Raw genomic sequence first — 144,179 nt, 5'->3', positions numbered from 1 at the left:
TCCACTCATGGAAAGCGAACTACGAATGCAGGATATCGGACTAGCTTCGATTTACAATATTCCGTGTTAACATAACGAGACCTTGTATCAAGGGTGACTGTAAATACTGCTATAGTAAGAGGCTTTGAAAGCCATGTTTGGACTCCGGAAAGAATAACATTCTACCGGCCCCATTCTTGATTTTTTCCTTCGGTATATTATGAAATTGAGAAAACAATATTCCTTTTAACTCGTGCCCCCCCCCCCCCCCCTATTTGACTTCGAGCCCTTGTGCTTAAGCTCCATCACCCCTTCTTCTTTAGTCATGCCTTCTGATGCTTGGCTCAAGTTTTGGAATTCTTCTTTTAAAATGGTCAATTGCTTTACAAATTGTCAGTACTAACAATGTCACGAGGATTAGGAATGTCAAAAAGAAGGTCTTTGCCTTTCTTCACAAGCACGGTTGAAATATATATTTTATTTGAGAGTTAGAGCCAACCATAAGTATTAGTCCATATAAAATTACTATTCAGCAAACTAAGCTACCTCGTAAAAATGAAGTCTATGGGTTTTTTGTTTTCAACATTTCGTCGCCAAGACTTTTTTTTAAATAAGTTTCACTGAGCACATGCTTGTACAAAGAAAATAGGAACATTTTCAACCTATTGACTTTTATTTCGTTTCTTGAAATGAAACGTGCAAGTTTAAGTTAGTGAACGGCATTTTGTATGGTATTTCAAAACAGATGTATGTACAACATTCACTTTCATTTGACGTTTACTGAGAAATATATCATCGGAGATAAAATCTCGTACGTCACACGGTTTACATATTATCATAGAATATTATTGTATCATTATAATATTATATAAAACATCCACAAATAATATTGTTACATATAGTATTACACGCGTACTATGATATATTATGATAATAATTATACTGTTAAGTTTAGTAATATCACAGTACAATAGTATTGTATACTGGCATCATGTGAATCGGCTGATCTCTCACTGCTCCCAAACATTCCTACCAGCCTAGTTTATATCGGGATTGTCTGAGGAATCGAGACATCAGAAAGTTGATCCAAATCAACTCACGTAGAGGCAGTAAGGATCTGGGAGGATCCATGATTCTAGACAGGATGGTGTGGTGACCATAAGGTCGTTGAAGTCTACTCCCATGTAGGGCGGTCAGGGATCCCCTCCCCCTCCCCCTGCACGGAAAATTAAACGTTATGGCGTGAAATGGTGCATTCTGGGGCATATTTAGACAATAAATGAGATATTTAATAAGGTCACAACTCCCGTTTGTGCTAATAACTACTTTGGGGGAGGGGGCATGTGTGTGTGGGGGGGGGGGGTAGGGTAGGGGTGCACACCCATTCTAGATCTGAATGCTGCTTCAATAAACTAGGTGTAACGTTTAATGATGATATTTAGAGAGGAGGACAAATGAATGTAAACTTTATTTAACTGACTTGTTGTGAATTGATACAATTAATAATGTTGCATTGCCATCGAAAAATATTGATATTTTTCTTTAGAGCAAATGTCGATATGGTATAACCAAAATATTTTCAAAATATTAAACGAACCCATTCAACAGGTTTTAACTTAAGCAATATACGAAACATGTAATATATGTTTTACGGGGAATACCGATCTTAGTGGGGAGGGGGGGGGGGGGGTTGATGATTGAAAGTTAGGGTATAAGGGGGGGGGAGGGTGATGATTGAAAATTAGGGTATATGGAGCCTACAAATTACCAGTTGGTGATAATCACACCAAATAAACGATTAAAACTTCATATCGATTATTTTTTTGGGTAACTTATGCTCTTCTTCTGCTCATATTAGTTGTTGAATCAGGATATAAACAATAGTTTAGTTTAACCACAAGAAACTTGCAATGTCAATAAATTAAAATAATGATTATGAGACCCTTCTGATTAGAGTACAAGTCCAGATTTGACAACCCTCGCCCATTGTTGATAGATCGTCGCAACAGTTTAAAAGTCAAATCACCTTGAAAGAAAAAGGCCACACGGAGCCCCAGAATAAAAAGCCAAACTCAGTCTGCGCAGAAAATGCTATTTCCGAAGGAATCGGGCATTGAGGACTAATAGACCTTCCTGTCAGCGGCTACATGTTATGAACAGCCGAAGAATTTGTTTATATTTTTTAATAATTTTAACATGAATACAGTAATCGTATGTTTGAAAATTAAATATATTGCATAGCTTTATTTTTGATATATTTGCGAAAATGTTGGAAATTGCCGTTAAAATTATTAAAGACATACCAGTCGCACGCCCTCTTCCCCTCCCCTCAAAATGGCAAAATATCAGAATAAGCCGACTGATTTTTTTGTAAGGACAAATAAGTCTCACAAAATAGCAATTTTTTTTCAGATTGTGTATGGCTATTAAAAGAGCAAATATACCAACCCTGATCTGGGGGAGGGACAACATGTCGCCCTAAAATTTTAGTTTAAGGGGTACTACTATGATTGGATGTTGTACATAAACTGATGATTGGTGAAAGTACGAACACCCCTTTAAATATTACTTTTAATAATCACATTGCTAAAACGAGCCAATCAGAAGGGAAGCCAAGAAAGTTCAAAGCAAGCTCCGCTAACGTGTGTGTTTGTCTGGACAAGCATAGACATCTGTTATCTGCGTCTCATTGGCATTCTGAAAAGGTTTAATTTATTTCATGTATAAGATGCAATTTCTGAAGTTGTTCTTAATAATCGAGCGTGAGAAACTGGAGTAAACATCTTCCATGGATGCAGCGAAAATCTGTGGAATATGTGTAAATGCATGGTACAACAATATGGATTAAAGGAGATATTCCATACTATAACATTACACTAACAAATATTGGGCCACTTATAAGCTGCCAACCTATATGCGTGGTAATATTACAGAGTAAATCATCGCACCCAGGATATAATTCAAATGTTGTAAGGAAACTGAGAGTGGGTCAAGTTTTCTGGTTTACGTGTCAATGCTCTATCTTAGATGACTTTTCTTGAAGAAAAAAGAACATTCTCTGACAATTTTTTTGGGCCAAGCAAAAAATATTTGGGGGCCTTTTCCCATCCCCTTAGCTACGCCAATGGTTTTAGGTAATAAAATTAAGGAAAATGAATGTTAAGTATTTATTTGTAGACTTATTCTAACTGATTTGGTCTGAACTAATCAAATATGATCCGATTGAGGCCCATATAGCCAGATTTCGGTGCACAAATATTGGGTCGATACATCTTGGGGGAGGGTCTCTAAGGGAAGGGATTTCCATTCTCCTTTGATAACTTATTTTAAGGTGATCAAGGGGGCTAATAAATCATGCAAAATGGTGCTCTAAATGTCTTCATTTTAACTACATTTGTGAAAACAAGTTTAAATGTTGTTAGTGTATACGACTTTGCGTGTGTGTATTATAAAATATAGGCCAATTGGAAGATATTCTCAAATGTATACCAGGAAACTGGTCACAATAATTACTGTTGATATATGTTACAATCATTAGTGTATTTCGATAGTATATAGCAATAAGTCCATCGGTTTGTTATATATGAATTAATATAGTAATAAACGTCATTTAATATTTCCGTGGTCATAGCAATATTCTCTATGAGAGTTGTAGTGTACAGAAAAACCTGCTAATTAATATTTCCTCAGGCTGTTTTAAGAATCATATATATTTAAATAAAGTGACGATTGACAGTTAAACCGTGATCCGGCTTTCTATTGTTTAAAATACTTTATTTGTTTTGTGTGTTATTGTATGTTTAATGTGTAATAAAGGCATCCAGTTCTTGGAGACACCGGCAAATTGTGAGACATCATTAATGATTATCGTCATAGCGACATATTATCCTAGTCAAAATGTCCTCCCGTCGATCTGAGTTTAGGTAAGGGCGGTCACGAACATGTTATGGAAGGGTCAGAGGCGAATCAAGGATTTTATTAAGATCCTGGGATCGTTGCCCCCCCCCCCCGGCCAGAAAAGTAATAATAAAAGTGTATAAATTAGGTCCAAAAAAACCCCCGCAAGGTTGTGCTAATCAGTAGCGGCCTACTCGACTTTTAGTGTGAGGTTGAAAGGAGAAGTGGTGTTTCCTCAAGTAGTGTCCTTAATTCTTCCCGACCTAATGTATAAAAGCCCCTGACTGAACATTTTCCCCGCCGACTGACAATGGGGTAGGGGAACATAGTTTAGTAGGGGGGGGGGGAGGATCAGGGAAGGACACTCAAGTACCTATCAAGGACCCTATTGGAGAGAAGAAAACAGAAGACAAAAACTATCAGACCCGATTACAATGCTAAAAGTGCTTGTCCAAAGCATTCTTAAACCCATTCACGCTACTTGCAAGTACAACTTTCTCAGGCAAACCATTCCACTCAATCACAACCCTATTAAAAAAAAGTTAGCCTATGACGAAAATTAATTCTACTTTGTAACTTCTGGAGTTTAAGACAATGACCCCTGGTACAATTACTATTAGCAAACATGAAAAATTAAGTCAGTGAAGGATAAATTGTCAAAACCATAAACAATCTTGAAAAACCTGAATCAAGTCACCACGTAAGCTCCTAAGCTCCAGTGTGGTGAGATTCAGCAGCTGTAACCGCCTTTAATTAGGAACACCCTTTAAGGAACTATAATCATCCTAGTAGCCCTCCTCTGGACCTTCTCAGGTACTTCCTTAGGCCTTAGCAAATATGGGTTCCAAGCATGCACAGCATAGCCTACTCCAGATGAGGCCTAACCAACTGCTTATAAAGCCTACAACAATGTCCTCTTGGTCACACCTAAAACCTTTAGCAGTTAAATTTCGATACAATGTTTAGAAGGTTGCAGAGATGAGTCAATGTAGATACAGGTCTCTTTCAAAAAAACCTCCTACAACTCCTCACCATTAAGAGGGTACGTAAACTTTTGGTTACTCGAATACCAATATGTATCACCTTGCACTTATCACTATTAAAAAACTTATCGAAATCCACTTGAAATTTCTCAGAATCGTTTTTTGGAAGAGACTTCAGAATACAGTTTGGTGTCGTCAGCAAACTTCTTGGCTGTACACAAAACAAAATAATTCCGTCGATGTCATTTATATAAGCAACAAACAACAAGGGACCCAAAACAGATCCTCCGTTGTGGAACCTCATTAGTCCTGCCAAGTCCTGCCATGAAGAAGCAGAGCCACCCTCTGTGTCCTATATACCAGGCACGTATCCAGGATTTTCTAACCCGGGGGGCGCGAAGTACTATCTAAGCGGAGCGCCACCATCGGTTGGTGCGCAGCGTACAAGAAAATTTCTGGTTTTGATACCCCCCAGATCACCGGAAATAGCACTTCTCGGCCTTGAATATGAGCAACCAGATGTACACTTGTTGCCTGAGAACCAAGTATTTCCCAAAAGTTTTTTTCCATCCATAACCTTTTTGAAGATTGTCACCTGTCACACATCATGTTCGACCTGATTGCATGTCCTATGGATCATTGCTTTTGTAGGCGATTCTACGTCACGGCCCACAATATCCGAAAGCCCCACTTTTGAAGGTTTTAAGCCGATTATTTGTTGAGAATTTGAAAATTCCCATTTCTCGTGAATAAAATCACTTGAAAACATACCCATAATGTTGCAGAAAATTCAATCTATGGTACAAGCAATATAGAAAAGCCTCCTTGATCCCCTAACAGACAGGTCAAAGTTGCACGAGTAGAGGAAAGTATGATGAAGAATGTTGGTGAGGAAATTTTGGAAAATTCCGACACAGTTAATTTCTTGGTGTAGAAATATTGCAACCTCTTATAATGGCTATTATAAAACTTGGTTGAAGGAAATGAAAAATAGGAGATATTTCCGATATGAGGTATATCGAAACCGAACACTACACACATAGGCGTAGGTCCCGTAGAAGGCGGTGGCTGCAGCCCCCCTCCCCCCCCCCGCAACCAAATTTTTCCCCATCTTTTTCGGGCACCTACTGAAAGAAAAATAAATAGCAATGAATAGCTTAAAAATGATCTCCTTGGTAATTAAAATAAAGTTGTAAGCTTGGCCGACATTACTACTGTAAAAGAAAGTTTTGACATAAATGGATCTGTATGATTTTTCTCCATCTACATAAGACATTTGGTTGTTTACATAGCATCCAGCGGTATACCGTGCAACTTTGACGGACCGTGCGGTACACGATGCCATGCACTGTAATGACCGATGCTTGCTTATATGATACTGGCATCGATATGTTGAACGCGCGCTTCTTGCGCGGAAAATTTTGGCTTTTTTTTCGGGCAAGTCATTACAGCCCCCAAATCCAATTGGGCTCCTACGCCTTTAACTACACACATAGACAGTTTTTGAGGCTGTTCAGCGTGGAACATGCATTTCAATGCTCACTGATATGATGTTATATCTGCTCTTTGCTTTACAAATTCGAACAGGCGTGTAGCGAGTAATTGCCAAGGGAGGGGCAAACTATCTAAGCGAAGCGCCACCATGAGTTGGCGCGAAGCGTACAAGAAAAATTTTGGCCGAAAATGCCTCCCAGATCGCTGGAAATGACACTTCCCAGGCCTTGTAAGTTGCATCTAAGCATTGTCTATTTTGAAATTACTAGCGATGTCATAAAGAAAATTTGCTCGGGGGGGGGGCGGTCGCCCCCTCCCCGAAATGCGTCATGTACCCCGACGACTCGGTCGAGTTCAAGACCAGTGCACAGTTGGTTCCATATAGCACAATTGTACAATTGTTTAAGGCGTCCATACACACACACGCGTTATGATAGACCATATATAGTATTTATATAGATACATTAGTGAGAGAGGAAAAATGGAAACGTCAAAAATGGAGTTGTCGGTGTAAGGGGTAGGGGTGAGGCGCACACCCCCGCCGTAATCCTTGATCTGTCACTGGCTACCCTGTGTATATTATAGGGATCAGCGCTTTAACTATGACTGTTCCTCTTTCTCTTCCCGAGGTCTTGGCTATCTTCTACTCCCTCCTTTTTTCCTTTTTCTCTCTTTTTTCTTTTTCTTTTCTCTTCCTTCCTCTCCTCCTTTTCTTTTTTCCCCCTCCTTTTCCCTTTTTTCTTCTCTTTTTTTCTCTCCTCTTTTCCTTACCCGGGGGGCGCGCGCCCCCAACGCCCCCCCCCCTGGATACGCACCTGTATACCAAGCCAATTATCGATACCTCCCATGGAGGAGGAGCAGAAATAGCTGCCGCTATCTTTTTGAAAAGATTCACTGCCAGCCTCTTGCCTCGCAGTTCATCAATGGTGGCAGGATATATGAGCAGAAATCCTTGATATTATCTTTTCTCAGTCCCTTTACCCAAAGCCAAAACAGAGGTTGTTGTAGTTACGTAACACATGATCAGTGACTTTACACAGTTCACAACACTGATCTCAAAAGGTCGTAACTTTGGCTATAACTGTTAGTTGTTTACAAATTGATAGTCGAACTAAGAGAATACAACGGATCATTGCTCTTGAAGTCTCTATCTTGGTGGATCTCTTTCTCTAGACACTTCCTTGATTATGGCTAGCGAATCATGAAATAGCAGCGTTATGTAAATGAAAATGTTCGTTCTTTCTTTAAATGTTTTTAACGAAAGCATTCTAGCCTAACAAGGCCTTAGTAAGGAGCTAAGCCTACATACAGTAGTGCGTGAGCTTGCATAGGCCTAGGCCTACTAAGTTTTCTTTTAGTCGAATATCGAACGTTAACACACAACTAGTTCCACGAAATAACTTATTTCTAGTTAAAAAGGTTAGTCGTCCGGGTTATTTGGTTTAAATGTAGGTAGCTTGATAGGCGAGAGTTTTTATACGAGAAGCCTGCAATCTCAAATTCGATTAAAAATAAACTTAAGTACTATTACAGCATACAGGCCTTGGCTAGGGCTAGTCTGGCCCCTGGGTTAGATTAGATGACAATTTTTTTTTAGCCTCTGAAGAAGATCCTGCTAGGATCGAAACGTCAGGCCAACTTACTTTTACACATTCTCTTACACAGCTCAGTGGATAAGCAGTTTGCTAACAGTTTTATTTTATTTTGAAAAATGAAAGTAGCATAACAATAACAAAAGTAACAGTTATGAGTTAGGCCTAGGTTTAAGTCGGGAGATCTTAGACCGAGTTCTTGGACAGTAGCATTAATACTAAGGGTTGTAACTAAAATCATAGTTCAATATACAAGTTTAACAACAGTAGTGACTGGTGTGTCTTATTGATATGAAATTTGGATGATTTCTGCATTAGCTAGGCTACATCTTCTTTTGAGAAAACTGAAATATGATGACAAATTTCTTTTCATTACTAGACTACCATTTTTTGTAGTTTTACAAGTGTGTCTCTGGGATTTCTATTCCACAAATTTCTTTGTTGAAATTATTATTCGTCCCCTCAATCATTCAATTATCTTTCCACTATTTGTCTTACTCTTTGGTCCCTATTGTATCAGCACAAAAGTGTAACACCCATAAACCAGCATTCTTAATATAGTTAGCCTATTATACAGCCTATGTGAAACAATACTACTGAGAGGGATGACAATGGTTACAGTACAGGCATCATAATATGTCCAGCATTGACAATCACCTGTTGTTTCCTAATTGATAAATACAAATGGAAGCAAGATGATGGATAGGAAACTATGTTTGTAATATTTCTATATGAATATCAAGATCAACTGATTGCTTTTCTCAGAATGCCTTAGGAGGAAGATAGTTGTTATGTAGGAAAGCTTTATAGAGGTGCAGTATGACTACATCAGGTACAAATATCAGCTTACCGTCATGAAAAATGGCTGACAAATGTTATTTCACTTCACCATGTCAAGACTATAAAAAAGACCAATCTTATCAAATTTTTTAGTGTTCTTTAATACTCTGTAGGGTTTTCTTCTTTCAGAATCTATGAGATAATGCTATGATATGCTAAAGAGATTAGAATACTTTACCTCAATAACCATCCGTATCTGAGGCAAGATGGATGATGACACTCCCACTTCAGTGTCTGCTAGGTTCTTCTTAGATGATGATCCTCCCCAGGTGAGAGCATGAAGACATGTGTAGTATATCTCCTTCAGACTATGCACTATCGACACAGTGATATGAATAAAATTTGGTGGTGTGGAAGGGTAATGGTCAAAATTGATGGAAATAAATTTGAAATAAATTCATTGACATTTTGTAAATGGAGAAAAGAAGGGGTGGGGGGCAGGGGTAGGGAGAGGTCTAGCTTTGGGAGTTTGAATTTAAGGTGGACTGGTACCACTGTCATTAATACTATTGGTCGCAAAGTTTTCAAAGTAAAAGGTACAATAATTTATGACTTTTTCTCTGCTGTTTCTGTGGCACACTTGCTCTGGCAGTTATAAGAGATAAACCTAGTTCTATCAGGTTGTAAAAGTAAACCTCTCTGAGGTTTTGTACTAATGTAAATTGCCATTTATAACTGTCCCAACAACCTACCCATGCAGATGCATTGCAGGAAAGCAAATGCACCGTGAGCTTGTCATATCAGTAGGTATCCTAGTCATGTAAGAGTCAAGACGATTGGAGAGTAACATCACCAAAGATGAAGACAATATGCTTGTAATATGGGCAAAAATCCGACAAATTTTGTAATGAAATTTCACCAGCTTTCTGTATCAATTGTATTTAATGAAATTGCAACCAGCAAGTTTACATTAGTTTAGATTGTTATTTTGTTGTTGAAGAAAACTTATTGTAAGATACTGTATATGGTATTAATATTGCAAAAGGACATTCCCTATAAAGATAACAAGCTTTATGTTCCTCTTGTAGGATACTGTATCCGTGACTTCAACTCTTAATCCATGGGATACAGATCTTAAAGTCAACGTCGGTGTGTGCGCTATGGCGAAGAAGTCTGGCTCCAAGCCTATGCAAGAAATATTAAGCAGACTATCAAAATTTGATTGCATCCTACCAGAAGTCTTCCCAGAGGAGATGATTCTAAACGAACCTGTGGAGGATTGGCCTCAATGCGACTGCCTGGTGTCATTCTTCTCAACGGGGTTTCCGTTGGAGAAGGCTATCGCTTACGCCAATCTACGAAAACCGCTCATTATTAATGATCTCGAGAATCAGTTCACTTTAATGGACAGGTAAGAAACAAGTTTTGAGAGTTCGGATTACAAACAACAAATGAAAAATATCTTAAGGACATTGACATTTACATTTAAGGACATTAAGAAAGTGTTGTTCTTGTCTAACCCACTCATCAGTATCACAGACAAAGTTATGTTGGATAAGAGGAGGGTGAAAAAATAACAAATGGTAAAAACTTGGAAAAGAGCGAAGAGTTATCGCCACCAACAATATAGCTCAGATTATAGCTCAGTTGATAGGGCAATGAGCTTGTAACCCAGATTTCAGTGGTTCAAGTCCTTTTCTAGCCATAAATTTTCTTTGCTCTTTCAATTGTTTACAATTTCCCAGTCAGTTTTTCGTTGTTTGTTTACTTTGTATAATCAGGATAAAGAGGTTGACGGTAGTTTTTATAGTGTCGATATATTGGCAGAAGTCCTCTCATGCCCTGAAAGGTTAAGGTTGCATATATATTAAAAAAGGAGAAGAGATAATTACTTTACCTGAATGTAAGAAGCTTATAGTTTCAAAGGTGATTGAAGGAATACTTCTACTCAGATGCTGTGGTTCTGTCTCTAGGGAGTGAAAATGATTTTTCTTGTGGCTGCAGTAGAAAATTTTCTGAATCTTTGGGTGAAAACCACATCTTCATAGCATTTTGTATCGCAAAGATATGAATTTGTTAAAACCTGTTAAGAGTATATGCCCAATCACATCACAAGCCCCCCACCTCTTCCACCACCCCCCCCCCCAAATGGTGATCAAGCTTCCTTGATTAGTTGAAGGTTTAACCAGTCAAAGTAGGTTAAATTCAATCCAACATATCTATAGTTAAGGACAAGATTCTGAGATTTCAAATAGCAGTATTTGAATATTTTTTATCTTCAGTATAAGTTTTACATTTTGTTTGCTACCAGAAACTGCTTTAAATGTAGTGTGAGCAGAGAAGAAGATGGTTTGCTGTTTAAATAAATCCATACTGAAAGTTCTGACTTTGATTTGTTTCATCTGCAAATATATACAGCTTATCATATTTTTAAACAATTTCTTTCTCACCAATTTATTTTTGCCAATCATTTTTTACCAATCTTTTTCACCATTTCATTTACTAATCTTGTTTACTATGTTTTTGTGTTTTCCAACCAATCTTTTTGACCATTTTATTTACCAATCATTTTGACCAATCATTTTGAGCAATCTTTTCGACTAATCGACATCTACATCTTAATTTCTCTACAGGAGGAAAGTTTTCCGTATTTTGAAAGAAAACGATATACCCGTACCTCGACATGCTGTTCTCGACCGTGCTTACGACCCTGGTAAGAGTTAAGACTTCCACTTGTTATGAGCTTCTGCTGAGTGTAAATTTCAGTCGGGATTGATAGTTTAATATAACAAAAATGCGGTAAAATCAACAAAACAGATACCTCTTGAAATGAGATCCGGATAGATCTTAGCTAGAACCTTCAATTAATGCATTAGAAATGTGGGCAAGTTTTGTTCTTTACAAGCAGGCAGAATTGTTATTACTATGATTTTTTATATGTTTGCCTCAGGTTGAAAAGAATCTATGCAGTCATGGTGGTGTGTCTATCATGTGGTGCTTGGAAATATAATAACCGGGGCAATGAGAAAGCACGCCATGGTTCAGCTGCCTTATGTCACTTCCATGTATATCAGTCATTTTTCTTGGTGGAGATCATGAGATCAATGAACCACCAAAACTCTTTTAAGCAAACTCTTTGAAATGTGATAAACCTGTATGTATAGGTGTCTGGAACCTCAAACTTGGTATATCAGTTATCCTGTGTATCACGTTATCTCAAAGAATAAATTATACAAACCAACAGTCGTTACATTGCCCGGCAAACAATTCTGTGGGGATTACAAAAGTAACTGGGCTTGTGAGGCCTTTTCCATCCCATTTCCCACCTACCTCTGTTCCCTTTATATCCTCCCTCCCCCTCCTCCATCCCTGCCCCCCTCTTTCCCAACCCTGGCCATTTCTCTCCCCCTCTTCCTCCTCCCTCCCTGCCCCCTTCTTTCCCAACCCTGTCCCCCCCCGGCCCATTTTTCCTTCTCCATGCTCCCTCCTATTCCTTTTTGTTTCTCGATAATTTGAGACAAACTAAAACTCACCCATTCTTCAATATTCTTTTATTGCAGTGGAAGTTTCAATGCAAGAGAGTGAAGACCATGTAGAAGTCAGTGGTAGTGTGTTCCAGAAACCATTTGTAGAGAAGCCAATATCCGCTGAAGATCACAATGTCTACATCTATTTTCCAACATCAGCGGGCGGCGGTAGTCAGAGACTTTTCAGGAAGGTAGATAGGTTTCATTCTTTCCTTTGCATTGATACTGTAAATTTACTCATATAAAATTGTATAAAGGTAAGTTTGTACCAGTCATGAGAAATATCTCCATAAAGCTATGAAACTTTCTAACATCGATAATTTATCTTAAGCTTATGCTTATAAACCCAATCTCATACCTCTCCCTATGCATGCTTGCATATCACCCGCTGCTCACGTTAGCCTGCTGAGCCAACATTCATAATATAATCAGGATGATACAGATTCCATAGTGTATAATGAAAGCTGCACACCTGTAAGCAGGTACTGAACATGGTATGAAATGTACAGCACTGGTATATCTCATGCAGTCTACAAACGGACGAAACAATTCGGCACCAGTGAGCTCTCAGATCAGTCCTTGAAACAGTTGGTTGTTACCGGTTTGCAGAAATCACCTATCACCTGACAAAAGAATCTGGTGTACAGGATTGTGTGGGTGTATGATAAGTTACGGTTTTGAGGGTCATTTATGTGGTAAAGCATGGGTAGGCAACCTTTTTGAATGAATGGGCCCGATATAAGGAGTGAAAAATTGACTGGGCCGCACCTAATCAACGACCTGCTGTTGATTTCAATTCTTTGATTCCGAGGACTTTCAAGCAATAGGTGTGTGGACTTAATCTGTTTTCACAAAAACATATTGTCAATACAGTACAGTAGATAATTAATGGGGATAATAGGCCTACTGTACCTGGCAGCATCATTAGTGCCGATAAATTCTAAGCAGCTAGCTCGTTTTTTGTGATGATGTAAAATAGACTGAGTATTTTTCTTTCTCTTGAGACATCTCACAGGCCGCAAAAAAATCACTGTCGGGCTGCATGTGGCCCGGGGGCCGTAGGTTGCCCATCCCAGTGGTAAAGCAATCGCTAGAGAGGAATGGAGCACCGTCATACATCCCCCTCATTTCTGTCTTCTCTGTTTCAATTTCACAGAGGGGTAATCGAAGCAGTCAGTATTCATCGGAAAGCAGACTGAGACCAAATGGCTCCTATATTTATGAGGAATTTATGCCGACGGACGGCACTGATGTGAAGGTATGCACATTGACGTACTTTAGTAAAGATGCATGATTATGTGTTCTTCCAAACTTTAACCGTGCAAAAAATTGCTGATCCTTTTGGAAGATTTTGTTTTTCCCTGGAGACTGAAGCTCCAACCTGTTTTGTTAAAGGGATAATATTAATTGTCAAACCATTTTTTCATTTTCAGCCAGCAATTGGTATCAGCCAGTTTTTTTGATCTGCTTTTAGCAAGTGCTATTTAGAGGATGTCTGAATGGATCTTTAACTCAATTGCAAACTTTACATTTGGGGTTTATTCCAAATCAGTCCATGCAATTCTGCTAAACTCAAACCAGTGTGAAGTTTCTTTCCATTGCTCAATATATTTTGTCATGTCACATGTTTAAAGTACTTAGTGGTTAAGTACCGTATACTGGATAGCAGGTAACTATTTACTGGAGGGTTATGAACTCTGGGGTATCATTAGCATAGGAGCAGCAAATCTCTTTTGAGAATAAATCATAAATTTAAGAAAACTTCATGGTAGTCACTGTTTGATGTCATTTATGAGACTTCTCTGAAGTCTTGCACCTGAATGAATATCCAAACCACGATCTTCAAAATGAAATATCAATTGTTCTCTGTCTAATACTAATATTATAATAATATTCAGCAGTTATTTTTAGGATGCTTAAGCTTACTGATTACAAATTACACATCGGGTGGATTCCAATTTAACATTTTAACTCAATTTGGAGTCTTTTCAATTTAGAAAGTCATTTCAGATGGGAAAACCGTAGATTTTTCTTAGATGAAAAACCGATCTTACTATGACTCGGCTGGGTATCGAACCCCGAACCTCCCGATTGCTAAGCCTCATTGCTTCAAATGCCACCGTCTTTATCCACTCGGCCACAGCACCGGTTTAATAAGAAAGGCTGAATGATAATGGTTGATATTTTTTTTGCTGTATAAAGGTATTACGTTGATCATGATCTTAGACTCATTTACGTGTTAATCCATAGGTTTATACTGTCGGCCCAGACTATGCCCACGCTGAGGCCCGAAAGTCTCCAGCGCTGGACGGTAAAGTGGAAAGGGACAACCAAGGCAAAGAGATTCGTTATCCGGTTATTCTGAACAACCAAGAAAAGCTCATCGCCAAGAAGATTTGTCACGCCTTTAAGGTAAACTATCGCTGCCATCGAAAGGTGTACATTGTTAGTTTCATCATTACAACATTGGTATGAGGTCATAGATCTTCAAACCATCAACAGATTGACTGCAGTTTGCCAGCACAAACAGACTTACAGACTGAGGCTTTGCATATAATTTAAAACGCTATTTATTGTAAGCAATGTTTGCTTGTGATATCTTTGTCAATAGTATTCCTTTAAAGCAAAGTGTTTGAAAGAAGATGAAGATTAGAAAGAAAAAGAAAGAAGGAAAAACAAAAACAGCAAAGCAATGCATGTGAGATTCAACATGTCAGGATTTATATTATTAATATTTAGAGACCGGTGCACCCATCCCCCCTCTCCTCCTTGGTAAATGATGCCCCTGCATATAGGTTTCTTCAACCTCATACTTGTGTGTCTTACGAAGAAAGGCATTATATCAATTCAGCGAGCGGCTGTACACGATGATCAAATATTTATTCCCAAATGTCGCAATGGAACTTTCATCACATTCATAAACTAAACTATAATGCACATATTTTTCCCTGACAGCAATTTGTGTGTGGTTTTGACCTCTTGCGAGCCCACGGAAAGTCATATGTATGTGATGTTAACGGCTTCAGTTTTGTGAAGAACTCCAAGAAGTACTATGATGACTGTGCAAAGATATTAGGGTAAGAGAGATGTCTGTGAATTCATTGCTATTCAGACATGTCTAAAGACAAATACTGTCATGCCATTCCAGGAGGACACTTCTCTAACTCACTGTGAAGTGTAAGATCTAAGCCCTTTGGTTTGGCACAGTCATAACATAACTGCAGGCCAAATTTAGCCATTTCGGGGCGGGGGGGGGGGGATGGGAGGGGTGGAGCTGGGGGATGGGTGGAGGAAACCCTTTAAAGTTGGATCTATTCATGTTATACAAACAAACAACGTCAGATGTTGCAGTAGTTTTTATTTCGCTATAACATAATTATGGAATGTTCAACATTCCATATACCACATATTCCAGTATTTCAATGTGTGTTTTTTGTTCAACAAATTCTACTTGCAAAAATGGAGCATGGTACTCTTCATTACCAAAAAAGAGGCAAATATATGTCAATTATGGAAAGGGGCACTTAAGAAGTTTTTTGCAGAACTGAGAGAGAGCATGTGCCCCTCTACAAACTAGATAAATTATAGCATGACACTGCTAGAATATTTTTGTTTAATATTCTGTCGTGTGTGCTGTGGTACCCTAAGTAATTACTCCTTTCTTCCTTTGTTTTTTTGGCTTTGTCATCAATTAATTCAGAAACCTAATCATGAGGAAAATTGCTCCAAAGTACAACATACCCTGGCAAATGTTTACCTTGGACGAAGAGATACCGTTTGTTCCAACAACTCATGGAACTATGTAAGTATGTAGTAATCATGGAATGAATATCGACTTTGCAAAGAAAACATATATATATATATCACAGAGATAGTGTTTTCCATGCCGACAGTCATTCTATTTATACTTTTATCCAATTTCTAATAGGGTCGTCTTATTTGATTTTATCTGGAGCTTTTGGTTTATCGTCTTTTACTAAAAGTTAAAGTACAGTCTTCCCTGGAAACTATGAATATTCCGCTCGTACACGCATGGGGAGGTGGTTACCTTTCTATTGAACACTGTCGTGGGGGAGGGGTTTAGTTTTGTATAATTACAGGTGTTTAAATGCAAAGTGGTACTATATTTTGCAACCATATCAATTCATTTTTAAAATTTTGTTGGGAACATTTAACAGGCAGTGTCAACTACTGTATCCCCACAGCATGAACAACCATTCTCTACCCAGGGAAATGTATACCATTAAAAGTGGGATGTGGGTTTGGGTGGGTACACAACAACCTTACACTCACCAAAAAAACCACATGTATAGGGCCCTGTTTTCTGTTTCAAAGATGGTTACTCATAATTGAATGTATATGTTGACAGGATGGAGTTGCGGTGCGTGATAGCTGTGATCCGCCACGGTGACCGGACCCCCAAACAGAAGATGAAGATGGAAGTGAAGCATAGAAAGTAAGCATTACTCAGGCATGAGCTTTTTCTGCGAATTCGCGGAATATCCGTGATTTCTTTTCTACCTCGGGGACAAAAACTATTATCCTAACACACTGTAGCATACGCAAACTGGAGCCTATACCGCAATGTTTGCAAAGTTCCGTGATTTTTTTCTTTACCCCAGGCTCATCCCTGATTACTAGTAATTATTTTAATCTGTGTGTTAAAAGCATTGCTGCCTAGAGTATCTTTCATGGAATGGGTTAGGACAACTGGTAATTAAAAGCCATATTTACTCCCAATGTGGGAAGCAGATAGTGCAATCTCAAGGAGTTTATTTTAGAAGATGCAAAGGTTGTGTAAAATGTTCATTTTATGGTTTCAAATATTTGTCATTGAGTAGCATAACACTGTTTTTGTTGTTGTTGCAAAAAGCATTCCTCACACCTCTTTAAAGTAGGCTAGAGAACTGGTACCATAGGTGAAAACGGATGTAGTATGTTATGCATCCATTTCAGCTACATAATGAAGGTTCTTGTTTAGAAGATGCAATGTTTTAGGTTGAGAGTTGATTTATAGGTTTGCTTGCACATTGGAAGGTGGCTGTACAGGCAAGCTGGAACCTTCACCCCCTCTACCACCTCTCCTGCAAGTTTGAGTGTGATATAGCCCATTTTCCTGTTACACTGCATCCTTTTGGACATCAATGCACCCCTTTATCTTATAACAATGGAAGGGGCACTTCATAACCACTTATATGTCAGAATGACCTTAATTTACCCTCCCCCTTCCTCCCCTCCATGTCAGCACACCTCCCTAAACTAAGCAAAATGTAAATATGTCTCACTTTGGATATGTGTGGTTTATTTGTACAGCTAGCTACAATTTCAGTGACCCCATATACACCTCCTCCCTTCCATTTTATCTTCGACAGTGAAATCTCTGGTCAGATACCAAAAGTGTTTATACTCACAAATAGCTGGGAGTTGTTCAGAGAGCATCTTCACTCCACAGGTCTAAAGTCTAAACCTGCCTCATGTCAAACATGACCTCTTGCTTTACCTAGCTTTGCATTTTCTCTTCTATGTATCCATCCAATTAATATCCACATCCCCACTCACATATATATTCATAGGAAATGTTTCTTGCTTGTGAAGGATGTATGCGAAGGAAATGCATTCTTTTGTTCATGGAAATTGCATTTTCCTCGGATATACCCGTAAAATTATAAGCCTAAACTGTGTCCTAAGCTTCTTTAAGATTCAAAGAGGAGAATCATCCAAAAGTGTATCGATTCTATTTTTTCTTGTGCCAGGTTTTTCCAATTGTTTGAAAATTATGGAGGACTAAGAAAGAAGAAGATCAAACTGAAGAGGCCTGAACAGTTACAGAAGGTTCTCGACGTAGCCAGGAGTCTACTCGACGAACTCCACAACCAGAAACACGAAAACCAGATGGAGATAGAGGAACGGGAATCCAAACTGGAGCAGTTGAAAGCCGTCTTGGAGATGTACGGATACTTCTCGGGAATAAACAGAAAGGTACAGATGAAACTACTGGACGGCAACAAATCCAAGCAATCCAGCAGTGAGGAAGGTGAGAATCGATAAACCGTCCGCTCCCATTTACAGATTTAAGTTGTATATTTGGAATTGCGATGTTGTATATTACTCTGCATTGGTCTGAACGAGCCATGTCACATACTCTCATAATTGGATCCCCCCTACCCCACCCAAACCCTCCGATTTTCATTTAGAAGTGATGAATGTGATTGCAACCATTGTATGGTTCCTATCAGGTCTGGAAAACAGGATCAGTATGGAACAAGTATCAAAAATGAAACATGCAGTTTCTCTGGGTCTTGATTTGAAAGTCTTGGAATTTGAGTCTGGAAAATTAAGGGGAAATCCTTCTTTGAACGCTTTTTATATTTTTTCATGACTACTTGGTAAAGGTTTCATGTTGGTTAAAATAGAACACTTTGTACGGAGGGAGGGGTCAATTCTGGATGTATATTCCTCAGTGATTTGTAATGTGGCAATCTGTAATATGTTACATTTCCAAACTGCATTATGCAGCTCACATTACCCTCTTTTTTTTTGTAACCTACCACCAACTCCCCCCCCCCTGTCCCCCCTTTTTTTTCAGAGGGAGGTTAGTTACTCTTACTTTCCTTCTTGTGTTTTCTAGTTTCTGCAGCTTCCAAAAAGGGATCTGGCCGTCAGAGTGGTAATTTAAGCTCGTCTTGTGCTAAGTATTTAGCTTTTTATGTTGGGATGTTTTTGTTTTGACTTTTGCTGGTGTACACATTAAATACAACAGTGTCTTACTTGACAACAGGGCTGCAATCCGAGCAAAGACTATTTTACGTTGAGTTCATCTTGGGATAAGTTTCAAGCTTTGTGGTGATGAATTAATTTGTCACAGAAACAGGGAAGGTGATAGTAACCTTATAACGGATGGCAGGAATCACTAACTTTCACAGCATTACGTAACAGTGCGACATGTGTGAAAATTGAGACCATGTGACGTTATAACAGTAACCACATGACGTCATGGTGAAACGGTACCCAGATACCATCCGCTGAAAATCTTTTACTCATGTGGCACAATGTGAAAGTGGTATGACAGCATTGTAAACACATGTCATGAATTGCAATGATAAAATGCCCAATGATGTGACATGACGTAAAAATGTGTAAAATAATCGTTTTCTTCCACTTGGGTGACAATGGTATTAAAAAATTTGTCATGATGTGAAAAATGACTCACAGTGTGAAAATGTTGAATCATAAGACTTGATTTGAAAATGTGAGTTATGTTCTGATAAACTGTATCCGGTTAGTCATATTGTGAAAGTCATTATTGCAGGTCAGTGAGAACCTATATAGTTTGAGAGTGATCAATTATACAATTTGGACATAAAACTGGTATAAAAGTGCATGTCATGTTGTGAAGATCCCTAAGCTGTATACAAGCATTCCATTTATGTGGCTTAGATCATGGATGGCAAAACTAATAGTGTACGTTGTATGTAAGTTTTGTTTACGACTTGTCCTACGTGAACCTGTGTTAAGTAGATGCAACCCTGTCTCATGTTACAAGCAGTTAATGAATGTCACTGTTTAGAATTATCGTTTCAAGAGGCTGGTAATACCCATAAATTTATATTCCAATCAATATTGCCAATAGTTAATGCTTTCCTTTTGTACTCAGCAGTTGCTAAATTATGTATAATCCTACTGGAATGGAAGCATTGTAGTACTAATGTGTACCAATGTTTGTATTTTTGTTTTTAAATACATAAAACAATTTTTTCTGTGCTTCTTCTTTTTCATTTTAGCGAGGGTTGTTATGCATGTTCAATGTTCCACTTTCAACTTTACATATTTCAGTTGCTAAAGCTTTTTAAGTTAAGGTGACCAGACCATTTTCTGGGGACAGTCCCTGGATTTCATCTGCCATCCTTGGATTAAAATCATTCCCAGAAATGCCCTAGATTATGTACTGTCCCTGGAACATCAGCCCTCAGATATGCAAAAAAACCTGCAAAATTTCAATTTTACCTGTTTAGCCTCCCTTTCATAGAGACAGATTGAACTTAGGCTAAAAGCTGTGGTAGTTGACAACTAGGCTAAGAACGTAAATCTCCTTATGGCTCACGGATAAAAGGCAACCCCAGATATTTGAATAATTCCATAAAGCCTGTTATTCACACGAAGCATCATGTTGCACTTATTGATGAATAATAAAGGCTTACAGCAACCTTCAAGGTTATGGCATTGGATTTATATCGTGGACAAAATACTCATTTCTGGATTAGGTGTTCTAACCTTGGGCATTTGAAAACCTATGACCACCAAACCACTGAGAGACCCTCAAACATGTCTTCCTTTAAAAGTATAGTGCAGGTACTAATCCTTGATGTATGGTGGGGGGTGGGGGGCAACATCAAAATCATCTCCTGGGATTTCCTGGAAGAACTATGGTCACGTTGTATTAAATAAACATGAAATAGAAGGGGAGGGGGATGGTAAATGGCATAGTGTGGTTGAATGATCTGCATATTCCAATATTTCATTGCTATTTATGCATATTCAATATTTGAGTTACATATATTGAACAAGAAAGTCATGCATTAATGAAATCAAACTTTTGACTTCTGTTGATATTACTATCACACTGTGTGATGTAGGTTTACTACTATACCATATTATGATTGTTATAAGCATTATTCTCATATATCACATGCAAGAACCAGCAACCAGTAAGAGCGCCCTTCAAAAATTGTTTGCAGGCGTGGCCTACATGGTTATGATCCACTCTTCTTTTATGCACTGTTTATATTGTGATGAGAAATTGGATGGTTGGTTGTCTATTAAATCAAATAAATTAATTTCTTGTTGATTAAAGTTTACATTTGGTGGAAGAAGAAATAATCTAGCAGGGTCTCTTTGTTTTGATTAATTGTAATCTCATTTTGAGTTTTAACTCAGAAGGTTTGGTAAAACGAAAATATCAATAAGGACATTGCTATAATAGTAGGGATGCACCGGATCCAAATTTTTGGATCCGGCTGGAACCGGATTTTGCCGGATAGTACATGAAATCCGGCCGGATAAAATCCGGCCGGAACCGGATTTTTTCATTACACAAAACAAAATCATTAATAAGAAGTAGAAGTATGAAACAAGGACCAAATCTTAGGTCAGACCATTATGAAGATTAAATTAAACATGTTAAACCTAATTTTTCCTTACTTTGAATATTTTTATTAAATTTTGGAAATAGTTTACATTGACTTAAGTTAATACCAACACCTTTTTAAGAAATAATTCAGGCCAGATTTTGAAAAAGATCCGGCCGGATTTTGAAAACTATCCGGCCGGAACCGGATATTTGCTCACTATCCGGCCGGATAGTCCGGCCGGACCGGATATCCGGTGCATCCCTATATAATAGTAACGTTTCCATAATTCTGTATTATTTCCTTAAAGAAACCTGACCACAATGTATGATATGATTTAACTCCTTTTGTATCTTAGATGATACACAATCACTAGGATGTGTGCCAACATATTATGTACAGACACATACAGCATTCATTGCCATTCCAAATCAGAATTGCTCACAAACTGTATATGCTATTAGCTGGAACATGCCACAAAACAAAACAATTTTATATTATGTTAGTTATGTTAAGTACATGCAGCTGACTACAACAAACATAGCAACTCATTCATTTATGCTTGCTCTCATTAATTTTATTGCCTCTTTGTTTATTAAGCCTAGATCCTGCTCGGCCTACATCTAGGCTTGTTTTTGTTGGGGTTTTTTTTTTGGTCATCTCTTTGGTTTTCAGTTCTTTACTGTAAGCTGCTGGAGTGGTAATCTTTCTTGAGTTAAAAGTTAGCAAAGAAAATGTCACAATAGTTTTATCAGTGTTAAAAGTATGATTCTGGGAGTCAGGACTCCCAGCCTAGTTTTGTTCCGTGTAGGATTCACAAAACGAATGTAGTCATGGTAACTTCAAACACGGTATCGCCAGATTGCATGGCGAATAATAAATCTGTTCATTTGAAATCAGAGTTTGCTGGCGATGAGATATGCAACTCCATGGATTACCCTCTTGTTCATTTTGTCCTCATTTCAGCAAAGGGAGAACAATCCATTCTACTGATTCTCAAATGGGGAGGGGAACTGACCCCCGCAGGGAGGGTACAGGCAGAAGAGCTTGGACGTGCGTTCAGATGCATTTATCCTGGAGGGCAAGGTTAGTACCATATGGTCATACGTTTTACATATCATACGAAAAGGAAAAGCAAACGGAGAGATGAGATTCATTTATGTCTTGGTCTTGTATAGTGTAGCACTGGAAAAAAAAGAGGGCGCACTTTATCTGTTTGGGATTGCTAGGATTGAAAGATATGCTCTTTGCATACAAATTTATCAACACAAACAGACAAGGTAAGACACATAGCTTGACTATGGTTTGTTGCCGTGGAAACTTGAGTACAAAGTCTGTTTCCCTTGTTTTTGCCTATATAAGAAAGGATGATGTTAAATCATATTGATAATTGCCCTATATAAATATAAATCTATATCTGGTTTTTAATGTTCGTAACATTGAAAGGAGGACAGTTCTCATGGAGTAACTTTAAGCAGACTAAATTAATTTTTTATAAAGATTTTTACTACTGTACCACATGTTAACATATAGACCAATGCTATGTTGTAGTTTTCTATTGGTTTAGAACTCTGTAAGCTTCTGTAAACAGCTTACTGCTAGAAATCCTCATTGTAGGTGTTGCTGCAATCATTGGATTGATGCAAGAGTAATAAAATTGAAAGAAATGAATTTATTAAAAATTTGCAACATTTTTCTCAGAATTCAGTGAAATATGGATCTCTTGAACCAGATGCTATTAATTAGTCTTTCTGATGATCGTACTAAATTGACTAATTAAATTGGATAATACCTGTCTTTGAATTGTCATGAATGCCTTTGGCATCAAAGTTGAACACGCCGAGACTCATCATATCTGTTCCTCACTCTGTAAGCTTTCAGAAAAACTCTATTCTCCCCTTGAAGGTACAGTGAGGGAATTTTATGTGATGTTTACAGACATCACAGCAATTTTGAGGATGATGAGTTTCATTTATAGCAAATTACTGAAAGGGGTGAAAAAGCTGCTAAAAATGTTTGCATTTGTGTATTAAACATTTCAGCTATGAAAGAAACCGAATTATTTGATTCAATTTCATGAACAGGTGATTACGCAGGCTTTCCTGGGTGTGGTTTACTCCGTCTTCACAGCACTTACCGCCACGATCTCAAGATATACGCATCGGACGAGGGCAGAGTTCAAATGACCGCAGCAGCTTTTACAAAGGTTCGTCATCATCTGGAGACGTGGATTAGAGTATAGTCCAATCAGATTACAGTATTACTACCCCACCTGTCTCATCACAAGCACTGCACTCTAATCTTCTGCCAACAGTGTTTTTTTTTAAATTTTTAATAATGGTCACCCATAATAAACTGCAAGAAGCATTTTACCCTTCATGATTGAAGCCCCTTCTCTCTCGTATGTGAAGGACTTTATTCTCTTATTTGTTCATTAAACGATTGTTTCTTTCCGGTAGGGTATGCTGGCCTTAGAGGGAGAGCTAACACCTATCCTGGTACAGATGGTGAAGAGCGCCAACACCAGCGGTCTTCTGGAACATGAGAAAGATTCCAATACGATTCAGAGCAAGTAAGATGAAACCAGGCAATAGTCATTTTTTTAAAAATATTTTAAGGAAAGATTTGTGATGTGTCTTTATATCAGTTTGCTACGGGCTATCTGAAGTTTGATCTTGAATTGAGGATTTGGCATTCTGACTACATATTTAGACACAGAATCTCTCACACTATTATGATTTGGAAGTGAGATTTTAATGAACTAAGTTTTGCCCTTTTTGGTTTAGATGATAATCGTAACCTATGCATTCATGATGGCGTATGTGTGTGTGAATGTGTGTCTGAGTGCATTTGTGACGCCCAGCTAGTAAACACGATATCTCTAGGAGGGAAGGTCAGACCAATTTCATATTTGACGTATAAATGTACCACATTAATTACAAGAAGCCTATTGTATTTGGTGGAGGTCAAATGTCATTTGGGGTCACCAGGGGTCAAATTGTGAAAACCTTGTAAACACGATATCTCAAGAAGGGAAGGTCAAACAAATGTTACATTTGACACTATAAAAGGTACCTTCTAGGTTCTTACCCTGCACATTGCTCATTTTAGGATCTTATCCTGCACATTGCTCATTCTATGTTCTTAAATGTGAGACAAAAATTGTTTTCTTTCCATTTCATCAGAGTTAAAGAGAAGCTTTATGACCAATTTAGAAAAGATAGGGTACTCTCAGAAGAGGAAATACAAGAGGTAACTATTTATTAAAAGTTAATTGTAAGAGTTCTCAGGTAGCTCTAATGGTGGTAAGATTACTCTTCACAAGGACTCCATCAGTTTTGAGATGGGAGGGGGGTGGGGGGTCATACCAATGGTCTGTGGGGTAGGAGTTGCTGCCTGTGGTGACACCATGCTCATGTGGAAATCATTGCTTTGAAACTTATTAGGGTACCCTTACCCGACCCACCCCCTCTTCCTCCCTGCATCATTAGGTAAATTACATCTTATTGTCAGTTACACAGGTTACAGTTCTTTTAAGTCAAATAATGTTACTCATTATTACTTCCTTAGGTAGAATAATTTGTAAATAATAAGGAGTGTAAGAAGTTGTATGGATTTAACCAGCTTTATTTGTTAATATAGAGAAAACTTTTTTCATGGAGTATAATTTTATTGTTTCAACTTTGGGTAGCAATTTTGAGGTTTCTGTCACCAACTATAAACATAATGTGATGGATTAAAGGCCTTTTGAGGTTATTAGGCAATAGAACATTGATACAGTGAAGTAGTCAGACTACCTAGTTAGTTTCATGGTCATAATTTGCAAAATGGTCTTTCACAGTAACTTAAAAAACAGCTCCCCCCCCCCCCAAATAAAAAATAATAATGAAATCAACAACTTGTTCACTTCAAAACAATTCTGACAATATATTTCTTGTCATGTTGCCAAATTACAAGAACCGTTTGGTAACATATAAATCTAATGTTTGATAGAATTGTACAAGAGACGATATTTCACAGGGATGGCTTCCTTATAAGAGTACGAAATTCGAATTTGAAAACAGTGATGAACAGTCGATTACTGATGTTAGTTGCTCTTCACCTTTTGACACAGCTTGCCCCGACAACCAGTAAATCTCTAACCGATGCTCTGAGGTACATCAAAAACTCGGTCACGATGTGCGAGCGAGTCCACAGGCTGATCAAAACAACCACGGAAAAGATTAAAGAACTCATCCTGAACCCTGACTATAAAGGTAACTAGCTTCTATAAAGAAACTTGAGTTGTTAAAATAACCACCTGGTTTATTGTTTTTATCCTTTCATGCCAATGCGATGCTCAAGTTCACTGTATATTTGATATATCTAAGAATCTTTGCTTTTTATCCTCTTCATGTATAACAGAGTTTCATAGCAAAGTACTTCATGGACTGGAAACAAAATTATTACCATAGTTGTTCTCACATTAAAGCAGGATGAGATCTCAAACATTTCTCAGTATTTATTTATTTATTTGTTCGTTCTTTCGTTCATTCTTCGTTCGTTCTTTCTTCGTTCGTTATTCGTTCATTTGTTTATTGATTGATTATTATTTTTTGACTAGATCTTTCATCTTATGTTAATGTACCTTAGGCCTTGAACTCTACCACAACGAATCTCTGGACCTGATGCTTAGGAGGTGGAGCAAGCTGGACAAGGACTTTAAGACGTCTAAAGGTCTCTTTGACATAACCAAGATTCCTGACATATACGACTGTGTCAAGTATGACTCTCTTCATAACTACAACCTACGTAATCTCGGATTTGACCACATGGATGAATTCTACAACTGCGCTGAAGCTCTTGCCACTGTTATCATTCCTCAGGTTCGTCGTCGTGGTAACTGACAGTCGTTTGTTTTTTTTACAACCCTTGGTATTCTTTATTGGTAACATTGTTGTGCCAATTTGAACATATTTGAATACAATAAGGTCAAAAACCTTTTACAAGTAATGATCAGTACATACAAAAAAAATGATGTGACAGTATGAACAAGTTAGGCCCTCTGAGTGAATAATATACAAGACTAATCATTATAATGTTTACTGAGATGTCACAAGGCACCTTATTCTATACGTCGCACGTTGTTTCAGAACGACAGGCGGTGCACAAATATTGAGTGCATTTTGAAGGTCAAACACGTCAAGAAATCTGCCCAGATGGAGATCGAAAAGGGGGAAGAAAATATCCGACAAGTAGTGGACTTGTGGTTGCCATAGCTACCTATCATTATGCTTGGAATGATCTCCCTGTTGTTTCATCTCAGATCATACCAAACACAAACATTTCTTTCCCTCCACTAACAGGAGTACGGAATGACCTCGTCAGAGAAACTGGACGTCGGGACTGCCATCTGCACCCCACTCCTGAAGAAGATCCGTCGCGATCTCCAAAGGATCAATTCCGAGGAAGAGACCACATTTCGCCTTAATCCCGTGTATTCTCATGGTGTTTTATCTCCGGATAGGCACGTTAGGACTCGACTCTATTTCACGAGTGAAAGTCACATTCACTCTTTACTCTCGTGTATTCGTTATGGAGGATTGTGCAGCGTAAGTACGATATTTGGTTTGATTAATGTTTTAGCCGATGTATATAGTATTGTAACTGAGTCAATGGGATGATTGCTCCTTTATACCAAGTGTAAAAAGACTACAGTGTCCAACTATCAAGTTACATAGACAGCATCAAGCATTAGGGCTGAAGAAATGTTAGCGATACAATTCCTTATCGAGAATATTTTCAAGATTATTTTCAAGATAATATGATTGTGTGAAGCTTGCCTTCTCAGAGAATGTACCTTGGTCTCTCCCCCCACCCCCCACCCCCCCCCCCCGATTCTCACAATACATCTCAGTATGCAAGAAAAGTTGACGATTCCATGTATGATCAAGAAGTGAAATTTTGTAACAAAAAATATATATCATTGCGTGAAACTTGCCATTTTCTCCTCATAGCAGCTGGACCTGCGAATTCAAAGCGGAGTCTTGGTTAACAATCTTTAAAAGTTTGATAAATCTAATAACCATTTTCTGAAATCCTTTAAGTGACAACAAAGAAAGACTTCATAATATTACTATATAAAAATTAAAATTAGTTACTTTAAACAGTTGCTGTTTATTCAATGGAATTTAGTTTTATATGTAATTTTCAGAAAATGAAAACACAGCATACCGCCTAAGAGCTATCACGAGAAATGATTTGAATGGAATTATTTCTTTATTAATCTCAGGAGAACGATCCACAATGGCAGCGAGCTCAGGAGTATCTGAGCGCCGTGAAGGAGCTGAATTACATGACCCAGATAGTCATCATGCTGTACGAGGACCCCAGTAAGGACCCCTCGTCCGAAGAGAGGTTTAGAGTCGAACTTCACTTCAGCCCCGGGGCTAAGGCAGGGGAAGATAAGGACACTTTCCCAAATACCTATGGGTACAGATCCTGTGGTGGAACGGTGAGCTCCTGATATTCCCAAATCTGCATTTTTTAAAATTTTTTTTTGGCTGTAATGTTGCAAATTGCATTTAATGACAGTAAGTTTAGAATACAGTTTAAGAGGATTAAAGAAATATTTTTAGATCATCTGGCAAGAAACTTGTGAAATTTATAGGCTAAAAGCAGGAGACTTGTAAAAAAATATTTGGGTGTTGGTGAAAACACACTGTGTTGGTACAGGAAGATAAATTACATTTCTCTGCATGTGACAAAAATGAAATTTTCAATGGTTTTTAGTCATATATCATATGTTAACCTTCTGGTTATTGGTGTGAGTATTTGGTGATATAGTACTCTGTAGTGTCTTAGTTGTTGAATATAAATTTGTTTACAATTTACCAATGACTGTTTGTTGTTGTCGTTGTTTGTTGATTTGTTTAGTATTTAAGCTGTCGGCATGTCAAGGTTTGTCATCTCAAACAGCATTCCATTATCTCCTTGAATATAGAGAGAGAATTTAAGCATTTCATATCTCTACAGGTTTAATACAATTTCTGTCCGAAACCGTATCTGTGTGTGATGACATATCAGCAGATAAACTGTAGTTTTGTCGATTGATGTACCAAGTTATTTTGAAAATATTTGATTTTTAACTTATGGAATATTTCAGGAAACATGGAGTGTTTGTTCCAGTTCATTAGCAAATTTTTCAAAGATATGTTTGTATTTTTTCGCATCTCGAAAATGCTCTTTTTGTCATGGTTTACTAAGTTTTATATATTAAAAGAAAAATAATGTTGACAGTATTGTTTTGGCTTACAAGGGAAGATGTTTTTCATGTTTATGTTTTTGCCTGTTTTGGACAGGGTAACGCATCACCGATCGAAAACATGTCCGAGAATGAAATGGACGACTACGAGACGAAGCAAAGCGACCAAAGCCTGGCTTCAAAACATGACAGTAAAACAGAAACATCCAGGACTTCCCTGCCATCCATACAGCTCATGTCAGTTCTTGCAGAAAATGAAAAGAGCAAGGCTCAGTATTCCAGGAAAGAGGATTCTATCGATGAGGGTATGATGCTATGAATTTATTATCCTACAGTTGTCAGTATGATAGCTGCTCAGTGTAGTGGTTCAACGTAGAACAGATGGTTGTGAATTGCCAAATGCCGTGAATGCTGCACTCTAATGCCGTAATAAGGCTGAGTACGAATGCTGCCCTCTACTTATGGGTCATTGTGGTTGTATATGTACCCTGCTCACTATGATAGGTTCACCACAGGACAGACAGTTTTGAATTGCCAAAGACTGTAATACAACATTAATGTGTCCACTGCTCACTATATTGGGTAAACTTTGGTTCATATGTCCCCTGCTGACTATAATGGTTCATCACAGATCAGATGGTTGTGAACTGCCCAATATTCTAATACAACCATATTGTGTCCACTGCTCACTATATTGGGTAACTTTGGTTCATATGTCCCCTGCTGACTACAATGGTTCATCAGAGAACAGATGGTTGTGAACTGCCCAATATTCTAATACAACCTTAGTATGTCCACTGCTTACTACATTGGGTCATTGTGGTTCATATGTCCCCTGCTGACTACAATGGTTCATCAGAGAACAGATGGTTGTGAACTGCCTAATATTCTAATACAACCTTAGTATGTCCACTGCTTACTACATTGGGTCATTGTGGTTCATATGTCCCCTGCTGACTACAATGGTTCATCAGAGAACAGATGGTTGTGAACTGCCCAATATTCTAATGCAATTTTTTTCATTTGAAGATAAGACAACCAGGGACATTAAATGAGTCAATGAGAGTTAAAATTGTCATGGAATCGGAAGTTATTTTTAATGCACAAATCATCTTCAAATTGTTCTTTTTTATCAACAAACATAGATGAAGTGAGTTTCATTTGTGCAGTTTGGTTACTTTCACAGCAGATGCAGAAATGTCTGTCTTCAACAGAGGCCTTTTCAATGTCAGCAGCGCTCCCCAGCTGACCAGCAGTGACTGGTTGTTTAGCCAGGAGGTGTTCAGGAGAAGAGCAACTCATCTGTCATCTCATCAAGGTACAGTAACTAACGACAAACTCTTCAGGTCCGATTGAAAGAGAACGGGGTTTGTCAGAGAAGGTCATATCCAAAGAGTGATCAGCAATGCTTTTATGGTTGAGTGGTTTGGGACTCCGAGAATTTAGTCTTTGAGTGATGGAATTTGTTCATTATTTTTCACGCCAGTAGCCAGGAATTGTGAGTGGGAGGGGCACCAGCAATGTAAGGAGGGGAAAAATGTGAAGTTGTGTAATTGTGAAGTTGTTATATATATGATAGTGTCACAGATGGTGGGGCACAATAGTTTTCAGGGGTGGGGGGGACGTGATAAAGCCCTTCTGTGCCCTGGTATGGCTATTGGTCAGTTGTTTGGTGAGCAAGGGCATCCTCATAGCTTTTTCACCACTCTAACCATTTCAGATTTGCTTCTTCCAAATTTGTAATGCTTAGACACATCGAGTGCATAGTTTTCACGCCATCGGCCATTAGATAGTTTAGATTTGGCATTTGAAAAAAATGTCTACATCTCCATTTAGAAAATATACATTTGTTTTTAATTAAGAAATCAATGTGGCTCGGTGATGTCATATTTAGACTTGATCAAGTCCTTCAACATTGTGTGTGGAGAAACTTCAAACCTGTCGATATCTCCCAAATGGAATAAGATTTTTCTCTGCTGTTTGAGACATTTGCTCATCATAGTTGTCTCTATCATGTAAACAAATGATGATGGTTTGGTCTGTGTCTCCTTGGAAAGCATACTGCACAATGTACTTCGTAGCCATAACCTAAATACTCAAAGTCCTGTTTTGAGAGGATGGAAAACCTAGGTAGGATCTGTCTGGAGGGACTTAAAAAATTCCCATTTTCATGGAACACGTCCTGCGTAAGCCTCGACCAACCTTTGCCATGACACAGGGTAGAAATTTGCAAAAATAAGGAACCAGTTTTCTCAGCATCTCGTCTTTTCAATTTCGATAGGTCTGTTACAGCGGTTATTACAGGAATACTCCAAATCTGTGCCAACCTTGTCAGGATGTACAATTAGCAACAAATGTATGTTTATTTTGTCTGAATATCATGTGGTTTTTCTGGACTGCTCACAAGTGTGATGGGGTGTTGTTAAACCATTAAACCATGTTTCTTTCACTTGGTGGAAAGTGCTTGTATAATTGCTGTCCGTTCATTGCTTACTCCTTAAGTACTTTATTTACCTTAAATACCTTGTCTCTCCATCAAGCTTATAGAAGAGAAAATAACGTTAATACAGCATTTGGAATTCATGCTTTTTGCTATTTTCTGAGTGATTCTAATGTTGTACAAAGAAGGCAAAAAGTGTGGAAATTTGTGGATAGTCCAGCAGTGTGCGTGTATTTAAGATGACTACAACTGATCTAGATATTGCCAGTTTTAAGTTCTGTCGGCTTCGGTAGGGGAATACTGAACATGTTGCATTTTCATGACTGGCAGTGGTCAGTGTGCGGTGGTTCACGACTAAGACTGCAAAGTTTGTTTGAAAGAATGTGACCAATCACAGAGTAATAAATTTGCATGTGACCTACATGATCTCCCTTCGTTGATGGCGAACCGTCGTTACGTGCGCTAATCAGTCGGATGGTGTGCTGGGAGTTGGTTGTAAGGCCATAATTCTCAACGATAATCGAAAACTAGGTCCCAACGTTCGATGATGGGTGGAGACCAGTTGGGTAGTGTGTGGTGGGATTTCATACGTACTTGACTTGTAATAGTGGGTGTAGAGGACCTGAGGTTACAACACCAGCATGATCTTTATCAAATGGTGGTACAGCAAAGGTTACAGAACAAACACAATAGATGCACACAGAAAAGACGAAACTATCAATTGCTATCGGCATCATAATGCATCATTAGCATGTTTAAAAGCAGATGCAAAGGTCATTTGAGGTAAACAGTTGCCAAACAAAACCCCATATAAGCATAAAAAAGCTTTCTGAACAATTATCACTTTAGTGATGAAGCCTTAATGGGTGCGGGCTTTCTAGTAGTTTTGGAAGTCAGTGGTGCTATGAGGTCAGCAAAATGAAAATCTGTAATCTTTGTTAAGAAGCTATGCTGAGTTCTCTGCTGCTCTAGCAATTGGTGGAGGTCAATGGTCACTTGAAGTCACCAGTGGTTTAACTCTGAAAATAATGTACAATGTGGAAAATCAACTTTCTCCATTTTAACTACAGTTTTGATCAATATCAAAATCGGTAAATAAGTGCCCCTAACTTAGAGCACTATCCTTCTAGTAGTTCATGTGGGGTCAAAGGTTATATGAGATCAACAGCAGCTGTCAAAATTTGAAAGCCTTTAGTGAATCTCAATCTTGGTACGTATTGTAGCCATGCTCTGTTGGAGCCAGTGATAGGTCAAAATATTTCGTAGGTAACTAAATGGAGCCATCTAGCTGTCATTCCTTGAAACAATCATTAAAAGCTAGAGGTTCATGGCAGAACTGACTAGGATAAGTTAGGATTAGTCAATGGTTTCACAGTGTCTCTGTGCAACAATATTAAACACAGTAAGATTGTTCATTTCTGAATATTGAAACATTTTGGCATTGAAATTGCACACTGCACAATCCTTTAATATCAGTGACTTAATTCATTGGTGCCCGCAAACGAGTATTACAGATATATCTGCGATGGTCTAGGGAGATGGAATTCTTTGATCTTTGGGTTCTGAATTAAAATTTAACTCAGTTGCCCTTAACACCAGATGGGTAATTGAATGAGAGATTTTGTGGCAAGGAATCAATAATTCCACTGGCCTTTCTTCTTCTTTATTTTTTTGCTGCATCATCCAAACATAATGATGCAAGAGATCTGTTTCTTACAAACATGTATGCCACTAGTTTTTACTATTCACATTCGAAGGGGCTTTCTAACAGTTTTATCAAAGCATTTGATCCTTTTTCGTTGGCAAACTAATATAATTGTTATTGTTAAACATGCTATTAAAGCAGCACAATTAACTTCCTGCCTGTTTTTTTCTATAATGCTAATGTTGATCTGCCTGATACATGCAGCTTACACACTGTTTATTTGTTTTTTGCTCAAAATCACCAGTAACTATGCTTTAATACCGATCTTTTGCAAGCTTGACACAAGGCAGAGGTTGTGAATGTAGTCTCTTCTTCCTGGTATACCCACCAACGAGGATTTGCCTAAACCGTTCATGAGATTGGATTAAACTTAGCTGTATACCCTCCACTTTGAATTGCATTAGAATTAAATGTATTTTCACATAAGTTTGATACAATTTAATATTCAACATTGCAAATTTAAATTTGTGTTTGTCAATTCCCCCCCTCCCCTTTTTCGTATTGCATTTAATGATGCGTAGTCTGCTCATTCGGATCGACCGCACCTTGCACTGTTCTCTTATATATTCTGTAGGTTTGGAACATCATATGCAGCTATCCTCGGTGTGCCCGTTAGAGACGCTACATAATTCTCTCTCTTTGAAACAAATTGACGAGTTCTTTGGAAGAATCTCTCAACACTACATGCGAACGATGGAATTCAACGTTCGACAGAATAGCCCTGCTTCCAAGCGGTTTGTTCACAAAGATCTCAGCGACCACTCTGGCTACAGCCGATCAGCGAGCAATCCGTCGTCCAACGTCTCCAGTGCCTGGCCCTCACCGGAGAATACACGACATACCTTTGACCTTACAAAGATAATGAATAAACTACAGGTGAGCACTATCATTAATTTGCCTCATTTACATAATGTAATGTTATGTTGTACACTGATAATTTGCCTCATTTACGACCCTGAACACATTGTCGGGCCCTTGTGCTTTGTTTTAATGTTGTACCCCGATCGTTGGGTCCTGATCCATCATGTAAACACAGCCTTAGCTACAAGCTATTATTACTGAATTAATATCTTGAAAAGGAGAGTAGCTATTACATTTGTTCTGATGCCCTCTCATCCCCTTATGGCATTATTCCTTATGTGATCCCTTGAAAAATGGGCCCCATGGATTCCTTGCTATTATTTTATAGCTTAGATTTACAGTATGCCGATGACTATCGGGATGATCAACTCCTCCCCCCCACCCACACACCCCTCCCTCTTCCAACCATCTCCTTAATATAATCCTTTGTGCAATTTTTTTAACAATAGCCTATTGTTTCCTAATTTTGCTATTGTCCGGATTAGGACTCACAGAAAGATGACGATGACGATGTTCCTCTTGGAAGTCCGATGGATTCACAGCCGACCACTCCAAACGATTCTGTGCAAGAACCGATCGCTAACAGATCTCCTCACTCGTCCTGCTCAAATAGAGACTGGGAATCCGAAATGGATAGGCCAGACCAATGGAATACTCACTATCGTTACCGTGACGACTCCCTCTCTCTCACAGATGCAGCAGAGGAATCAGAGAGCTAGGAGTAACAGCAGAAGCATTGAAAAATGCCAAAATATCTCACATTTGGTTGTTATTACAAGAAGAGATCACATATTTTTGGGTAGGAGGCTAACAGGTGATGCATTTGTTTCTTAGGGGCGGGGAGGGGGAAGATGTGGGGAGAGGGGAACTGTTGTCTAGTACGTAGCTGATTACATAGGACCTTGTATATCCCATAGCCCTTACTTTTTTTTATTCCAGAAGAGTCTGCTGTACCAAATATTAAAGATCTGCTTTATTAGCTCCAATTATAGCACGCTATAGCTAGGAAAGTTTTGTGACTATGTAATCGACATACCAAAAATTGATAGTTGCCCTTTTGTTATCTAAGGACTCTTATATTATACAGAACGACACCACTCCCCCATGACTGTCTTCAATAAAAACTTCCACGTTTTCATTAAATTTCACCAGTGCATAGAAAATCCTACGTACATGCCTCATTTCTGGTAAGAACAACAATGTTACGGGACTTAATATAGAGACTGAAGCAAACAGAATCATCGTGTGATCAAAACTTCAATGGAGTTTGTCACCAAGAAGCCTTGTCAACTCTAGAATTTTCACAAAATTATGAATACCAAGCAACTATAAACCGTGTTGTTTCTTGAGGCTTTTTGATCATTTTGGCCTGTTTTTGCCACTTTATATTCCTTTTACAGACAAGATTGGTCATCAAATATCTTGGTAACTTCACTTCATACTTTAATGTTACATTCACAGCAAAGTTTTGAAGGTCATCAGTGTTTTTCCTGGTATCAACTGCACAATTAGTAAACTGTTGAACTTTTTCTATCCTCTATATATTGACACCCTTTGAGCATTTCTAAGGGAATTAAAGCGTTTAACTTGACCCTATTCGATATGAAGGAATATAATGGAGTTTGTTTATGATTTCAGTAAAGTACTTTTCAGAGACAGGAACTTTTAGAACATATGAAGGAATATTGGAGTTTGTTTATGATTTTCAGTAAAGAACTTTTCAGAGACAGGAACTCTGAGAATGCACACTATTGGGGACAGAATAGTTTTATCTAGTCCAAAGAGAGCTGGTTGGTTCAATTTATAATAATGTAAAGGAAGGTTTTCTTTTGTGGAGGAGAAGGGTGCAGGAAATAATTACATGTAATGAGATTCACACAATTGTAACCGATCTGTGGATTTCAACAGTTTATCTATGTCAATCACCTTAAATATTTCATTGGCACGATTCAACTAAATCGTTTGTGATGAGGAGTGCAATTTTCAGGGTAGATGAAAGAATGCAACTAATGTGATTTTGTATCATTTTATGAGAAACCTAGTAACAGGTTCTTTCTTTTCGTGTAGATGAAAAAAGAAATTTTATGATGAAATATACTGTTGTAAGACATCTCAAGACAAGTGTTCTTCTGTTTCTGCTACTCCACAGCTTTTACTTTTCAGTGAAGTAACCCCCTACCCCCCCTCATTTATTTATTTCCTGTTTCTTTGAAAGTTTTAGGAATAAGTTGTAAGGTGATCTGGTTAGTGACAAAGACAGCTTTTAACAAATGAAAGTCAAAATACAGCAAGCTAGTTATACCAGTGCAATTCTTTTATTTCCTCGTCACTTTTAAATTTAAATTTAAAATGGACTTCCCAAGAGAATGCAATGTTTCCAAGTTCACAGGAGGGGTCTAATTGCCATTCTTACAAAATTAACTTTAAAATTACTCCTGAAGTATAGTGTCACAAAGTGTCACAAAGCTTGAAAGTCACAACTTACAGAAACAGCAAAGATATGAGATCTGACTTTCTAACAGTATAAGTGAAACCACAAATTCAAGTAGTGAAAAATGCCTGACCTACTACTGTAAGAACACACAGTAATGAAACAAGCTTCTGACACAATTCTTCTTATATCTTGAGTGAGAACTAGAATATATATCTCTACCATTAACCTTCGTACTGTATATATTGATTTTGGTCATCGGCCTCATAGCTGCAGCCAAACATTGCAGCACATTTAACTATATTTCAAAACAGTAAGTAACAGTTAAAATCCCCCTTAAAATTCACTTCTCTGAGAAAATAAGTGCTGGACGAGCTGGTCGGGAAAATGTTACAATGATGAAACAGGATTCAAATAGAAATACCCTTTACAAAGCAGCCAATATATTCTGTAACAACTGAAAATATCTAGTAGGCTACAGCCCTGCCAATATCTTGTGCCTAGAATTTGGCTCTCCTCCCTGAACATTACCCCTAATATGAAGGAGTTGAATAAAAAATAGACAGCCTTCAATGCAAGACTAGAACTTACTCTGACAGACAAGTTATAGTGGATGATGTAAAAGTGACAAAAGTTGGAGGCTTTGCTCCACCCCCCCCCTCCTCTTTACTTCCCTCAAACAGCAGCTGTAATACAGTAGTCCAACATATATAATGTATATACAATGTACCACTAGCTAACCCCAGCAAACAGTACATGCTACTTTCCTACCCGCCCCTCCATCCCACTCATCTCTCTCTGTCGTTCTTATAGCCTTCTACTCCTAGCGATGTGATCTTAATTCAGTTAAGTCTGAACATCCAAGGCAGTGCCGTCTGCTGTTGGTTCCTGACTTATTCCAGTAACGTCGATCACTGCCTCCGTTTCTTCTGTGGTATCTTTTCCATCTTTGCAGACTTGCTTTTCTTCCTGACCATGTGAGGTGAGTTTAGGGTTGCTTGGCTTTTCTTCTGTGGTTTTACTCGACAGCTGGTTGGCTGGCATACCTGAGGCAACCAAGCCTGGGGGAGTGTCCGTGGAATATTTGGGCGTCGGCTCGTTAGGAGCCTGCCCTGAAGCTGTCCCTGCTTCAGGTGGAACCGCTGCGACAGTCTCTTGGCTTTTATTTGATTGGTTGTCTTTGTCAGCGCCCGACGGAACTGACGTATGTTCTTGTCTTACCTGAGCTGAGCCCTGTCGGGACACGCTCATTGCTGCGGTAGTTTTGGATGTGCTTGGAAGAGATAAGAGGTTTGGAAGGTTGAAGGGGATTGGCTCGGTAGTATCCATAGGTTCAAGGCTGCTCAAGATGGATGACTCGTTGAACAACGAGAGTGGGACAGGGGCAGGTTCTCTCCTCTGCTGGGAAGAAATACGTCAATGATAGATCAGAAAATGTGTCAGGAAACTAGATATCACCAACAGGTTACAGTTTTATGATTTAAGAAGTATATAAGATATTATGTCAAGAGAAACAGATTGGTTCTAGAACCCCATTCTCCCTCCTCATCTCCCCGTCCCATCATTCTCCTTTCCAAACCCCACCCCCTCCCCAGAAAAAGAGAAAATAGCAACTAAAACACAGTATTAAATTACGTGATTGTAACATTTGCCACAAATCTGCTTACAATATATCACAGCAATGTAGTCCAATTTATTTTACAGTTTCCTTGGAAAAAAAGAGAAAAAAATAAAGTGTATGTTTCATTTGTCTGAAACAAGGAGAAAGCTTTCAATGCATTTCATTAAATGAACATCATTCTGTCTGAGGAATGCTTAATAAATTAACTCAGAAACAATCGAGCAAAACATCTCTGTGTAAACTGAATCAAAAATACGAACCTTCTGCAAGCGAGTAGGCTTCCATAATCTGGAAGTGTATGGTGGGACCTCGTGGTGAAGCTTGCAGGTAAAGCCTTTGTAGTATGGTATGGCAGCTCTTTGGCAGACGCCCGAGGCCTTGCTGCAACGTTTATACAAAACCTGACGAGGGTCTAGAAACACATCTGACAACAGGATGATGGTAAAGGAAAAGAATGCTTCTTCCATATCAATTTTGATACAATTGTAGGAATGATAATCTATTATGTCAAACATATGGTAACACTTCTACTTTGCCAAGATTTAGTACTTATTTATCTATGTACAGCATATGTAAGCTACTGTTGGCATTGAAAAGTGACCACTCTGGATAAATGCTTACATGGGTGTCAAGATTTCCACCAATCTTTCTATCACAAGTAATATTCCCAGTGATACTATGAAGTACTTCTTCTCCTCTTCCCCTTCCACCCTCCTCCCTGCCCCCATCAAGAGGTACAAGAAGCCGATAAGTATTCTTTGCATATAATGATAACAAAAACATCTTGACCAAAGTTAGCTATGTAGGACTAGGTAAATCTGCAATGAATAGTGTTGTCAGCCAAAGTTAGGAGGTAATGTTTGCTTGCAAAAGAAAGTGAATTTCTTGCAAATTAAATTTTACAATGCAAAATTTATTCTAACTAATCAACAAATAACAACACTGTTTTGCTCCAGGCTTTTTAGTAAGGAACTTCAAAGAAATCTAGCAAAGGGTTTGTAGATTACATTAGATTTGTGTAACCAATCTCAGGGATTTCCCCTATCGCATCACAAACTGCTATGAAAACTGAGCAAATTGCTACACAAGCGCACAATTGTAAAGGTGTTATTGTACACAGAAAACCATATTATATTATATCTGACAAGCAGTGGGCCTTCAAGACTGTGACTCAAACTTTTGAACGCTAAAATTGTTCTCAGGTTTATCTGGAAGAACATTACAGGACAGGGTCCTGGAGGTAATTTCAACCTTAATTCAGCTGGTCAGAGCTCGAACCCACAACCTCCAAGATTGTAAGGCTTCAATGCATTTGTTATCATGGGCTGTTGTTCATATGACCATATACAATAACTTCATCTTTGACCTTTTCATGACAGTGCTGATGAAGCTTCATTCTACTTATATTCTATAAGCTATAACAATAGGTAGTACTCTGAACTTAGGTTTCTCTCTTAACCTTGCAAAAGTTGCCTTAATCTTTCCAGAACTGTCTTTAATATTTCCATATTTGTGGTTTGAGATAAGGATACGGTCCATGCAAAACTTGACGAGAGGGACACAAGGTCTGTCACATTTTTCTTCTCCTTCTGAAAATGAACAGACGGGCAGCTTCGTCTCCTTCACGGGTCCGTCGTAATCGTGCGTCACCTGAATCCGTCGGTTCTTCGACTTCCTGTGCAGGAGAGCGCACAGGCCTTTCCTTTTTCTATATGACATCATAGCTTTCAGTTTTCTCAACCTCTTTTTCTCCTTTGTATCTGACATTCTTCCGAGGTTGGGACCTGTTGACAGTTGCATCACAATATCAAACAGTATGCCTCATTGTTTGTTTGGATTGCTCATCTGGTTCTCATTGATTTTATGACTTTGAATTTTTTTTTCAACTCTGATCAGATCAACTGATAAACATTCAGTCATATTCACCAAGCAGTTCATTGCTTAAAGGAAATTTGCCCCCCCCCCTTCCCTCTCAGAACATGAAAAAAATATTAGGTATAATTTCAAAATTCCAAATAATAATTATAGTTAACAACAGCATATCATACATGAAAAATACATTTCCATTAAAAACAGAGTTGAATTTCTTCAGTACTATTCATCAAGACCTCCATGCAGGGTCATCCTAAAACTAACCTAGTTCTGTATATGAAGTACACTCTCTTTGTACTTTGTACAACAATCATTGCTACAACCATTGTCATTAGGTGCCATCAGCCTGACAAAAGACAATACATGAAGTAGCTTAACATTGAACTAATGTATAAAAAAATTGAATAAGAAGCAAAACTTGAAATACTGTATGGGGGTCTCACCATATAATGGAATTTCCTTCCGGAGACCGGATAGATATTCTCTTCTCTTCTCTTTCATGAGATACTGTAGTCGCTTGAACTGGTTGATGTACAGTGACTGCAGCCTGATCAGCTTATCTCTGGTGATGAGGGCCACTTCTTCTGCTGTGTAAACTTCTGCATACCTGACGATTATAGAGGGAGGTTAGAAATAATAATAAATGAACTAAAGACTTATTAATTTCACAAATCCTTAGGAGGGGGAAAAAGAATTGATTGACTAAGGAAACTTTTCACTTTCCACATTGTGCCCAGAATTTCAATTTTCAAGTGTATTGACATGGCATGCCCTACCCTTTCACGAAATTCTTAAAAAACGTTACTTTCCCTATGGTTTTGTTTACGTTCCATGACAGCAAAAATTGATAACACAGTACAAGTTTTTTCTGGCTCTCTGACTATGATGCTTCCATGCAGACTTACTGAGTTTAGTTACATTTATTGAATATTTGACCACAAACATGAGGAACATTAAAAATATGGTACTCCAACTCATTGTCCTGCTTTCCAGTGAATTTCACTGCAACCCTCTCCCCCCCCCCCAAAAAAAAAAACCATTCTTAAACCTTTAACAAATGTGTGTTTTGAATTCCAGATGATTGATTATGCACGAGACACTGACTGCCTTGATGGTCTTTTCATGACCGTTACGGACATTAAATAAAATACAAAGCTCCATACTTGAGCAAGTCTTCCGGCTCACTGTCAACACTCTCAGCATCGCTGTCTTGGTCACACTGGTAGGTTTGGTCTAGTTGTGGAGGTTCAATGTCACTGTCACTTCCACTGCCATAATCTGCCCAGTAGTAGAAAGACAACAGTCAGTACAGAAACCAAATAGGATGCAAAGTTAAGTCTTCATTAGTGCATGCCAGGTAGCTACTAAACTACCACCTGATCTTCTGAAGTACACCTTCATAACCTAAGCTACATATATATTTATCTGAATAAATATCTATCTATCCATCAATTATTATTTACATAGGGCAGGGTTCTGCCGCTGCCGGTCGGCGCCGGTCGGGCCCGACCAGCACGCTGAATTACCGACCGCCACAATCTGCCTGAGTGACTTTTCCGACCGGCACTTATTTTCGATAGGAACTCCAAAAAACAGCTCCATAGCCGGAGGGTCGAACGTACAGAAACAATCTGTTTGAGACTAGGGAAAATCCAGTTCATAACTGTTCAAAATATCCAACACATCACAGTGTCATACTTAGTAAAAATTACCAGAGTTCCGCATTCCAGACCAATGACTGTTTTCCGTTTCCAACTCCCGATCGTACTTTTGATAGTTTCATTTATATATATTTTTATCGCGCGAGACACAGGCACTATCCAGCTAGCTAGTACACATACGGCCGTTAACCTTCGTAGCGGGTGAATTTACATCATATTGCATAAGGCACGAGTGACAAGGGCTGGAAAACCTTGCGAACCGTCCTAACCAGGTTCGCGGGAAATCCGCGATGCACGCGGGAAATCTAGCCCGGCTGGCGAAAAAAAAAAATCGGACAAAAAAAAAAAATAGAAAAAAAAACGGGACGAAAAACAAAAACAAAAAACACAAAGGACAAATAAGTACATCTATAAAAAAAAAAGAAGTAAAATTTCACAAGAAAAGTTTCAGAAACAAAAGGAAAATGTTCAGAGAGCGTGCTCTCAATTTTAGTCACAATACCAACGAGTAATGATGTGTCCCCAACCCACTTACAATGGCTATTTCGCAAGCTTCAGGGTATACGTGTCACACGGACACCCACGGTCCAGCGCGGGAAGGTTGCTGTAATAAATCAGCCTCGCGGGAAATGTTTTGAACAATATTGCCATTCCACGTTCTTTTATATTTGTATTGTATGTTGGTTAGTAAACATTTTCTTTCGTATGAATTTGACTTCAGTTCAGTGTTCCCACTAAGGTGCGGGATTCCCTTCAACTGACTCAGTAATCCCGCAAAGAAAACATTTGTCTGCTGGAAATCCCCACATCGTTTTTTGCATTCGCGATGAGTTTATACTCAATGTACAACTTATTCACTTGACCGTATAGAGAAAAAAAACTGAAAATCAATTGTGTACGGAAAGGTGGTAGGCTACACCTTTCAAATTTTACGAAAGATCGAGCAAAGCACTTTCGAAAAATTCACGCCAAACTTGCATATCGTACTAAATGCAACTAATGTCATGTAAACAAAGCTCTAGTGCATCCATTTATGAATATACCGTAAGACCACATCTGGTGTTAAGCGGGGGGAAAAGAAAGTATTTTCTAGCATTTCCAAAAATACCGAAAAAATAATATCCTACCATAGTTAAGTGTATAGCAAATAGCCTAACCACCTCGGCGGTTATAACGGATCTCACGTAACTACAGAATCACAACTAATTGTATTTTGCGGAGTTTACGTTTTCTACAAGAACATGGAAACAATATTTAGCATTGAGTTAATCATTTATTTAATAGGCACCACCGGCTGGTCTGTACTCTGGTGCTCCAGATATTTGTCCTAACTTTTTTCATTAATTATGAAAAATTCCAGACATGAGATCTCATTTCAAAGCTGTCTACATGTGGCTCAGAATACTCGGGAAGGGCCGTTTCCGGCCATCTGGGGGGTTTCCAAAACCCAAAATTTTCTTGTACGCTCCGCGCCAACCGATGGTGGCGCTCCGCTTAGATAGTCCTGCCGGCACTCAATCCACCCTGGGCAGAACCCTGATAGGGGTAACAGTGTCATGTACTGAGCTTTGACTTTTCATTGCAGTGATGAATAAGATATAATTTGTACTTATTTTGGTTATGTTGCACACTTAGTAGAATGCCAAAATGGCATACCAAGTTTTCTGGAGACACTTCAATAGATGTGTCCATGTTGTGTCCAAGACATACTGTAACTATGGAAACAGAAGACAACAGTCAGAATGGAAACCACACTGGATGCAAAATTAGTCTCCATTAGTGCATGCAAGATAAACTCATATGCTAAAATAGATCTTCATCACCTAATTAATAATCCACATTTTTTACATAGGTGTAACAGTGTAATGTACTGAGCTTACACTTTTCATTGCAGAGATGGAAAAGTATAATTTGGTTGCACATATCGTAGAATGCCAAAATGGCATATCAACTCTTTCAAAGAGATGTGTCCATGTTGTATCCAAGACATACTGTTATTTAAAAGAAATATGGGGGGGGAGGGGCATGAAAGGGTGGAGAGCTACCCCATTCATAAACACACAGCAAAGAAAGATTCAGTCTGTACACAAAGTGTGTGGCACCATTTCTGGTCTGTGCGTGAAAGTCACTTCCAAGTTTTGGAGGTTTTCTTTAAAATGAAATGCTTTGAAAAGGGGGAATAAAAAACACAGTGCAAAAGAATGAAGCTGTGAGTATTAAAATTGTTTACTGATTCAACGTACCAAATGTCTTGCTGATACTTGAAACTGGACCACTAGGAAACCCTTTAGTTGATCCTGCAGCATAGTAATCTAATTCATCTAATACCAGCTGGGCAGGATCTTTAGGCTTTGACTTAAGGCTGGCCTTATATCTTAATACACTTGCTCGTCTGGTATGCTGTTTACAATATCTGGGATAAAGAATGAAAGAAGAAAATTAGTCATATGGCTGTTGTTAATTACAAGGAAGAAAAATGAACATACCTAACCTTCAAATATGATCAAAATATTATAAATTGCAATAAGCTGATTTGAAATGAATATAATATATATAGTCAATTTGTAAAAGTTGCTAATTGAAAACTTGTATTACTTCTTATTCAAAGTTTTGAAGGCAGAGCGTTACGTTTTACATGTATTTCTGGATTGCTTCTCATTGTAGATGGCTTGTTTCCTAAATATGTCATATTCAGAAACATGTTTTCATAGCTAATGCATGTAACGGCAATGTTGAGGTTGTCAAAAATGTTAGTTTGGATTCAAATTGCTTGAAATTGTGTCAGAAGTGTAACAAGTCATCCAGATGGCACAACACAGTATCTATGTGTGCTGTAAAAAGGTCTGTGTGATCTGAGTGGCTATAAAGCAAAATTACAGTGCTTTTGGGGAAGTATTTCATTGTTCACAATTTACATATTTCTGTACAACTTTAAAGAATGTTAACATGGTTGCTGTAAAACAGAGCATTCTTACCCATCCTTTTTGTCCCCTCTAGGTGCTGCCTTTGTGCATTTTGCGCCACTTTTTGCAGATACAAAGTTGCACGGCTTGAAAGGAGCATTCTTGTCTTGCAGAATGTGGTCGATGCAGAAATCAAATCCATCTAATCTATCCTGCATACAGATACGATGAGCATATCTGCAAAAAGACCCATCCAGTTGAGATTTTCCATGCTGGCTCTTCCTTAAGACAGCACTGGATCTTTGACGATAAGGCTTTGACACTGTAAAAAAATAGATACAGAGCTACAGTATGGCTGTCTGAAAGTGGACGAGTGGTCCAAACAATTTTATAATGAGCCTTCTACAAGATAACAAGAGTTAACTGTATTTAATGATGGACAGTGAAAGGGCATTGGGGACAAGTGAGATCACCAAAATTAAAAAGGGATTTATACTTGAAGCAAAAATATGCACTGGTACCTTTATCAACTTAACTAAGTTGTATGTTACAACGAAGTTGTATGTTACAACTAAGTTGTATGTTACAACTAAGTTGTATGTTACAACTAAGTTGTATGTTACAACTAAGTTGTATGTTACAACTAAGTTGTATGTTACAACTAAGTTGTATGTTACAACTACTAACTAGCAATATGCTAAACCTGATAAAAACTGCCCAATCAAGGCATTTGATTCTGCCCGATCAGATGTGACAGCACCAAACAATGCTTGTGGGGTGTCCTAGGCAATGTTGATCATTCTGAAGTCACATTTGGAAAAATTGTCACTGATTGTTGGCACAACTGATTATAGCAATTGTTATCAGGCCTAAAGTACTGTATGAATATGAACCATGGATTTAAAGTTTCAGGTTATAGGCCTAAATGTTGCTGTGTTTCTGTTGTGTTAGGCTAAGTTAGGCCTAACGTTTGTGCTCGTTATCAAAACTTACTTCTGACATTTGGAAAATTTGAAACTAGCTTAGAAATGCAACTGAAAGAAGCCTTGATTAAGCATTCGACAGAGTGGCTGTAAGGGTGTTGTTGTAAAGTTCTCTTCTTTCAGTTAGGCTAAACAAAGAATCATAACTGGGCTGTTGTTGTGACATTACTCCACACAGGAGACAAATATGCATGATGTTCGTAGTACAGTGTGAGCATAGTCAGTCAGTGTAGTGAGTAGCGTATACGCGATGCAATGTACATGCAGCGCCCACTGTGGAACGCCAATTTTAAATGTTTGCCTTATACTTTCCTAATCTTCTATCGGTTACATGATAAATTTACAATAAATATGAAACAACAATTCAAATCACTGTCCCATTTTGGTGATTTAACTTGACTTGAGTCGGCAACTCACATGACCTAACAACAAAAATGAATTTATACCTCACTCGGACTCCGGCCTTAACCTGACGCGAGTCAGCCAAGGACTCGGGTCAAACCAAGAGACTTGAATCTCCGGTACCAAGCTTATTTAAATAAAGATCAGAAGGATAAAAAAATCCCCATCAAGGACCCTATGAAGGAAACCCCCTGCAACTGCCTAACTTCTAGTGTGTTAAGATTAAAAAGCCTAAGCCTCTGAGGTTAAAAATGGATGTAAACGTATAATAAAGGCATGAGTAAAATGTGTTATACAATATCAGTAACCCTATTTTAGTAAAGGGTTGAATACAGGGGGAGGGAGGGGCGGTTGTAACACCACCCCTGGATCCGCGCCTGGTATCAAAGATGTGATAGCCGACTCTCTTGGTTACGGTTTCTTATTATTTTCAATTATTTAGCGTTCTTGTATGAAGATATATGTATGTATATATTAGAAGTAAACCTTACGTTACGTAACTGATGATCACGTTTACCTAATTAGGCACTGCATTGTAAGTCGGGCATGTTACATTTAGTTGATTTCTGACGATATTGATACTTCCATACAGCCAAAAAATAAATGTTAAGTACAACGTAAGTAGGTATACGGTAGTATCATGTAGAATCACGTGAGTATTACATAGGAAACATGACTGTAAAAACGTAGTTTCGGCCGCCGACAGTTCGAAGTGGTAAGCACGTGCAGCTTATATGCCTTTGGTCCTTTGACGTGCATATTGAGCACTATTAATAATAATAATAATATTGAGGATTAATAAAGCGCAGACAAATCCACCGACAACGGTGCTCAAGGCGCATAACACTAAGAATACATATAATTAATGTCCGACTCACAATATCTCGATTCCCTGTTCAAATCCTCATCATGAATCATGGCAATCATGGTAGATGCTACCTTGACTGACCTATTTAACATTGCAGCTAGCACTTACTTGAGCTGGTATATTGATATTTGGTACATTATGTTTGCGAATTGGCAACCGGGCCGGTTCGTTGGTTTGCCGAAGTTGTCAATGGTTTCGAAACAATTAACTTCAAGTTAGTTCACCAGAGCTGCACTGCAGTGATGATGATCGCATTGGGGCACCTTATTCAACTCCCTTAGTTTTGCAAAAATTGGTCAATAAATATGACTAAAGCTAAGGTGCACTATCGTCCGTCGGACGGGGACGTTAAATGGGGCTCCCTTGGAGTAGGAATGGATGTGACAAATACACGCATTCTCAGTGAACACTCGTCGCAAAGAAAGATTTGGGATAAACTAGCTAGTATGCATCTACAATCCTGTCATGGACAGGCTTTCGACTTATATGACCTTAGGATTTACTAAACTAAACTGATAACCGTTATATATGCTTGTCAAACCTATTTTACTTCCCCAAACCTGTTGTCGGACAAAGACCTCGTGACCAACAATTGAATCAAAAACAAGAGTAAGTCATGTGCAAACGACAGGTTAAAACTGACGCAGTTAGGGATTAAAATACTGCATATTAAACGTGAGCAGGTGTGTGACAGGATATGGGTATCATCTATCGGCTAGATCATGAAATGTTATTCATGCATGTTCCCACGAATCAAACCTTTGTTGAAGTTGAAACTGCGATCCAATTCGATGTGCCATGACTCGATTTGTCGGTCCACCCACCCCCCCCCCCACCTCTAGCCTTGAAGTTGACCCACACGAGGAACATACTTTCTTTTGTACTGGTATGCAGTGTTCTCCCGCGACGCCTTGTATGTATAATATTTCAGTCACAATTTAGAATTATTCTTAATTGCCAGAAACTGTATCCCTCTCACCCCGTAATCCAGGTCCAGCCCTCTGTAGGCGCACCACCCTGACCCAGGGAGATGTAACCATACTTTCATGATGTCAACGGTTTGTTATGTTGTCCTCATACCAATGAATATCAATTCTCTGGTCATACAATACGCGAACGGTTGTCATTTATGAACCTGATGGCCGTTGCGCATGCGTCTGAATAGCCTACATTACATGTGTACAAAACCAGTGTATAGTGCAAAGCATGTATAGTACGTTAGTGTATGCTCATTTCATATACTATCCTATATTATAATAATGTAAAGGCGATCTTGAGCAGTATCAATAAGAACCCCGTGCACAGCAGACCTATACGAAGGCAACCTAGGCCCTCCGAAGCTTTTCCAACGCATGCCATCAAATCCATTTTCGTCGTGTCAGAAGATTTGCTGATTACTGTCACTACCAGTATCTTATCGACATTTTCTAAAATGAAGCCAGACGTTTGGTGTGAAAATATTATCCGTTTCGGGGCATTTGTTGTGTTGAGATTTTGCATTCCCATGATGCATCTGGAAGATGTTACGTCATGCTTCGAGTTCAACGAAAGTCATTTCCATCTGCGCAGGCGTCTTTCTAGCCTCGGTTGGTCGCTAAAAAATTCATGGCGGCACGTTCTGATCGCTGGCATTTTACACGTGAACAACTTCAAAATACCCCTTCTCGAAAATGTGGTGTGGAGCCCGAGAAAGAACTGTCCTATCGGCAGCAATCTGCAAATTTAATTCAAGATATGGGTCAGCGTCTGCAGGTGTATCCTTTGCCAAACCTATGGATATTAAAATCCAACATGGCTGTTCTTACGTTAGTGCACTGCAATACAACATGTGCATTCACACCATGGCGTGTGTAGGCTTATCACGCAGTGTTTTAACCCGAACTTGTACATTATACGTACAGTAGGCTAATGCTAACTAGTATACTATGTATTGCTATTCAAAACAATAACGGTATTTCTTTGCCGAATGTGCCTAGTACTGTAGCAAACCATCCACCATTTCCAAATATGTGTCACTTCAGAGCAACTGAAATGGAACTATGTCAGTTGGTTGTGGTAGGTTAGGCCTAATGTTACTGTTAGACCTATTCTTGAAAGTTGTTCATTTAGATCATGAACAGTGTGCGCCATTTTGTTTTTGGGAAAACAAACACCCATACATGTCTAATGTTTCTCCCCAGCTTTTGATTGCGACATAACTACCGGCTTCTCCAGTTGATACTGTACCTTGCAAGTGAAATAGTAGTATGCCCTAACTTCTCAAGCCTAGACTGGTCGAACAGTAACACTTCATCGAGTCAAAGTTTTACGTTACAGTTGACACATTAAACTTTGCATTTGTAACAAATGTAAATTCAGGCAAAACCTTCAGTAGCACATACCGTAATTAATGTGAGAAGCTTCCTGTCAAGCTTTTCCAGAAAGACTTAAACATAGCTGTTGTAGGCCTAGGTGTTTACGCATTTAAAAAGTTAAATGTTAACCCAGTTTTTAACCTTGTGTAATTTTCCGTGAACACTTTTCAAACAACTATTTATTTGCCTCCGGTGTTCGTCCAGTGAACACACGAGAACACATAGGGTGCGACCACAATGGGGTGGCATACAGGGGCCTGTCTAAGGGCCCCGGTGGGGTCAATGGTGGAACCCTTGTGGTGGACCAGGGGGTGAAGGCCCCCCAAATTATTTTGGTATATTTGAGTGATTGCCGTTAAAAAAAATTGCAGTTGCTGATGTGAAGTACTTTTTGATTTCATATTGTGTGGAAACTGATGAAAATATTAAAATTACAAGTTTATATTATGTTATAAAATGAAAAGAGATTTAATCTCTTCGACAATCTTTAAAAAGGTTAACTTACAAAACTAAACCGATATCGTAAAACAAACATCGTTTGGCAAAGCTCCGTTTCTAGACTGACTAACAAAGAATAGCGTGCATTATAGGTATATCACAACTGCAGTGCTTAACCCTACCCCAACAGACTATGGTATATGTGCTGTAAATTTTCCCAGGTACCTTGCCAAACAACTGAGCTCGTCCTCTGCCTAACATTTTTGGCACATTTCCAGGGAAAGTTCCATGGAGTAAACTGTTCTGGCTCCACTCTAGAATTAATTAGGTCAGTCATTAAAGGATCTGCAAAGTTATGCAAACTATTATCATAGACGTTCAAGAAAAGTAGGTCAATTATCAGTGTAACATTTAGGTAAGTAAAGCACACCTCAAGCCAACTGACTCCTTAGCAAGAACAAAGCTAACTATTCCCTATGAAAACACGAGGCAAAGTCCATACCATACACGCTTTCCTTCATGGTCTTATGAAAACAACATAGTTTGCATCTATGATCAGGGAATAATTTACTGTTCTTATTGTATTGCAGTAATGAGGTTTATGAAGTTTATTTCTTTCCCAGATACTGCAAGTCATGGTTCTATACAACAATAGGCGATATGGGGCATTCCATATCAAATCAACAGATTTTAGAGAAGTTTGTAGTTCAACCTTCTAAATCGTTCTCCAGTTTTGTGGAAATAGAAAAATATAATTCACCACATTTTACACTTTATAACATCAAGATAAGTAGGGAATATCACCAAATGACGAAATTACGAAGAATACAAATGATTTTTTCCCTTCATATCTTTGCAACAAAATGTAACTGAAATAGAAAATGATGTTAGTGACGAATATCTGGTAGTAACGGCTTGGTTGGGTAGTAATTTTTGTGGTCGGGTACCCGTTCCCATCACTAATATCAAGTGTATTTGTTAATTTTATTATTCACCTGCACATTCATCCTTGACCTAATAAAACAGTAATCAGCTGTGTATTAATACTGCAATTGTGTATATGCACAGGTTCTACATGTTTCAACCGTTCACACGTTTTCCAAGAAATGTAAGTATGAAAGTGTAGTAGTTTGGTCAGTATGATCCAGTGAAGCTAAAGTGAATATTAATTATGCATGCGAAGCTCAAGTTTGTAAAAGTACTGACAATCTACAAAGATAATAATCAGTATGTTAACTTGGACTGGTAAAATGAAGTAACGTTCATTTTTGCAAAGTTAATCTTGCATCAGTTTGAAAATGAAGCTTTTGGTTCAAATGTTACTCCAACTTGAATTCTACATTGGCCCTTACGTTAGGTAAATTACGTTGGTCAGCATTTCAATTCCAGCTTGAACTAAAGTTGTTAGGATCAAAATGAGTTTTGTTCCTTCGTAGGTAAATGTTTACTTCACTGTAATAGCTCTATCTTGCTGATGTGTCTCAGTCCAAAAGACAAGGTTCTTTTTTATGAGTTGCCGTCAAACTGAAATGTGATCAGATTAACATGTAAGATATAACAACAGATATTAAATTTGTGACATTGTGATGATCATCCATACTACAGTTGTAACTGGATTCATATTCAAGCGTAATGTTATCAGTTTCAATACAAGTTTTGGGGATACCAATTGTTTTATATTGCCCCTTTGCTACCTGGGGATGATTTTGATGTCAGCTTTTGCACGTTGCTAGAAAGTATTCTTTAATTTTCCAAGTTCTCTCTCGTTTCTTCTACAGAGTATTTCAGCTGCTTGCTTATTTTTAGCTGCAAAAGTGGAAGAACAACCCCACAAACTTGAACATGTCTTGAAAGTTGCTCATCTTTGTCTCCACCGAGGGGCACCACCTTTGGATCCAAAAAGTGATGTGAGTTTCAGCAAAATTCTACTTGCAAAATGATTTAATTTCAACCAGTTTTCCCTAGCATCACTCTTAATTAAATGCATTATTTCACCAGCTGTGTAGTAAATAACACTGGAGAGTCATCAGTGTTGAATTTACACAATATTAAGAGTGCAATACAGCTTTTGGAACAAGAACAGAACATTAAAGCTTTGTCTTGTCACACGGAAGGGTACAGAATGATACAATTGCAGGAAATACAAAGAGATGACCTGTGTTACTGCTGCTGAAAATGTCACAAAGCGAATAGCAATGTGGAGTGGTTTCTGTTTTTTCTATGCGATTCCATTACGATCACAGGAGAAGATGAAAAGTAGAGCATGCGTGTAGGACAGATATCCACAACTGGTAATTGTTAAGAAAAGAAGAGATCCATTCCAGTTACGTCTAACTGAATCACTAAAATGTTTCTCAATTGTCAAGATAGCTCATGAAAATCAAGATGGCTCATGGAAATCAAGATAGCTCATGAAAATAAAGATAGCTGATGAAAATAAAGATAGCTCTTGAAAATAAGGATAGCTCATGAGAATAAAGATAGCTCATGAAAATAAAGATAGCTCATGAAAATAAAGATAGCTGATGAAAATAAAGATAGCTCTTGAAAATAAGGATAGCTTATGAGAATAAAGATAGCTCTTGAAAATAAGGATAGCTCATGAGAATAAAGATAGCTCTTGAAAATAAGGATAGCTCATGAAAATAAGGATAGATTATGAGAATAAAGATAGCTCTTGAAAATAAAGATAGCTCATGAAAATAAAGATAGCTGATGAAAATAAAGATAGCTCTTGAAAATAAGGATAGCTTATGAGAATAAAGATAGCTCTTGAAAATAAGGATAGCTCATGAGAATAAAGATAGCTCATGAAAATAAAGGCAATATACTTATAAGTATACTTATATGAAAGGGTGTATTGTTTGTTTTGAACAATACATCTCTCAATTTGTGTTCTGAAGGTCAGTCAAGTCCCTGTTGCCTGCCCATTTTGCGCCCATGGTGGGAGCCCAGTTCCATTATTTCCGTTTAACATAATGTTTCTTTTGTGTGATAGGTTAGTTGGTCCTATCTGAAGGGAGTCCACATCCAAATGATCATCCACAGTTTTGTAGTTTTACAATGTCACTGTTCGTGTAGTATTTAGTATGCCTGTTACAGTATGAACTGTGTATATTGCACACATTATTTCATACAAATATTTTATATTTCATTCTGAACACAGAGTTACATGCAGCAGAGTCAGGAACTTGTCATCAATGAAAGCATCATTTTGCAGACATTTGGTAAGTTGAATGATTAACAATAGTATACCAGAAGATTTGAACCCCTAAAGACGAAAATGATTGAACCATTGGCTTGAAAGTTTGAATTCAGGTCCTAAATTCTTGTTTCTTTGCACCAATTGACTTGAATCAACCCAGATTTGTTGTCAAAGATACACAAAACTGTTTTGTACTACTTAACAGTTTGCATCCAAATTTTTTACTTTGTGAAGTACCATACATCGTTACACAAATTAACCACTTTCATTGGTATCTTGCATGGGTTCACCCACTTGGGATATAGTTGAAATCCTGCCCAGTTCAACGTACAAAATAAAATGCAAAACGAATTAAGACGATGAGTTACTCCTGATCAAGAACTTATTTTGTAACATATTTTTGGAGTACCAAAAGATTTGCTGACAATTTAGCAAAAGGAAACTTGGCAGGTGATGTTTCACTTTTCTTTCAAATTTAATAATGGAAAATTTAAGGCTCTAATGTTTAACTTGTGGCTCGCAAGCAATATAGGGAGTAGTGTTTCAAGCATACTTTACTGTATAGTGACTAGTTACTAATGTACAGCTATGCTGTCTTGTATGTACCTACTGTACACATCATAACTGGAGATAGATGCGAATGCTGGGTTTTGAAGGAAAATTGCACTTTTGATGCTCATGGGCTTCCTTTATGCTGCTTGAATTTGCCTGCAATGTTGTTTACTCCCTTGCTGAAAGAATGAAAAGGGATTTTTTTTTGGGGGGGGTGTTTTTTGGTTTGTTACTGGTAGCTGGGGCAGGTGAGAAAATTCAAAGCCTCTTACTTGATCTGAAAAATGCAAGTAATTGAGCAGCTTCAATCCTTTAAATTATGTTACATCTTTTTTTCACTTTTCAGCCTTTGATGTGGCAGTCAGTCATCCCCATACCCATGTGGTCAAATGTACACAGATGATCAGAGGTTAGTGAAGTTTCCTAGGGGTTTTGATGGTAATCTAGCTCGCTTTCTCTCAAATTTCCACGAAAATAGTTTTCACTTATGTTTGGAATTTCCAACATTTGCATTAGTCGTTGTTTAACAGTAGCATATCGCAATTGAATCAAAGATAATGGATAAGGGTAATGCTGTTACTACAAAGCAGTGATTTCAGACGTAGGCCTGAAAGTCATATGCACAAACATTGTTTGATGAATTACACCAAACAGACGAGTCATTGTCATGTCTATAAGAACTCTCAAGAAAGCATTACATATCCTTATTTCCTGATGTACTTGAAAACACCTTTTCACCTGTTTCATCTTTGGTTTCGATCGTGATGTGCCCTCTGTGAAAATGATAAATATTGTAGTATTCTGTTTCTTACATTGTTAACATGTAGAAAATGTTAATATGTAGAAAGGGGAGGAGAATGTTGATGTTTCAGGGGGACAGTTCATTCATTGATAGGAGATTATATGTGAGGCTACAGTACAAGCGTGGTCTAGTAAAATGAAGACGGAATAATGTATCTGGTATTGCATTGCAAAATGCTGTGCAAAATGGTTCAATTGCTATGCATATGCAAAGATGTATATAGCACTTGTTACACAGGAACCATAGTAACTAGTGTTTGCACAGGGTTTCCAGGTAGCCGGGTACCCACCCGACCCGATACTTGCCGGTTCCTAATAATTACCCAAATCCTACGCAAAGTGTGATTTTCTTTTTTTTTGCAAACTGATGGTTAGGCAAGATTTTCCCATTGACTTAAGTGTGGTATTGGGCTACCATGTGAGATAACAGCAGTTATGAAAGTATTCCATGGATATCTTATAACTGCGTCACAATTTCAGTGAATAAACAGATGGTTAGCCTAGATTTCCCCATGGACTTAGTGTGCTGTTAGGCTACCATGTGGTCAAAGATAACAGCAATAATGAAAGTATCCATAGATATCTTATAACTGCGTCACAATTTCAGCGACTAAACAGATGGTTAGACTAGATTTTAAATTAGTGTGGTGTTAGGCTACCACGTGGAAGAAATTGAAAGAATTCTTACAAATATTATTTTTTTCATTCGTTTATTTCATAGAAGGCAAGACTGACAAGAAAATTTACGAGATGTTACTAGATTCTAGACGGGGTAACTACAAAATAATAATCGCAAGTGGCTTTTTACTAAACGTTTATTCCAAATGCGATCAAATTACGGGAATTGCGCAATCCCGCGGCTAATGCAAACCCTGGGCCTGCACAATAGATAGTAGATAGTGTTTAAGAGCTAAGTTTGATATTTATTAGGTCTCATCCAATAGGATACCTGACGAGTAACGGCTCTTGGGGTACCCGGTTCCGGATTTTTGGACCCGTGTAAACACTAGTATTACTAAGATACAAAATTCTGAGTTTCGAAATTCAGAGATTAGGACTGCTACACAATTTGAACACTTAGATGATTCCCTTGCAGTGGAAGAAGTGAGGAAAGTTCACTTTTGCAGTCTGTGATGTTGCTGTACTCATGTACTGTAATTTAGTGATTATTCTAAATTCAACTTGACTGGCCTCAACAATGCTAAAAGAAAATCTTCTGCCTAAAATCAAGCTCTCACTGGTATTTTCCTGAATTACAATACACATCAGTTTATTGTACAGGCTTATGAGATCAGCCGAAGACAAATTGCTGATAATAAGCACAAACAAGCTTTTGTGAGGTAACAGAAATCATTCCAATGCCTTGACTGGCAATTGTTCATCAACTTATCAAATGGTTATGGTGTTATTGCAGAAAAATCAAAGTGCCTTTTGCTACTACTGGCAATCCTAGCTTGATTCTACTAACGTCATCAAGTAGGTAGTGTCGTAATCAAAAGTGATCACACAAGATGATTGTTTTGTCGTGGTTGTTGTGATCTCAAAGCTGATCTCTTTCTTGCATTGTTTGTTAAAGATATGACAGAACTCTTTCAAATTTTGACTACAAATAAAATAGTCTTACTCAGTCTTCAGCATGTACTGTGTGTTTAGGAATGTGGCCATATTTGTCCGTCACTGTTGACACAGTGTTATGAAATAAAAACAAAAACAATTAAATCCAATCCATATATATTGTGAAATTGGTTTTAATGTGTTGACAAGTAATTCTGTGTTGTGAAATACTGTCCTAACCTATGTTTGAACTGTCCCATTGAAACATCTTTAACCCTTCCACTTGTGGTGTATTATCATTTTGAGCCTGCATGGAAGTTGAGAAATAAATACACGATGAAAAAGTTGGTTCTTACGTTGTCCTCATTTTATGAATTAAAAGGGAAGGGCCATGGTCACCTGGGAATCTAGGGAAAATGAAGACTGAAATAAAGATCATTAGCCTAAATGTTAATTGTTTTGTGCAGCCTTAAAAGCTGCTGTAACAACACTTACAACAAAGTAAAAAGCCAAAAATCCCTGAAATGTCTGTGGTGATGCGATTTACTGAATAAATCAAATACCCAAGACGGTCAAAAGTGGTCATTTAATTTCTCAAGAGTAAAGCATTACCAACTGTCTAACTTGGGCAGGTATCAATGCAAGTGTTCCACACTCATTGATCATGGAATGAATGAATCTCAGGTCATTTTCCCCATTCTACCGTATCTTGATCGTAATAGTCTTCTGTTGATTAGTTTGTGTTACTATTTCAATTGCACATACAGCTGCAATACGTATCAGGTGAGTCTTTACAGGTCACTGTTCAAGGTCAAAACACAGGGCGAGCAGTTGGAAAAAAAAGATGTGTGGAACATGATATTCATTAGATGTGTTTCACTTGGATATGATTGGTCAATATTTTGTATTAAAAAAAGGGGGGGGGGGGAGTTTCTTATATTCATTTAATCTGTGATGTACTTTTGTGTTGAACATGTATGTATATGTACGAGGCCGTTTCTAATGGTCTCCTGCTTTTACTTTCCACGTTGCCACCTGGCCGGGTCTCACCTCATCTGATCTTTCATCATCTGATGTGACCCGACCTGGTTGTCACCTTTGACCCGACCTGGTTTCCATCACCAACTCTTGAACTGCCCTTTGGCCGAGAGCAGCCAGCAAGGATCTTGCTCAGACTTCTTATTTCATGGCCACCAACAGGTTGGAACCTATGTACTTTGATATTGCTGGTACCTTTCTCTCAAAACACGAGTTAAATGATGTGTCTATCAAAACTACATTACAGATGTGCAAGGATTTTCCTTTCCCTTAGCATTGATATTGAGATTGTATGTTATTTAATGTTGGGGACATTTCTCAGCTCCCTTTAAAGGACAAACAAATGCAAACCTTTTTTGGTTTAATACCAAGATTGAAAGACGAGAAGAATTTGTTCAAACTTCAGCGTAGAATTCTTCCTCTACTTCTGAGCTGCAACTCATATACCTTTGGTGAATTCGTCACCTGTTCGTTTCTTTGTATTACCTCCTAAAAGTACTTTGGGTTTGTTTGTCCTTTAGAAGCACAGAACAAATATATGTCGCACTCATAATGTAGTTTTGATGGGTGTGATATCCTTCATTATGCAGATTTTTGACAGGTTTTGATTTTACAACTGTGCAGTATTCAGGTATGACTACTGAAGGTGTGGGCAAATGTTTCTGTGAACTTGACCAGGATTGTTGTGTGGTAGCTTCATGTGTACATGCTTCTGAAATGGTGGAATCTGTAGGTGTTGCTCAAGCACATCACAGATTTGGCTTGTATACATGCTGGAAACAAGCAGCACAGGTGGATAGCCAGTTGAAGGAGTCACAAGAAATAATAAGACTCACCCAAGCCCAAAACTGAGAAGGAATCATTTTCCAGTTTTGTTTTTGCTTTTTTAAGTGCAAGAACTCTAGAAGTAAAGCTTGTATGGACTTAATGCTTGGTATGAAGCTCCCATCTAAGGCTGTGAAAGTTAGTTTGTAGGGGGGGGGGGGGCAAAGTTTATTGGAGGTCAAATTCTGAAAACCTTGTTAAGGCATATATAGCACGTTTAGTGTGTTTTATTTAGAACTTTAAAAAAGAAAATGGGTGTTGTTGAAGGTTTTTCAGCATGCCCTCTGTGATACAGTGTTAATTTCATGATGGAAGATTTCAGAAATTAGCTGACAAGAACTGCATTTGAGGGAATGGTTAATTAATATTGCCCACTAATGGCTTCTGAAGACTTGCAATGGTATTGATCTTTAGGTCTGTTAGAGTTAATACAGAGTAATGCACAGTTGTACCTGAGGTGTTGTCAAATATTTCGGGGGGGGAAAAATTTCAAAATAAAATCTGTATTGTGACTTATTTATTCGTAGCTTTCTGGACTGTCCAGAGTTTGCTATGTCCTAGTTGGCTATGGTACAGAATGTTGATTTGTTACTGTTATGGATACTGAAAGTGAAATGAGAGATTGGTTGGCATCAAAGGATTTGGCCCCAACAGGGAGACACTAAGTTGTGTTTCTTCCAGCATTGGATGGGCCTAAATAATGACTCTTCATAAACATGCTTCCAGGTGTACCAGGGTTACACTATGAGCATTAATGAACTGTATTGAACATGTACTGTTTTTTGTGTGTTTCATATGAATAAACTGATATGTATTGAGAACGATCATCTTCCTCCCATGAAAAACTCCCAAAACAGGATAAACAGAAAGAGATAGAAAGTGATTATAATTGTTATCAAATTTTTGTTTACCAAATATAGTGATGCTGCAAAAGCTCATGTTATGAAACCTTTGATCTATTTGCAGCATGTGTGATCTGAGATTTTACAAGAGACAAAACTCTTGAGCCTTCAAAACTGCTAAACAATATTTGAACCTGATTTGAATCATGCCCCCCCCTCCCATGAGGATAGAAAAGTTTAAAGCAGAAAAGACTGCCATTTTGCATAAATAGATGGCCGGTAATGCACAAGTAATGTTTCCATTCTGTGCAATAACAGGCAATTTCCAGGGTAGTGCAAGCAAGGTTTTCAATGTCCTTCATACTAAAAAAAGTAATGAACAGCATTGATTTAAATAAAAACAATCGGAGAAGACATAATGAATTGCAGGCTGCTACAATTATGTCATCCATGTCAGCCTTTTACAGGTTAACTGCATCTATGTTTCCTCCCAAGTTTAAATTAAAGAGTTTGCTGAAGGAAAAGAGGTTCAGTAGGTACAACAATTTTTGCTCCACCTTTCCTTGAGTAAGGCTGAAAGTTTCGTTTTGCTCTGTGTATTGACTGTATTTTGTACTTGTTTGCAGCCTCCACTTGACGACATTCTGCCTCCAATACAAACCAACCATCGTGGCCTGTGTGTGTGTACATCTTGCCTGTAAATGGTCTCAGTATGAGGTGAGTCAAATGATCCACATTTATGTTCAAGAGAGAACAAGTTAGTACCAGAGTATTGCTCCCAGACCTGTTACAGTATTTTACAAGACGTTTGCATCCGTAGGCTTGTGTATACATACTATCGGTATGGAGAAGACATAACTGTAGATGACCAAGGGGGTGTGGGTCAGCAGAAGCACAAATTGTTACCACCCGATTGTTCTGCAGTTATTAACATTAAGTAAAGCACTATTTCATCAAGAAAAAAAATGATCGTCTTCTTCCTTCAGATTCCAAAGTCGAGTGACGGCAACTACTGGTGGGAGTATGTTGATCCTAATGTGACAGTAGCTTTATTGGACCGTAAGTTGCATCGTCAAGCCTTTTCTTTCTCTGTAGATTTTGTTGTTAAACATTTTTTTTTTTCTTGCAACAAATAATGAGTCTTTGTAGCACCAAGTTTTTGCCAGTTTTTTTTACATAACTTTTAAGGTCAATTGATCATGTGTAGTCTTGTTTGTTTCTTTTCCAGAACTAACCATGGAGTTTTTGCAAATTATCGAGGCCTGCCCTAACCGTCTGAAGAGAAGAATAACAATTCACAAGGTGAGATCCCTTAGCACCTTTTGGTTACTTGCTATTAGCAGGCAAGTAATGTTTGCATTCAAGTTGGCACGTTTGTTTGTATGTGTGTGTGTGACGGGGGGATAGCGGTAACGTGCTAACTTATTAACATGATAACGGAAGGAACGGGAGATTAACAAGGATTAACATGGTCTCTGTTGTTCTAAGTGGGAGTTAAAGGTCAGCATTGGTCAAACTGTGAAAATCCTCGAAGCTGAAGAATCATAACTAATCAACTTCACAGGTGGCTAATTTAGCTGATTATCTGCATTTTTGTGAAATTCTTTGTGAAGAAATAAGTGTAAAATAACCCAACTTTTGTATTGCAAAGGTAATTTAGGAACAAATTTATGACATAATTGAAGGTTGAATGAAAACATGTAACTTTAAGCTGTGGAAATATTATGAAAAAAAGACAGTACCAGGACAAGACGACAGAACCAGACATTTTGTGTATAAAACACTCATTTTGTTGTCTCTTTAAATGTAGTTTCCAAGCTTGGCATCTTCACATTAGGATCAGTCTGTAAATGTGCCAACATAAAGTGATAATAATTGTCATCTCCAAGTCATTCAGATAAGAGAATGCTATGGCTAATTTAGTACTTTCACGACGTGGACATTTTTGAATGACAGCAGTCATTACAAACAACTTTGAAACTCTGAGGTCCTTTCTACGCAAAGCTTCTGTACCACTCATCCTGTTTGTAGGAATTTGCCCATGTTTGCACCCAGCAATTACCTATCCCATACCATGTTAACATTATCCCGGATTATGTGCTTGGTGGTCTTCAAAAATGTGCTTATAAATTATGTCTGTAATTAATTCACCATATTTGCAGACTTTGCTCTCTAGACTTCAACACATACTTCAACACAGATTTCAATACAGATTTCAAAACGGACTTCAAAATACATTGTAGCCCTTTGCAGCGTATAGCATCTTGTCACACAAATATACAGTTTATTTGCTTACATCTGAGAGTACCGATTGCAGTAGATAATTCATCCAAATTTAGTGATGATTAAAAATCGGAATATGGTACGGCCTGTGTAATTCAGTAATGAAACATGATCAACCACTACTCCAGTATCTTACGTTTTGCTCTGTCTGGTTTTCTCATCAGGAACAAACGATAGCTGCAAAAAAGAACAAGAAAGATGGAGGAGGTATCGAAGATGGGCCCTTTGCCAGTCTTGGAGGTAAACCCGGATCTCAGTCGTCGATTGACAGCGGCATCGCTGAACTCGACGATCCTTCTAAATTTCATCTGCTTCCTCCACACGTGGGGTCACCGTGGCTGACAAAGCCATCTAAAGACGGGGAGAAGGGCATCGGGGAACCCGCAGGAACGTCAGGCCAGTCCGGGAGAGTTCCTGGTAAGGTAGATCTGGCAGAAAATCCTCAGCCTACCAAGAAGACCCTTGGGGAGTACAGACTGGAAAAGGAAAAAAAAAGGAAGGTACAAGAGCAGAAGATGAAGGAGGATAGGGCGCGGCAGGAACAAAAGATGAAAGACGAGAGAATGAGGCAATCCAAGATGAAACAGGAGAAGAGGAAAGCGTACGAGGAGCAGTTGTTGAGAGACGAGGGCAAAGTCAGACCAAAGATGCCTCAAGTACCAGGTAAACATGATCAGCAGCATTCTCAGGCTATGGTACGACATCTGCACGGGGAGCGGCCTACACACCCCTCCAGCAAGATCAAACTGGAAGCCGGGGGGGACCAACATGGGAGGCATCCGAAGGAACATGCTTTAACCTCTGATAAAGACAAGAGGCATAGACCTGTTCCTATCAATTTGGTGGAAGGTGGCAGTAGCAGCAGGCAACCACTCCATAATAAAAGACCACCTCCTATGCCTCCCTCTGTCCATGGAAAGGATTCCTCCAGACACCCCCACAATAGGGAACATCACCATTCTAAGCCTGCTTTACCAATCAAGACGGAGAGAGTAGAGGACAGAAAGGTCCCTGATCCAGCAAAGAGTAAAACTAGTAGTAATTTTAAACCTCACTCCGAAACTAAGAAATTACACAGTTCTCCGCAACTGCAAAAGCATCAACTCAAAAAAGAGCCTGTTAATAAGAGTGAATCGGGAGCGTCATTGCTTCACAAAACGCAGCTTATACAAGAGAAGGCACTAGCCCAGAGAGACGAAGACCAAAGACTTAACGACGAATTGTCTGACATAAGAGATGAAATCATGAAGGAATTAGAGTACGATGCCATTTCAGTGACACGTGAAAATCAGTCTCATCCACCTCCGCCTCCTCCATCTGCTGTGGAGAAGAGGAGAAACTCGTTGGATAACCTCCGACAAGTTGCTAGGGAAGAATTGATGCATTTAAAGAAATCGGGGATGGAGAGCAAGCAACATTCAAGTGTAGCTGCCAGCATGGCTTCTGGCAGTAGAGTCGGTGGTGAAGGTATGGACTTAAAACCCCCAGTTAAAGTCAAGGAGGGGGGGAGCAAAATTGGACACGATCAAGCACCTTCTGCTAGCTTTCCACATTCTCCAGTGAAGAAATTGAAATCGCCTGTGAAAGTAAAGCGAGAGGCACCTAAAAGTACTACTACGAGTCCTTTATTATTATCTAAGAGTGAATCTCCTTTGACAAAGAAGCAAGCTTTGGACTTGGGGGGACTGTCACAGTCACATGTGTCACAGTCGGTTGATGCATTGAAAAAGGCTAGCACACCCCGCGTTTCGAAACAGGAAAAACCCAATGGACCGCTCAAACATTTACGTGTGGGTGGTGATGCGTCGATGGTTTCAAAGACAGAGTTGGTATTGAATGCTAGCAATTTGACGTCAAAGGCAGATTTACCAGGTAAGACTGCCGTTACTCCCGATCACTCTGAGGAGACTACTGCCGAGAAGGACTGGTCTTACGAAATGGAAGAAGGGGAAATTAGTACTTCTCCCATCATCCATGAGAGAAAATTTAAAAGTGATATGCAAACTAAAATTACAGAAACATTGTCGTCGCCATCTATTCCTGAAGGACTTAGCTTAAAGAAAGAATCTAGGAAGGTTGAGTCCAGTCGTGCGGTGGTAGAACCACAATCAAATCAAACTTCCATTATTGCAGGTCAAATGTTGAACAGTACACAAGTGAAACGTGAAAAAGTGTCATCTGAAAGGGTAGTTACAGGTGGTTCGGAATCTGTATTGTCCAAGGATAGCTTGCCACCGCTGAGAAAGGGAGACAATATTTCGACTGTGACTCCTGTCTCCGGGGGGCAACAGGGTGTCCAACAGTCACCAAAACATAAACATAAACACAAAGATAAGAAAAAGCATAAGAAACACCGCCAGGAGAAGCCAGTTGAAAGCATCACTGGGTCGCCAAATGTAGAATCCACCTCAATATTGACAACGTCAGGAGGGATCAAACTTAAGATTAAGGGACTCTCGAGTTCGTTCTCTGGCAGCAGCCCCGGCGAACCCGCAAAGTCTGAACAATTGAGTAACAGTGCCGGACATTTGTCCTTGAAGGATGCTTCACCAAACTCAGGAAAAGATAAGGGACACAAACACCGACACAAGCATGGCAAGGTCAAGAGCCATCGAAAGGACGGCGAGGGCCAGAGTAGAAAGAGGAGTCTGAGCCCCCTGGGACAAGGAGCTCCCTCACCAGCAAAGAAGAGGATGGCTCCGGATGGAGAGGGTAGGGTGGCACACTCAGAGTTACCTGGATCCTTACTCAGTCTGCCAATGCCTCCCCCAGATCCTAAGAAGGTATCACCGTCTAAGCATTCCACTGGCAAACAGAAACATAGAAAGAATACCATTCCACCGCCTCCCCCGCCACCAACATCTGGTAAAGACTCACCGCCACCACCTCCACCCCCTCCCCCACCACCGCCCCCTCCCCCTGGGAGAGATACCAGCTCACCACTCACGACGGTGACTGCATTGCCATCCATGGACTCCATGCCGATGGATCCGTATGCATATGGTAATCAGTACTTCACATACCCTAACTCGATGCCCCATGGAAACGGCAACGTGCAGAGCTCATCCAAGTCAGGGTCGCAGCACAGGGGTCAGAAACAACCTCGACCGCCTCCTTATTCTTGAACTTGTTCTACACTTCAGTGTGTAGTTTGCCCTTCAGCAGAAGTTTTGAAGTTTAGGTAAGCACCGGTTTAATGTGTCATTAATTTTGAATACATCATCAAGAAAGCTATGTTTTGTACTTAACATAATTTATACACGTATTCACGAGGAGAAATATGGCCACGTTTTGTCTGCTTTTGAAAATGGGAAGAATTGATTAATGCCTGGTGTTGTGAAAAGGAAAGTTTTGTTTGTGTAATGTGTAAAGGTGTTGTGTATGTACCACTATAACATTTGTGACAGTGTCATATGGATTTAATGATGGGTTTAAGCTCAAATTTGACATGGAAGTGACATGGTCGCTGGTTTTCTCCAACAGTGGAGGCTTATCGATATCTGTGAAAGTCTGTAGGATTTTAAATCACTCTCTGAAGGAAGAAGCAGGTAGAAAGCTTTATTTTGCCATGGTATGGTGCAGAAATAGTGCCTATTCATGTTATTTACTGAATCATGGCAAAAATGACTGTCCTTTTCTATAGATCAGTCATGACGATGGAATAGGTGAAAGAAATATTGTGCAGTTTAGGGGTGAAAATTGTCACTTTAAAAAGAAGGGGAAAATAAGGGTGAATGGAAGAGAGATATCTTTAAATATGGTCTTCATATGCAAGTTGGATGACAGGTGTGTTCTTTATTACCAAGGTGGTTAAGAGTCGTTTAAAAACATTGTTCAGTTAGCGATTTAAAAAAATTATGGCCTATTGCAGTAGAGAGAGCTTGCCTTAGGTAAGATGGATACTGTAACTGTTTGGTATCAGTAAGTTAACTGTGTGGTGGAACTGACCGATAAAGACAAAAAAACAAAGAGTATTATGTAATTGTTCAGAATCAGACAGTCTAAATGTGTTTTTTGCTTTTTCTACTGTCTGTCTGAAGAGTCATGTGAAAGTAGTTGCTTCCATGTAGTAATTATCATTAGCATTCATTACTTATAATTATTGTTGCCTTAACTGCCAACTGCAAAAAAAAAAAAAAAAAAAAAATGGGAAAGAAAAGAGAATGAACGAAATGTTATATGGTTTTTTGTCCGCACCTTTATTTTTATATTTTTATTTCCAGAATCATAAATTGTTACCCCCAAAAAAAACATGATTCTTAATTTTCCAAAATTGTTGTAGGAATTCGGTTCTTTTGTCGTCACTCGTGTCGCTGTATACTGAGACACCGAAGTGGTCACATTTAGTCACAAGTACCATTTAGTTATTTTACCTTTATGTACAGGTGTACAGAAAAAGGAGGTTTACCTGGTTCGTTGTTAATATCCCTTCCCCACCTCACGAGTACAATGCTAGGCTTGTTCTAACATCAAAATAAACGTGTGCTGAAATGGGTCCGACGTCCTCCAGAAGAGGAAAATTTAGTGTTTTGAAATATCGAAGTAGTACCATGGTACCACTAAAATTCAGGCTATCATAGGCCTTACTGGTACCAAGCTAGCTAGAAATGGAAAACAAGGCCTATCTTGATTCGCCACGTACCTGACACGCCAAACTGAGTACTTCACACCTTCCTCTAAGTCTGGATATCTTGTGAGGTTTTCTTCAAGTAAATTGTTCAGCGTGCTACTGTAATTTTCTCCTCTAAAACATCGGGAGTAATTTGGGTACGGCTTAAGTTTCAAGCAAATGTTCTAGCATGCTTTTTGTTATGGCCAATAGCAATGACATTCACGCTCAGTTTTGAACCTGGAAGTATTAGTAATACGTAGAATTCAGAGCAGGATTGCTATTGGCGCTTGGCCTTTCTTTGCATTTTTGAGCTCATTTAGCACTACCAAAAGGAAGTGTTGCAATGTTACTTGGGTTGTGATTCAAAGATTCAAGAATATGGAATTAGGACATGAGGTTTTTGCACTGTTTCACCTCGGATGAGCTTAAACAACGTCAACTATTTCCCAGGCTAGAATACCTATTTTGCAATACATGGTTTTTCGTTTCGGATTCATTTTTCTACAACAGTTCACACCTAAGTATATGTTGAGAACAATCTCTCTGTATCTCATCTCCTTTGACAGTGCCTTTTGCTTTCTATAAGAAGTATCTTCACCATAAATGATGATATCCTATTCTAACGATCCTACCTGCTTTTACTGCATGTGATCCACCCTATTTTAAATTTCGTGCCAGTCCTGAAGTGGTTTATTAAGTGAATGGATTATTTATCGTTCGACAAAGTGTTTGGACAAAGTGATAGATGATTTAAAAGTTAATTTTGGTAACTATGACATAAATGAAGACTGATGAAAATAATAAAAAACAGAAAACAAAAAGAATCTTTTATGTATTATTTTTTTTCTATGTACGGAAGGTATAAACGGTAAGTCCATTCAGGGCTTCCTTTCACCATGAAGGTGATTTCGAAACTGACTGCAGTGACTGGCCGAGCAAGGTTTTGAAACTAACTAAAACAACGAAAGTGGCGATTTGATTAATTAGGTACAACTAGCTAGGAGTACGGGGGGGTTTGGAAGAACCCCTGGAAGCTGCAGCTTTTTTCAGAAAGAAAAGAAAAGTACTTGTCGGAAGGAATTACCCTAAAATTTCTCTGGCATCTCAGATCCCTGTGGCAGACAGGTGTGCAACCACGTTTACTTTTAAGTGTGAGGTCGTTAGCCCAGAACAAAATCAAGAGTGGGGTCCTTCCCCACTGGCAGACAGTATTTTACCCCCCCCCCCCCCCAAGATGTTTTTAGTGCACAATGCATAAATAGTTTATATGCAATATGTAGCCTATGCAAAGTACAAACTAAACAATTGTAAATTAAAGCTGTTGCAATATATAGCACCTTTTTACATCTGAACACCTTCCAATTGACCCTCAATTTCTCATGACATCTGACCCCCTCCCTCCCGTGGAATGCGTCCTAAGCCTTGGTAGGGCCGCAGTGTTTGCAGATAATTTGTGGTTGAAGCACTTTTAAGATAAAGAAATACATTTAAGAGGGCTTTCAATCCCAGTGGATTGTATTTCACTGAAATCCCTGTTGGGGTCCAAAGGGAGAGCCCCTAGTAAATTTTGTTTTCCAAATATTAACTGAATTGAAAGAGATGTTGACACATCGGTGTGAACAGAACGGATGTGTTTTCTCTATTCATTTCCTTATTAACCTTACGTTCATGGGTGTAAGACCAAGCTGAATTCAGCTTTTTGCATCTGAACACCCTCCGATCGACCCTAAATTTCTCATGACATCTGACCCCCTTCCTCCCCCGGAATGCGTCCTAAGCCTTGGTGGGGCCGCAGTGTTTGCAGATAATTTGTGGTTTCTTGAAGCGCTTTTAAGATAAAGAAATACATTTTAGAGGGCTTTCAATCCCAGTGGATTGTATTTCACTGAAATTCCTGTTGGGTCCAAAGGGAGAGCCCCTAGTAAATTTTGTTTTCCAAATATTAACTGAATTGAAAGAGATGTTGACACATTGGTGTGAACTAAACGGATGTGTTTTATCTATTCATTTCCTTATTACCCTTACGTTCATGGGTGTAAGACTAAGCTGAATTCGGCTCCATTTTTAAGATCGACTTGGCACTGTTGCAATTGTCAAGAATGCATGACGTGGTGTAAATATGACAAGTTTTTAGTTTTCGCAGCATGCATGAATGATTGCAAGTACCTTTATACCTTCATCGTACACTTGAGCGACGCTCATTCTTGAGCAACACTGTAACTGAAAAGGCGATAACTCTTGTACGGTCCGTTTCGTCGATACATATAGGTCTATTACACCACCGCCCGGCCCAGCACTGTGAATTATAAATTTTCCCATCTGGTATCCGGTAAGTGGTAACTCGAGGCTGAGCCTATACAATCAACTGTGAGGATAGGCTTATTACCAGAGGTAAATGTTCCTCCCTTTGGTTGAAGTGTTTGTCAAAGCTGATCAGTTTGTCTCCTTCATTTATATGTTCATAATGTATTTATAGACTTGTTATAATTTCGACTATACGCATCTAACGTTATATAATTTTACAGTAGCAGAGAAATATATACCTGTTTATTCTGAAATGTTATATGTTGACAGAATTAACTTTGCTCCAACAGTAAAGGGCGGAATCGTAATACCGCTAACGCAAAGCCGCCGTTTACAAGTTGTATTATAAGCTAGCTTAAACAAATTTGGGGGGTTACTTATCACGTATCTTCCCTAAAAATGCCAAAATAAGTAGAAGAAATCCTCCCGAGTCTTCAAATATTAAAGCAACGACCTTTATCCTATCTTCACTTCCCCAAATCTGTGCTAAGTTTCCTACAGAAGTAAATCCGGCATGGAAATTAATGATGATCGACACGCACGTTGTTAAATCTCCTTGATTCGTGCACAGAATAAATCAAATTAGGCTATAGCCTAACATATTGCCCGATAATCCACTTTTGTTCAAGAAAATGATCCTCATAGAAATTGTCCATGGCATAATTAGTTATACTTTACGGTCAACTTAAGATCTTCCATTTTCTTTTAATCCAATAGGCAATAGCGACTTCTTGCTCCGCATGAAACACACCATACACTGCGGCTGTTTCATGCACATTTCGCGAAATTAAATTCCACATGAAATAATTAGTCGTGTACTTTTCACAATCAAGATCTTTCATTTTCAGTGACACACACATTTTGATCCAGAAAAAGTACAACATGGATAATCCTCATTCCAATTTCCTTGACATCATTTGTTATGTACTTAACGGTCAAGACCCTTGATTCTTCTCAGACAAAATGGTGACTGCTTTCTTTTATCCATAGCGAAAATTACATCAATGTTATTCACTTCAGGGAGTGGCCAGCTTTTTTTCTTGGGGGGGGGGGAGGGTGGGGGCAGACAAAGCCAAATTTTCGTCCCCATTAACCGCCCCCACCAGAGCCACAGCCTCGCTCGAAAAAGTCAACTAGAACGTAAACAGTGAGCAGACGACGTTCAAATCTTGCGCAATTTCCGCGCCCGTGTTCTTATATCCTGCTCTATGGGTGTGCCCTTTGGTGTGATGGAATGACAGTGTGAACGGTCCACACAATGACAGTATTCCACTAGCTGTGTGACGGGTTGGGCCGCTGATCAACACAAGTAAACCACAGCAATTTGTCGGTTTTTCGTAAGTTGCATTTCGAAGTTGATAATCGATATATAAGCCTATATCATAATTTTTATTGGTCTCTTTGTCGTCAGGTAGTGATTAAAGCTCTACTAACTGAGACTTTCGAGCTTCATGTGGGAACGAAGTTCAATGAAGCTTAGCAACCATAGCGTAGTGTAGGCTAGATCTGGTCCAAGTAGGCCAAACGATGTTAACTGTTGTCGTGAAACTAGTCCTTGTGTAGAGGTACATCTGTATATGTGGAATGTGTATTATGTAATTGTTCTATATACATTCTTGCTATGTTTTAATGTAGATAGAATGTAAAGGTGGTACTGCTACAGTACACCGGGTGTGGCATGAAACTTAAATTTAAAATACAAGGCAGTTCAGCTCTGACTCTGGTTTTGTCATGTCTTCTTTGACTGTCTCTCTTTCTCCCACCTGGCCTCTACACTTGAAGATACTGAAGTATGATAATGTTAACTCACAGAGCCCATGGGCTGAACTGTCAATGGGCTTGTGAAAACTGGGGCAGGCAGTCGTTTCTGGCTTATGTAGAGCCCCTTCTTCTCCGTAGGATAGGGTAGATTTTACTTCATAAATCATTAACTGTTGCAGCAGTAATCGCTTCCTTTGGCAGACATAACTTATAAAAATTAGAAAAAATACTTCCTTACAAACATAATTTGTGACCAGAGATGTAACAATAGTGACAATAGATTGCCATCTTGATTAAAGATCAATGTTTAACATGGTCATGTTTAACATGTAATGTCTGAATTATGGTGGATCCAAATTATATATAATATAAAATATATATAAATTATAATTGTATTCATTGTCAATTTGCCATGTATATAAATTTCTCTTAAATATTCTAGCTTTTGCAATGTCTTAGCAACATGTGTATTTAAACAAATATCTTACTTTGAATAAACTATTGATGAAAATTGTGGCAATTTCTGTGTAGAAAACCGTTTGCTAATAATGGCGCAGTTTTCGATACCTATTATGTCTACTTGAGTACGTGTTACCTCAATTGATTACAAATACTCTCCTTTGTATTAATAGGAATGATGTAGATACTATAAAGAAAGGTGTAGAAATAATAGTCTGCAAACTTCCTTTTATTCTGGCCATTGAACACAACCCTTAACAGTTGGGCTGGAAGAAGGAAACTTAAGTGCACAATGTTATCGGATAGTGGTAATTTGAACCTTGCAGTGCAAATTTTGACACACTTCCAGGTTGGTTTATATTCTGTTGCTACAGGTTGTTTTTGGTAAAATCATGAATTAAAAAAATTCATCTTTATAGGAAAATAGGCACCATGCCATAATCCTGTAGGTCTCTTGACTTAACTGTACATACCTAAATATGAAAGACTAGGGTGCCCACCAATTTGTACAGTGTGAACATATTTTCTTTATTCTAGTTATTCAGTTAACATTTCTCTATGATTTGATAATATCATACAATCTGACACTCAATGGCACAGAACTATCCACGAGACACTAACAGGTAGGATTAGTGTACACTAGTATGATGGTATGCAGTAACATCACAGTGCTGATAGCCGAGATTTACTTTAACAGGAAAAGGGTACTGATGATCTAACACTGTACCAGTTAAATCCTTCAACTACATTTTCTTGCCCAGGATTGTTTGATTGGATACTACTAACACAGTGAGATGGATTTATACCTGGAAATGTCTTCATGCCCAAACAGGGAAAAACTTTCCGAACATCATGAATAAATTTTGTTGGACAATTTAAAAAAATTATGGGTGAAAACAGTTTGTGAAGTTGCTTGAGAAGAAAAATAGATGTTTTCTTGTTCTGCTCTTAGCCTCTTATAGCTGTTTTCAGTTTGTGATCCAAAAGTGGTTACTTATAGATGTTACAAAGAACATTCAAATAAATGCAAAGTTTATGTGCAGTGTCTATCAGTGTGAACAGGCAACTACACATGTTTAACACAGTACTTGAAGTTACCTACGTAGGATCATGTGAAGGGCACCATATAATTAAATACATTTGAGATCGCTGTGTTTTATCGAACTTGAATTCTTATTTCTTTCAGGTTTGTTTTAATACTGTTTCTGCTAAATCGTCATCCGAGGGTCTCTGTGTCCTTACCAAATGAGTCAACCACAGTCTTCCTACCCTCCTGCACAGCAGGGTGCTGCACCAGTGCAGATAGGGTTTGTATTAGACCAGCAACCAGGCTATGGGCAGATGGCAGCACAACCCTCTGCACCTCCTCCTTACTACCAAGGTTTGGTTAAATACAAATATATTCTCTTGTATGCTCATCGAATAATCACAGCTATAGGAACCTGACAGAGAATTGTGAATGTTGTAAATGGCCCATAATAAAAAAGAGACAGTCTTTGCTCTCCAAGTAATGGTTCTTTGAGCTGTTTACTCATTAAATTATTCAGAGGCATACTAGCAAAACTAAACTCAAAGGTCAGTGTTGTAAGTGTAATTCAATAATAATGTTGATGAAAATATCGGAAATCCTTATGTTTTGTACTTTATGTTAAATGTACTTATCTTTGGTTCTAATGTTATGTACTTATGTTTTGTACTTAAAGAACAATCCAGGGTTTGTTTCCCACTGTCAAATAAAACAAGAAAACCCCATTTGTTAAGAATTAAATATTTTGCTTTCTGCTTGTATTTTTGTTTTCCCAGTTGCCAATTTTTTTTAAAACCATTATTGATTTCTCATTGGTTGATCTGCTTTTGACAGGCTTCCACTTTCTTGGATTCTCCGTCTTTTCTTTGTATCATATTGAATCACTTAAATGTTTATAAGATTAAGATGTCTTCCTATTATGATGTAAAATAAATGAACTGAAATAAATCACATGACTGATGTCTTCTCTTTGTAAGATTGAACATTGTAAAAAGAAAAGTGGTTTCTTCTCTTTCATTTCAAAATTCTCAGTAATGGTGTTGTTAGAAATTTTAGTTAAAAAAGTTCTGCCATCTTTTCAGAAGTAACAAAAAGTACACTGGAACATTTTGTTGTGTTTTGTCTACAGTCATCTAGCATACTCATTATTGATATTGTCTGTACTATGTACGTACTATGTATGTACTATGTATATACTATGTATGCCTTCAGAAGCTGACTGAATACCTTAAGTAGTCAAAGTTAGGGAACGAAACATGAAATGGAATAAAAAAAGCTAACAAGATAGAACATACCAACATTGTTATCTTCTCAACAGTAACATAATTCATAGACAATTAATATCTACTTTTGCTTCAAATTCACTGCTTGAATGATGACTTTTTTTCAAGAAACATTGCTTTGAATTATATACCTCCATCAGTAGGTCAAGCTTTTATCAGGGAATTATTTATCCAGTACAACATTCACAAAACAAATCTATGTTATATTGTCAGATTGTAAGGTGCTGGTGCAAAGATGTGTACATAGCAACTTTGTGTACAAAAAAAAAAACAGTGTATTCCAATTGTGATGTGACGTCATAAGTCTAATTGTCATATAACCAATCACACTGTTATATTATAGGCCAATCAGATAAGATGCTGGTTAGCCAATTACATCCCATGTTATCTCATTAAGTATGTAAGTATAAATACTCATGCACGCTACTCTATAATCACTCTCCATGCTTGCTGCTACTCCTTACGTATATACCCTACACGTCATTGTTTATGGTTATTTACGTTACGTGAAATATACGTTCAAGAATCAAGAATAACTTTTCCTTCATTATATTGACGTCTTCCGGAACATACAATATGACACCAATATAGACAAAATTGAGAGCCTTCACAATTCCCAGCAAAATTTGAACACTTGAGTATTTCCTGTATGTTCTGACAAGGAAACGCAAGACTGTACCAGTTGAATATCAGAGCGCTAATTGCTTTTGTCTATGTTTCAGTCATGTAAATATCAATGAACTTCCCCTTCCTGCCAACTTCCCAAACATCTTCCTTATTATATTACAAATATCCTTGTCATTCCTACAGTCCTATGGGGATTGTTCTTTCTGTAAATTTGGCTCAGCTCATAGGAATTTACTTCCTTTGTCTATAAGAAATGACACTTCTGTTGCTAGCTTCAAATCCAAATTGGAGAAAATTGATTTTAGTCAGGCCTTTTTGTATTTTTTACTAGAAATTTAGTTTGTGTTTTTGAAACGCTTAAGATGGTTGCTCTACTGGAGTTGTTGTTAGCGCCCTATAAATTCATTATTTTTATCATTAATTATCATTATCATCATAATTATCATCATTATTATGATTATCATTATTATTATCATAGTCCAACTGAGAAACGGTGACTTTTAATAGTACATTCTCGCATATCATTATGTAAACAGTAAAGGAGCTGGTTCAGTTTTGAAATTTTGAAGAAATAAAATATTCCAGCCGTTGACTGAAGTAACAATGTACAACATAGTATCCCTATAGGCAAAAGGATGCTTCATACTCTACATTCAAGTCAATTGACATGTGAAATCTATATAGTGACTCAATACATGACTTGTTACAAATCTACAGTATATAGTGACTCATTGCATGACTTGTTACAATGCTTGTGTTGACCGGTTTATTAATGTCACTTTATAAACAAAGCTGCTGGACTTGTAACATTTAATATATGACAACTTTGTTGTCTTTTTTCTAGGACAAGCGGCAATGGCGATGCCCCCTCAACCAAACGGGGCAGCGGATCAACAGGCATTTACTCGTAAGTACCCATCGAACACTCTGTACATAAGGAAATCAATGATTCATAAATATCACACACATCTGCATGTTGTGAATCTCTCTGCACTAGGTCTATTGTATGAGGTCATCACTGTAATATCAATACATGCTAGAAACAGTCAAGTATTACATTAAGTATATATAAAAGTAGAAATATTAGGTCTGTTATTTTTTATCATTTATATCATATCTTGGGTTCAGTTTGTGTCACTATTTCCATGTTTGATATTCTGATATGTCATAAATCTTTAAAGATTTGAAAAGTTTAATATCTTGCAATTTAATATTCTGAAGGGTTGTGTAGTTAGCTGTATGTTGCATTACATTTGGAAAACAACGTATCAGGGTGGAGACCAGGGGTTTGTCAGCAGGGATGCTGCTGTGGGGTCAAGAGTCTAGGTCTAGGGTGTTGTAAATCATTTTCATAATAAACTTTAGGAAAACTGGAAAAATCTAACAGAATGACAGATTCTTGTCAGGGCCTAACCTAGTTAAAACGTCTTTGGCGGATGGAATGGTACAGTTAGGGTATCAAACCATGTTTTAAGTTATTTTTGAGCTTATTTTTCAATTCAAAGTTATTTTTTGATAGATAATTGACAGAATGTTATGTGACCACATAAGTTAAGTATCCGAACATAATGTTGGACATCTACAATAAAAAGCAACACTATCAAAGCTAAGGGACTATTATATCACCAAAATAGGAAAACCACAAGCCCTTTTATCTGTGGACAGTGTTGTTCTTGAATACGATTAAGCAAATAATCATGTTAAGTTGCTTATTCCTGATTTCTCCAGCCTGGCAGCCGAATCAGGCATCCGACGCTGGTCCCAGCTACCAGGGCGATGATATACCCGATACTGACCCAGAGGATAATGATGACGATGAGGCTCCTCCAAGCAACCTTCCACCCCCGGACATTAATTCCTTTGAGGCTCCACCGGGTTACGAACAATCAGGCGCCGCTGCTGGTAAGGTAGATGTTAGTTAGGTCGGTTGGTGTGTATTCATATCATGGGTAGCTAACAATGAAGGCAATAATATAGCTTGAAACCACAAACTCTGTTTCGTTGACACTACAGAACTTACATTCTGTATTAAATAATAATAACAACAACAGTAATGGTTCATTCTGTTTGTGGCACACACGTTAATGATAGACCCATTGTGTCTCACTTCTCACTTGAATATCTTTTCCAAAAGGCTAAACACAGATTTTATGAACATTTTGGAAATTTTGATTGCCTCTCGCTCATATAAATAAACACATCTTCTGTGTAATTATATTGATGTTTACACAGTACATCCACAGCCAAGTATTCTTGTCCACGTGCAACTGAAGTATAATATTATGTTTTTATTTTCAACCGTTATACAGTAGCAAGTGCTTCATATAGTTGTTGGATTTAATTTTACAGGTTGTGTCTGAAGAATGACGTTGCTTGATATTTACTTTGTCCTAGCTTACCTGTCTCCCCACAACCTTGATATCGCTGTGTCATTTTACATTATTGAATTGGTAAAGGTGTAAGTGTATTGTTTAATACATCGCTACTCCACACATAAACATTGTCATTGACTGAAGAGGATGTCATCATTTCTGGGCCCCCCATCGGCCCTGTTTACGACTGCAAACGTAAATATTTATTCTTGGCTTGCACATAGAGGTTACCAAATTCGTTAAATAATTATCAAAGCCTATAATTCACATGAAAAGCATCATGTTTGTATTTAGTGAAGAATAACCAGACTTATAGTTACATTTTGATCTAAAACACATATTCCAAACTTAGGCATTTGACCATGACCCTTGAAACATAGAAGTACCAGGTCCAAATCACTGAGAGGTCTGTAAAATGTCAACCCTTTCCTTTCAGTGGACAGTGTAGGTACTACCCATTGATATCAACATTGTGGGGGTGGGGTGGGGTGGGGGGAGAGGTGGATAAGGTCAGTAATTATGTGTCCCTGGATGTTGTGACAAAAATATGAGACACCTTACTCTCTTCTTGCCCACACTATTGTGACAAAAATTTGGTTAAGTGTCACCTTAATTGTAGTGGCGTGCTGTGACACCATCATTCCATGTAGCATGACTGTTAACACAGAATACCTAAGAGTCACCTTATTGGCAATGGCATGTTGTGACACCATGATCATTCCATGTGGCATGACTGTTTCACAGAGTATCTAAGAGTCACCTTAATTGCAATGGCATGTTGTGACACCATCATTCCATGTAGCATGACTGTTAACACAGCATACCTAAGAATCACCTTAATTGCAATGGCATGTTGTAGCATGACTGTTTCACAGAATATCTAAGAGTCACCTTAATTGCAATGGCATGTTGTAGCATGACTGTTTCACAGAATATCTAAGAGTCACCTTAATTGCAATGGCATGTTGTGACACCATCATTCCATGTAGCATGACTATTTCACAGAATACCTAAGAGTCACCTTAATTGCAATGGCATGTTGTGACACCATCATTCCATGTAGCATGACTATTTCACAGAATACCTAAGAGTCACCTTAATTGCAATGGCATGTTGTGACACCATCATTCCATGTAGCATGACTATTTCACAGAATACCTAAGTGTCACCTTATTTGTAATGGCATGTTGTGACACCATCATTCCATGTGGCATGTTGTGACACCATCATTCCATGTGGCATGTTGTGACACCATCATTCCATGTGGCATGTTGTGACACCATCATTCCATACGGCATGTTGTGATACCATCATTCCATGTGGCATGACTGTTTCACAGAATACCTTCTGCTGATCATTAGGTACATTGTAACAGCGCCTTATTAGTGTGTGAGCAATTCACCCTCTATAGTAAACAGCTGTGATTGTTGGATGTCTTTTTCACAAAAACAGGAGCTCCATTACCGCCACCAGCCTACCAACCACCAGACGAAGCTAGCAGACCCATGCAAACATTTACAGGGTAAGGATGGCAAAAGTCTGGAAAATAGATATAAATGGGATTGAAGATTGCTTGGTTTCAGTGTGCTGCTATACATTTCTCCACTTTGACAAGAATCCTAAATTAGCAGCCTAGTCTTCTGAACTTGTAAATTAGTATTGTTGATGTGTGACTTTCAAGCTTATAAACAAGCCCAGGAAGTCATTTCCATATCTGTTTACGCAGTGGAATCTTTCTGTGTGATTTTAAGTCTTTCGAAGGAGTATAATATATATGGAAACTAGAAAAAGAAGGGTTGAATGGAATTTTATGGTCTTCAGCTTTCGATGCAATTAACACATTGCCTCTTAAGCAATTAATTTGTCGGAATTCACCTAGAACAAAGAGAAATTTACTTTCCTACAATTTTTTTTTGTTTAATTATCTTAGTGAATAAAACTGAACATTTTTTTTTAAAAGTTTAATATGCTTAGTGGCTAAAACTGAAAGCTGTTTTATTAAAATTTTAATAAGCAGCGTCAATAAACGTGAATTTTAAAATATTTTTTATTCCCCTATTAGTGTCGGAACTATGAATGAGCAGCAGGTACGAGACGCAATCTGTGCTTTCGCTGACAAGCAATGTTGCTATGGCACCGGTGCTGCGGAGAGAATGGTTTTCGAAAAAATGGACCCAAGCGGCGGACTTCATGTAAGTGTCAGAAAATAAGCAGTCCATGGAATGAAAATGTAGCGATGTAACATCTTATAATAAAAACTGAAGGCCCACTATATTTTTAATGAAATAACAAACGACTGTATTCAATTGTATAGTTAGCTCTCACCCTTAACCTTTATCCCTCATGTGTATATCCGAAATGCTAAGACAATATAGGAATGATGCCCTTTTATTTTTGTAACAATAGTTAATCTTTATGTTCACTCATGCATATTCGCTGTCAGCGAGCCCTTGCTTGCTGGTGGAGAAGGCTTGTTGGGTTGGCCACAAGGTGTTACAAGGAAGTGTTGTACATAGTACTTTGATTAAATATATGTTACGCACGGTTCCTAGTGTTGTACATAGTATATTTTTGTATCCTACCTAACTCTACGTTTACGGTGATCGGCCTCGCTGACATGATGTTAGAGAGGATTGAAAATTGAAGGGTATACAAACCCAACCATTCATCTTGCAGCTAATATGACAGAGATCTTTGTAAAGAAGAACAACTCACCCATACACCTGCTATTAAGGCAAATGTTGTTCCATTTTGGAAGATATCCTAGTTTACAAGACATGCCTGGGAGCTGTGATGTTGTAAATCTGTGATGTCATCAATGCAATAAGGATCTGAAACTGTTTACTTTCTCTTTGGTTTTCATAACTTTCAAGATAGAATGTTAACAGTGCTGACACTGAACCATCATTAAGCTCATGTTAAGACTTAAGAGGTTCAGTAATTTAGATCTCGAAACATTGCAAAACGCATTTCAGTAACAGCAAAAATAATTGTTGTGATGAATAAATGTAAAACAATTCTTACTTGATGTGCAGTGTCAATCGATGTGGACTAAAGGTGCCTAGACCAAACAATGAAAAATAAAGAAAAGCAAAAAACAAAACACGCAGAAACAAAAAAACAGAACTTAAATTCATCGCTGAGCATTTCGGTCTATCACATCAAGTTCTTATTGACGCAAGCAGATGTCTGTTTGTTGACTCAAGGGCAGTCAAATTCAAAATTCATATTTCCACCAGTTTTTTTCAGATTAAATATGTGAGATAATATCATCATTTGGTTTAGTTTTATCAACACTCGTTTTTTCCTCCATTTGATCAACTTGCCACAATTCACAGTTTCAACTGAAAGAAAACCATTTTTGTTGCATTTTTGTCAGCATATGGTGCATGTTGAAATATAGACATACTTGTCATCAGGGTTCTTTGGGAATCAAACTCATTTCCAAAATGGAACTTTGGTATCATATGCCACCACAGTTATTGGAAAATTAATTCAACAAACTTAAACAGAATTAATCCAGAAATGATTAAATGAGGAAAATATAAAACAAGAAAGAAAGGAATATTTAGTTATTGCATTTCAATTGTTGCAGACAATAATTGTTTCTGTGTGAGGCTCTGTGATTTCTAAGTCTGGTGTCAATAGCAGCCAAGCAGTTGTTTAACCACATAGATCTTTCAGCGAGATACAGCTATATCCAATTTTGTATGAATATTACATGGTACGACATTGGTAGCATTTTGCCAGTGACTTATGTTCTAATCATGTTCTAGTAATGTATACTTCAATCGAAAAATGAAAAAAAAAAACCAAAACAATACTAGGCATTGAAATCTCTTTCCACAGTATCAACTGGAGAGTTTCACCGAGACCAGGAGTACTAGCTGGGAACATCTACCCTACAGAGGTGGTCCTATAGATGGCCCTGATTGCGGGCTTGCTCCAGCTGTCTGGGATATCGCCTGTTCCCCTTTCAAACTTTTTGACACCCATGACAAGTTGATAGAGATCCCTCATACCAGTAACATCAAGGTAAATACTCGTAACCTCCTTCTTTCAGCTTTTTGATCTCTGTTTGGAAAGGATGTATTTTAGGATCGATTAAACGGCAGATCCAGTGTGACTCTCCACCATTTGAACAGAGGGTTCTGTCATATCCGTGCTAAGTTGTGTCGTCTGTACTGTTTTAACGATCTCAGAATTCTGTACATTTGACTGTATTATGTAACATTCAAGTGTATGGAAGGTAAAGCCCTTAATTGTTGTGGCCGGTGAATTGGGTACAAAGTTTCACTGCGACCGGCAATATTCCATTTGGTGCCCAACCGTAACATAAATGGTTTAATGCGCATCTTAAAGGATATACCCATGTAGTTGTATAATTATTCTTACCTTCCATCTCAAGATGTATTGTAGAGTGTACAAGGAATGGTCTGAGAGTGAGGTATACAGCAAATATACTGCGTTGCATTATGGTCATCCTTATACAGTAGTGTCACATAAGAAATATTTGTAAATGGCTTATTTCAATCTTATGTTCAATCTAATGTTCAATATTATGTTCAATACCCATACTAGTGGTAAATATACATTACCTATGTAACAGTGCCTACCTAAATACAATTTTACTAGCAATGTCTTTTCTTGACTAAGAATACAAGCATTTAAATTGATTGCAGGAAAGAAAACGAATGAAGGATTAAGTATGGTGTATACATGTATTTAGTTTTCTTACAAGTCTCATTTTATCGTTGAATATTTATTTATTTTTTCTCCTCGTATTATAGGTTTGCCATAACTGTACTGGATGTGGCTTTGTACGATGTCCTCGTTGTCACGGTCGAGGAAGGGTAAGCTATATCTTGAAGAGGTTTCCTAAGTTCAGGGATGTGCCCAGGATTTCCTGAGTGCCGGGTATACTGATTGCCATCCTGGGGGAGGGGTGTAAGGGGGTGTCCCCTTCCCCTTTGAGAAATTTTTCGATTTTTGAAGGTGCTCAGATGCCAAATGCTGTCACTTTAGTAGCTTTTTAAGCACATACACTAGTTTTGCTAACAATTTACACTTTTTAATATTTTTTTTAGTGAAATTTATTACGTACCTGGTAAAGTTTTTAGTTTGTTTCAAAGAGATTTTACAAGGGACCAATTGAGAGCCGTTAGTAATGTTTCTCGTATGCGTTACTAATGCATTATTAGTCTATGATTTTGGCATAGGCTAGGCCCAATTTATGTTGAATATATTGTTTGGAATGTCAGGATTTTAGATGAAAATAGTGCTGGGCTGGATTCACGATTTTGAAGACAGTGCTGGGCGGTAATTTTTAGTGCTGGGCGGGGCTGCCCAGCGCCGCCCAGCGTGGGCACATCCCTGTAAGTTGTATGATTCTCATACTGTATTCCTCCTTTACGTTTAGAGGACAATCCTTTGTGGTCAGGGTTGCCTGTGTGTTCTTTGGATTCTATTTGTCTAACACTAATATCCTGTGAAAATGCAGGTCAATTAGATTGACATGTCACGTTTCACTTTGAATAGTGACGAAAAGTTACAGACGTTGAAAGTTCTGATTATCTGATATTAAAAGTGTTTGTAAGTGTCTTCTTGGGTTTTTTTTGGGTGGGGGGGCAGGGGAGGGTGGGGGAGACCGACAGGGCATTGGAAATGGCAGAGTGGAGAAGCAATTTCCTGAGACAATCTGGTACAAAGAAGAACGTGGTGGTGTTAAAGTTATTCAACATATCCGGGGTCCTTTAAATGGTTCAGTAGCTATTGTTTCCAGAAACGTTACAGAAATATAGCTGTGAGAGCAACTTTGAAAAGTGTCACTCAAGGGTCTCTTTCTTCTCATTAGTTGCTTGTTTGCTTTTGTTGAACCAGGTTCGTTGTTCATCTTGTCATGGAAGCGGCCATAGAACCCATCATTCCCAAGGAAAGACGGAAAGAAGAACCTGCTTTTCCTGTCACGGTAGCGGCAAGAAAAGGTGAGTGAACTCCTCTACTGGTAACTTCAATTTTTTTTTCTTTCTTTCTTCTCTCCATCCCTTGTCTACTAATACCCTTACATCCATTTCTTTGTGTTCACCATGCTCATTAACCTGTCTGTTTTCTGTGTGTGTTTCTGTCCCTTCTGTTACTGTTACTTGTCATTTAGCCTTTGAAGAAGATCCTGCTTGGATCGAAACGTCAGGCCAACTTACTTTTACACAACTTCAATTTACAACTGCTAAAATCTTGCAATTATGGCAATAGTTACCAACATCTTTCTGAGTGGTGGACTAAAAACTTGTATAGGTATAGATTCAACTTTCTATTTCTCCCTGAGGTTATACTAGTAATCTTTTTGAAGCAAGTATTGATTCCAGCTTTTGCAAAAATTATAAAAATAATTTTTTTTTAAACACGAGTGGTAGACTAAAACTTTTGAAGCAATCATAGGTTCAAGTTTCTTGTTTGGATTGGTCATCTTAACTTTTTCCTATTCAATTATCAAATTTCCCTTTTTTTCCTTAGCTTTTATCATCCATTTTTTGGCAGTTGTTGAATAACTTTGAATGAATCACTGATGTAAGTTGATTGTTTTCTAAGTGGTCAAAAAATATTAAAAAAATTGAAACAATCATCAATTCCCATTTTGAGGGTTTGTGTACACTTTAAATTAAGCTTTTATTTAATTAGGCATCGATTATATGACTGATAAATTAGATGACAGCTAGGTAAATTTGAAGCTGGGGTGCCCCCAGATTAATCTCAATCAAATCTTCAATATCAAACTAAATAGTATGCATTTATGTATGCATCTATTTATACATTTATGTATGCATCTATGTATGCATTTATATATGCATCTATCTATACATGTATGTATGAATCTATGTATGCATCTATGTATGCATCTATGTATGCATTTATGTATGCATCTATGTATGCATTTATGTATGCATCTATATATGCATCTATGTATGCATCTATGTATGCATCTATGTATGCATTTATATATGCATCCAAGTATGCATTTATGTATGCATTTATATATGCATCTATGTATGCATCTATGTATGCATTTATGTATGCATCTATGTATGCATTTATGTATGCATTTATATATGCATCTATGTATGCATCTATATATGCATCTATGTATGCATTTATGTATGCATTTATATATGCATCTATGTATGCATTTATGTATGCATTTATATATGCATCTATGTATGCATCTATGTATGCATGTACATATGCATTGATGTATGCATTTATGTTTGCATTTACATATGCATCTATGTATGCATTTACTTATGCATTTATGTATGCATTTATGTTTGCATTACATATGCATCTATGTATGCATTTATCAGGCATGACCTTTTTCTGCGAATTCACAGATTTCCGTGATTTCTTTTCTACATCCCCGATTAACACCTCTCCATTTCCGTGAACTTCTAACAGCAGCGTTACTGTATGATTTGATCCGTTGTTCTCATATTTGTCATTACCGATGCATTGCATGTGTTGCGCTATTACTCACTTGGTCTATGACTATTGCATTTATGTTAGTATTCCTGTTTGGCTGTTGCTTCTGTACCTATCGTCTTTGGAAGAAAATGCCTCTCCAAGTTTTGAAAATTCCTGTGGTTGCTTTACCATTTCAATGAAAATCCAAGGGAACTTCTAACTAAGCCTAATGTCCCCCCGGTTAAATCAATGAGGGAGTGTTTGCTTTGATTTGCAGATGTGGCAGATGTGGAGGCGATGGGAGGATCACTTGTCCCATATGCGAGGGTTTCGCCAAGCTGCGATGGTACATACAACTTAAGGTGCAATAGTAAGTAGTAAAGTGGTGTTAATAACACCAAATTGTTCATTTAAATGTTGATCTTTTTGGTCCCTTTCATTCTAGATTGTTGTCATTCTTTAACTCATTTATATGAAAGTAGAAGATACTGTGTAACATAGATCTACAATAACATAAGAGTGGCAGGGGGGGGGGGTAGGGTAGGAGGGAGTGGAACTATGTTTGCTGTAAATATTATTGCAACACACATCAAGCATGAGAGATGTTTAACTTGCTCAATTTCAGATTACAGTTTATATTCATAGCTTTTTATTGCAGTAGTCTTCCTCCCCAAAAGCTGTAAGGCTTTTGGCACTTTATAATAGCAAATAAAAATTGAAGTTGTTAACTCTGTCCAAAGAACCCTTGTTGATATGTAGATTTTCATGTTAACAGTTGACCTCTACAAAAGGTATATGGCCATTTTAGAAGATACCCATGTACCAGGAATGAAATAACTAATTATAACTTATCTCTTATTATATATATATTGTTGAAGTTTGGGGTAGGGGGTCCCACCATCAGACGTCACTTTATGTGGATGAATCCCGCGGTGATTGTTTTGGGGAATTCCCGAAAGTCATAGCATGTGACTATCACAGAAGGAATTAGGCCTTTCTTTTTGTGTTCGCCCGGTTTTTAGCTATTTTAATCCTCATTGGTCGAACATGGATAATTGACCGAGTTTGTCAAACAGGCCGATGGGTATGAATTTCACTTTGGTTCAGAGACCAAGCTAGATCGGTTTCTGCTCTTGTGCTCTGTTGTAAGCAGGGCTTGCATCATCAGTAGCAGCCTTACTTTTAGTAGGGCTAGGGTTATTCATAGTTATATTAGGTTAAATCTTCATGTATCATATAGTGCATAAGATAGATATTTTGGATGATCCGGGTACCATAGTACCAGCATTTGGGTGTCCACAGTGATCTCAGACATCTGTCATCTGAATTGATCAATTAGAGGGTCAGTGGAATGAACAAGAGACTCTTGACTTTTCATAGTTAGATGAAATTCTCACTTTCTCAATTTCTCACTATAATTTATCTCTGTTTGACAGGTGGAGATAATATGGTTAAAGTCTCTCGTAATTGGGTTTAGAACTTCTCAATGATTCAGTTACCTTTAAGGACATACTTGGAATGCCTTTTGCCAATGGGATGAAGTTTTCTGCAAAATATTTGTTTTCTTTTTTGTGTTTTTGTTTCCCCCTTAAAAATTTAAAATGTGTTTGTTTTATTAAGGTCATTGATTTTCTCTAAAGTATGATGTCCTTCATGAATATGTGAATAAAAAAATTGATTATCATCTTTTAGATGAATGGCTTGCACATTATGGAGTTTTCGGTTGTAAATTGCAGTGTCTAATATCCGGATGCTTTTTTTAAATAATATTAATTGGAAGATGTCGATGCTGGTTAAGTGTATACGTGTAAGTTGGTATAACAGAGGTGCTTGTTTTATGTTTGTGTGTTGTTAAAAGGCATTGCATAAAGAAAAGTTTTCACTTTGTATTGATTTTTTTCCAGCATTAATAATGTGGAGGACTTTATACATGAACCTTCAGATCTACCAGACGAACTGATTCGTGACGTCTCCGGGAAATCAGTCTTTGAACAAACGCTTCCGTATGTAAGTGGAGACTTTCAGTTCTTCTGCTCTTTGTATATACTGAAAGAGAAAATAAGTTAGATATAAAGGAAAGTTTCATAGATTTACCTCTTTATTTAAAGGCAGAAGGAAGAATCTACTTTACAACAACGGAAAACTGACTAAGAAAAAAGAAAAAAAACTTGAAACAAAGCAAAGTAATGCTGGCTAGAATGGGGTTTCAACCGGGTGACCTTGGGGTGACACTAGCTGACTGGCACCCCATCCTTCATCCATCCGTCCTCATGCCGAGAAATAAATATATGCAGATGGCCAAAAACTCGGGACTTGATTTTTGCTCACATAAATCAACTTCAGGGCTTGCATACCCAGACAACACTGGTTCAAATCTTGTACTAGTCAAAATTTAAAATTGGAATTTATTTTATAATTTTTAGAACTACAGTTGGTCAGACTGGTTCTAGAGGAGTAACCCTAACATTGTACGTATATATGCTAATTTACTGTGATTACTGCAAGTGCAACTGTAACTGATAACATCTAGCCATATATTTGTCTAGTCTGAACATCACTAGGTTGCCATGAAAACTGCAATGATTTGATATGCATCAAATATTTGTTCAAACATATTTTTTAAGTCCAGTCGTCTGTTTATATATTCTTTTTTCTTCTCCAGGTGTGGCCGATTTCTCAGTATGAAGTTCCTGAGATAAATGAGAATTCTTTCAGGATTGTGGAAAGACATAGGAATGCTTGGCCTGAGTCTAAGCTATTACAACAGGTAAGACCGTTTACTTAAAGTTCTACGGAGACCTGGCCAAATTGCCGCCCCATATTCAGTACATTTGTAGTGTGTGATAGTCGCATTCAAAATCTGTTGACATTTTTTTGACAAGCTCTTTTTTTTCCAAGATATACACATTTGAAGTTTTAATAAATCTCATTAAATATGTGCAAATTATGACGTGTAGAGTGTTGCGCTTGTCAAAATTTCTTATTTTAGCTCTGAATAAGTAAACCCGTAATTACAAGCCCACATATATAATTTGAATAATGTGATGTTCCTCTTTTCAATGAAGACAATAAAATATTTCAAGAAATCGCCTTAGGCCAAGAACCTGTGTGCAGTGTCCCTGAAACAAAGGTTGTGAAAACAAAGGAATAACATAGCAGAAACTTAGGTTTGAAGTTTGGCAATTTAGTATATTTAGCAAGTTTAGTGCCAATTTTAAACTAACCATGGTCCTAAACATGTCTGTATTAAAAATATACTGTTTCTTAGTGTCATTACTGGAACTTTATTCTTTCACCCTAAAAGTTTTTACAAATATAACATTTAACGTATTTGATAAATCAATATTTCATCACAGGCCTAAATACATATGAAAAGAAATTTATTTCAGTTACAATTCTTAACTTGTTTATGTCCCAAACCTTTTTTAAACATATGAGTGGCCAAGACTGACATGCAGCTTAGGAATGATGCCTGTGTTAATCTGTCCATAGTTATTTTGATGTGTACTTTGTAAAATGGTTTCTTTTGAAACATGATACGAAACATATCAATCAAATCTTGGTAACTAAAATACCATCATACTGCTACTTGGAGTTTCACGGGTAAGGCTCGCATACTGATCATCAGGCAACTGAACTGATCAACACGGGCTATCTCGGTTTCAGGCGTGTGTGTTTACGGTTGCCATGGCAACAGCGCGATAACAGCTGGCCACCATTATATGTGATATATATATTTAATATATATATATATATATATTATATATATTTTTTTGGGGGGGAGGGGGTCAGGGGAGGAGGGCTACTTTATGTTATGTCTCAAATCTGGTGTTCAAGTTTGCAATTGAGTGTGTACTTTCTAATTTGGTTTCCATGGATTAAAACAAACCTGTTAAGGAGAGGGGGGGTGGGTCTTCTTTTTAAATATGTTTCTTATCAACCTGGTAAAGAGTTTTTAAATCCTGAGTATTCAAGTTTCCCATAGATTATGAGTTTGTACTTTGTGAAATGGTTTCTTTTGTATTATGTTACATACCAAACCTATTACTAAACCATTTATAAATCCTGCATGTTCATGTTTTCAATAGATATTGTAAAGTGTGGGGGGGGGCTCCATGTTTTCCATGTTCCAGGTTCCATGTTTTCCGTAGATATTGTGAGGGAGTGGGGTGGGGGTTCCATCGTAACATGTTATGCATCAAGTGTGGTGAGGAATTAATTCTGAGAATACATCCTGAGTGTTCAAGTTTGCAACAGATATATGAGGCTTTACTTTGTAAGATGGTTTCAAACTCCTTGAATCTATTTTTCATTCTATGTACAGAGGCAGATTTTACGATCCGTACCAATAACGGAGGTGAAGTATATGTACAAGCAAGAAGGAGGTCGTTTCTGGGTCTATGGCAATGAACATGAAGTACACTGTCCTGAATACCCACAACAGTGTTGCTGGGGTTGCACTATCCTTTAAAATAAAAATACTGTTTACTTGAAGTAGTAGTATTTAAGTGGTAGAAGTAGCTTCCTGAATACCCACAACAGTGTTGCTGGGGTTGCACTATCCTTTAAAAATAAAAATACTGTTTTATAGTAGTAGTAGTATCTATGTGGTAGGAGTAGCTTCCTGAATACCCACAACAGTGTTGCTGGGGTTGCACTATCCTTTAAAAATAAAAATACTCTTTACTAGTAGTATCTATGTGGTAGAAGTAGCTAACTGAATACCCACAACAGTGTTGCTGGGGTTGCACTATCCTTTCAAATAAAAATACTGTTTACTAGTAGTAGTAGTATCTATGTGGTAGAAGTAGCTAACTGAATACCCACAACAGTGTTGCTGGGGTTGCACTATCCTTTAAAAATAAAAATACTGTTTACTAGTAGTATCTATGTGGTAGAAGTAGCTAACTGAATACCCACAACAGTGTTGCTGTTGTTGCACTATCCTTTAAAATAAAAATACTGTTTACTAGTAGTATCTATGTGGTAGAAGTAGCTAACTGAATACCCACAACAGTGTTGCTGGGGTTGCACTATCCTTTCAAATAAAAATACTATTTACTAGTAGTAGTAGTAGTATCTATGTGGTAGAAGTAGCTTCCTGGATCCCTTCAACAGTGTTGCTGGGGTTGCACTATCCTTGAAGATAAAAATACTGTTTACTAGTTGTAGTAGTATATATGTGATAGAAGTAGTTTACTGAATACCCACAACATTGTTGCTGGGGTTGCACTATCCTTTATAAAAAAATACTGTTTACTAGTAGTAGTAGTATCTATGCTTCCTGAATACCCAAAACAGTGTTGCTGGGGTTGCACTATCCTTTAAAAATAAAAATACTCTTTACTAGTAGTTGTAGTATCTATGTGGTAGAAGTAGCTTTTTAACTTTTTAGCCTGTAAATATCTCCAAGCAACTTAGTAAAATCTCATAGCCTACATATCTATATATTAGCAGCTGAAATGGCTTTGTCACTTGCAGGTCATTGAATTAAAGTGGAGTAGATGTGTAGCTTATACATATACTTGTAAGACTAAAAAATGTTACCTACATGGCGTGATAATGGAGGAGTAAATGTGTAACCGTCATATCTAGATATTATGTTTTTAATTGTGTAACCGTCATTTAATTATAGTAACAGCATAAATGTGTATCTAGTAACGATACTTATTAGAATTTAAAATGTGACCTGATTGGCATGATAACTGAGGAGTAAATCTGTAACCTGCATATCAATACATTAGCATTTTAAATTGGTCCTGCATGCAATTGTATATGGTAACAGGGTAAACTTTAGCCTATGCATATATTTCCTTTTTTTTCTTTCTTTTTTATTTAGAGCATGGTGATTATGCAAAAATCATTTTTCCTGCCAGTGGATTTTTGAACTTTTTTAATGTGTAGATTCCATGACTTTAAAAATCATAATATTATTTTATTTTATATTATATTAGGGTTTCATTTCAACAAGGGCAGGGCAAACTACTGACATTATCGCACAAACGTTTTACCTGCCAGAGGCTTTCGGCAACTTTTTGTTTTGGTATATTCTGTGAACAAAAAAGCTTGTGTTAATTTTATCATCTGAGTGATGCTATTACTGCCTTTGTGTATTGACATACCCTGTCAGGGAAGGTAAGAGTGTCCACCCCCTCGAATTATGACCGTTATGATGGGGCATTAAATGGCCATTCTGTTAGCAGGAAAAGGGGCAGGGGTGGCAAAATGACATGCCTTGCTTGGTATTTTGAATACCCATGGAAAGGAAGAGTAGGTTTGATATGAGTTTAGTATTTCCCAAGGGTTATCAAGGCAACAGAACACCAGTGACATCCCGATCCATGTGATGATCATTAGGTGAACACTGGCATATACCAAGCCTTCTCCTTTCAGTGAGTGTTCTCAGAGTTAAGAGGCAGGCGTGTAGTTGCTGCACCCATTCCCCCATCCCACGGACCAGTGTCTACCTTAGCATCTGACCACTTTCTTGAAAACTGAAAGGGAGGTGAAGGCCCCCCCCCCATCCAGTTCCATTTGCATCGGAAGGGTTACAAATGAGATACTGTAATGCTATCGAACACTAAGAGTTAATTCAATGGTATCACACAAGTATGTCACAAGTTGTAACATGTGCAAAGTCTTTTGTGAGTTTCTGTATATATGGTAAGACTGTACTTACCTGTAACCAGCGGAATTGACTGCTCTGTATGTTATATCAATGATTTGGTTTTTATATTTCATACCTGAAGCAGGACCCTCTTATTCAATGTATTGTCTCCGCTCAAATGCACAAGAAAGTTTTGTTGCTAGCTTTAAGTTTTGCATTAAGTTTTGATGTCATACCTGACACCTGATGCCTCCAGAAACAGTACTTCATATGCAGATTAACCTATAGCCCTATCTGTAATTGCATGAAGGAATCAGGGTGGAAGTGATTAATGTCAGCTCTTGGGAATAGTTCCACATCTAGCCAAGTCATTTCACTACTACAACAAGGCAAGTCAAGCACCTGGACAAGTCGAGTCAACACCATTCCACACCATTCAACACGATTCATGATGAGAGTTCAAATGAGATATTTTTGTAAAAACTTACATTCAATTTTAAAGCTGCCGATTTTCCACAGGAACAATCGTGAATGGATTCTTATTAAAATGCGACTGTTTGAAGGTTATGTCACTATTATCAATTTGTCTGTCTGTGGTAATCAGATGGCAAAATTGTTAGTCAAAGTAAAGACTTAGTGGATTGTAGTTGTTAAAGTTAAGTATGTTATAAGATACATATACAGTTGGGGTGAGTGAATTGTATATTATGGAAATGAGAATAAATTATTCTTTATCCCATAACCCCCCCCCCCCCCTCCCTAGTTGACATGCGCCCAGGGCTGTGTCCTTCTCACTCCCTCTCGCCAGGCCTTTCATGCATGTATGAATTGAATTCGAGTCACCGATTCACCTTGTTACAATACTAGTACTTGTGGAAATATTTCATGTGAAAGTCACCAAAGATGCTTGACTGAATGTGTTGAAGATATAGTGTATGTTTCTAAGTTATAATTTTACCTTTCAGACTTTTTACTGCCTGATGTTTTACAAATTTCATTCCCTTTTTCAACTTATATTTTGTATTGCATTAAACATTAGTGACATAGTAACATAAATATTGTGTTTTCTTTCTTTTGATTCTATTTCCTGTTTTTACTGTTTAAGTGGACAGTATCCAAAATTCAAAAGATAAATGCTATTACACAGTTCATAAATATGCCAATCTGACAATTCAAGTTTGTAAATGAATCGATACCTCTATATGTGTGTATGTTTATGACGTCATGATTGTGAAACACGAACTGAAAAAAGAACACGGTGGAATCTGGATCCACCAAAGACGAAAACTGTATCCGGTATAGGTCGATAGAGGTCAACGTTTGAACCTCTTGTAGATATAACTCTACAAACAAAGTTGATAAATTCAATACTTGGCGTGTCGGTCTACCCTTAGTTGAAAAGCCCAGTTGTTTTGCGTATAGGTCAAATGTCACGGGAGGTCAAAGCCTGTCAACCTTGCGAAGTCGATAGCTTCAAAAGTCAAAACCAAAGTTTGGATGAGTTCCATCTCGTTACATGTGGATCCAACTAAGTAAAGGGAGTGAAGACTCGCGCACAAAGAAACGTCTCATGCCGGTAATCTGACCTAGTTCGAATGAGGTGTAACAGAAGTGTTAGACACCACCATCGATCCCAGAAAATACACACAGCTTGCTACCGTCGGTAATTAGACACTAGTGTACAGTCAATACATGCAGCTACGGTCAATACCCACAACACAGTGTACATTGCAGCGATGGACATCTCAGGTCCAGATAAAAGATAACACGGTATCACGTTACATTACTGTCTGCATTTTGTAGCGTCAAGAAAAAACTTCACTTGCAAGCGACGGAAAGTTAACTTTTTTCGGAGGGCGGCATGAGGTTTGGGGCGAGTCGTCAATGCCTTTAAGTGAATACAAGAACCAAACAGTTCGGTTGTTTGAAGAAGAAAATAATGAGAAAGGTAGCGCTTCAGATGTATTTTTTTATGAAATGCATACTGAGATGCAGAACTTGAACAAGATCAAATGACTGCATTAACCGGACTAACAAGAGTAATGGCAAACAATTACACCTATTATTTTACCAGAAAATCAAAATTACCTATTGTTTCCAAAACATTAAAATATATCTTCGGGTAAATCCTTAACACCGTGTTGTAATGTAAGATGAGTGGCAGCTCGAACACTCTTTGCATATTCATAAATATCATTTGGATTATAAAGAGACAAGGGGTCAAGGTTGCCCCTGTGTAAAGTTTATATTTATCATTATATGATAACGTTCTGCGTGGTCAGGAATATACCTGGACTTTGATCGGCTTTTATAGTATAATGAGATTTCAAATTGAAAGTAAGCAATATGAAATACTGATATCTAAACGATCATATCTAAACATGGCCAATCGTGTCTCTGAATAGCAAGATGCAGTGATATCGTTTAGCTATACACAACTGGCAAATTATTGAGTAAACAGTTTGTGTAATTTTTGATACGGCATCTGATACCAACATTTTATTTCAGTTCCTTAAGTTTACTCAATGTGTGGGGGCCACAGCACCCCCTCCCCCTTACTGGCAGATCATCCTGCACCCCTGCACCGCCGCTTTATGAAACTTCACACAAAAATATGTGTGTGTGTGTGTGTTAATTAGAACAGTATAGATCTAATGATAGACCTAATTTATGCACCATTTGCCGTCTAAACGTCTATTTTTGGTTTCTGGAAGGTATTCCTGATGAAGCAACCCTACATGGGAGTTGGCTTCAACAATCTCGGGTCCACCCCATCCTTCATAAAGTATTTGATTCACATATGGCCTTCCCATGAAGTTTCATACCCATATCTACATTAATTGGGAGTTTAGAATTTGGATCCACCTCCCCTCCCGTCCCCAAACACCCCGTCTCCCACACACCTTTGAAATCCTGTGCACTCAACTTCGCCGGACTGTGGCAAAGTCGATTCACAATGTTGTATTTTAACGATACAAGTTTTAAGTTTAGTGCAGCTTTCTCTGCCGTTCTCTACTCTTTTGAGTCTTCGTTTATCATTTATATTGGGGACGGGTGGGGGAGGGGGTGGGGGATACCGAATAATATTCAAATTATAGCTTGGTTATATACGGACACACGTAATAAACTACCAAATAGCTATCAACTTGCTTGGTGTATGCGGTTCTTTCTATTGACCCTAAGAACAAAGTTCATTCAAACAGTTAGTCATCTCTGTCAATACGATATTAATACCCATTAGTCGGAGTTTTACGAGAAATGTGAATGGGCAGAAACAAATCGCGGATAATAGATCATGGCTACCTTGTGCTCAACAACTCGATCCCTCTTAGCTTTAAGATGTGTTGGTGCGAGGCGAATTGATCCTATAAGGTAAGTTTATAAATCAATTAGGCTGATATCAATATAAAAAATATAAAATCATTCAAAATTACAAACCGATACAGCATTATAAACGTCGCATTTTAAATTGGACAAACATTACCTCAAGTGCGAACTTCCGAACGTGTGCAAGAATGGTGCCGAAGAAATGACTCAGTAAAAGATGCTTAGAATATTGTACAGAATTGGGCTCCAACACCATCTGGGGAGGAAATGCAGATATTCGGGGAAGGGGGGGGGGGGGGCACACGGAATAATCAACTTTTATTTGTTATAATATTATTTTATAAGCCATTTGTTATTATACTATTTTCTTTTCACATTATTTTTTACGGTTCAGATAGATATCATGAACAAAGAGGGGAAGGTGGGGGTGGGGGGGGGGTGGAAGGATTGTTCTGAGTCCGGATAACGAGGTTTTGTGTCTAGATGGGACAAGAGGTGGGGTGAAGGCAGAGGAAGGAGTGAATGGGGAGAGGGGGGGGGGAACTTGTGCTCTGAATCGATGCCTGGATTTTAGATTGGGAATATGAAGTGGATTGGGAGAAGGTTGCTTAATCTTTATTGCATATAGTTGTGCTTTACAACAGGTTGTCGTTTTTTTCATAACAGAATGGGCTATAGATGGTACTTGTCGATACTTATTCTAAGCAATCGTCACAAGACTGCTGCTAAGCACGAAATAAATGGCTCTCCTATAAAGACGATGAAGCCAACCAAAGACAAATCACACGGCTAAAGCAAATTTCAAACATCTCTTAGGAGTTTCCTTCTTGTTATAGTTTCACAATGAAAACTATATAACTTAACATTGTGTGTCTTAACTCATCCGCTTCAGAAAACGTTTTGCTAATTCATTCACAGATTTCAACACCCCGGTCAACAAAGAGAATCCACTGAAGATATTGCAATGCCCAGGTGAATATTTTTCCTTTCAGACCGGAGAAGGGTTGGGGGGGGGGGGAAGATGGAAAGGGGAGAGAGAATTAGGAGAAAGGGAAGGAGAGGGAGAGGGAGAAGAGATAAAATAGGAACAATCCTAAACATGCTTTCATCGCAATTAACATTGATATTGATTGATTGTCCATCCTATACAATATATCTCAGTACGGAAGTATATTTCTGTATTTGACAGAATATGCAAATAGTTATCCAAAACCTTCCACTAGAACTATCAGTGGCGTTCTCGGACGAAAGAACGCCACTGCACAAACTACTTTTGATAGTATGTAATTTCAAGATACTCATATGTCAAAACTTGGCATTTCATTGATTTAGTTTTCAACATATTTCGATGATAAATGTTGCTTTTGCAATGTCTTAGCTACATGTGTTCTTAAACATATATCTTACTTTGAAAGCACTATTGATGAAAATTGTGGCAATTTCTGTGTAGAAAACCTTTTGCTAATAATGGCGCAGTTTTCGAAACCTATTATGTCTACTTGAGTACGTGTTCCCTCAATTGATTACAAATTCTCTCGTTTGTATTAATAGGAATGATGTAGATACAATTAAGAAAGGTGTAGAAATCATAGTCTGCACACTTCCTTTTATTCTGGCCATTGAACACAAGCACTTAATAGTTGGGCTGGATGAAGGAAACTAAAGTACACAATGTTACAGGATAGTGATAATTTGAACCTTGCAGTGCAAATATTGACACACTTCCAGGTCGGTTTATTTCCTGTTGCTACAGGTTGTACTTGGTGAAATCATGAATTAAAAAATTCATCTTTATAGGAATATCAGGGGCGGATGCAGGATTTGTGACATGGGGGGGGTGTCTGACTGGTCCAGCCGCGCCTGAACGTAAGACTATCTAAGCGGAGCGCCACCATCGGTTGGCGCGGAGCGTACCAGAAAATTTTTGGCTTTACAAACCCCCCAGATGGCCGGAAACGGCACTTCCCGAGTATTCTAAGCTGCATGTACCTAGCCTGAAAATATGGATCTCATGTCTGCAATTTCTCAATTGATGAGAAAAAAACAATCTATGAAATATGGTAATACATATCAGATGAGTTGAGATGATACAAAAATCATAATGCCTTTAGCCCCCAATCCCCCTCCCGTTCCGTCAACACTGTTTGATGCAGGGCCGGATCCAGGATTCTGGAAGGGTGAGAGGTTTGGCCTCCAGTGGTCCTAGGGTCTAAGGGGAGTGGGTTTCCCTCTAACCATTGTGAAATTCTTGGATATTTAAGTACAAAAGGGAACCCCCCTTAATTAAGCCATGCAAAGCACCTCTCTCTCTTTTTTTCTCTTTTTTTTTGGCAGGGGGTGGGGGGTCCGGACCCCCTAGACCCCCTCTGAATATAGGCACCATGTCATAATCCTGTAGGTCTCTTGACTTAACTGTAGATACTTTAATATGAAAAACTAGGGTGCCCACAAATTTGTAGTACAGTGTGAACATATTTTCTTTATTGTAGATTTTTCATTAATTAAAGACTTTTTTTCTCCACCAAACCAGAAAGGTGTTTCATTCTCATGCATACTCAGTTTACATTTCTCATTCACTGTAAGTTAACTTGGATTTGATATAAGCATACAATCTGACACTCAATGGCACATATATTGGCTGTTTACAAGTCTATCCACGAGAAACTAACAGGTATGTTTAGTGTACATACACAACTATGATGGTATGTGGTAACATCACAGTGCTAATAGCCAAGATGTTCTTGAACAGGAGAAGGGTTCTGATGGTCTAACACTGTACCAATTTAATCCTTCAACTACTTTTTCTTGCCCATAATTGTTTGATTGGATACTACTTACAGTGAGATGGATTTTTATACCTAGAAATGTCTTCACGTCCTAACAGGAAAAAACTATGCCGAACATCATGAGTAAAATTTTTTGGACAATTTAAAAAAGTTACCTAAGAACATGTGAAGGGCACTGGTCATATAATTAAATACATTTGAGATCACAGTGTTTCATCGAACTTGAATTCTTATTTCTTTCAGGCTTGTTTTAATACTGTTTCTGCTAAATCGTCATCCGAGTGTCTCTGTGTCCTTACCAAATGAGTCAACCAGAGTCTTCCTACCCTCCTGAACAGCAGGGTGCTGCACCAGTGCAGATAGGGTTTGTATTAGACCAGCAACCACGCTATGGGCAGATGGCAGCACAACCCTCTGCACCTCCTCCTTACTACCAAGGTTTGGTTAAATACAAATATATTCTCTTGTATGCTCATCGAATAATCACAGCTATAGGAACCTGACAGAGAATTGTGAATGTTGTAAATGGCCCATTATAAACAAGAGACAGTCTTTGCTCTTCAAGTAATGGTTCTTTGGGCTGTTTACTCATTAAATTATTCAGAGGCACAATTAGCAAAACTAAACTCAAAGGTCAGTGCTGTAAGTGTAATTCGATAATAAAGTCGATGAAAATATCGGAAATCCTTATGTTTTGTACTTAAATGTTATGTACTTATCTTTGGTACTTATGTTATGTACAAGTTTATGTTTTGGACTTAAAGAACAATGCAGGGTTTGTTTTCCACTGTCAAATTGAACAAGAACACTGCATTTATTAAGAATTAAATATTTTGCTTTCTGCTTGTATGTTGTTTTCCCAGTTGCCCCTTATTTTTTGTAAACCATTATTGATTTCATCGGTTGATCTGCTTCTGACAGGCTACCACTTTCTTGGATTCTCTTTCTTTTCTTTGTATCTTTCTGAATCACTTTAATGTTTATAAGATGTCTTCCTATTATGATGTAAAATATATGAACTGAAATAAATCACATGGCTCTTGTTGTCTTTGTAAGATTGAACATTGTAAAAAGAAAAGTGGTTTCTTCTCTTTCATTTCAAATTTTTCAGTAATGGTGTTGTTAGAAATTTTAGTTTAAAAAGTTCTGCCATCTTTTCAGAAGTGAAATTCAAAAGTACACTGTAACATTTTATTTTTGGTTTTGTCTAGTCATCTAGCATACTCATTATTGATATTGTCTGTGTTGTTTATGCACTATGTATGTTCTATGTATGCACTATGTATGTTCTATGTATGCCTTTCAGAAGCTGACTGAAACCCTGAATAAGTAGTCAAAGTTGGGGAACGAAACATGAAATGGAAAAAAAAATATGCTAACAAGATAGAACATCCCAACATTGTTATCTTCTCAATGTTCAGTGATATAATTCATAGACAATTAATATCTACTTTTGCTTTAAATTCACTGCTTGAAATGATGATTTTTTTTCAAAAACATTGCTTTGAATTATATACCTCCATCAGTAGGTCAAGCCTTTATGAGGGTATTATTTAGCCAGTACAACATTCACACAACTTTGTACATGCAAAAAATAAAACAGTGTATTCCAATATAGACAAAATTTAGAGCCTTCACAATTCCTAAGCAAAATGTGAACACTTGAGTATTTCCTGTATGTTATGACAAAGAAGCGCAAGACTGTATCAGTTGAATATCAGAGCTCAAATTGCTTTTGTCTTTGTTTCAGTCATGTAAATATCAATGAACTTCCCCTTCCTGCCAACTTCCCACACATCTTCCTTATTACATTTCAAATATCCTTGTCATTCTACAGTCCTATGGGGATGTACTTTCTGTAAATTTGGCTCAGCTCATAGGAATTTACTTCCTTTACCTATAAGACATGACACTTCTGCTGCTAGCAAAAGGATGCTTCATTCTCTGCATTCAAGTCAATTGACATGTGAAATATATATAGTGACTCAATGCATGACTTGTTACAATGCTTGTGTCGACCGGTTTATTAATGTTACTTTATAAACAAAGCTGCTGGACATGTAAGATTTTATTTATGACAACTTTGTGGTCTTTGTTCTAGGACAAGAGGCAATGGCGATGCCCCCTCAACCATACGGGACAGCGGATCAACAGGCATTTACTCGTAAGTACCCATCAAACACTCCGTACATAAGGAAATCAATGATTCATTAAATAACAGACACGTCTGTGTATCTCTCTGCACTAGGTCCATTGTATAAGGTCATCACTGTAATATCAATACATGTTAGAAACAGTCAAGTATAACATTAAGTATCATATATATCATAGTAGAAATATTATTCTGTTACTTTTCATCATTTATATCATATCTTGGGTTCAGTTTGTGTCACTATTTCCATGTTTGATATTCTGACTTGTCATAATGCTTTAAAGATTTGAAAAGTTTAATATCTTGCAATTTGATATTCTGAAGGGTTGTGCAGTTAGCTGTATGTTGCATTGCATTTGAAAACATATTAGGGTGGAGACCAAGGGTTTGTCAGCAGGGATGCCGCTGTGGGGTCTAGGGTACACTAGAAAATATGGAGGGGTACAAAGAATGTTGTAAATCATTTTCATAATTTAGTTTAGGAAAGCTAGAGAAATATAAACAGAAGGACAGATTCTTGTCAGGGCCTGACCTGGTTAAAACGTCTTTGGCGGATTAATTGGTACGGTTGGGGTATCAAAGCATGTTTTAGTTATTATTGAGCAATTTCAATTCAAAGTTATTTTTTGATACTGTAGATAATTGACAGAATGTTAGGTGACCACATAATGTTGGACATCTACAATAAAAAGCAACACTATTTCCATCAAAGATAAGTGCCGTATTATATCACCAAAATAGGAAAACCACAAGCCCTTTTATCTGTGGACAGTGTTGCTCTTGAATACAATTAAGCAAATATTCAGGTTACGTTGCTCATTCATGATTTCTCCAGCTTGGCAGCCAAATCATGCATCCGACGCTGGTCCCAGCTACCAGGGTAATGATATACACGATACTGACCCAGAGGATAATGATGACGATGAGGCTCCACCAAGCAACCTTCCACCCCCGGACGTTAATTCCTTTGAGGCTCCACCCGGTTACGAACAATCGGGCGTCGCTGCTGGTAAGGTAGATGGTAGTTAAGTTGGTTGGTGTGTCGGCAATCATGGGTAGCTAACAATGAAGGCAATAATATAGCTCGAAACCATGAACTCTGTTTTGTTGACACTACAGAAGCTACATCCTGTATGATATATTAATAACAACAGTAATGGTTCATACTGTGTGTCTCACACACGTTAATGATAGACCCAGTGTAAATATAACATCTTCTGTGTAATTATATTGATGTTTTACATAGTACATCCACAGCCAAGTATTCTCTGTCCACGTGCAACTGGAGTATTATATTTATGTTTTTATTTTCTACCAGATATATAGCAAGTGCTTCATATAGTTGTTGGATTTAATTTTACAAGTTGTTTCTGGTGAATGAAGTTGCTTGATATTTACTTCGTTCCTCGCTTACCTGTCTCCCCACAACCTTGATACCGCTGTGTCGTTTTACATTTTTGAATTGGTGAAGGTGTAAGTGTATTGTTTAATACATTGCTACTCCACACATAAACATTGTCATTTTACATCAGGGGATGAGATCATCTGTGATGTCTTCATTTCTGGGCACCCCATCGGCCCTCTTTACGACTGCAAACTTAAATATTTATTCTTGGCTTGCACATAGAGGTTACCAAATTCATAAAATTCATTATAATTTACATGAAAAGCATCATGTTTGTATTTAGTGAAGAATAATCAGACTTCTAGTTACATTTTCATCTAAAAATACTTGTTCCAAACTTAGGCATTTGACCATGACCCTTGAAACATAGAAGCACCAGGTCCAAAACACTGAGAGGTCTGTAAAATGTCAACCCTTTCCTTTCAATGGACAGTGTAGGTACTAACTTTGATATCAATATTGTGGGGGTGAGAGGTGGGGGGGGGGAGGTGGGTAAGGTCAGCAATTATGTGTCCCTGGATGTTGTGACAGAAATATGAGACACCTTACTCTCTTATTGCCCACACCATTGTGACAATTTGGTTAAATGTCACCTTAATTGCCGTGGCATGTTTTGACACCATCATTCCATGAAGCATGACTGTTAACACAGAATACCTAAGAGTGACCTTAATTGCAATGGCATGTTGGGACACCATCATTCCATGTAGCATCACTGTTTCACAGAATACCTACGAGTCACCTTAATGGCAATGGCATGTTGTGACACCATCATTCCATGTGGCATGTTGTGACACCATCATTCCATATGGCATGACTGTTTACACAGAATACCTAAGAGTCACCTTAATGGCAATGGCATGTTGCGACACCATCATTCCATGTAGCATCACTGTTTCACAGAATACCTAAGAGTCACCTTAATGGCAATGGCATGTTGTGACATCATCATTCCATGTGGCATGTTGTGACACCATCATTCCATATGGCATGTTGTGACACCATCATTCCATGTTGCATGTTGTGAAACCATCATTCCATGTGACATGATTGTTTCACAGAATACCTTCTGCTGATCATTAGGTACATATTTACAGCGCCTTATTAGTGCATGACAATTCACCCTCTATAGTAAAACAGCTGTGATTGACCTGTTGGATGTCTTTTTAACAATTAACAGGAGCTCCATTACCACCACCAGCCTACCAACCACCAGACGAAGCTAGCAGCCCCATGCAAACATTTACAGGGTAAGGATGACAAAATTTCTGGAAAATAGATATTAAGGGGATTTAAGATTGCCTGGTTCCAGTATGCTGCTATATTTCTCCACTATGACAAGGGTCCTTATTAATTGGCAGTCTAGTCTTCTGAACTTGTAAATTAGTATTGTTAATGAGTAAATGTCAAACTTATAAACAAGCCGGGGAAGTCATTGCCATATCTGTCTGTTGTTACCCTCACAGTGGAATCTTTCTGTTGGATTATAAGTCTTCGAAGGAGTATAATATATATGGAAACTAGGAAAAGAAGGGTTGAATGGGATTTTATGGTCTTCAGCTTTCGATGCAATTAAAGCATTACCTCTTAAGCAATAAATTTGTCCAAATTCACCTAGAACAAAGAGAAATTTACCTTCCTATATTTTTTTTAATAATCTTAGTGAATAAAACAACACATTTAAAATTTTTTTTTAATATGCTTAGTGGATGAAACTGAAAGCTGTTTTTTATTTATTTTAATAAGCAGCGTCAATAAACGTGAATTTTTAAAATATTTTTATTCCCCTATTAGTGTCGGAACTATGAATGTGCAGCAGGTACGAGACGCAATCTGTGCTTACGCTGACAAGCAATGTTGCTATGGCACCGGTGCTGCGGAGAGAATGGTATTTGAAAAAATGGACCCAAGCGGCGGACTTCATGTAAGTGTCAGAAAATAAGCAGTCAATAGAATGAAAATGTTAGAAAGCATTGAAAATTGAAGGGTATACAAACCCAACGATTCCTCTATAATCTAATAGGACAGAGATCTTTGTGAAGAACAACAACTCACCCATACACCTGCCAAGGCAAATGTTGTTCCATTTTGGAAGATATCCTAGTTTACAAGACATGCCTGGGAGCTGTGATGTTGTAAATCTGTGATGTCATCAATGCAATTAGGATCTGAAACTGTTAACTTTCTCTTTGGTTGTCATACTTTCAAGATAGAATGTTACCAGTGCTGACACTGAACCATCATTAAGCTCATGTTAAGACTTAAAAGGTTCAGTAATTTAGATCTCGAAACATTGCAAAACGCATTACCGTAAAATAAATGTTGTGATGAATAAATGTAAAGCAATACTTTCTTGATGTGCAGTGTCAATATATGTGGACTTAAGGAGCCTACACCAAACAATGAAAAATATAGCAAAACAAAAAACAGAACATGCAGAAAAAAAGCAGAACATAAATTCATCGCTGAGCATTTCGATCTATCACATCAAGTTCTTATTGAAGTGAGCAGATGTCTGTTTGTCGACTCAGAGGCAGTCAAATTCAAAATTCATATTTCCACCAGTTTTTTCAGATTAAATATGTGAGATAATATCATCATTTGGTTTAGTTTGATCAACACTCGTTTTTCCTCTATTTGATCAACTTGCCACAATTCACAGTTCAACTAAAAGAAAACCATTTTTGTTGCATTTTTGTCAGCATATGGTGCATGTTGAAATATAGACATACTTGTCGTTAGGGTTCTTTGGGAATCAAACTCATTTCCAAAATGGAACTTTGGTATCATATGCCACCTCAGTTGTTGGAAAATTAATTCGAAAAACTTACACAGAATTAATCCAGAAATGAATAAATGAGGACAAAATAAAACAAGAAAGAAAGAAATATTTATTCATTGCATTTCAATTGTTGCAGACAATTGTTTCTGTGTGAGGCTCTGTGATTTCTAACTCTGGTGTCAGGAGCAACAAAGCAGTTGTTTAACCACATAGATCTTTCAGTGAGATACAGCTATATCCAATTTTGTATGAATATTACATGGTACGACATTGGTAGCATTTTGCCAGTGACTTATGTTCTAATCATGTTCTAGCACTATATACTTCATCTAAAAATGAAAAAAGAGAAAACCAAAAACCAAACTAATACTAGGCATTGAAATCTCTTTCCACAGTATCAACTGGAGAGTTTCACCGAGACCAGGAGTACTAGCTGGGAACATCTACCCTACAGAGGTGGTCCTATAGATGGCCCCGATTGCGGGCTTGCTCCAGCTGTCTGGGATATCGCCTGCTCCCCTTTCAAACTTTTTGACAACCATGACAAATTGATAGAGATCCCTCATACCAGTAACATCAAGGTAAATACTCGTAACTCTTTCCGCTTTTTGATCTCTGTTTGGAAAGGATGTATTTTAGGGTCGATTAAACGGCAGATCCAATGTGACTCTCCACCATTTGAACAGAGAGTTCTGTCATATCGGTGCTAGATTGCATCAGCTGTACTGTTTTAACGATCTCAGAATTCTGTACATTTTACTGTATTATGTAACATTCAAGTGTATGGAAGGTAAAACTCTTACTTGCTGTGGCCAGTGAATTGGGTACAAAGTTTCACTGCGACTGTTCCATATATTCTATTTGGTGCCCAACCGTGACATAAATGGTTTAATGCGCATCTTAAAGGATATACCCATGTAGTTGTATAATTATTCTTACCTCCCATCTCAAGATGTATTGTAGAGTGTACAAGGAATGGTCTGAGAGTGAGGTATACAGCAAATATACTGCGTTGCATTATGGTCATCCTTATACAGTAGTGTCACATAAGAAATATTTGTAAATGGCTTATTTCAATCTTATGTTCAACCTTATGTTCAATCTAATGTTCAATATTATGATCAATATACCCATTGTGGTACATATACATTACCTATATAACAGTGCCTACCTAAATACAGTTTAACTAGCAATGTCTTTTCTTGACTAAGAATTCAAGCATTTAAATTGATTGTACCTTTCTCAAATGCAGGGAACAAAATGAATGAAGGATTAAGTATGGTGCATACATGTTTTTAGTTTTCTTACAAGTCTCATTTTTATCGTTGAATATTTATTTATTTTTTCTCCTCGTATTATAGGTTTGCCATAACTGTACTGGACGTGGCTTTGTACTATGTCCTCGTTGTCACGGTCGAGGAAGGGTAAGCTATCCCTTGAAGAGGTTTCCTAAGTTGTATGATTCTCATACTGTATTTCTCATTTACGTTTAGAGGAAAATCCTTTGTGGTCAGGGTTGCCTGTGTGTTCTTTGGATTCTATTTGTCTAACACTAATATCCTGTGAAAATGCAGGTCAATTAGATTGACGTGTCACGTTTCACTTTGAATAGTGACGAAAAGTTACAGACGTTGAAAGTTCTGATTATCTGATATTAAAAGTGATTGTAAGGGGGGGGGGGTTGGGGGAGGGGCAGGGGCAGGGGCAGGGGCAGGGGAGGGTGGGGAGACAAGCTGGGCATTGGAAATGGCAGAGTGGAGAAGCAATTTCCTGAGACAATCTGGTACAAAGAAGGACGTGGTGGTGTTAAAGTTATTCAACATAACCGGGGTCCTTTAAATGGTTCAGTAGGTATTGTTTCCAGAAACGTTATAGAAATGTAAGAGCAACTTTGAAAAGTGTCAAGGGTCTCTTTCTTCTCATTGTTTGTTTGTTTTTGTTGAACCAGGTTACTTGTTTTTCTTGTAATGGAAGCGGCCATAGCACCTATCAATCTCAAGGAAAGACCGAAACAAGAACCTGCTCTTCCTGTGGCGGTAGCGGCAATACAAGGTGAGTGAACTCCTCTACTGGTAACTTCAATTTACAACTATTAAAATCTTGCAATTGTGGCAATAGTTACCAACAGCTTTCTGAGTACTTGTATAGGCATAGATTCAACTTTCTTTTTCTCCGTGAGGTTATACTAGTAACCTTTTTGAAGCAAGTTTCGATTCCAGCTTTTGCAAAACTTATAAAAAAAGATTAAAAATCTGAGTGGTAGACTAAAACTTTTGAAGCAATCATAGGTTCAAGTTTCTTGTTTAGAGTGGTGTCCTTAACTATTTCCTATTCAATTATCGAATTTCCTTTTTTTTTGGCAGTTGTTGCATAACTTTATATGAATCACTGATGTCAGTTGATTGTTTTCAAAGTGGTCGGAATAAAAAAAAAATTAAAACAGTCATCAATTCCCATTTTTGGGGGTTTGTTTACTCTTTTTTTTGTAAATTACGCTTTTCTTTAATTAAGCATCGATTATATGACTGGTAAAATTAAATGACAGCTAAGTAAATTGGAAGCTGGGGTGACCCCAGATTAATCTCAATCAAATCTTCAATATCAAACTAAATCGTATATATTTATGTCTACATTTGAGTCTGCATCTATGTATGCATTTATGTATGCATCTATGTATGCATTTACGTCTGCATCTATGTATGCATTCACGTCTGCATCTATGTATGCATTCACGTATGCATTTATGTATGCATCTATGTATGCATCTATGTATGCATTTGTGTTTGCATTTATGTATGCATTTATGTGTGCATTTACATATGCATATATGTATGCATTTATCAGGCAAAAGCTTTTTCCGCGAATTCACAGATTCCCGTGATTTCTTTTCTACCTCCCCGATTAACACCTCTCCACATCCGTGAATTTCTAACAGCAGCGTTACTGTATGATTTGATCCTTTGTTCTCATGTTTGTTTGTCATTATCGATGCATTGCATGTGTTGCATTATGTTAGTATTCCTGTTTGGCTGTTACTTTTCTACGTATCGTCTTTGGAAGAAAATGCCTCTCCGAGTTTTGAAAATTCCCGTGGTTGCTTTACCATTTCAATGAAAATCCAAGGGAGCTTCTAACTAAGACCAATGTCCCCCCGGTTAAATCAATGAGGAAGTGTTTGCTTTGATTCGCAGATGTGGCAGGTGTGGAGGCCGTGGGAGGATCACTTGTCCCATATGCGAGGGTTTCGCCAAGCTGCGATGGTACATACAACTTAAGGTGCAATAGTAAGTAGTAAAGTGGTGTTAATAACACCAAATTGTTCATTTAAATGTTGATCTTTTGGTCCCTTTCATTGTAGATTGTTGTCATTCTTTAACTCATTTATATGAAAGTAGAAGATACTGTGTAACATAGATCTACAATAACATAAGGGTGGCGGGGGGGGGGGGGGAGGGTAGGGTAGGAGGGAGTGAAACTATGTTTGCTGTAAATATTATTGCAACACACATCAAGCATGAGAGATGTTTAACTTGCTCAATTTCAGATTACAGTTTATATTCATAGCTCTTTATTGCAGTAGTCTTCCTCCCCAAAAGGTGTAAGGCTTTTGGCACTTTATAATAGCAACTAAAAATTGAAGTTGTTAACTCTGTCCAAAGAACCCTTGTTGATATGTAGATTTTCATGTTAACAGTTGACCTCTACAAAAGGTATATGGCCATTTTAGAAGGTACCCATGTACCAGGAATGAAATAACTAATTATAACTTATCTCTTATTATATATATATTGTTGAAGTTTGGGGTAGGGGGTCCCACAATCAGACGTCACTTTATGTGGATGAATCCCGCGGTGATTGTTTTGGGGATTCCCCGAAAGTCATAGCATGTGACTATCACAGAAGGAATTAGGCCTTTCTTTTTGTGTTCGCCCGGTTTTTAGCTGCTTTGGTCCTCGTTGGTCAAACATTGATAATTGACCGAGTTTGTCAAACAGGCCGATGGGTATGAATTTCACTTTGGTTCAGAGACCAAGCTAGATCGGTTTCTCCTCTCGTGCTCTGTTGTAAGCAGGGCTTGCATCATTAGCAGCCTTACTTTTAGTAGGGCTAGGGTTATTCATAGTTATATTAGGTTAAATCTTCATATATCATATAGTGCATAAGATAGATATTTTGGATGATCCGGGTACCATAGTACCAGCATTTGGGTGTCCACAGTGATCTCAGACATCTGTCATATGAATTGATCAATTAGAGGGTCAGTGGAATGAAAAAGAGACTTTTGACTTTTCATAGTTAGATTTCTCACTATAATTTATCTCTGTTTGACAGATGGAGATAATATGGTTTAAGTCTCTCGTAACTGAGTTTAGAACTTCTCAATGATTCAGTTACCTTTAAGGACATACTTGGAATGCCTTTTGCCAATGGGATGAAATTTTCTGCAAAATATTTGTTTTCTTTTTTTGTGTTTTTGTTTCCCCCTTAAAAATTTAAAATGTGTTTGTTTAATTAAGGTCATTGATTTTCTCTTAAGTATGATGTCCTTCATGAATATGTGAATAAAAAATTGATTATCATCTTTTAGATGAACGGTTTGCACATTATGGAGTTTTCGGTTGTAAATTGCAGTGTCTAATATCCGGATGCTTTCTTTAAATAATATTAATTGGAAGATGTCGATGCTGGTTAAGTGTATACGTGTAAGTTGGTATAACAGAGGTGCTTGTTTTATGTTTGTGTGTTGTTACATGGCATTGCTCAAAAAAAAGTTTTCACTTTGTATTATTTTTATTCTTCCTGTATTAATAATGTGGAGGACTTTATACATGAACCTACAGATCTGCCAGACGAACTGATTCGTGACGTCTCTGGGAAATCAGTCTTTGAACAAACGCTTCCGTATGTAAGTGGAGACTTTCAGTTCTTCTGCTCTTTGCATATACTGAAAGAGAAAATAAGTTTGATATAAAGGAAAGTTTCATAGATTTACCTCTTTATTTAAAGGGAGAATGAAGAATCTACTTTACAACAACGGATAACTGACTAAGAAAAAAGTAAAAAACTTGAAACAAAGCAAAGTAATGCTGGCTAGAATGATGTTTCAACCAGGTGACCTTGGGGTGACACCAGCTGACTGGCACCCCATCCTTCATCCATCCGTCCTCACACCAAGAAATAAATATATGCAGATGGCCAAAAACTCGGGACTGGATTTTTGCTCACATAAATCAACTTCAGGGCTTGCATTCCCAGACAACACTGGTTCAAATCTTGTACTAGTCAAAATTTAAAATTGGAATTTATTTTATAATTTTTGGAACTGCAGTTGGTCAGACTGGTTCTAGAGGAGTAACCCTAACATTGTACGTATATATGCTAATTTACTGTGATTACTGCAAGTGCAACTGTAACTGATAACATCTAACCATATATTTGTCTAGTCTGAACATCACTAGGTTGCCATGAAAACTGCAATGATTTGATATGCATCAAATATTTGTTCAAACATATTTTTTAAGTCCAGTCGTCTGTTTATATATTCTTTTTTCTTCTCCAGGTGTGGCCGATTTCTCAGTATGAAGTTCCTGAGATAAATGAGAATTCTTTCAGGATTGTGGAAAGACATAGGAATGCTTGGCCTGAGTCTAAGCTATTACAACAGGTAAGACCGTTTACTTAAAGTTCTACGGACACCTGGTCAAATTGCCGCCCCATATTCAGTACATTTGTAGTGTGTGATAGTCGCATTCAAAATCTGTTGACATTTTTTTGACAAGCTCTTTTTTTCCAAGATATACACATTTGAAGTTTTAATAAATCTCATTAAATATGTGCAAATTATGACGTGTAGAGTGTTGCGCTTGTCAAAATTTCTTATTTTAGCTCTGAATAAGTAAACCCGTAATTACAAGCCCACATATATAATTTGAATAATGTGATGTTCCTCTTTTCATTGAAGACAATAAAATATTTCAAGAAATCGCCTTAGGCCAAGAACCTGTGTGCAGTGTCCCTGAAACAAAGGTTGTGAAAACAAAGGAATAACATAGCAGAAACTTAGGTTTGAAGTTTGGCAATTTAGTATATTTAGCAAGTTTAGTGCCAATTTTAAACTAACCATGGTCCTAAACATGTCTGTATAAAAAATATACTGTTTCTTAGTGTCATTACTGGAACTTTATTCTTTCACCCTAAAAGTTTTTATAAATATAACATTTAACGTATTTGATAAATCAATATTTCATCACAGGCCTAAATACATATGAAAAGAAATTTATTTCAGTTACAATTCTTAACTTGTTTATGTCCCAAACCTTTTTTAAACATATGAGTGGCCAAGACTGACATGCAGCTTAGGAATGATGCCTGTGTTAATCTGTCCATAGTTATTTTGATGTGTACTTTGTAAAATGGTTTCTTTTGAAACATGATACAAAACATATCAATCAAATCTTGGTAACTAAAATACCATCATACTGCTACTTGGAGTTTCACGGGTAAGGCTCGCATACCGATCATCAGGCAACTGAACTGATCAACACGGGCTATCTCGGTTTCAGGCGTGTGTGTTTACGGTTGCCAACAGCGCGATAACAGCTGGCCACCATTATATGTGATATATATATTTAATATATATATATATATATTATATATTTTTTTTGGGGGGGGAGGGGGTCAGGGGAGGAGGGCTACTTTATGTTATGTCTCAAATCTGGTGTTCAAGTTTGCAATTGAGTGTGTACTTTCTAATTTGGTTTCCATGGATTAAAACAAACCTGTTAAGGAGGGGGGGGGGTGGGTCTTCTTTTTAAATGTTTCTTATCAACCTGGTAAAGAGTTTTTAAATCCTGAGTATTCAAGTTTCCCATAGGTTATGAGTTTGTACTTTGTGAAATGGTTTCTTTTGTATTATGTTACATACCAAACCTATTACTAAACCATTTATAAATCCTGCATGCTCATGTTTTCCATAGATATTGTGAGGTGTGGGGGGGGGGGGTTCCATGTTTTCCATGTTCCAGGTTCCATGTTTTCCGTAGATATTGTGAGGGAGTGGGGTGGGGGTTCCATCGTAACATGTTATGCATCAAGTGTGGTGAGGAATTAATTCTGAGAATACATCCTGAGTGTTCAAGTTTGCAACAGATATATGAGGCTTTACTTTGTAAGATGGTTTCAAACTCCTTGAATCTATTTTCATTCTATGTACAGAGGCAGATTTTACGATCCGTACCAATAACGGAGGTTAAGTATATGTACAAGCAAGAAGGAGGTCGTTTCTGGGTCTATGGCAATGAACATGAAGTACACTGTCCTGAATACCCACAACAGTGTTGCTGGGGTTGCACTATCCTTTAAAATAAAAATACTGTTTACTTGAAGTAGTAGTATTTAAGTGGTAGAAGTAGCTTCCTGAATACCCACAACAGTGTTGCTGGGGTTGCACTATCCTTTAAAAATAAAAATACTCTTTACTAGTAGTATCTATGTGGTAGAAGTAGCTAACTGAATACCCACAACAGTGTTGCTGGGGTTGCACTATCCTTTCAAATAAAAATACTGTTTACTAGTAGTAGTAGTATCTATGTGGTAGAAGTAGCCCACTGAATACCCACAACAGTGTTGCTGGGGTTGCACTATCCTTTAAAAATAAAAATACTGTTTACTAGTAGTATCTATGTGGTAGAAGTAGCTAACTGAATACCCACAACAGTGTTGCTGTTGTTGCACTATCCTTTAAAATAAAAATACTGTTTACTAGTAGTATCTATGTGGTAGAAGTAGCTAACTGAATACCCACAACAGTGTTGCTGGGGTTGCACTATCCTTTCAAATAAAAATACTGTTTACTAGTAGTAGTAGTAGTATCTATGTGGTAGAAGTAGCTTCCTGGATACCCACAACAGTGTTGCTGGGGTTGCACTATCCTTTAAAAATAAAAATACTGTTTACTAGTAGTATCTATGTGGTAGAAGTAGCTAACTGAATACCCACAACAGTGTTGCTGTTGTTGCACTATCCTTTAAAATAAAAATACTGTTTACTAGTAGTATCTATGTGGTAGAAGTAGCTAACTGAATATCCACAACAGTGTTGCTGGGGTTGCACTATCCTTTCAAATAAAAATACTCTTTACTAGTAGTAGTAGTAGTATCTATGTGGTAGAAGTAGCTAACTGAATATCCACAACAGTGTTGCTGTTGTTGCACTATCCTTTCAAATAAAAATACTGTTTACTAGTAGTAGTAGTAGTATCTATGTGATAGAAGTAGTTTACTGAATACCCACAACATTGTTGCTGGGGTTGCACTATCCTTTAAAAATAAAAATACTCTTTACTAGTAGTTGTAGTATCTATGTGGTAGAAGTAGCTTTTTAACTTTTTAGCCTGTAAATATCTCCAAGCAACTTAGTAAAATCTCATAGCCTACATATCTATATATTAGCAGCTGAAATGGCGTTGTCACTTGCAGGTCATTGAATGATAGTGGAGTAGATGTGTAGCTAATTACATATACTTATAAGACTAAAAAATGTGACCTACATGGCATGATAATAGAGGAGTAAATGTGTAACCGTCATATCTAGATATTATGTTTTTAATTGTGTAACCTGCATTTAATTATAGTAACAGCATAAATGTGTATCTAGTAACGATACTTATTAGAATTTAAAATGTGACCTGATTGGCATGATAATGGAGGAGTAAATCTGTAACCTGCATATCAATACATTAGCATTTTAAATTGGTCCTGCATGCAATTGTATATGGTAACAGGGTAAAATTTAGCCTATGCATATATTTCCTTTTTTTTCTTTCTTTTTTATTTAGAGCATGGTGATTATGCAAAAATCATTTTTCCTGCAAGTGGATTTTTGAACTTTTTTTATGTGTAGATTCCATGACTTTAAAAATCATAATATTATTTTATTTTATATTATATTAGGGTTTCATTTCAACAAGGGCAGGGCAAACTACTGACATTATCGCACAAACGTTTTACCTGCCAGAGGCTTTCGGCAACTTTTTGTTTTGGTATATTCTGTGAACAAAAAAGCTTGTGTTAATTTTATCATCTGAGTGATGCTATTACTGCCTTTGTGTATTGACATACCCTGTCAGGGAAGGTAAGAGTGTCCACCCCCTCGAATTATGACCGTTATGATGGGGCATTAAATGGCAATTCTGTTAGCAGGAAAAGGGGCAGGGGTGGCAAAATGACATGCCTTGCTTGGTATTTTGAATACCCATGGAAAGGAAGAGTAGGTTTGATATGAGTTTAGTATTTCCCAAGGGTTATCAAGGCAACAGAACACCAGTGACATCCCGATCCATGTGATGATCATTAGGTGAACACTGGCATATACCAAGCCTTCTCCTTCCAGTGAGTGTTCTCAGAGTTAAGAGGCAGGCGTGTAGTTGCTGCACCCATTCCCCCATCCCACGGACCAGTGTCTACCTTAGCATCTGACCACTTTCTTGAAAACTGAAAGGGAGGTGAAGGCCCCCCCCCCCCCATCCAGGTCCATTTGCATCGGAAGGGTTACAAATGAGATACTGTAATGCTATCGAACACTAAGAGTTAATTCAATGGTATCACACAAGTATGTCACAAGTTGTAACATGTGCAAAGTCTTTTGTGAGTTTCTGTATATATGGTAAGACTGTACTTACCTGTAACCAGCGGAATTGACTGCTCTGTATGTTATATCAATGATTTGGTTTTTATATTTCATACCTGAAGCAGGACCCTCTTATTCAATGTATTGTCTCCGCTCAAATGCACAAGAAAGTTTTGTTGCTAGCTTTAAGTTTTGCATTAAGTTTTGATGTCATACCTGACACCTGATGCCTCCAGAAACAGTACTTCATATGCAGATTAACCTATAGCCCTATCTGTAATTGCATGAAGGAATCAGGGTGGAAGTGATTAATGTCAGCTCTTGGGAATAGTTCCACATCTAGCCAAGTCATTTCACTACTACAACAAGGCAAGTCAAGCACCTGGACAAGTCGAGTCAACACCATTCCACACCATTCAACACCATTCATGATGAGAGTTCAAATGAGATATTTTTGTAAAAACTTACATTCAATTTTAAAGCTGCCGATTTTCCACAGGAACAATCGTGAATGGATTCTTATTAAAATGCGACTGTTTGAAGGTTATGTCACTATTATCAATTTGTCTGTCTGTGGTAATCAGATGGCAAAATTGTTAGTCAAAGTAAAGACTTAGTGGATTGTAGTTGTTAAAGTTAAGTATGTTATAAGATACATATACAGTTGGGGTGAGTGAATTGTATATTATGGAAATGAGAATAAATTATTCTTTATCCCATAACCCCCCCCCCTCCTCCCTAGTTGACATGCGCCCAGGGCTGTGTCCTTCTCACTCCCTCTCGCCAGGCCTTTCATGCATGTATGAATTGAATTCGAGTCACCGATTCACCTTGTTACAATACTAGTACTTGTGGAAATATTTCATGTGAAAGTCACCAAAGATGCTTGACTGAATGTGTTGAAGATATAGTGTATGTTTCTAAGTTATAATTTTACCTTTCAGACTTTTTACTGCCTGATGTTTTACAAATTTCATTCCCTTTTTCAACTTATATTTTGTATTGCATTAAACATTAGTGACATAGTAACATAAATATTGTGTTTTCTTTCTTTTGATTCTATTTCCTGTTTTTACTGTTTAAGTGGACAGTATCCAAAATTCAAAAGATAAATGCTATTACACAGTTCATAAATATGCCAATCTGACAATTCAAGTTTGTAAATGAATCGATACCTCTATATGTGTGTATGTTTATGACGTCATGATTGTGAAATACGAACTGAAAAAAGAACACGGTGGAATCTGGATCCACCAAAGACGAAAACTGTATCCGGTATAGGTCGATAGAGGTCAACGTTTGAACCTCTTGTAGATATAACTCTACAAACAAAGTTGATAAATTCAATACTTGGCGTGTCGGTCTACCCTTAGTTGAAAAGCCCAGTTGTTTTGCGTATAGGTCAAATGTCACGGGAGGTCAAAGCCTGTCAACCTTGCGAAGTCGATAGCTTCAAAAGTCAAAACCAAAGTTTGGATGAGTTCCATCTCGTTACATGTGGATCCAACTATGTAAAGGGAGTGAAGACTCGCGCACAAAGAAACGTCTCATGCCGGTAATCTGACCTAATTCGAATGAGGTGTAACAGAAGTGTTAGACACCACCATCGATCCCAGAAAATACACACAGCTTGCTACCGTCGGTAATTAGACACTAGTGTACAGTCAATACATGCAGCTACGGTCAATACCCACAACACAGTGTACATTGCAGCGATGGACATCTCAGGTCCAGATAAAAGATAACACGGTATCACGTTACATTACTGTCTGCATTTTGTAGCGTCAAGAAAAAACTTCACTTGCAAGCGACGGAAAGTTAACTTTTTTCGGAGGGCGGCATGAGGTTTGGGGCGAGTCGTCAATGCCTTTAAGTGAATACAAGAACCAAACAGTTCGGTTGTTTGAAGAAGAAAATAATGAGAAAGGTAGCGCTTCAGATGTATTTTTTTATGAAATGCATACTGAGATGCAGAACTTGAACAAGATCAAATGACTGCATTAACCGGACTAACAAGAGTAATGGCAAACAATTACACCTATTATTTTACCAGAAAATCAAAATTACCTATTGTTTCCAAAACATTAAAATATATCTTCGGGTAAATCCTTAACACCGTGTTGTAATGTAAGATGAGTGGCAGCTCGAACACTCTTTGCATATTCATAAATATCATTTGGATTATAAAGAGACAAGGGGTCAAGGTTGCCCCTGTGTAAAGTTTATATTTATCATTATATGATAACGTTCTGCGTGGTCAGGAATATACCTGGACTTTGATCGGCTTTTATAGTATAATGAGATTTCAAATTGAAAGTAAGCAATATAAAATACTGATATCCAAACGATCATATCTAAACATGGCCAATCGTGTCTCTGAATAGCAAGATGCAGTGATATCGTTTAGCTATACACAACTGGCAAATTATTGAGTAAACAGTTTGTGTAATTTTTGATACGGCATCTGATACCAACATTTTATTTCAGTTCCTTAAGTTTACTCAATGTGTGGGGGCCACAGCACCCCCTCCCCCTTACTGGCAGATCATCCTGCACCCCTGCACCGCCGCTTTATGAAACTTCACACAAAAATATGTGTGTGTGTGTGTTAATTAGAACAGTATAGATCTAATGATAGACCTAATTTATGCACCATTTGCCGTCTAAACGTCTATTTTTGGTTTCTGGAAGGTATTCCTGATGAAGCAACCCTACATGGGAGTTGGCTTCAACAATCTCGGGTCCACCCCATCCTTCATAAAGTATTTGATTCACATATGGCCTTCCCATGAAGTTTCATACCCATATCTACATTAATTGGGAGTTTAGAATTTGGATCCACCTCCCCTCCCGTCCCCAAACACCCCGTCTCCCACACACCTTTGAAATCCTGTGCACTCAACTTCGCCGGACTGTGGCAAAGTCGATTCACAATGTTGTATTTTAACGATACAATTTTTATGTTTAGTGCAGCTTTCTCTGCCGTTCTCTACTCTTTTGAGTCTTCGTTTATCATTTATATTGGGGACGGGTGGGGGAGGGGGTGGGGGATACCGAATAATATTCAAATTATAGCTTGGTTATATACGGACACACGTAATAAACTACCAAATAGCTATCAACTTGCTTGGTGTATGCGGTTCTTTCTATTGACCCTAAGAACAAAGTTCATTCAAACAGTTAGTCATCTCTGTCAATACGATATTAATACCCATTAGTCGGAGTTTTACGAGAAATGTGAATGGGCAGAAACAAATCGCGGATAATAGATCATGGCTACCTTGTGCTCAACAACTCGATCCCTCTTAGCTTTAAGATGTGTTGGTGCGAGGCGAATTGATCCTATAAGGTAAGTTTATAAATCAATTAGGCTGATATCAATATAAAAAATATAAAATCATTCAAAATTACAAACCGATACAGCATTATAAACGTCGCATTTTAAATTGGACAAACATTACCTCAAGTGCGAACTTCCGAACGTGTGCAAGAATGGTGCCGAAGAAATGACTCAGTAAAAGATGCTTAGAATATTGTACAGAATTGGGCTCCAACACCATCTGGGGAGGAAATGCAGATGTTCGGGGAAGGGGGGGGGGCACACGGAATAATCAACTATTATTTGTTATAATATTATTTTATAAGCCATTTGTTATTATACTATTTTCTTTTCACATTATTTTTACGGTTCAGATAGATATCATGAACAAAGAGGGGAAGGTGGGGGTGGGGGGGGGGGTGGAAGGATTGTTCTGAGTCCGGATAACGAGGTTTTGTGTCTAGATGGGACAAGAGGTGGGGTGAAGGCAGAGGAAGGAGTGAATGGGGAGAGGGGGGGGAACTTGTGCTCTGAATCGATGCCTGAATTTTATATTGGGAATATGAAGTGGATTGGGAGAAGGTTGCTTAATCTTTATTGCATATAGTTGTGCTTTACAACAGGTTGTCGTTTTTTTCATAACAGAATGGGCTATAGATGGTACTTGTCGATACTTATTCTAAGCAATCGTCACAAGACTGCTGCTAAGCACGAAATAAATGGCTCTCCTATAAAGACGATGAAGCCAACCAAAGACAAATCATACGGCTAAAGCAAATTTCAAACATCTCTTAGGAGTTTCCTTCTTGTTATAGTTTCACAATGAAAACTATATAACTTAACATTGTGTGTCTTAACTCATCCGCTTCAGAAAACGTTTTGCTAATTCATTCACAGATTTCAACACCCCGGTCAACAAAGAGAATCCACTGAAGATATTGCAATGCCCAGGTGAATATTTTTCCTTTCAGAACGGAGAAGGGGTTGGGGGGGGGGGAAGATGGGAAGGGGAGAGAGAATTAGGAGAAAGGGAAGGAGAGGGAGAGGGAGAAGAGATAAAATAGGAACAATCCTAAACATGCGTTCATCGCAATAAACATTGATATTGATTGATTGTCCATCCTATACAATATATCTCAGTACGGAAGTATATTTCTGTATTTGACAGAATATGCAAATAGTTATCCAAAACCTTCCACTAGAACTATCAGTGGCGTTCTCGGACGAAAGAACGCCACTGCACAAACTACTTTTGATAGTATGTAATTTCAAGATACTCATATGTCAAAACTTGGCATTTCATTGATTTAGTTTTCAACATATTTCGATGATAAATGTTGCTTTTGCAATGTCTTAGCTACATGTGTTTTTAAACATATATCTTACTTTGAAAGCACTATTGATGAAAATTGTGGCAATTTCTGTGTAGAAAACCTTTTGCTAATAATGGCGCAGTTTTCGAAACCTATTATGTCTACTTGAGTACGTGTTCCCTCAATTGATTACAAATTCTCTCGTTTGTATTAATAGGAATGATGTAGATACAATTAAGAAAGGTGTAGAAATCATAGTCTGCACACTTCCTTTTATTCTGGCCATTGAACACAAGCACTTAATAGTTGGGCTGGAAGAAGGAAACTAAAGTACACAATGTTACAGGATAGTGATAATTTGAACCTTGCAGTGCAAATATTGACACACTTCCAGGTCGGTTTACTTCCTGTTGCTACAGGTTGTACTTGGTGAAATCATGAATTAAAAAATTCATCTTTATAGGAATATCAGGGGCGGATGCAGGATTTGTGACATGGGGGGGGGGTGTCTGACTGGTCCAGCCGCGCCTGAACGTAAGACTATCTAAGCGGAGCGCCACCATCGGTTGGCGCGGAGCGTACCAGAAAATTTTTGGCTTTACAAACCCCCCAGATGGCCGGAAACGGCACTTCCCGAGTATTCTAAGCTGCATGTACCTAGCCTGAAAATATGGATCTCATGTCTGCAATTTCTCAATTGATGAGAAAAAAACAATCTATGAAATATGGTAATACATATCAGATGAGTTGAGATGATACAAAAATCATAATGCCTTTAGCCCCCAATCCCCCTCCCGTTCCGTCAACACTGTTTGATGCAGGGCCGGATCCAGGATTCTGGAAGGGTGAGGGGTTTGGCCTCCAGTGATCCTAGGGTCTAAGGGGAGTGGGTTTCCCTCTAACCATTGTGAAATTCTTGGATATTTAAGTACAAAAGGGAACCCCCTTTAATTAAGCCATGCAAAGCACCTCTCTCTCTTTTTTTTCTCTCTTTTTTTTGGCAGGGGGTGGGGGGTCCGGACCCCCTAGACCCCCTCTGGATCCGCGCCTGAATATAGGCACCATGTCATACTCCTGTAGGTCTCTTGACTTAACTGTAGATACTTTAATATGAAAAACTAGGGTGCCCACAAATTTGTAGTACAGTGTGAACATATTTTCTTTATTGTAGATTTTTCATTAATTAAAGACTTTTTTTCTCCACCAAACCAGAAAGGTGTTTCATTCTCATGCATACTCAGTTTACATTTCTCATTCACTGTAAGCTAACTTGGATGTGATATAAGCATACAATCTGACACTCAATGGCACATATATTGGCTGTTTACAAGTCTATCCACGAGAAACTAACAGGTATGTTTAGTGTACATACACAACTATGATGGTATGTGGTAACATCACAGTGCTAATAGCCAAGATGTTCTTGAACAGGAGAAGGGTTCTGATGGTCTAACACTGTACCAATTTAATCCTTCAACTACTTTTTCTTGCCCACAATTGTTTGATTGGATACTACTTACAGTGAGATGGATTTTTATACCTAGAAATGTGTTCACGTCCTAACAGGAAAAAACTTTCCCGAACATCATGAGTAAAATTTGTTGGACAATTTAAAAAGTTAGCTAAGAACATGTGAAGGGCACTGGTCATATAATTAAATACATGTGAGATCACAGTGTTTCATCGAACTTGAATTCTTATTTTTTTCAGGCTTGTTTTAATATTGTTTCTGCTAAATCGTCATCCGAGTGTCTCTGTGTCCTTACCAAATTAGTCAACCACAGTCTTCCTACCTTCCTGCACAGCAGGGTGCTGCACCAGTGCAGATAGGGTTTGTATTAGACCAGCAACCAGGCTATGGGCAGATGGCAGCACAACCCTCTGCACCTCCTCCTTACTACCAAGGTTTGGTTAAATACAAATATATTCTCTTGTATGCTCATCGAATAATCACAGCTATAGGAACCTGACAGAGAATTGTGAATGTTGTAAATGGCCCATTATAAACAAGTTCAGTCTTTGCTCTTCAAGTAATGGTTCTTTGGGCTGTTTACTCATTAAATTATTCAGAGGCACAATTAGCAAAACTAAACTCAAAGGTCAGTGCTGTAAGTGTAATTCGATAATAAAGTCGATGAAAATATCGGAAATCCTTATGTTTTGTACTTAAATGTTATGTACTTATCTTTGGTACTTATGTTATGTACAAGTTTATGTTTTGGACTTAAAGAACAATGCAGGGTTTGTTTTCCACTGTCAAATTAAACAAGAACACTGCATTTATTAAGAATTAAATATTTTGCTTTCTGCTGTATGTTGTTTTCCCAGTTGCCCCTTATTTTTTGTAAACCATTATTGATTTCTCATTGGTTGATCTGCTTCTGACAGGCTACCACTTTCTTGGATTCTCTTTCTTTTCTTTGTATCTTTCTGAATCAATTTAATGTTTATAAGATGTCTTCCTATTATGATGTAAAATATATGAACTGAAATAAATCACATGGCTGTTATTGTCTTTGTAAGATTGAACATTGTAAAAAGAAAAGTGGTTTCTTCTCTTTCATTTCAAATTTCTCAGTAATGGTGTTGTTAGAAATTTTAGTTTAAAAAGTTCTGCCATCTTTTCAGAAGTGAATTCAAAAGTACACTGTAACATTTTTTTTGGTTTTTTCTACAGTCATCTAGCATACTCATTATTGATATTGTCTGTGTTGTGTATGCACTATGTATGTTCTATGTATGCACTATGTATGTTCTATGTATGCCTTTCAGAAGCTGACTGAAACCCTGAATAAGTAGTCAAAGTTGGGGAACGAAACATGAAATGGAAAAAAAAAATATGCTAACAAGATAGAATATCCCAACATTGTTATCTTCTCAATGTTCAGTGATATAATTCATAGACAATTAATATCTACTTTTGCTTTAAATTCACGGCTTGAAATGATGATTTTTTTTTCAAAAACATTGCTTTGAATTATATACCTCCATCAGTAGGTCAAGCCTTTATGAGGGTATTATTTAGCCAGTACAACATTCACACAACTTTGTACATGCAAAAAATAAAACAGTGTATTCCAATATAGACAAAATTTAAAGCCTTCACAATTCCTAAGCAAAATGTGAACACTTGAGTATTTCCTGTATGTTCTGGCGAACACTTGAGTATTTCCTGTATGTTATGAACTTGCAATGAACTTCCCCTTCCTGCCAACTTCCCACACATCTTCCTTATTACATTTCAAATAGCCTTGTCATTCTACAGTCCTATGGGGATGTACTTTCTGTAAATTTGGCTCAGCTCATAGGAATTTACTTCCTTTATCTATTAGACATGACACTTCTGCTGCTAGCAAAAGGATGCTTCATTCTCTACATTCAAGTCAATTGACATGTGAAATATATATAGTGACTCAATGCATGACTTGTTACAATGCTTGTGTCGACCGGTTGATTAATGTTACTTTATAAACAAAGCTGCTGGACATGTAAGATTTTATTTATGACAACTTTGTGGTCTTTGTTCTAGGACAAGCGGCAATGGCGATGCCCCCTCAACCATACGGGACAGCGGATCAACAGGCATTTACTCGTAAGTACCCATCAAACACTCCGTACATAAGGAAATCAATGATTCATTAAATAACAGACACGTCTGTGTATCTCTCTGCACTAGGTCCATTGTATAAGGTCATCACTGTAATATCAATACATGCTAGAAACAGTCAAGTATAACATTAAGTATCATATATATAATAGTAGAAATATTATTCTGTTATTTTTCATCATTTATATCATATCTTGGGTTCAGTTTGTGTCACTATTTCCATGTTTGATATTCTGACGTGTCATAATGCTTTAAAGAATTGAAAAGTTTAATATCTTGCAATTTGATATTCTGAAGGGTTTTGCAGTTAGCTGTATGTTGCATTGCATTTGAAAAACATATTAGGGTGGAGACCAAGGGTTTGTCAGCAGGGATGCCGCTGTGGGGTCTAGGGTACACTAGAAAATATGGAGGGGTACAAAGAATGTTGTAAATCATTTTCATAATTTAGTTTAGGAAAGCTAGAAAAATATAAACAGAAGGACAGATTCTTGTCAGGGCCTGACCTGGTTAAAACGTCTTTGGCGGATTAATTGGTACGGTTGGGGTATCAAAGCATGTTTTAGTTATTATTGAGCAATTTCAATTCAAAGTTATTTTTTGATACTGTAGATAATTGACAGAATGTTAGGTGACCACATAATGTTGGACATCTACAATAAAAAGCAACACTATTTCCATCAAAGTTAAGTGCCGTATTATATCACCAAAATAGGAAAACCACAAGCCCTTTTACCTGTGGACAGTGTTGCTCTTGAATACAATTAAGCAAATATTCACGTTAAGTTGCTCATTCATGATTTCTCCAGCTTGGCAGCCAAATCAGGCATCCGACGCTGGTCCCAGCTACCAGGGTGATGATATACACGATACTGACCCAGAGGATAATGATGACGATGAGGCTCCACCAAGCAACCTTCCACCCTCGGACATTAATTCCTTTGAGGCTCCACCCGGTTACGAACAATCGGGCGTCGCTGCTGGTAAGGTAGATGGTAGTTAAGTTGGTTGGTGTGTCGGCAATCATGGGTAGCTAACAATGAAGGCAATAATATAGCTTGAAACCATGAACTCTGTTTTGTTGACACTACAGAACCTACATCCTGTATGATATATTAATAACAGCAGTAATGGTTCATACTGTGTGTCGCACACACGTTAATGATAGACCCAGTGTGTCTCACTTCTCACTTGAATTTCTCTTCCAAAAAGCTAAACACAGATTTTATGAACATTGTGGAAATTTTGATTGCCTCTCGCTTATACAAATATAACATCTTCTGTGTAGTTATATTGATGTTTACACAGTACATCCACAGCCAAGTATTCTCTGTCCACGTGCAACTGAAGTATTATATTTATATTTTATTTTCTACCAGATATATAGCAAGTGCTTCATATAGTTGTTGGATTTAATTTTACAAGTTGTTTCTGGTGAATGAAGTTGCTTGATATTTACTTCGTTCCTCGATTACCTGTCTCCCCACAACCTTGATATCGCTTTGTCGTTTTACATTTTTGAATTGGTGAAGGTGTAAGTGTATTGTTTAATACATTGCTACTCCACACATAAACATTGTCATTTTACATCAGGGGATGAGATCATCTGTGATGTCATCATTTCTGGGCACCCCATCGGCCCTCTTTACGACTGCAAACTTAAATATTTATTCTTGGCTTGCACATAGAGGTTACCAAATTCATAAAATTCATTATAATTCACATGAAAAGCATCATGTTTGTATTTAGTGAAGAATAATCAGACTTCTAGTTACATTTTCATCTAAACTACTTGTTCCAAACTTAGGCATTTGACCATGACCCTTGAAACATAGAAACACCAGGTCCAAAACACTGAGAGGTCTGTAAAATGTCAACCCTTTCCTTTCAATGGACAGTGTAGGTACTACCCTATGATATCAACATTGTGGGGGGGGGGTATGGGGTGGGGGGAGAGGTGGATAAGGTCAGCAATTATGTGTCCCTGGATGTTGTGACAAAAATATGAGACACCTTACTCTCTTCTTGCCCACACCATTGTGACAATCTGGTTAAGTGTCACTTTAATTGCAGTGGTGTGCTGTGACACCATCATTCCATGAAGCATGACTGTTAACACAGAATACCTAAGAGTCACCTTAATTGCAATGGCATGTTCTGACACCATCATTCCATGTGGTATAATGTGACACCATCGTTCCATGTGTCATGACTGTTTACACAGAATACCTAAGAGTCACCTTAATGGCAATGACACGTTGTGACACCATCATTCCATGTAGCATCACTGTTTCACAGAATACCTAAGAGTCACCTTAATGGCAATGGCATGTTTTGACACCATCATTCCATGTGGCATGTTGTGACACCATCATTCCATATGGCATGACTGTTTACACAGAATACCTAAGAGTCACCTTAATGGCAATGACATGTTGTGACACCATCATTCCATGTAGCATCACTATTTCACAGAATACCTAAGAGTCACCTTAATGGCAATGGCATGTTGTGACACCATCATTCCATGTGGCGTGTTGTGACACCATCATTCCATATGGCATGACTGTTTACACAGAATACCCAAGAGTCACCTTAATGGCAATGGCATGTTGTGACACCATCATTCCATGTAGCATCACTGTTTCACAGAATACCTAAGAGTCACCTTAATGACAATGGCATGTTGTGACACCATCATTCCATGTGGCATGTTGTGACACCATCATTCCATATGGCATGACTGTTTACACAGAATACCTAAGAGTCACCTTAATGGCAATGACATGTTGTGACACCATCATTCCATGTAGCATCACTGTTTCACAGAATACCTAAGAGTCACCTTAATGGCAATGGCATGTTGTGACACCATCATTCCATGTGGCATGTTGTGACACCATCATTCCATATGGCATGTTGTGACACCATCATTCCATGTGGCATGTTGTGAAACCATCATTCCATGTGACATGATTGTTTCACAGAATACCTTCTGCTGATCATTAGGTACATTTTTAAAGCGCCTTATTAGTGCATGACAATTCACCCTCAATAATAAACAGCTGTGATTGGCTTGTTGTATACCCTTTTCACAATAACAGGAGCTCCATTACCTCCACCAGCCTACCAACCACCAGACGAAGCTAGCCAACCCATGCAAACATTTACAGGGTAAGGATGACAAAATTTCTGGAAAATAGATATTAAGGGGATTTAAGATTGCCTGGTTCCAGTATGCTGCTACATTTCTCCACTATGACAAGGGTCCTTATTAATTGGCAGCCTAGTCTTCTGAACTTGTAAATTAGTATTGTTAATGAGTAAATGTCAAACTTATAAACAAGCCGGGGAAGTCATTGCCATATCTGTCTGTTGTTACCCTCACAGTGGAAATTTTCTGTTGGATTATAAGTCTTCGAAGGAGTATAATATATATGGAAACTAGGAAAAGAAGGGTTGAATGGGATTTTATGGTCTTCAGCTTTCGATGCAATTAAAGCATTACCTCTTAAGCGATTAATTTGTCCAAATTCACCTAGAACAAAGAGAAATTTACCTTCCTACAATTTTTTTTTAAATAATCTTAGTGAATAAAACAACACATTTTTAATTTTTTTTTAATATGCTTAGTGATGAAACTGAAAGCTGTTTTTTATTTATTTTAATAAGCAGCGTCAATAAACGTGAAGTTTTAAAATATTTTTTATTCCCCTATTAGTATCGGAACTATGAATGTGCAGCAGGTACGAGACGCAATCTGTGCTTTCGCTGACAAGCAATGTTGCTATGGCACCGGTGCTGCGGAGAGAATGGTATTTGAAAAAATGGACCCAAGCGGCGGACTTCATGTAAGTGTCAGAAAATAAGCAGTCAATGGAATGAAAATGTAGCGGAATGATGTTAGAAAGCATTGAAAATTGAAGGGTATACAAACCCAACGATTCATCTATAATCTAATAGGACAGAGATCTTTGTGAAGAACAACAACTCACCTATACACCTGCCAAGGCAAATGTTATTCCATTTTGGAAGATATCCTAGTTTACAAGACATGCCTGGGAGCTGTGATGTTGTAAATCTGTGATGTCATTAATGCAATTAGGATCTGAAACTGTTTACTTTCTCTTTGGTTTTCATACTTTCAAGATAGAATGTTACCAGTGCTGACACTGAACCATCATTAAGCTCATGTTAAGACTTAAAAGGTTCAGTAATTTAGATCTCGAAACATTGCAAAACGCATTACCGTAAAATAAATGTTGTGATGAATAAATGTAAAACAATACTTTCTTGATGTACAGTGTCAATATATGTGGACTTAAGGAGCCTACACCAAACAATGAAAAATATAGCAAAACAAAAAACAGAACATGCAGGGGAAGAAAACAGAACATAAATTCATCGCTGAGCATTTCGATCTATCACATCAAGTTCTTATTGAAGTGAGCAGATGTCTGTTTGTCGACTCAGAGGCAGTAAAATTCAAAATTCATATTTCCACCAGTTTTTTTCAGATTAAATATGAGAGATAATATCATCATTTGGTTTAGTTTGATCAACACTCGTTTTTCCTCCATTTGATCAACTTGCCACAATTCACAGTTCAACTAAAAGAAAACCATTTTTGTTGCATTTTTGTCAGCATATGGTGCATGTTGAAATATAGACATACTTGTCATCAGGGTTCTTTGGGAATCAAACTCATTTCCAAAATGGAACTTTGGTATCATATGCCACCACAGTTGTTGAAAAATTAATTCAAAAAAAATAAACAGAATTAATCCAGAAATGATTAAATGAGGACAAAATAAAACAAGAAAGAAAGAAAGAAATATTTATTCATTGCATTTCAATTGTTGCAGACAATTGTTTCTGTGTGAGGCTCTGTGATTTCTAACTCTGGTGTCAGGAGCAACAAAGCAGTTGTTTAACCACATAGATCTTTCAGTGAGATACAGCTATATCCAATTTTGTATGAATATTACATGGTACGACATTGGTAGCATTTTGCCAGTGACTTATGTTCTAATCATGTTCTAGCACTATATACTTCATCGAAAAATGAAAAAAGAAAAGCCCAAAAACCAAACTAATACTAGGCATTGAAATCTCTTTCCACAGTATCAACTGGAGAGTTTCACCGAGACCAGGAGTACTAGCTGGGAACATCTACCCTACAGAGGTGGTCCTATAGATGGTCCTGATTGCGGGCTTGCTCCAGCTGTCTGGGATATCGCCTGTTCCCCTTTCAAACTTTTTGACAACCATGACAAGTTGATAGAGATCCCTCATACCAGTAACATCAAGGTAAATACTCGTAACCTCCTTCTTTCCGCTTTTTGATCTCTGTTTGGAAAGGATTTATTTTAGGATCGATTAAACGGCAGATCCAATGTGACTCTCCACCATTTGAACAGAGAGTTCTGTCATATCGGTGCTAGGTTGCATTAGCTGTACTGTTTTAACGATCTCAGAATTCTGTACATTTGACTGTATTATGTAACATTCAAGTGTATGGAAGGTAAAACTCTTACTTGCTGTGGCCAGTGAATTGGGTACAAAGTTTCACTGCGACTGTTCCATATATTCCATTTGGTGCCCAACCGTGACATAAATGGTTTAATGCGCATCTTAAAGGAGATACCCATGTAGTTGTATAATTATTCTTACCTCCCATCTCAAGATGCATTGTAGAGTGTACAAGGAATGGTCTGAGAGTGAGGTATACAGCAAATATACTGCGTTGCATTATGGTCATCCTTATACAGTAGTGTCACATAAGAAATATTTGTAAATGGTTTATTTCAATCTTATGTTCAATCTTATGTTCAATCTAATGTTCAATATACCCATAGTGGTACATATACATTACCTATAAAACAGTGCCTACCTAAATACAGTTTAACTAGCAATGTCTTTTCTTGACTAAGAATTCAAGCATTTAAATTGATTGTACCTTTCTCAAATGCAGGGAACAAAATGAATGAAGGATTAAGTATGGTGCATACATGTTTTTAGTTTTCTTACAAGTCTCATTTTTATCGTTGAATATTTATTTATTTTTTCTCCTCGTATTATAGGTTTGCCATAACTGTACTGGATGTGGCTTTGTACGATGTCCTCGTTGTCACGGTCGAGGAAGCGTAAGCTATCTCTTGAAGAGGTTTCCTAAGTTGTATGATTCTCATACTGTATTTCTCATTTACGTTTAGAGGACAATCCTTTGTGGTCAGGGTTGCCTGTGTGTTCTTTGGATTCTATTTGTCTAATACTAATATCTTGTGAAAATGCAGGTCAATTAGATTGACGTGTCACGTTTCACTTTGAATAGTGACGAAAAGTTAGAGACGTTGAAAGTTCTGAGTATCTGATATTAAAAGTGTTTGTAAGGGGGGGGGGGGGGTTGGAGGAGGGGCAGGGGAGGGTGGGGAGACAGGCTGGGCATTGGAAATGGCAGAGTGGAGAAGCAATTTCCTGAGACAATCTGGTACAAAGAAGGACGTGGTGGTGTTAAAGTTATTCAACATAACCGGGGTCCTTTAAATGGTTCAGTAGGTATTGTTTCCAGAAACGTTATAGAAATGTAAGAGCAACTTTGAAAAGTGTCAAGGGTCTCTTTCTTCTTATTGTTTGTTTGTTTTTGTTGAACCAGGTTACTTGTTTTTCTTGTAATGGAAGCGGCCATAGCACCTATCAATCGGAAGGAAAGACCGAAACAAGAACCTGCTCTTTCTGTAGCGGTAGCGGCAATACAAGGTGAGTGAACTCCTCTACTGGTAACTTCAATTTACAACTATTAAAATCTTGCAATTGTGGCAATAGTTACCAACAGCTTTCTGAGTACTTGTATAGGCATAGATTCAACTTTCTTTTTCTCCGTGAGGTTATACTAGTAACCTTTTTGAAGCAAGTTTCGATTCCAGCTTTTGCAAAACTTATAAAAAAAGATTAAAAATCTGAGTGGTAGACTAAAACTTTTGAAGCAATCATAGGTTCAAGTTTCTTGTTTAGAGTGGTGTCCTTAACTATTTCCTATTCAATTATCGAATTTCCTTTTTTTTTGGCAGTTGTTGCATAACTTTATATGAATCACTGATGTCAGTTGATTGTTTTCAAAGTGGTCGGCATAATTAAAAAATTAAAACAGTCATCAATTCCCATTTTTGGGGGTTTGTTTACTCTTTTTTTTGTAAATTACGCTTTTCTTTAATTAAGCATCGATTATATGACTGGTAAAATTAAATGACAGCTAAGTAAATTGGAAGCTGGGGTGACCCCAGATTAATCTCAATCAAATCTTCAATATCAAACTAAATCGTATACATTTATGTCTACATTTGAGTCTGCATCTATGTATGCATTTATGTATGCATCTATGTATGCATTTACGTCTGCATCTATGTATGCATTCACGTCTGCATCTATGTATGCATTCACGTATGCATTTATATATGCATCTATGTATGCATCTATGTATGCATTTATGTTTGCATTTATGTATGCATTTATGTGTGCATTTACATATGCATATATGTATGCATTTATCAGGCAAAAGCTTTTTCCGCGAATTCACAGATTCCCGTGATTTCTTTTCTACCTCCCCGATTAACACCTCTCCACATCCGTGAATTTCTAACAGCAGCGTTACTGTATGATTTGATCCTTTGTTCTCATGTTTGTTTGTCATTATCGATGTATTGCATGTGTTGCATTATGTTAGTATTCCTGTTTGGCTGTTACTTTTCTACGTATCGTCTTTGGAAGAAAATGCCTCTCCGAGTTTTGAAAATTCCCGTGGTTGCTTTACCATTTCAATGAAAATCCAAGGGAGCTTCTAACTAAGACCAATGTCCCCCCGGTTAAATCAATGAGGAAGTGTTTGCTTTGATTCGCAGATGTGACAGGTGTGGAGGCCGTGGGAGAATCACTTGTCCCATATGCGAGGGTTTCGCCAAGCTGCGATGGTACATACAACTTAAGGTGCAATAGTAAGTAGTAAAGTGGTGTTAATAACACCAAATTGTTCATTTAAATGTTGATCTTTTGGTCCCTTTCATTGTAGATTGTTGTCATTCTTTAACTCATTTATATGAAAGTAGAAGATACTGTGTAACATAGATCTACAATAACGTAAGGGTGGCGGGGGGGGGGGGGGGAGGGTAGGGTAGGAGGGAATGAAACTATGTTTGCTGTAAATATTATTGCAACACACATCAAGCATGAGAGATGTTTAACTTGCTCAATTTCAGATTACAGTTTATATTCATAGCTCTTTATTGCAGTAGTCTTCCTCCCCAAAAGCTGTAAGGCTTTTGGCACTTTATAATAGCAACTAAAAATTGAAGTTGTTAACTCTGTCCAAAGAACCCTTGTTGATATGTAGATTTTCATATTAACAGTTGACCTCTACAAAAGGTATATGGCCATTTTAGAAGGTACCCATGTACCAGGAATGAAATAACTAAATATAACTTATCTCTTATTATATATATATTGTTGAAGTTTGGGGTAGGGGGTCCCACAATCAGACGTCACTTTATGTGGATGAATCCCGCGGTAATTGTTTTGGGGATTCCCCGAAAGTCATAGCATGTGACTATCACAGAAGGAATTAGGCCTTTCTTTTTGTGTTCGCCCGGTTTTTAGCTGCTTTGGTCCTGGTTGGTCAAACATTGATAATTGACCGAGTTTGTCAAACAGGCCGATGGGTATGAATTTCACTTTGGTTCAGAGACCAGGCTAGATCGGTTTCTGCTCTCGTGCTCTGTTGTAAGCAGGGCTTGCATCATCAGCAGCAGCCTTACTTTTAGTAGGGTTAGGGTTATTCACAGTTATATTAGGTTAAATCTTCATATATCATATAGTGCATAAGATAGATATTTTGGATGATCCGGGTACCATAGTACCAGCATTTGGGTGTCCACAGTGATCTCAGACATCTGTCATATGAATTGATCAATTAGAGGGTCAGTGGAATGAAAAAGAGACTTTTGACTTTTCATAGTTAGATTTCTCACTATAATTTATCTCTGTTTGACAGATGGAGATAATATGGTTTAAGTCTCTCGTAACTGAGTTTAGAACTTCTCAATGATTCAGTTACCTTTAAGGACATACTTGGAATGCCTTTTGCCAATGGGATGAAATTTTCTGCAAAATATTTGTTTTCTTTTTTTGTGTTTTTGTTTCCCCCTTAAAAATTTAAAATGTGTTTGTTTAATTAAGGTCATTGATTTTCTCTAAAGTATGATGTCCTTCATGAATATGTGAATAAAAAATTGATTATCATCTTTTAGATGAACGGTTTGCACATTATGGAGTTTTCGGTTGTAAATTGCAGTGTCTAATATCCGGATGCTTTCTTTAAATAATATTAATTGGAAGATGTCGATGCTGGTTAAGTGTATACGTGTAAGTTGGTATAACAGAGGTGCTTGTCTTATGTTTGTGTGTTGTTACACGGCATTGCTCAAAGAAAAGTGTTCACTTCGTATTTATTTTTTTCCAGCATTAATAATGTGGAGGACTTTATACATGAACCTACAGATCTGCCAGACGAACTGATTCGTGACGTCTCTGGGAAATCAGTCTTTGAACAAACGCTTCCGTATGTAAGTGGAGACTTTCAGTTCTTCTGCTCTTTGCATATACTGAAAGAGAAAATAAGTTAGATATAAAGGAAAGTTTCATAGATTTACCTCTTTATTTAAAGGCAGAAGGAAGAATCTACTTTACAACAACGGATAACTGACTAAGAAAAAAGAAAAAAACTTGAAACAAAGCAAAGTAATGCTGGCTAGAATGGGGTTTGAACCAGGTGACCTTGGGGTGACACCAGCTGACTGGCACCCCATCCTTCATCCATCCGTCCTCACGCCGAGAAATAAATATATGCAGATAGCCAAAAACTCGGGACTGGATTTTTGCGCACATAAATCAACCGCAGGGCTTGTATACCCAGACAACACTGGTTCAAATATTGTACTAGTCAAAATTTAAAATTGGAATTTATTTTATAATTTTTGGAACTGCAGATGGTCAGACTGGTTCTAGAGGAGTAACCCTAACATTGTACGTATATGTACTAATTTACTGTGATTACTGCAAGTGCAACTGTAACTGATAACACCTAGCAATGTTTTTGTCTAGTCTGGACATCACTAGGTTGCCATGGAAACTGCCACATATTGTGATATGCATCAAATATTAGTTCAAACGTGTTTTTTTAAGTCCAGTCGTCTGTTTATATATTCTTTTTTCTTCTCCAGGTGTGGCCGATTTCTCAGTATGACGTTCCTGAGATAAATGAGAATTCTTTCAGGATTGTGGAAAGACATAGGAATGCTTGGCCTGAGTCTAAGCTAATACAACAGGTAAGACTTATGCAACCGTTTACTTAAAGTTCTACGGACACCTGGCCAAATTGCCGCCCCATATGCAGTACATTTGTAGTGTGTGATAATCTTATTCAAAATCTGTTGAAATATTTTTGACAAGCTCTTTTTTGTTTCCAAGATATACACATTTGAAGTGTTGATAAATCTGGAGAAACTCATTAAAATATGAGCAAACTATGACATAGAGTGTTGCACTCATCGAAATTTCTTATTTTAGCCCTTAATAAGTTAACCCCTAATTACAAGCCCACATATTTCACTTGAATAATGTGATGTTCCTCTTTTCAATGAAGAAAATAAAATATTTTAAGAAATCGCCTCAGGCCAAGAACCTGTGTGCAGTGTCCTTGAAACAAAGGTTGTGAAAACAAAGGAATAACATAACAGAAACTTAGGTTTGAAGTTTGGCCATTTAGTACATTTAGCAAGTTTAGTGCCAATGAAAATAAACCATGGTCCCCAAAAATGTCTGCATAAAATATACTACTTCTTAGTGTCATTACTGGAGCTTCATTCTTCACCCTAAAAGTATTTATAAACATTTTACGTATTTGATAAAGCAATATTTCATCACAGGCCTATATATATATATGAAAAGAAATTTATTCCAGTTACAGTTCTTCTTCTAACTTGATTATGTCCCAAACCTTGACCAAAATAATGGGTGGTCAAGACTGACATGTAGTTTATGAATGATGCGTGTGTTTATCCATGCATAGTTATGTTGATGTGTACTTTGTAAAATGTTTTCTTTTGACACATGTTATTTACCAAATCTTGGTACTAAGAAATTGATGAGTGTGCAATAGATATATAAATATACATATTTTTTATTGGGGGGGGGGGAGGGGGTCAGGGGAGGAGGGCTACTTTTTTAATATGTTATGAATCAAACCTGGTGTTCAAGTATGCAATTGAATGTGAACTTTGTAATTTGGTTTCCATGGATCATAACAAACCTGTTTAGAGAAAGGGGGGTGGGGGGGGGGGGGGGGGGGTTCTTCTTCATTTTAAATATGTTTCTTATCAACCTGGTAAAGAGTTTATAAATCCTGAGTATTCAAGTTTCCCATAGATTATGAGTTTGTGAAATGGTTTCTTTTGTATTATGTTACATACCAAACCTATTACTAAACAATTTATAAATCCTGCATGCTCATGTTTTCCATAGCTATTGTGAGGTGTGGGGGGGGGTTCCATGTTTTCCATGTTCCAGGTTTGATGTTTTCCGTAGATATTGTGAGGGGGTGGGGTGGGGGTTCCATCGTAACATGTTATGCATCAAGTGTGGTGAGGAATTAATTCTGAGAATACATCCTGAGTGTTCAAGTTTGCAACAGATATATTAGGCTTTACTTTGTAAGATGGTTTCAAACTCCTTGAATCTATTTTTCATTCTTTGTACAGAGGCAGATTTTACGATCCGTACCAATAACGGAGGTGAAGTATATGTACAAGCAAGAAGGAGGTCGTTTCTGGGTCTACGGCAATGAACATGAAGTACACTGTCCTGAATACCCACAACAGTGTTGCTGGGGTTGCACGATCCTTTAAAAATAAAAATACTGTTTTATAGTAGTAGTATCTATGTGGTAGGAGTAGCTTCCTGAATACCCACAACAGTGTTGCTGGGGTTGCACTATCCTTTAAAATAAAAATACTCTTTACTAGTAGTATCTATGTGGTAGAAGTAGCTAACTGAATACCCACAGCAGTGTTGCTGGGGTTGCACTATCCTTTAAAAATAAAAATACTCTTTACTAGTAGTATCTATGTGGTAGAAGTAGCTAACTGAATACCCACAACAGTGTTGCTGGGGTTGCACTATCCTTGAAGATAAAAATACTGTTTACTAGTTGTAGTAGTATATATGTGAAAGAAGTAGTTTTCTGAATACCCACAACAGTGTTGCTGGGGTTGCATTATCCTTTAAAATAAAATACTGTTTACTAGTAGTAGTAGTATCTATGCTTCCTGAATACCCCAAACAGTGTTGCTGGGGTTGCACTATCCTTTAAAAATAAAAATACTGTTTACTAGTAGTTGTAGTATCTATGTGGTAGAAGTAGCTTTTTAACTTTTTAGCCTGTAAATATCTCCAAGCAACTTAGTAAAATCTCATAGCCTACATATCTATATATTAGCAGCTGAAATGGCTTTGTCACTTGCAGGTCATTGAATTAAAGTGGAGTAGATGTGTAGCTTATACATATACTTGTAAGACTAAAAAATGTTACCTACATGGCGTGATAATGGAGGAGTAAATGTGTCACCGTCATATCTAAATATTATGTTTTTAATTGTGTAACCTGCATTTAATTATAGTAACAGCATAAATGTGTATCTAGTAACGATACTTATTAGAATTTAAAATGTGACCTGATTGGCATGATAACTGAGGAGTAAATCTGTAACCTGCATATCAATACATTAGCATTTTAAATTGGTCCTGTATAGAATTGTATATGGTAACAGGGTAAACTTTAGCCTATGCATATATTTCCTTTTTTTCTTTCTTTTTTATTTAGAGCATGGTGATTTTGCAAAAATCATTTTTCCTGCCAGTGGATTTTGGAACTTTTTTTATGTGTAGATTCCATGACATTAAAAATCATAATATTATTTTATTTTATATTATATTAGGGTTTTATTTCAACAAGGGCAGGGCAAACTACTGACATTATCGCACAAACGTTTTACCTGCCAGAGGCTTTCGGCAACTTTTTGTTTTGGTATATTCTGTGGAAAAAAAGCTTGTGTTAATTTTATCATCTGAGTGATGCTATTACTGCCTTTGTGTATTGACATACCCTGTCAGGGAAGGTAAGAGTGTCCACCCCCTCGAATTATGACCGTTATGATGGGGCATTAAATGGCCACTCTGTTAGCAGGAAAAGGGGCAGGGGTGGCAAAATGACATGCCTTGCTTGGTATTTTGAATACCCATGGAAAGGAAGAGTAGGTTTGATAGGAGTTTAGTATTTCCCAAGGGTTATCAAGGCAACAGAACACCAGTGACATCCCGATCCATGTGATGATCATAGGTGAACACTGGCTTATACCAAGCCTTCTCCTTTCAATGAGTGTTCTCAGAGTTAAGAGGCAGGCGTATAGTTGCTGCACCCATTCCCCCAGCCCACGGACCAGTGTCTACCTTAGCATCTGACCAATTTCTTGAATACTGAGGGAGGTGGAGGCCCCCCCCCCCAATTCAGGTCCATCATTTGCATTGGAAGGGTTACAAATGAGATACTGTAATGCTATCAAACACTCGGATTTCATTCAATGGTAACACAAGTATGTCACAAGTTGTAACATGTCTTTTGTGGGTTTCTGTATGTATTGTAAGACTGTACTAACTACTATTCTGTAACCAGCGATATTGACTGCTCTGTATGTTATATCAATGATTTGGTTTTCATATTTCATACCTGAAGCAGGTCCCTTTTATTCAATGTATTGTCTCCGCTCAAATGCACAAGAAAGTTTTGTTGCTAGCTTTAAGTTCTGCATTAATTTTGATGTCATACCTAATGCCTGATACCTCCAGAAACAGTTCTTTCATATGCAGATTAACCTATAGCCCTATCTGTAATTGCATGAAGGAATCAGGGTGGAAGTGATTAATGTCAGCTCTTGGGAATAGTTCCACGTCTAGCTAAGTCATTCCACTGCAACAAGTCAAGTCAAGCACCTTGGACAAGTCGAGTCACACCATTCAACACCATTCCACACAATTCCACACCATTCCACACCATTCATGATGAAAGTTCAAATGAGACATTTAAAAAAAAAAACTTGCATTAAATTTGAAAGCTTCCGATTTTCCACAGGATTAGTCGGGAATGGATTCCTATTAAATTGGGACTGTTGGGAGGTTATGTCACTATTATAATTTTGTCTGTCTGTCTGTCAATCTGTCTGTGGTAATCAGATGGCGAAGTTGTTAGTCAAAGTAAAGACTTAGTGGATGGTAGTTGTTAAAGGTAAGCATGTTATAAGATACTTATTCAGTTGGGGTGAGTGAATTGTGTATTATGGAATTGAGAATAAATTATGCTTTATCCCATATTTCTCTCCCCCCCCCCTCCTATCTAGTTGACATGCGCCCAGGGCTGTGTCCTCACTCCCTCTCGCCAGGCCTTTCATGCATGTATGAATTGAATTCGAGTCACCGGTTCACCTTGTTACGATACTATACTTGTGGAAATATTTCATATAAAAGTCACCAAAGATGCTTGACTGAATCTGATCAGAGACCAATGAATGGGTAGTTATTAATCATTTTACGAAGGCTAGACAGCTAGCTCTTTGAATATATAGTGTCTCTTTCCAAGTTTACATTTTTACCTCTTTACTGCCTGATGTTTTACAAATTTTATTCATTATCTCAACTTATATTTTGTATTGCATTAAACGTAATTGCATTATACATAAATATTGTGTTTTCTTTCTTTCTTTTGTCTCTATTTCCTGTTTTTACTGTTTAAGTGGACAGTATCCAAAATTCAAAAGATAAATGCTATTACACAGTTCATATAATCTGCCAATCTGACAACTCAATTTTGTAATGAATTGATATCTCTATTGGTGCGTATGTTTATGACGTCATGACTTGTATAACACGAACTGATAAAAGAACACTGTGGAATCTGGATCCACCAAAGACGAGAACTGTATCCGGTATAGGTCAATAGAGGTCAACGTTTGAACCTCTTGTAGACATAACTCTACAAACAAAGTTGAAACATTCTATACTTAGCGTGTGGGTCCACTCTTAGTTGAAAAGCCCAGTTGTTTTGCGTGTAGATCAAATGTCACGAGAGGTCAAAGCCTGTCAACCTTGCGAAGTCAATAACTTCAAAATCAAAGCTTGGATGAGTTCCATCTCTTTACACGTGGATCCAACTAATCAGTGGGACTAAAGACTCGCGCACATGCCGGTAATCTGACCTAGTTTCGAATGAGGTGTAACAGAAGTGTTAGACACCACCATCGATCCCAGAAAATACACACACAGATTGCTACCGTCGGTAATTAGACACTAGTGTACAGTCAATATATGCAGCTACGGTCAATACCCACAACACAGTGTACATAGCAGCGATGGACATCTCAGGTCCAGATAAAAGATAACACGGTATCACGTTACATTACTGTCTGCATTTTGTCAAGAAAAAAACTTCACTTGCAAGCAACGGAAAGTTAACTTTTTTTTGGAGGGCGCTTTGGGGCGAATCTTCAATGCCTTTAAGTGAATACAAGAACCAAACTGTGTTCGATTGTTTGAAGAAGAAAATAATGCGAAATGTAGCGTTACAGATGAATTTTTTTATGAAATGCATACTGAGATGTAGAACTTGAACAGGTTCAAATGACTGCATTAACCGGACTAACAAGAGTAATGGCAAACAATTACACCTATTATTTCACTAGAAAATCAAAATTACCTATTGTTTCCAAAATATTAAAATATATCTTCGGGTAAATCCTTAACACCGTGTTGTAATGTAAGATGAGTGGCAGCTCGAACACTCTTTGCATATTCATAAATATCATTTGGATTATAAAGAGACAAGGGGTCAAGGTTGCCCCTGTGTAAAGTTTATATTTATCATTATGTTAGGATAACTTTCTGCGTGGTCAGGAATATACCTGGACATTGATCGGCTTTTACAGTATAATGAGATTTCAAATTGAAAGTAAGCAATATAAAATACTGATATCTAAACGATCATATCTAAACATGGCCAATTGTTTGTCTGAATAGCAAGATGCAGTGATATCGTTTGGCCATACACAACTGGCAAATTATTGAGTAAACAGTTTGTGTAATTTTGGATACGGCATCTGATACCAACATTTTATTTCAGTTCCTTAAGTTTACTCAGTGTGTGGAGGTCACAGCTCCCCCCACACTGGCAGAGCATTGCCCCCTGTACCCCCGCATCGCCGCTTTATGAAACTTTACACAAAACTGTGTGTGTTTGGGTGTGTTAATTAGAACAGTATAGATCTTATCTAATGATAGACTGCACCATTTGCCGTCTAAACGTCTATTTTGGTTTCTGGAAGGTATTCCTGATGAAGCAACCCTACATGGGAGTTGGCTTCAACAACCTCGGGGCCACCCCATCCTTCATAAGGTCCTTGATTCACATATGGCCTTCCCATGAAGTTTCATACCCATATCTACATTAACTGGGAGTTTAGAATTTGGATCCACCTCCCTTCCCGTCCCCAAACACCCCGCCTCCCACACACCTTTGAAAACCAGTGCACTCAACTTCACGGGACTGTGGCAAAGTCGATTCACAATGTTGTATTTTTTAAGGCTACAATTTTCATGTTTAGGGAAGCTTTCTCTGCCGTTTTCTACTCAATTGAGTCTTTTTTTTTCATTTCTTTGGGGGGGGGGAGTGGGGGGTACCGAATAATATTCGAATTATAGCTTGGTTATAGACGAACACACATAATAAACTACCAAGTAGCTATCAACTTGCTTGGTGTATGCGGCTCTTTCTATTGACCCTAAGAACAAAGTTCATTCAAGCAGTTAGTCATCTCTGTGAATATGATATTTATACCCATTAGTCGGAGTTTTACGAGAAATGTGAATGGTCAGAAACAAATCGCGGATAATAGATCATGGCTACCTTGTACTCAACAAGTCGATCCCTCTTAGCTTTAAGATGTGTTGGTGCGAGGCGAATTGATCCTATAAGGTAAGTTTATAAATCAATTAGGCTGATATCAATATAAAAAATATAAATTCAATCAAAATTACAAACCGATACAGCATTATAAACGTCACATTTATATTAAAATTAAAATTTAAAAGTGCGAACTTCCGAACGTGTGCACGAAGGGTGACGAAGAAATGACTCGATAAAAGGTGCTAAGAATATTGTACAGAATTGGGCACCAACACCATCTGGGGAGGAAAAGCAGATATTCGGGGAAGGGAGAAGGGGAGGGGACACGGAATAATCAACTATTTTGTGTTATGATATTATATTTTAAGCTATAAGGCATTTTTGTAATGATACTATTTTCTTTTCACATGTATTTTTACGGTTCAGATAGATGTCAAGAACGAAGAGGGGAAGGTGGTGGGGGGGGGGGTTGGAAGGATTGTTCTGAGTCCGGACAAGAGGTGGGTTGGAGGCAGAGGAAGGAGGGAATGGGAAGGGTGGGGGAGAACAACTTGTGCTCTGAATCGATGCCTGGATTTTAGATTGGGAATATGAAGTGGATTGGGAGAAGGTTGCTTAATCTTTATTGCATATAGTTGTGCTTTACAACAGGTTGTCGTTTTTTCATAACAGAATGGGCTATAGATGGTACTTGCCGATACTTATTCTAAGCAATCCTCACAAGACTGCTACTAAGCACGAAATAAATGGCTCTCTTAAAGAGGATCAAGCCAATCAAAGACAAATCACACGGCTAAAACATATTTTAAACAACTCTTAGGATTTTCCTTCTTGTTATAGTTTCACAATGAAAACTATATAATTTTAACATTGTGTGTCTTAACTCATCCGCTTCAGGAAACGTTTTTCTAATTCATTCACAGATTTCAACACCCCGGTCGTCAACAAAGAGAATCCACTGAAGATATTGCAATGCCCAGGTGAATATTTTTCCTTTCAGAACGGAGAAGGGGTTTGTGGAGGTGGGGGGGGGGGGGGAGAAATGGGAAAGGGGAGAGAATTAGGAGAAAGGAGAAGGAGAGGATAAGGGACAGAAGATAAAATAGGAATAATCCTAAACATGCGTTTATCGCAATAAACATTGATATTGATTGATTTGACCACCCTATACGATATCTCAGCAGATGATATGGAAGTACATTTCTGTTTATTTGATTGAATATGCAAATAGTTATCCAAAACCCACCAGAACTATCTATCAGTCGCCTTCTCGGACGAAAGAACGCCACTGCAGAAACAAATTTTGATAGTGTGTAATTTCAAGATACTCATGTGTCATAACTTGGCATTTCATTTATTTAGTTTTTCAAAATATTTCGATGATGAATGTTGTCTTTTCGAAGGAGGATCGAAACTGCTCAAGCAGCAAAGTTAACTGATACTGGTACCAGAAATATTTTCACAGAAGAACACGATATATTTCGGAGATCGGTCCGTAGATTTTTTGAAGAGGAAGTTGTACCCAACCAAATGAAGTAAGTTGATGATTTAACGATTTATGTTTACTTGGCCCTTTGATGGGAAATGTATTTTTAAGCGCAGACTCGGAAGGAAACTATAATAACTGCAATTTTAGGGGATCTCCTGACAATGGTCTTAAGCAGATCATTTTTTATTCTCTATAATAAAAAGAGAAAATTCTGCTGAAGGACTATAGAAAGCTGAACCGAGCATTTTGTCTTTAAAAGCACGTTCATAGGCGTAGGAGGCGGGGGAGGGCTGGGGGAGGGGGGGGGGGCTGGGCTGGGGGGCTGAAAAATGTTCGTTATATTTTTCGGGCAAGTCGTTACAGCCCCCCAAATCAAATTAGGCTCCTACGCTTATGAGCACATTATAGAATATATTATGATATAACATAATAAAGTATTGATTCATATGGCTAAGACTAAACAATTTGCATTTCGATGAAATTGATTTCTTCGTGTTTGAATTAAAAAAAAAGTACCGCTATATTTGACAACAAATGGTATGGTTACTCCGTTCTATAATTCTTTTTATTTATAGATTCGAGCAGCAGGGTTATGTAGATAGAGAGATATGGGAGATGATGGGAGCAGCGGGAATGCTGGGCGTGGCAGCTCCGGCTGAGATGGGTGGTGTAGGAGCAGACTTCAAATGCGCTGCCATTGTTTCAGAAGAACAGTAAGTGACACATGCTGTTATCCGAAGTGCATGGGTTGGGTATATATACTGATATAGGAACGACCTAGTGTGTATTATGACGTCGTTTTGGAACGTGTGACGCGTTTTTTTATTTTTTTATTTTTGGAATAAGTTTGCGTTGAACTAGCGCTATATTGGGGACAACAATAGAATAACGATGGGAAATTAAAAAATAAATGCTTCCCTTTATACTTAAAGAAAAATAACGATAAAATTAAAGTCTAACGCATTTAAATGTACGGATAAATGCAAGCATGGATACCGTGATAGTGTGTGTGTGTGTGTGGGCGGGGGGTCAGGGGGGGGAAGTTGATCTACGACCCGGAATGTGGGAGGTACCGTTAGAATGGTCATAAAAACCTTCGCTTTCCACCGCAGGGGTTACGCGAACGATGCCGGAACGATCGGATTTAAGCTGCACAGCGACGTGATTATGCCGTACATTGAAGAATACGGTACATCAGAACAACAACAGCGATACATCCCTGGTATGACTAACGGCAAACTGATTGGATGTTTAGCGATGACGGAACCTCAAGCAGGAAGGTACTGTACATTAGACACATACTGTTACATTGATTTAAATATTTTGAAAGTTAAATGTCTCGTCGATTTTGGGGACGGATGTTTTGTCACGACAGAACTTACATATTACGTATATGAGGTGAAGGGGTAGGAGGGGTATATGGGACTGTTAGGGTAATAGGGTCGGGAAGGGGAGGGGGTCTGTGTATAGTCTCTTTCTGATTTATTTCTAATGTATTGTTGTTATTAACATACATCGCACATCACATCACTTGACTTGTATGTAATTGTGCTTTCATGCATGTGATGGTGCAAAACACAACATCACCTCGAAATGTCCCGAGACCTGGACCTTCTGCGCATTCTGTACCACAAATTCCACTATTTAAATGTTTGTTCTTCTTCAACAAATATAACTATTTAGTTACAATTTCCTTCTAATTTTGAAACCATGCAGGAACCAACTCCCATTTCTTTTCATTTCACAGTGATTTACAAGGATTGAAAACAACAGCTAAAAGAGACGGTGACGACTGGATTTTGAATGGAACAAAGGTATATGAATATGCATATCATATCATATTATATTATCACGCAATTTACTATATTTGGCTGCTTTCTTTACTGATCTTTTGCCTTTTATATAATTTTTTAATCGGAACCGGTTTTATTTGAGCATGCATGTTATTAATACATCCCTACAGGTTTAAGATCATTTGTTAATATTAACAATGCTAAAACTTAATGAGTTTTGAAGAAACTAAAATGATTCTTTAAGTTGTAAAATTCCAAATTATTGGATCTGTTTTTTCCTTCCTCTTCCTTAAAATCGCGTGGCTGAATCGTTTTCTAGGATTTTGAGAAAGCAAGATTGCATTCTTTTGAGAAAAAACGTTTTGTAAAACAATAATGAAATCTGCTTCCTGTTTTGTGACAGACGTTCATCACGAATGGTTACGTATGTGATGTGGCGTTGGTCGCTGCAATTACAGACCTCAACGTTAAACATAAAGCTCACGGCATGTCATTGTTTCTGGTCGATGCTAATAGTCCAGGATTCATAAAAGGGAAACCTTTAAAGAAGATTGGCCAGAACTCAGGAGTGAGTATTGAATAGATTTTGTTTTACAAAACACTTGTATGGCAAGTCTTGCTGTTTAGCGGGGTCTTGGGGATGGGGTGGGGTAGGGGGCACAGGGGCACGTGCTCCCCATATTTTGTGAAAAATCCCAAAAGCATCCCATTCTCATAAATTAAATTAATGGAAAGTACCCCACTCCATTCTTGTAATTAAACTTGCCCTTCAAGTTGCTATTTAAAACTATCCCCTTTGGTTGAGAAATTAAGACCAGTACTATTAAAGAGTCCCTTTGTTATATGTAAAACTGTAAAAGGTTCAAATACATGGAATTTGGGATAAATAGCGCAAAGAGGACCCCGTTTGTCGGGAAGTGTTGAGGTGATTTTGTGGTTTGCTGCCTGGGTTTCCCACTGCCCTTCGAAGTTTTGTGCCCATCCCCCGCCAGCCGCCTCTGCTATTTAGTTTCTCTTGCTAACACATAGGCCCATATTTAATAGAATAGACACTATTAATTTTTGTTACTGTATTATATTAATGTCACATAATCCCGAATGTCTAGTACAAAATGAGCAACCTGCATCCACTGCAGCTCTACCGCGTGCAACGTACCTTGACAGTAACGGTTCGCCTATTGGTGTAGCTTATATTTATATATACTTTGCATATAAGAATCTGGGCTGAATGCGGTATTGTTATTAACTGCTAAGACATAATATGCTAATTGCTGCCTCTTGAGACAGAACGAAATAAGGCACAGAAACCCCCACAGAGAGCATTTAAAGGGGAATATGGTTAAAATAAATTTATAAATTAGCAGATGGAAGCATGGTGGACGTGAAAAAAAACCAAGCGTTATTTCATAGAACTGACACAGTTCCCGCCAATACCCCCTCTTAAGTCGGAGATACTAAATTACCTCCGATCGATTTAGGCATAAACAGTCATGGACTTTTTTACCCCCGACTGACGAAGAAGAGGGGGTGGGGGGGGGGGTAACCCACTGACACCCTATAGCTACTACTGCGACCATGTGATGAAGGTCGCACGCAACGCATTTAGTCGCGGTTGTTGTCATAGTTTTAACAATCATTCTTATTTCTTTTGAAAGGATACAGTTGAGCTAGTCTTTGAGGACGTCCGCCTTCCGAAAGAGGCCTTGTTGGGTGGGGAGGAAACGTTAAACAAAGGTTTCTATCTGACTATGAACCAGGTGCCCAGAGAACGTTTAATTCTTTCGGTTGGCGTCCAAGCTCACTCGGAGTGTATGTTTGAAATGACCAGAGATTATGTCAAGCAACGAAAGGCGTTCGGCAGAACGTTATCAAACCTTCAGGTAAAAATAGTTTAATGTCTTGATTAACACACATTGAAGGGGAAGGTGGGAGGGGCAAAGGGGGATGGAGGGGGAGGGGAGGGGGAGGGGGAGGGGAGGGGTTGAAGGGCATGTCCAAATGGTCTATACATATTTAATGTTACACAAGATGTCCACTCACAGGTTCATCTTAAGAAGTTGCTGCTATCAGTATCTTGTACAAAAGTCAACTTCATTACGTCGCTCTAATTACATTATGAAAACATTGCCAGACGAAGATAACTTAATTATCGATTTGTCTTACATGTCAATAACAACTATTAAAAAGTAACATAGCAAATGTTTTAAATGATTAAGACTGAAAAGACTGACCGATCAACTGATTTATGAAAGGTTATTTTTTCTTTGGAATAAATGTGTTTGCTTAAAAGTATACACACGTTCATTTTTACCACAGACCATTCAGCATCGCTTAGCCGAGATGAAAACAGAGCTTTGTGTGGCTAGAACCTTCACGGATCAATGCCTGCAACTCTACTGCGAAAACAGGCTTGATACCTCAAGTGTATCAATGCTCAAATATTGGTAGGATATCCAATTCATTGTCTGTAAGATAACATATCGTATACACAATAATTACAGTTCAAAGAGTTTTATGCTGTTGAATCCCCACCAACCTTTCATGAATTCCTCCTTTCATTCTCGAAGTAAAAGGTAATGACAAAAAAAAAAAAAAAAAAATTGAGGACGCATTCGGCGGCTGTAATATGTCCGGTGATTTCTCTCACTGCCCGAAAAATACAGTTATTAAAGTAACATTCCTATATTTCTTTCTTATCGCTTACCATCATCTACAGGATTTCAGATATTTGCTTCAAGGTTGCTAGCGAATGTGTGCAATTACACGGTGGAATGGGATACATGTGGGAGCATCCCATTGCGAGAGGATTTGCGTCATCCAAGGTGTATCCCATCTACACTGGAAGTAATGAAATAATGAAGGAGCTCATCGCGAGAGGAATAACAGCAGAAAAGTGATTTGTGCTCATGAACTAATGTATCAGTATAGCTACCATGTATGTTACGTTCAGGGATTTGCTTTGAATGCACGCTGAGAGGGCTGGTGTGGGGTGGGGTGGGGTTGGGAAGGGGTTTGCTTTTACTTTTTTAAAGGGGGTGGGGGCAGGTAAGAGGTATTTTCCCTTGAGAATGGCCGCTCTATTCTTAAGTTGAAGTCTGTTTCACATACAGGAAAAGAAATTTAAACTTTAAAGGTTTAATTAGTAGAACAGTTCTACCCGATAAAGCTGCCTTTATAACATTTAACCAAAGTTGCAACTATAGATAACAGCGTGTATACAGCCTATAAAACCACGTTAACGTGTATTGACCTGTTGTCAATGCTTGCTAATCGTTGTACAGTTATTTTCTCAATGTTTCTGAGAAGAAAAGAGTGGATGAAATCGTCAAGGGATGGGCGTGGTGTGTGAGTTTAAGTGGAGGTGGGGGGGGGGGGCAATACGTATAAAGACGTGCGCCATGTAACTACGAAACCGCTTATTAAGGGAAAAGTCTATAGTAGCAACGCTAGCTTAAATATATATATATATATATATATATATATATATATATATATATATAAATGAAAATCGTAATGAGTTGGAAAATCAAGAACAGTGAAAAAACTTTCAGCCTCCACCGGGATTCGAACCACGGGCCTCCCGCTCTGTACGCGGACACCCTAACCACTAGGCTATGGACGCTGATTGTATGTCCAGAGGTTCGAAACCGGTAAGGAAGATCGTAATTCCACTGTAGGCGTTTGTCACCTGTATCGAACATTACTAGTTCTGTTTTTGGTGACATATTTTGCCTTACTCTAGAGATCAAACATGATGCTAACCAACTCGAAAATCATTTGTGATTCCTAAAGCCGGATCTCATAAGAGATACTTTGAACAGACTTTATGTTAATGCAATGGAGGTAAACGACAAAGGCAAATGAATATATATAAATGAAAATCGTAATGAGTTGGAAAATCAAGAACAGTGAAAAAACTTTCAGCCTCCACCGGGATTCGAACCACGGGCCTCCCGCTCTGTACGCGGACACCCTAACCACTAGGCTATGGACGCTGATTGTATGTCCAGAGGTTCGAAACCGGTAAGGAAGATCGTAATTCCACTGTAGGCGTTTGCCACCTGTATCGAACATTACTAGTTCTGTTTTTGGTGACATATTTTGCCTTACTCTAGAGATCAAACATGATGCTAACCAACTCGAAAATCATTTGTGATTCCTAAAGCCGGATCTCATAAGAGATACTTTGAACAGACTTTATGTTAATGCAATGGAGGTAAACGACAAAGGCAAATGAATATATATAAATGAAAATCGTAATGAGTTGGAAAATCAAGAACAGTGAAAAAACTTTCAGCCTCCACCGGGATTCGAACCACGGGCCTCCCGCTCTGTACGCGGACACCCTAACCACTAGGCTATGGACGCTGATTGTATGTCCAGAGGTTCGAAACCGGTAAGGAAGATCGTAATTCCACTGTAGGCGTTTGTCACCTGTATCGAACATTACTAGTTCTGTTTTTGGTGACATATTTTGCCTTACTCTAGAGATCAAACATGATGCTAACCAACTCGAAAATCATTTGTGATATATATATATATATTTGGGTGAAGTACTTTATCCTTAGAATTATCATGTATGATATTTTGATGTTTTTTTTTTTGAGGTATCGTTAAGTATTGCTAGGGAATAAAGACATTTCCCTGTTTCTTTGTTCAATAACGCTTCATGATGCCAGTGTGTAACTCGACGACTTTTGTCATAATATATTTTATTAAACCATGACTAAATTGGGCAAACCTAATTTTGATATTTT

General features: G+C 37.9%; 8 protein-coding genes across 18 annotated transcripts in view; 7 read left to right on the top strand and 1 right to left on the bottom strand.

Annotated features, from left to right (window-relative positions):
• The window catches only part of LOC139966256 (cysteine sulfinic acid decarboxylase-like), a 34,445-nt gene extending 33,140 nt beyond the window's left edge, over positions 1–1,305 (top strand). Inside the window, exon 13 of the mRNA XM_071969107.1 lies at positions 1–1,305. This exon is cut by the window's left edge and continues 469 nt beyond it. The gene's annotated coding sequence lies outside the window, so the exon portion shown is untranslated.
• A 6,077-nt stretch (positions 1,306–7,382) lies between these two features.
• Positions 7,383–34,455, top strand: LOC139966254 (inositol hexakisphosphate and diphosphoinositol-pentakisphosphate kinase 2-like). Of its 6 annotated transcripts, none has more exons than XM_071969100.1 (25): positions 7,383–7,572; positions 8,915–9,054; positions 9,814–10,136; positions 11,359–11,438; positions 12,286–12,443; positions 13,409–13,510; positions 14,503–14,664; positions 15,208–15,329; positions 15,953–16,054; positions 16,622–16,708; positions 18,006–18,286; positions 18,881–18,919; positions 22,344–22,463; positions 23,462–23,583; positions 23,837–23,949; positions 24,563–24,629; positions 25,492–25,633; positions 26,010–26,242; positions 26,723–26,968; positions 27,649–27,870; positions 28,718–28,925; positions 29,807–29,938; positions 30,902–30,976; positions 33,340–33,641; positions 34,112–34,455. In XM_071969100.1, exons 2-25 carry the CDS (start codon positions 8,992–8,994, stop codon positions 34,343–34,345), a joined length of 3,735 nt encoding a protein of 1,244 aa, XP_071825201.1. In that variant the 5' UTR covers positions 7,383–7,572; positions 8,915–8,991; the 3' UTR covers positions 34,346–34,455. The 6 variants fall into 6 exon arrangements, with proteins under 6 accessions (XP_071825201.1, XP_071825202.1, XP_071825200.1 ...); XM_071969101.1 differs by having other exon boundaries at positions 7,383–7,584; positions 29,810–29,938; XM_071969099.1 differs by having other exon boundaries at positions 7,384–7,584.
• Positions 34,456–35,918: 1,463 nt separating this feature from the next.
• Positions 35,919–45,325, bottom strand: LOC139966255 (KAT8 regulatory NSL complex subunit 2-like). Of its 2 annotated transcripts, none has more exons than XM_071969105.1 (8): positions 45,108–45,325; positions 44,187–44,436; positions 43,455–43,624; positions 40,714–40,828; positions 39,994–40,157; positions 39,211–39,462; positions 37,939–38,102; positions 35,919–37,458 (listed from the first exon to the last, which is right to left on the bottom strand). In XM_071969105.1, coding segments are annotated over exons 1-8 (1,671 nt in total). In that variant the 5' UTR covers positions 45,109–45,325; the 3' UTR covers positions 35,919–36,903. The 2 variants fall into 2 exon arrangements, with proteins under 2 accessions (XP_071825206.1, XP_071825207.1); XM_071969106.1 differs by having other exon boundaries at positions 35,919–37,455; positions 45,108–45,324.
• Positions 45,326–47,650: 2,325 nt separating this feature from the next.
• LOC139966251 (uncharacterized) lies at positions 47,651–63,973 on the top strand. Of its 3 annotated transcripts, XM_071969092.1 has the most exons (11): positions 47,651–48,121; positions 50,186–50,267; positions 50,938–51,066; positions 52,326–52,386; positions 53,263–53,325; positions 54,439–54,489; positions 56,426–56,471; positions 58,603–58,693; positions 58,963–59,035; positions 59,205–59,278; positions 60,424–63,973. In XM_071969092.1, exons 1-11 carry the CDS (start codon positions 47,973–47,975, stop codon positions 63,382–63,384), a joined length of 3,780 nt encoding a protein of 1,259 aa, XP_071825193.1. In that variant the 5' UTR covers positions 47,651–47,972; the 3' UTR covers positions 63,385–63,973. The 3 variants fall into 3 exon arrangements, with proteins under 3 accessions (XP_071825193.1, XP_071825194.1, XP_071825195.1); XM_071969093.1 differs by lacking the exon at positions 54,439–54,489; XM_071969094.1 differs by lacking the exons at positions 47,651–48,121; positions 50,186–50,267; positions 54,439–54,489; positions 56,426–56,471 and having other exon boundaries at positions 50,987–51,066.
• A 2,794-nt stretch (positions 63,974–66,767) lies between these two features.
• Positions 66,768–89,822, top strand: LOC139966253 (protein SSUH2 homolog). 3 transcript variants are annotated; one of them, XM_071969095.1, is made up of 13 exons: positions 68,265–68,512; positions 70,582–70,776; positions 73,177–73,239; positions 74,061–74,234; positions 76,157–76,226; positions 76,767–76,896; positions 78,554–78,739; positions 79,495–79,557; positions 80,585–80,688; positions 82,437–82,529; positions 84,064–84,166; positions 84,822–84,926; positions 86,484–89,822. In XM_071969095.1, exons 2-13 carry the CDS (start codon positions 70,641–70,643, stop codon positions 86,628–86,630), a joined length of 1,374 nt encoding a protein of 457 aa, XP_071825196.1. In that variant the 5' UTR covers positions 68,265–68,512; positions 70,582–70,640; the 3' UTR covers positions 86,631–89,822. The 3 variants fall into 3 exon arrangements, with proteins under 3 accessions (XP_071825197.1, XP_071825198.1, XP_071825196.1); XM_071969096.1 differs by lacking the exons at positions 68,265–68,512; positions 70,582–70,776 and adding an exon at positions 66,768–67,262; XM_071969097.1 differs by lacking the exons at positions 68,265–68,512; positions 70,582–70,776 and adding an exon at positions 66,769–67,200.
• A 6,899-nt stretch (positions 89,823–96,721) lies between these two features.
• Positions 96,722–111,880, top strand: LOC139966250 (protein SSUH2 homolog). The gene is made up of 11 exons (XM_071969091.1): positions 96,722–97,043; positions 97,867–98,040; positions 99,617–99,686; positions 100,231–100,360; positions 101,614–101,799; positions 102,580–102,642; positions 103,167–103,270; positions 104,410–104,502; positions 106,022–106,124; positions 106,779–106,883; positions 108,434–111,880. The coding sequence occupies exons 1-11, from the start codon at positions 96,992–96,994 to the stop codon at positions 108,578–108,580; spliced, it is 1,227 nt and encodes a 408-aa protein (XP_071825192.1). The 5' UTR covers positions 96,722–96,991; the 3' UTR covers positions 108,581–111,880.
• A 5,344-nt stretch (positions 111,881–117,224) lies between these two features.
• LOC139966249 (protein SSUH2 homolog) lies at positions 117,225–133,198 on the top strand. The gene is made up of 12 exons (XM_071969090.1): positions 117,225–117,382; positions 119,007–119,069; positions 119,894–120,067; positions 122,189–122,258; positions 122,806–122,935; positions 124,209–124,394; positions 125,168–125,230; positions 125,740–125,843; positions 126,983–127,075; positions 128,596–128,698; positions 129,356–129,460; positions 130,892–133,198. Exons 1-12 carry the CDS (start codon positions 117,343–117,345, stop codon positions 131,036–131,038), a joined length of 1,278 nt encoding a protein of 425 aa, XP_071825191.1. The 5' UTR covers positions 117,225–117,342; the 3' UTR covers positions 131,039–133,198.
• Positions 133,199–136,104: 2,906 nt separating this feature from the next.
• LOC139966005 (long-chain specific acyl-CoA dehydrogenase, mitochondrial-like) lies at positions 136,105–142,339 on the top strand. Its single transcript, XM_071968645.1, has 10 exons — positions 136,105–136,209; positions 137,064–137,120; positions 137,544–137,675; positions 138,205–138,342; positions 138,742–138,909; positions 139,377–139,443; positions 139,826–139,990; positions 141,078–141,302; positions 141,739–141,866; positions 142,139–142,339. The coding sequence occupies exons 1-10, from the start codon at positions 136,133–136,135 to the stop codon at positions 142,317–142,319; spliced, it is 1,338 nt and encodes a 445-aa protein (XP_071824746.1). The 5' UTR covers positions 136,105–136,132; the 3' UTR covers positions 142,320–142,339.
• The last annotated feature ends 1,840 nt before the right edge of the window (positions 142,340–144,179 follow it).

Source organism: Apostichopus japonicus, chromosome 4 (assembly GCF_037975245.1).
Source record: "Apostichopus japonicus isolate 1M-3 chromosome 4, ASM3797524v1, whole genome shotgun sequence".
NCBI classification, from domain to species: Eukaryota; Metazoa; Echinodermata; class Holothuroidea; order Aspidochirotida; family Stichopodidae; genus Apostichopus; species Apostichopus japonicus.
The sequence above is the reverse complement of the archived record's forward strand: the minus strand, read 5'-3'. Positions and strand labels throughout refer to the sequence as shown.

Excerpts from the sequence above, each read along its gene's own strand:
- LOC139966254 (XM_071969100.1), top strand. The coding sequence starts at position 8,992 with ATGGATGATGACACTCCCACTTCAGTGTCTGCTAGGTTCTTCTTAGAT. Across the intron at positions 24,630-25,491 it reads CAGAAGAGGAAATACAAGAG|CTTGCCCCGACAACCAGTAA; the intron begins GTAACTATTTAT and ends CTTTTGACACAG. Across the intron at positions 26,969-27,648 it reads GTTATGGAGGATTGTGCAGC|GAGAACGATCCACAATGGCA; the intron begins GTAAGTACGATA and ends TATTAATCTCAG.
- LOC139966255 (XM_071969105.1), bottom strand. Across the intron at positions 40,829-43,454 it reads AAGTATCAGCAAGACATTTG|ATTATGGCAGTGGAAGTGAC; the intron begins GTACGTTGAATC and ends ACTACTGGGCAG. Across the intron at positions 37,459-37,938 it reads AGCCTACTCGCTTGCAGAAG|CAGAGGAGAGAACCTGCCCC; the intron begins GTTCGTATTTTT and ends ATTTCTTCCCAG.
- LOC139966251 (XM_071969092.1), top strand. The coding sequence starts at position 47,973 with ATGGCGGCACGTTCTGATCGCTGGCATTTTACACGTGAACAACTTCAA. Across the intron at positions 48,122-50,185 it reads ATGGGTCAGCGTCTGCAGGT|TAATCAGCTGTGTATTAATA; the intron begins GTATCCTTTGCC and ends CTAATAAAACAG. Across the intron at positions 53,326-54,438 it reads ATGTACACAGATGATCAGAG|AAGGCAAGACTGACAAGAAA; the intron begins GTTAGTGAAGTT and ends TTTATTTCATAG.
- LOC139966253 (XM_071969095.1), top strand. The coding sequence starts at position 70,641 with ATGAGTCAACCACAGTCTTCCTACCCTCCTGCACAGCAGGGTGCTGCA. Across the intron at positions 84,167-84,821 it reads TTGAACAAACGCTTCCGTAT|GTGTGGCCGATTTCTCAGTA; the intron begins GTAAGTGGAGAC and ends TTTCTTCTCCAG. Across the intron at positions 84,927-86,483 it reads AGTCTAAGCTATTACAACAG|AGGCAGATTTTACGATCCGT; the intron begins GTAAGACCGTTT and ends TTCTATGTACAG.
- LOC139966250 (XM_071969091.1), top strand. The coding sequence starts at position 96,992 with ATGGCGATGCCCCCTCAACCATACGGGACAGCGGATCAACAGGCATTT. Across the intron at positions 98,041-99,616 it reads ACAATCGGGCGTCGCTGCTG|GAGCTCCATTACCACCACCA; the intron begins GTAAGGTAGATG and ends AACAATTAACAG. Across the intron at positions 102,643-103,166 it reads GTTGTCACGGTCGAGGAAGG|GTTACTTGTTTTTCTTGTAA; the intron begins GTAAGCTATCCC and ends TTGTTGAACCAG.
- LOC139966249 (XM_071969090.1), top strand. The coding sequence starts at position 117,343 with ATGGCAGCACAACCCTCTGCACCTCCTCCTTACTACCAAG. Across the intron at positions 120,068-122,188 it reads ACAATCGGGCGTCGCTGCTG|GAGCTCCATTACCTCCACCA; the intron begins GTAAGGTAGATG and ends TCACAATAACAG. Across the intron at positions 125,231-125,739 it reads GTTGTCACGGTCGAGGAAGC|GTTACTTGTTTTTCTTGTAA; the intron begins GTAAGCTATCTC and ends TTGTTGAACCAG.
- LOC139966005 (XM_071968645.1), top strand. The coding sequence starts at position 136,133 with ATGGCTACCTTGTACTCAACAAGTCGATCCCTCTTAGCTTTAAGATGT. Across the intron at positions 136,210-137,063 it reads AGGCGAATTGATCCTATAAG|ATTTCAACACCCCGGTCGTC; the intron begins GTAAGTTTATAA and ends ATTCATTCACAG. Across the intron at positions 137,676-138,204 it reads GTTGTACCCAACCAAATGAA|ATTCGAGCAGCAGGGTTATG; the intron begins GTAAGTTGATGA and ends TTTTATTTATAG.